The sequence below is a fragment of the Rhinolophus sinicus genome, chromosome 8 (assembly GCF_057876585.1).
Source record: "Rhinolophus sinicus isolate RSI-liver-muscle chromosome 8, RSI-T2T, whole genome shotgun sequence".
In the NCBI taxonomy this organism is placed as follows: Eukaryota; Metazoa; Chordata; class Mammalia; order Chiroptera; family Rhinolophidae; genus Rhinolophus; species Rhinolophus sinicus.
In genome coordinates this window covers 41064052-41173804 of record NC_142508.1, presented here as the reverse complement: position 1 = coordinate 41173804, position 109753 = coordinate 41064052, and the positions used below count along the sequence as shown (strand labels likewise).

Sequence of the window (109753 nt, the reverse complement as noted above, 5' to 3'; positions counted from 1 at the left end):
CTGATGTTACCGCAAGGTCTGAAGCATCTGTGAGGCTCCCAGGTAAACTCTTTGCTCAGGGGTCAGGCACACAGCTCAGTATGTACTTTGGGGCTACACTGTTATCATTCCCAGACTCAGTTGCTGAGCCTTGGATCTTCAAATGCTTTGGGCTGTTAGGAAACTTGAAGGGGTTGTTGGGGAGGAATAACACATCCATCCATTCATTCAGTAAACATTTACTGGGAACCTACTCTGCAGGCGCTGTGCCAGGAGCAGGGGATACAGCAAGGAACAAAACAGACATATCCCAGAACTAACAGTCTAGCTTTAAACGTTTAAGTATCTTCACTCCCAATTTACAGTTGTAAACGAGGTGCAGAGAAACCATGGAGGCTTCGTAAAGATCATTATTATCAATGACGGTTGTAGAGACCTGGCAACCTCTGATCCCGAAGCTTCCCTTCCAGCCAGAGAAACAACAGGTTCAAGTTCCGCTGGCGGACCTGCGTGCGGGCCTCAGTTTCCCCGACTTGATCCGTAGGTAGGCGTGAGTGGCCCTAAGCAAGCCTTAGTTGTCTCCGCCAGAGCTCTATGGCCAGCAGCGCAGGCCCCTCCCGAGAGCCCAGCCTCCTCTTCCCGGCCGGCCCCGCCCCCGCAATCACGTGACGCGTGGGGGTTTTCCCGTTCCCCTTGCGTGACGTCACGACAGGGTGCAAGCCAATGAGCCCGCAGGCCCGCGGCGCCGGGGAATTCCGCTGCCCCGCCCCCGCCCGCCGCTCGCCCGGCCCGGCCCGCGGCCCCCCGCAGCCCCGGGCGCCGCGCGTCCTGCCCGGCTTGCGGCCCCAGCCCCTGCGCCGGTCGCCCGACCCGCAATCGTCCGCTGGACTGTGCTGCCTGGCCACCGGCCTGCCCTCGTGTGTGTTTTGGTCTGGGCCGGCCTCTGGGCCGTCCGTCCCCACTGGTCGAGCCATGCCGAGTCGCCGCGTCGCCAGACCGTCCACTGCGCCGGAGCTGGGGGCCTTGGGTAAGCGGGGCCAGGCTGGAGTTCAGGAGAGGAGTCTGTGGCGGGACTGGAGATGCGAGGGTTCTGGGGGACCCGGACTAGTCTGGGGGTTCCTACAGGAGTCTAGGGGTTTTGCGGGGAGAGTGTGAGGGTTTTGGGGACACTGTATTAGAGGGAAGGAAGGAGGCAGAGGATGGTGACGGGGTCCGATGCAAGGTAAGAGAGAGGCGTCCCACTACAGAGTGAGGAGGGGGCGGGGCCTGACCCTGAGGCAAATAAGGGGGCGGGGCCCGACTCCGGGAGGGGTGGGGCTGGGAGCTGCTTCTGAGGGGTAGGGACCCGGCCAGACTCTGAGAGGGCAAAAAAGGAGGGGCTTGGCTCACATGAGGGGCGGGGCCTGACTCCAAGAAGGAAGCAGTTTCCTACTCAGAGTAAGGGGCAGGGCCTGGGCGAAAGTAGGGGGCGAGGGCAGACTCCTAAAGAGAGAAGGGGCGGGGCCTGACTGGTGGAGAGAAGAGGGAGGGCCTGTTCTGGAAGAAGGGCGGGGTCTGGCTCAGAGAAGAAAGAGTGGGTGGGGTTTGCCTCGGAGAGTAGTGGTCTGAGAGGAGAAAGGGACAGGCTTGACACTGAAAAAGTGAAGGGATAGGGTCTGACCCCAAAAGAATGAAGGGGACGGTGGCTTTCCTAACAAGTTGAGAAGGGCTTCTCCGGGTCCGACCTTTAGGTAATGAAGGAGCGGGGACTGAGTGTGATGAAGGGTGGGGTGAGTGACAAAAACAAGGGGACCAGTCCACGAGTTAGGTAAGGAGGGAAGGCCAGACTCTTTGGGCGACAAAGGCACAGTACCAGGGGAGGAAGGGGGTAGGGTTGAGAGATTATGTGGGATCCCCATCATCTCCTGAGACTTGCCTCCCTCCCTGCAGGGCCCACGGACCTGTCTTCGCTCTCTCTGGCCGTTTCCAGGACCACAGGTGAGCAGCCCTCCACAGTTCCTGCCCACCTGCACACTCAGGACGGGGAAGGGGGGACTCCATTGGACAGGCCTCTGTCTGGGGGTTTCACCGAGATCCACCTGAGCTTCCTTGACGGTGTCCCTCCCTGCTGGTTGAGATGGGGGTTCCAGATGCCCCTACCTCCCAGGTAATTAGGCGCTGGATAAAACTAAGCACCTATTCACATTCTAAGGGGAGTCCTCTATAGAGATTCACCGTGGTAGTAAAACTCTCCATCTCTGGCTTTGGGGCTGGGATTTACATTCTGGTGCCACCCCCTCCCCCTCACTGTGTGAATGCCTACAAGTCATTTCCCCTCTCTGGGCTTCAGTGTTCCTCATCTGTAAGATGGGCATAATATCAGCACCTCCCTTTTAGGGGATCCAGAGGATTCAATGATCTGATACAGGTAAATTTTCAAAGCAGTGTCTGGCACACAGCTCAATAAATGTTAACTGTTAGCGGTATAATAATAATATAATACAGTAATAATAACTATTATTATTAGGCAGTCTGTAACAGTGGTTCTTAAACCTTTGTGTGCATCGGAGTCACCTCGAGAGCTTGTTAAAACAGATTGCTGGGCCCCATCTCCAGAGTTTCTGATTCGATAGGTCTACGATGGGTTCTGAGAGTTTGCATTTCTAACAACTTACCAAGAAATGCTGAGAACCACTAGTTATACAGTCCCTCAGCCTGTGCCATCCAAAATTCAGTGCTGCCCAAAGAAATGCAGAATCATGGCCAAATGACAACATCCTCTCTCTTATAAATGTGCTGAGATTTGGAGGGTTAGGGGTGAGTCCACATGAAAACTCAGTGGCCCCAGAAGGCTGCGTCTGAGCCTCTCTCTGGAGGTAGAATCTTGGGATGGCCCCTAGAAGTGCTGGCCTGGCTGTGGAGGAGGCTCTGTGGGTTCTCTCACAGGTCTGTGAGTTGGGGGGGTGTTGAAAGGTGGGAGGTGGTATTTGGGACAGGTACTTCTCAAGCACTGGTTCTGGGCAGGAACAAGGCTGAGACTTTTCTGGTCTGAGACCTAGATCTTTGGTTTCAATTGAGATTAATTTCTGATGTCATCCATTCAATAAATATTTATTGAGTACCTGTTCTGCACCTGGCCTGGTACTGGGCAGTGCTGGGGACTCATCAGTGACTAAGACAGCCTTGACTCTGCCCTCATGGGGTTCCTTACCTAGATGTGGAGGCAGACATGTAAACAATAAACTAATAATTAAATTATAAAATGTGATAAAGGCTATAAAGAAATCTTGGGGTCAATAACATCACTTAGCAGGGTGGGGATGGGAGGCCTGCTTAGATAGAGTGGGAGGGAAAATTTCTCTCATTTTGTTGGGCCAGATACATACTGGGCCCTGGGTGTACAGTGGGGATGGGGCAGACATGTTCCCCACTCTGTGGTACTTACTAGAGGAGACAGATATGAATCACTGTAACGTAAAGTAATGTAAAATCCCAATCATCCCATATAAATGATAAAACAAAACATCTAACTGTAAGTGACTGCAGTGGGGATTCTGGGGGCTACCTGGGGTACAGTGGTCAGGGAAGACCTATCTAGGAGGTGACATTTGGGCAGGGAACTGAAAGAAGAGGAGGAGGCCATGCAGAGAACTGGAAGAAGAGCATTCTGGCAGAGACCAACCTGTACAAAGGCCCTGAGGCAGGAAAGACAGCTAGCTTTCTGCTCTCACATCTCCTCAAGCGTGGCCTGCCCTGGCTGCTCCTGGATGGCAGCAAGTCTGCGTGGGAGGTTGGGAGGTGGAGTGCGAGGTGTTATTTGAGCTGAGCTCTGAATAAGGAGAGGAAGTTCCCAATATTTCCTGGCTGAAAGAGGATTTTAGATACTGATATTAGCTAAGCTTTATGGAAGACCTAAAGTGGTCACACCCTGTGCTAAGCAATTTTCCTGTGTGATCCTGAATTCTCACGTTAATGCCTGAAATAGGAGCTCAGACTTCATTTTATAGAGAAGGAAGCTGAGCGAGGTTAAGCAACATGCGCCAGGCCACACAGCCAGTGAGTGACAGCTGGGATTCAAACCTACATCTGTGTGACTCCACACTCCGTGCTCTGAAACCACATCTTCCAACATGCCCATTTTATAGTCATACCAGCTGAGGCCTTGAGAGGGGAAGTCCATAAAATAATGTCCCCCAACATCTTCTTTAAGAGCAGCCAGCATTTGTGTAGCATCTACTATTGCAGCAGTTCTAGTGCTTCCCATATAGTATTAGCTCATTTAATTTTCACAGCAGCCCAACGAGGCAGGCTTTATTATTGTGTCCATTTTATAGATGAAGAAACCAAGGCACAAACAGGTTACATAATGGGCTCAAGGCCATACAGCTAGCAAGTAGCAGAGCCAGAATTTGAACTGAGGCAGTCCAAAGCTCTGGCCACTGCTGCCCAGGCCTCAGTTTCTCCCTACGTCGTAGGTGGAACTCCTTGAGGGCCCAAAGTCTAACCTGTCTTTGGGTCCCCAGGTCATCCAGCACAGATTGCCTAAGAAGGGTTTTCCAAGTTGAAGTGACTTGAAATTGGCCCTGCTAGTGATCTACAGCATGTCCCTTCCTCTCTCCCAGCCTCAGTGTCCCCATCTACCAAGTGAGGGTGTCTTCCCCACCCTGTTGACTTCACAGATCGCATGAGATAAGGGGTGCAGGAATACTGTTTTCCAACGAGCAAAGGTCTGGCTGTCAGGAGCCACTCCCTGAGAGTGGAGGAGGAGGACAGGTCTGGCAGCGGCGCTGGTCGGTGTCTGAGGCCAGCGCCAGCGCGGGCAACCCTAGGTGGGGCGTCTGGGACTGGCTTGCCCTCCCTTGCTGTGTGACTCCAGGCTCGCTCCCTCTAGGTTTCCCCTTGTCCTGTCTGTGGCATGAAGGGAGGTTGGTTTTGGTTTCTCCACAGCCCCTTTAGGTCTGAGCTTTCCTGAAGAGGTGATCAGGGCTTCCCCAGCATTACGGTTACTCCCTCCTCAGGAAGCGGGGACAAATCCAGGATGGTGGGTGGACACCGACGGGGGACAGGGCTAGATGCAGAGTGGGCAGCTGCCTGGAGGTGGAGGATTGGCTTCCTGGGATCTTCAGACACCAGCCAGTGACCTCTGGGTGGGCTGTAGGGAGGGAACACCCCTGCATTTTGTTTAGAATCTTGGGTTCATTTTTCCCCTGGTAATAAGACCCTTGGCTTTTCCTCAAATTCTCAACACTTTATAATCCCTAGCCTAAATGTTTTTTGGTAGGCATTTGAGGGGACCCTGACCCTGGAACCCCACTATTGAGAGTTAAAGGGAGGGTAGCCCAAGAGGGGGAGATGGGTGCTAGGATTTGGCACCCCAGGCAGTCAGCGCCCAGTTTTCCAGGATGTCGGATGTCGGAGGGGGGAGGGTACCCAGATGGGATATGGGTGGGGAATCTGTCTTAAAAGATAAAAGTCTTGATCACTTACTGGACCTCACCTTTCTCTTTCTCTCTCTCTTCCTTCCACAGATGAATTGGGTGAGTATCACATGGCAGGTTTGAGGGGAGGCTGGGGAGTCCAAATGCTGACAGACAGCGAGCTTGGTTTTCCTTGTTGGGGGGTTGGGGAGAGGGTCAGTGTGACTTCCAGGACTGTTGGGGGATTTTAACAAAGTCATGTTCCTAAGATATTAGCAATGCATGACACTTAGCAAGATTCCACATACCCTGTTTCCCCGAAAATAAGAGCCCGACAATCAGCTCTAATGCATCGATTGGAGCAAAAATTAATATAAGACCCGGTCTTAGTTTACTATAAGACCCGTTATTGTATAATACAATATAAGACCCATTATTGTATTATATAAGACCGGGTTTTATAGTAAACTAAGACCGGGTCTTACATTAATTTTTGCTCCAAACAACACATTAGAGCTGATTGTCCGACTAGGTCTTATTTGCTCTTAGAGCAAAAATTAATATAAGACCCGGTCTTAAATTAGTATAAAACCGGGTCTTATTTAATTATATGAGACCGGGTTTTATAGTAAAATAAGACTGGGTCTTATATTAATTTTTGCTCCAAGAGACACATTAGAGCTGATTGTCCAGCTAGGTCTTATTTTTGGGGAAACATGGTATGTCATCTGCCTTTAGTGTCGCTATTACTACTAATGTTCATTCCTGCAATGAATTGTTTTGAGCACCTGCCACCTGCCAGGCACTGAGCATTCAGCCACAGACCAAACAAAGTCCCTGCCCTCCTAGAGCTGACATTCTAGTGGGGGAGACAGTAGGAAAAGGAATAAGGGCTAAAGGCTGGGAAGGAAATAAAGAGAAAGAGGGAGAGATGGCTTGAGGAAGACATCAGATGGGGCCTTTCTGAAGAGGTGACATTTCTGCTCAGATGGGAGGATGAGAAAGGGCCAGCAGGGCGTGAAAAGGGGGAAGCATGGAACAGGCAGCCGGGGGAGCAAGTACAGCACCCTGAAGAGCGCCAGCAACAGAAAAAAGACTGGATCAGGGTAAGAGGGACGGTGGCGGGCCCAGGACAGCAGGGGCCAGTGCACACAGGCTCTGTGGCCAAGATCAGGTGCGGTGGGGGTTTTGTTTTTGTTTTATTTCTGAGATGAATGGAGCTTGGAGAGGGTTGGTTTTATATGGAAACGGTGTTCACTTTGACTCCAAGGGAGATGGAAGGCGCTGGAGGCTTCTGCCAGTTGCTGGACAGGGTCTGACATGAGATCCCTCTGGCTGCATGCAGGGGACAGACTGGAGCAGGGGCAGAGGTTCAGATGGAAGTCAGGGAGGGCAGACCACGGTGGAGGCAGTGGGGACGGAGAGAAGCGATGGGAATGTCAATATACACTTGAGATAGAGGCAGAAGAAAGTCACAGACGGGACTTGTAGACGTAGGTTCATGAGCAGCTAATACAGATGCACACTCTTCCAGATTGAGCATTTGGTGGTTGGTGGTGCTATTACGGAGCCAAGGGGACGTGAGGGTGCAGGAGGGAAACCAGACCGCTCCCCTCTCCCCCCGGGTTTCTGGCCTCAAGAACTAGGGGGTGCTGTTTGCGAGAAGCACGGCAAGGGCTTTTTTGTGTTCGGAGCTGACGCCCCTGCATTCGGCCCACAAGAAATGTCTAGATTGAAATGAATGGATTGGACAAGGCAAGGACGGCACGGGTCTGGGGTCTCCAAGCCTTTTCTTTTATAACCGGCCTTACTCCCGTTTTTTTTTTGCTTCTCCCGCAGAGATCATCGACGAGTACATCAAGGAGAACGGCTTCGGCCTGGAGGGGGCGCCGCCGGGCCTGGGCGAAGGGCTGCCGCGCCTGGTGTCTCGCGGGGCGGCCTCCCTGAGTACCGTTACCCTGGGCCCCGCGGCGCCCCCGGTCACACCGCCGCCCTGGGGCTGCCCCCTGGGCCGGCTTGGGGCCCCGGCCCCGGGGTCCGGGCCGAGGCCGCATCTGGTCATCACCGAGCAACCCAAGCAGCGCGGCATGCGCTTCCGCTACGAGTGCGAGGGCCGCTCGGCCGGCAGCATCCTCGGGGAGAGAAGCACTGAGTCCAGCAAGACGCTGCCCGCCATCGAGGTGAGGCCCGCGGCCCGTGGGGCTCGCGCTTCCCCCACCCCCAAGATTCACATGCATGTATTTATTAATGTATTTGATGGTGGTTATTATTATTACTGTTGCTGTTGTTGGAGCTGGTAATACTATCACTTAGCCTCAAATTCAAAAGAGCTCTCAAAGAAAAGCCTTCTTCCCGGCAATTTGGCAGTATTGACCCAAATTATCATTGCCTGTTAAGGCAGGGTAGCTTCCTGGTTCACAAGCGAGGCCTTAAGAATCAGACTGCCTGCTCTCGAATCCCTGTTCGGCCGTTTGTTAGCTGTGCAGCCTTGGACAGGTTACTCAGTCCCTTTTTGTCTCAGTTTCCTCCTCTGCAAAATGGGATAATAATAATAACCGACCAGCTGGGGTTGTTGGCAGGAGTGAATGAGTTAATTATATATGCTAAGGACCTCCAACTGTTAAGTGCTCAATAGAGATGAGCTACTAATATCATCATCATCATCATCATCATCACGCTTAGGCTGGGCCGATCCACTTCTAGGAATTTATCATGTAGCTATGCCTGCATCTGGGCTCAAAGAGGGAGGTCCAAGGTTATCCACTGCGGCCTGGTTTATATAGAAAAGACTTGGAAACTTGAATGTTAATCAGTAAGAGACTGGTCAACTAATCAGTAAACATCCACACATCAGAAGTCTATGCAGATGTAACAAATATATCTGTGTATGTGTGCAGATAAGTGTAAATAACTATAGTTAATACAGAAAAATTTTTAAATGAAGACTCCCTTGGGTACTGATGTGGAAGTTTCTCCAGGACACACTAATAATCCTCCCCGTCCAAACTGAGGCGCAGAACCCTGCTTGGAATATTATACTATTGTGTTAAAAGAGGGAAAAATAACACTTCATATTTGTATTTGCGAATACGTACATAAAGAAACTCTGGAAGGAAAGACAAAAATTAATAGAATTAATTTTTGAATTAATTTTTGAATAGAATTAATTTTAGAATTAATTTTTAATTCTATTAAAAATTAATAGACTAAATTAATAGAATTACTTTTGGGGAGGAGTGTTTAATGGATAAGGTACAGGTAAGATTTTTAAACTATATGCATCTTTATTTTGTTTTAAATTTTTGAATCATATGATGTGGTTAAAATGTTCAAAAATGTAAAGATTCATATTAACAGAATTTGAATTAAGTTAAAATGAACAAAAATTCCCCAGAACCTGTGGGCTGGTTCTCCCCTAGAGGTAACCATTGTTAGCAGTATCCTTCCAGAAGTATTTCATGATCATATAGGCAAGTATATACATACATATACTATCCCCCTCTTTGTACGCAGAGAGGAGCAAAACATATATACAGATGGTCCCAGACTTACCATCTGGTTCGACTTACGATGTTTTTGACTTTATAATAATGCGAAAGCTGTACGCATAATAAATTACATGAGATATTCAACACGTGAACAGGCTTTCTGTTAGACGATTTTGCCCAATTATAGGCTAAATGTAAGTGTTCTGAGCACATTTAAGGTAGGCCAGGCTAAGCTGTGAAGGTTAGGTGTATTAAATACATTTTCAACTTAATGATATTTTCACTCACAGTGGGTTTATTGGGACATTTTTTAATTTAAGAATAAATTTTTAAGTTTAAGAATAGATCTTGGAGCTCAGCTCACATCAGCATGTATGAAGCTGCTTTATTCTCTTTACCATGGTATCCTGTTGTGTGGACATGTGGTAATTTATTGTTCAGTCTCCTATTGGTGGGCATTTAGATTGTTTCCCACCACTACAAGCAGGGCTGTAGAGAACAACTCAGTTCATCTATTATTTCCTTCATGTGTGTCACTCAAATAAGTTCTGGAAGTGGAATTGCTGGTCAAAGGTAATTGGATAGATATTGTCAAATTGCCCTCCCTGGGTTGTATCCACGACTGTTTCTCCCAGCGGTGCCAGAGAGGCCTGGTTCCTTGCTCCTCCCCAATACGGAGCCTTCATGTGCTTCTGGATCTTTGCCCAAATGTTTAGTGAATCTGAATTGTGTACTAACTATTCCACTGCCCCAGATCCTAGCCCCAGCTTTCCCCTGATATCCAGCCTCCTCCCTGGTCACCAGCTCCCAGACTCCTCCCACCACAAGGCAGCCAGAGGGGTCCTGTTAAATTACCCATCTGCTCCTCTCCCCTGCTCAGAACCCTCCCTTGGCTCCCCAGTGCCCTCAGGAGGAAGCCCAAGCTCCTTCCTAGGCTTCCAAGATCTCTCATTGTCTGGCTCCTGCTGCCCATTTCCCACCAGGCCCTCCACACTCGCCACCTTCCATCTACCTAGCCTTTCCCATGCTGTTCCTCCTGCCTGGCGTGCTTTTCTCCTGCACCCTGGTCACCTCCTACTCACCCATGAGGCCTCAGCTCACCGCAGGGATGCCTCCCCTGAGTCTTGCAGCAGGTCTGAACTCCCTCGTGTGAGGTCTCCTGCCTTCCTCTCCCTTCGTGGGATTTGTACTCCTGGCTTTATTTGGGGGATTAGCAGAGCAACCCTGTCCTTCCCTAACAAGTTGGGATTTTAGGGTCAGGAATACTTGAGTTTGAGTCCTGGCTCTGCCACTCACCAGCTGTGTGAATTGAAGCAAGTCCAGTGCTTCTCTTGGCCTCAGTTTCTTCGTCTGTAAAATGGGGATGAAGCTCCGGCCCCCAAGACACTATGGTAGCACTGGCTGCTGCTCCCTTTACACAGCTAGATTGTTATAGTTGTGTTTGATTTGGCTCCAGGTATTGTGGCCAAAAGCAGCCTATAGTCAGCCAGACATGCTGGTTAAAAGGATGATGTCCTTTGAAATGTGTATTCCCAGTCACTGGATTTTCAGGCATGGGGCAAGTGTGGTGCATTGACAGGCAATCATGGCCCCTTATCTATCTTTAAGCATTTTGCCTGTTTTTTCCATTTGATAGGAGATTTTTTCAACTTCATGCCTCCACTTTTTCTTTTGGAAAATTTATAAACTTACATAAAATAGACAAGAATAGCACTATGAACACCCATCCTCCTTTTACCGCATTGGTTTTATGTGTGTGTCTCTCTATCTTTACATAGACATTTATAGAGAGAGATTGGAAAGTGAGTCGGAGATATGATAATACTTCACCCAAAATGTTTCAGCGTGTATCTCTCAAGAACAAGGACATATTCCTACATGTAGGACCTATAGAGTCTAAATCCCATTATTACACTCTAGCAACTTAATATTTGTACAAGTCTATTAGCTAATATTAAGTCCATATTCTAATTATTCCAGTTGTCCCCAAAATATCCTTTATGGCTGTTGTTTGCTTGTTTAATACCCAGTCCAGGATCACATGTTGCGTTTAGTTGTCAGGTCTTGCTATGGTCTGAATGTTTGTGTCCCCCCTACACTCCCCCAAATTCATATGTTGCAATCCCAACCCCCAGTGTGTGGTATTAGGAGGTGGAGCTTTTGGGGGTGATTAGATCATGAGGGTGGAGCCCCCGTAAATGGGATGTGTGCTCTTATAAAGAGACCCCACAGAGCTTACTTGCCCCTCAGACTATGTGAGGACACAGGGAGGAATTGGCAGTCTGCACCCCAGAAGAGAACTCTCACCAGAACCCAACCATGCTGGCATCTTGCTCTTGGACTTTCAGCCTCCAGAACTGTGAGAAATTTCTGTTGTTTATCAGCCACCCAGTTGATGGTATCTTATTATATGGGCATGACTGGGCTAAGGCAGCTGGCTTTGCTGCCCTTTGATCTGGGTCAGTTTCTCAGTCTATCTTTCTGTTTCGAGATGTGGTCATTTGTGGAAAACAGGACGGATGTTTTGTGGAACGTCCCACATTCTGGGTTTGTTGGCTGTTTCCAGATTAGATCAGATTATTCATTTTGGCGGGAATACCCCAGTGGTGATGCTGTGGCCTTCTCAGTGTCTCCCATCAAAGGACCTGGGGTGGCTGTTTGCTCTGGTATGTGATGCTGAGTCGGGTCCCGTGGTTAAGGTAGTGTATTAGGTGGCTCAGGCGGCCATAACAAAATGTCACAGACTGGGTGGCTCGAACAACAGAGATTGATTGTCTCACAGTTCTGGAGGCTGGACGTCCAAGACTGAGGTATCGGCAAGGTTGGTTTCCTCTGATGCCTTTCTCCCTGGCTTGCAGGTGGACCCCTTCTCGCTGTGTCCTCACGTGGTCTTTCCTCTATGTCACACTTGTCTGGTATCTCTTTGTGTGTCCAAATTACCTCTCCTTATAAGGATACCAGGCAGATTGGACTAGGGCCCACCCTAATGGTGTCATTTTAACTTAATCACCTCTTTAAAGGATCTGTCTCCAAATACAGTCACATTCTGAGATACTGGGGGTTAGGGATTTAAATATAAATCTGGGGGACACACAATTCAGCCCATAACGTGTGACCACCAGGCCTCTCCTTTGTAAAGGTACAGCTTTCCCTTTGTAATTAGTCAGTTATCTGTGGGGTGATTGTTGTAGGCTGTGTTTTCCTCAGCCTTTTATTTCTAAGTCTTCTCAGGCAGTTATTTTGGCTCGGTGTTCGTTTTGATTTCAGAGAGTTAACAGAAAAGGCCCAACAATAGGGGATGACCTGTTTCTGAATCTGGATTCAGGTTTCTCATCTCCATCTTTTAGAGGAGGAAACAGAGGCTCAGAGAGGGTGTGTTACTTGCTCAGGGGCACACAGCAAGTTTACTCTGATAATTACTGCCATTTACTAAATGCTCCTATTTGCCAGGTACTTAATGATACCCATCTTATAGTTAAGGACAATAAGTCCAGAGAGGTTTATCACACAGATGGCCAGTGGTAGAGCATGGATTTTGTTCCAGGTTTGGTTTACTCAAAGGTATAATGTGTCCATCGTCTTGTGTGACATCTCAAAGATGAAAAGCTTTCAGGCCTGTGTCTTCATGAATTCTGAGAGTGTTGACCCTGAGCGCTTCAGAATCTCCTAATATTACAAAGAGCTGGTTAAATACATGGTTTTAATCCTATCGACTCAATGAAATGTACAGATAATCATACCGACTTCTCACAATCGTCCCCAGAATCCATAATGCCCTAAATTTAGTATGAAGGAGAAATAAAAGGAAAATAATACAGCATAATAAGCACTTTTTTTCAGTATGTAAATGCTCAGGCACAACCCCAGGGAACCATAATGAAGGTGAGAATTGCTTTTGACTTCATTAATACAGTGGCCACGAATGCAGCCTCACTTAGCCTGGTGGAGTTGGTGACTTAAATGCTACACACCCAGGGTTGCTGTTAGTGATGGGATTTACTGAAGTGTCACACAATTCTCAGTCTAGACAACATCCAGTTTTCTTTCAGTTAACATGATGGCTATAATCCTTGCAAATTCAGCATATTTTAAATTATGGGAAAAAATACTATATATGTAAAACAGTGCTAGGTTCTGGACTGTGATCGTTTTCAACAGGTTTGTCACTGACATGAGTGTCGACGGGACGTTCAGAAGTCTTGCAGGACTTGTGTGGGACTGTCCTTGGTGTGTAGGCTGTGTAGCATCTCTGGCCGCATCTACTGCGTTCTGAGGGTCCTCGTCACAGTGTCAACCCAAATCGCCCCCAGTATCCCGAACGTCCGCTAGAGGGCAGTATTACCCCCACTGAACCGCACTGGTCCATTATTTCATAGGCACCGGCTTTTGAAATTCAGAGCAGGATCCCAGAGGGTAACCCAAGAAAGCCAAGTCGCCGCGTGGGTCTGGGCCCATCGTGTAAAGGGGCTGGTTTTTATCCGCCGCCGCCTGTGGCTGCTGAACAGGAATTCAGCCCCGGTTGCCACAATTTCTTTTTTAAAAAGATGAATCTGGAAATCTAGAAAAACATGTCTCTCATACCTTTTAAATGTAGGCTCCAAATTTTTCCCAGCATTTATAAAAAAAAAATTTTTCTTACTGTTTTCTAGTTTTTTAAAGTTTCATTGAGGTATAATTGATATACAAAAGTTATGCATATTTAATGTATACATTTTGAGATAGGGTTGTGTCTTTGTTTTTTTAAGGGTTGCATAGCTCACAGTGGCCAATGCGGGGATCCAACCCGCCACCTTGTTGTTATTAACACCACCTCTCTAACCAACTGAGCTAACCAGTCACCCTTAATGTACACATTTTGATGAGTTTGGGTGAAAAATTTTAATCAATAGAAAAATTAAAAGAATAGTAGAGTAAGCACCTACCTGTGTACCCTTCACCTATATTTACTGGTTGACATTATGCCTCATCTGTCGCTCTCTCTCCACTCACACACAAACACACATGTGCCCACACACAAATGCACCTGTTGTTTTTGCTGAACCATCTGCAATTGATTTGTAGATATCATGCCACTTCTAGATGCTTCAGTGTGCATCTCCTAAGAATAAGCTCCTGCACGGCTACAATACCGTTGGTACCCCTAGGAAAATTAACAATTCCATAATATCATCTAATATAGAGTCCGTACTTAGATTTCCCAGTCATCCCAAAAATATGTTTTATAGTTGTTTCTTCCCCCTCAATCCAGGATCTGATCAAGATCATATGTTACATTTGGTAGTCATGTCTCTTTAGTCTCTCCTTTTTTAAAAATTGGATTATATTTAAGTTATATTTGATCTTAAAATAAAATTTATATTACAATTATAATTAGTAAATGTAAACTTTTAATTTTGAAAATTTAAATTTAATTGTAATTATTCAATTCAGTTTATATTTTAATAATTAAATTAACTTTGAATATAAAGTTAATATAAATTTAATATTTTATTAAATTTATATTAACTATATATTAAGTTATACTTTATCTTCATATATACCTATATATTAAGAGCAACTCTTACAGCTCTATGAATTTTTACATACATATAAACTGTGGAATTACCAACCAGATCAAAACACATTATTTGTTTTCCCGTAACCAAAAATATGATGCCCATCTTTTAATTGTTTTTTAGGACACTGATATTTTTGACCCACAATTTGGGTTTTTCTGGTGTTTCCTCACTGTTAAATTCAGACGATGCCCTGCTGGGGGGCTGTCACAGCAGTGATGTTGAGTCCTTCCCAGCCATGGGGGTGCCTGAGTCACTTAGGTCCAGTACTGGTGAAGCTGACATCGATCACCTGGTTAGTGGTGTCCACCAGCTCTCTCCGCTGTAAAGGCACCTTTCTCCTCTGGTCGCTAGCAGGTTATCTGTTGGCCATGCTTGGAGACCCTGTGTGCCTCCAATTTGTAAAAGTCTGAGTGGCCAAAGGAAGCACCTCCATGGGGCAGCCGTTACGTTATAAGGCCCTCAGGCCACAGGTTGGAAGCCCCAGGTTTAGGATCTCAGAGGGGTCTTAGGCAAATACCTAACATCATCCTGGGGGGAGAAGGGTGGGGAGCTACCCAGGGAGGCCACAGGGAGTTTGGATGGGTGCAGGTATCTGCGATGGGACCCCCAAAAGAGCACCTGTTTTCCTGCAGCTCCGGGACTGTGGAGGGCTGCGGGAGGTGGAGGTGACCGCTTGCCTGGTGTGGAAGGACTGGCCTCACCGAGTCCACCCCCACAGCCTCGTGGGGAAAGACTGCACTGACGGCGTCTGCAGGGTGCGGCTCCGGCCTCACGTCAGCCCCCGGCACAGGTACCCACCCCTCCCCCTTGGTCATGGCGATTCTGAGAGGCTGAGCATCACCCTGGAGAACCTTAGGGCAGGGGGCAGCTTAGCCAGACTCTCCCTGTTGCATTTCCTAGATGGGGAAACTGAGGCTTGGGGGTGGTGGGGGTCTTCCCCAGGCCTGGAGCCCTGCCCCACACACATTCACACATTATAGTTATCCCCATTTTGTAGAGGAGGAAACTGAGGCTCTGAGAAGTGAAGACATGCAGGTAGCCAATGGCAGAGCTGGGATTTGACTCCAGACCTGACTTAACTGCAAGGCCCATTCTTTCTCTCACTTTGTCATGTACATGTTTTTAATACAAAAAAAATTAAAAGGTTCAGAAAGGGTGGGCAGTGAAAAATAAATGTCCTTCCTTCTTTGGTCTTCCAGGTACCAGTGCCCCTTCTTGGAGGCAATTAAAAATATGCTATGCATAGATATATTGTTTATGCATAATTATTTTTTTCTCCCCTTATAAATGGTAGCAGACACTTGCATCACATTTTTGTGTTCCAGTAAGTACATCTCGGAGATCGTTCCTATCAGAACATTTAGAGCTGCCCTATCCTTTTTACTGGCTGCATCGTATTCCGATGTGTGGGTGTACACAATGGCGTACTTGAACAAGTCCCCTATTCACAGGCACCTACAATGGTTCCCATCTCCTAAGGCTCTATGACTAACTGTGCTGCAGTGAATGGCTTTCTGTGTATATCATTTCTTCTCTAGGATAAATTCCTAGAAATGAAATTGCTGGCTCCAAGGGTATACATGTATACTTTTAGTGATTTATACATTTAGTCTCTTTGTTCCCTGCTGTATCCCCCAGCGCCTAGCACATGCCTGGCACACAATAGTGCTCAGAAAATATTTGTGGAATGAATAAATACTGCCAGATCATCCTCTAATGTGTAATTGCTGGAGCACTTTACAGCCCCACCAGCAATGGGTGAGAGCACCTGATTCTCCACAACCACACCAGCAGGGGGTATTAGCAAATGTTTTAATCTTTGCTGTTTGGATGAGTTAAAAAAAAATTGGCATTGCATTGGTGTTTAATTGGTAGTTTTCTTACAATTGAAGTTGGTCAGTGTTGTCATGTGGAAAAGATAAGGGGTGTTCCTAGGTTCTCTCAAAGATCCTTGACACCCCTGAGAGCTTCAAACCTCAGACACCCCCCCAAAGCTGGGACCCTTGGGCCCGGGACACCTCAGCCCGAGTCTGTGAGCCCTGAGGCAGCATCTGCTGGAGCCTTCCTGTGCGTTAGGGCCACACCTGCCCCCTTGTGAGTACCTCCTTTATCCCCTTCTCTCCCCCCACGCAGCTTTAACAACCTGGGCATCCAGTGTGTGAGGAAGAAGGAGATCGAGGCCGCCATTGAGCGGAAAATCCAGCTCGGCATTGACCCCTACAATGGTGAGTCTCTGTGCCCAGCCTGATCATCTTGTTCCCCAAACCCCTCTCCCCTCTGCCTGCCCCATCTCCTCACCTTCTCAGGGCCCCACCATCTCCTCCAGCCTAGCCCTTCTCTGTCCCGTCCCCCCACCAGGCTCTCCACCCACACCTCACTCAGCTTTCCCTCTTGTCTCCCACAGCGGGGTCCCTGAAGAACCACCAGGAGGTGGATATGAACGTTGTGAGGATCTGCTTCCAGGCCTCTTACAGGGACCAGCAGGGACAGATGCGCCAGATGGACCCCGTGCTCTCTGAGCCCGTCTATGACAAGAGTGAGTCAGGGTTTTGTGTCCATAGATTGTCCTTGGCTGCAGGGACCAGAAAGCCCCACATGCAAGGGCACAAACTAATAGTGAATCCTTTATTTTTATATGTCTCACTTGTGAAGTCTGTTCCTGTGGATTCAGCTGCTCAGCAGTATCGGGGCACCGGTTCAGCAGCTCTGTGCTTCTCTTTGTTTTTCCCTCATAGTCATGAGCTGGCTGCCACAGCTCCAGACATCACGTCTATATTCAAGGCATGATGGGCACTGTCACCATGTATGGTGTGCAGGCGGTACACTGCCCAATTCCAGGGGTCAGCATTTACTATGTAGCCAATGGCAACAGGCCTCCTAGTGTTGTAGAATGTACAACCTGTACAGCTGTACTAGGCAGTCCTAGGGAACAGGCAGCATGAGTAGTAGTAGTTCTCTCTTTGATAGACAAAATAATGTATTCCCCATAGTGCCCCTGGGAGACTTCTGCTTATATCTCATTGACCAGAACTTGGTCCCATGGCCACCCCCTAGTTGCAGGGGAGTCTGGGAAAGCAAGTATTTAGGTTTCTTATCCTTTATAGAGGAGTGCAGGTGTGGAAGAGGGGATTGGGAATGGCTGGTAGGTTTTAGCAAGCCTACAGTGAATACCACAGCATCAAAATGGGGAAGGATACTATTTCATTCAAGGCTTTTATGGATGCAAGTGATAGAATCCCAACTCAGATGGGCTGAAAGAGAAAAATAGAATTTGTTTATTCCAGTAATTAAAAGAATCCAGAAGTAGCACAGTGCTCCGGGTCTGGCTGCATCCAGGTCCTCAGAGATGTCATTGGGGATCTGTCTCTTTCCGTCCCTCAGCTACGCATCCTCCATGTTAGAGTCATTCTTGGCAGTGCCCTCCCAGGCAGGAGCAACATGACTGTGTGCGACCAGCTTAGCACCTCTCCCCCACTCCCAAAGAGAGCTGCTCTTAACCAATGTTTTTGCTCAAAGTCTCAGGGCTGTCTCTCATTGGCCTGGTTTTGGTCATGTGCTCCTCTCTGACCAATCAGCTGTGGTCAGAAGGAGGTGATAGTCTCATTGGCTGGGTCTGGGGCCCACGATCAATGCTGAGCTAGGGAGTGGTCTCAGCCCCACCCAATCAAACCCGTGACTTAGATGGGAGGATAGTCCCTCGGGAGAAAATTGGGGGCCTGTTAACAGAAGAAGGGCCAGAACTGCTAGATGGGCAAAACAATAGGTGTCCACTACAGATTTCAGGCCATTAACCTCCATCTGAGAATTGTCTCTGACCCTTGCCCTTGCCCACCCTCCCTGGGGTCTGAGGGGCTCCCTTTTGGCCAGACACTCACCAACCTCAGCATGAGGACTTGTGATTGTCCATTAACCCTTCTTGTCTGAGCATCTTCTTTTACCACCCAGACCACGGGTTCCATGAGGGTCAGGCCCCCCTGGCATCTCCATTTCCCACCTCCCCACAGCCCTGGTGGGCACCCACGGGGCACCTGGTAGGGATTTGATGACTGAATTCTCTTCTCCCTCTTACTCCTTCTTCCTCTTGCTCCTTCCCAGAGTCCACAAACACGTCCGAACTGCGGATTTGCCGAATTAACAAGGAGAGCGGGCCATGTACGGGTGGCGAGGAGCTCTACCTGCTATGTGACAAGGTGCAGAAAGGTGAGGGGCCAGGGGCAGCAAGCGGGCAAAGGGGGGTCTGGCAACTTGAGGGGGTAGCCAGGGAGCCCAGGAGGGTGAGCGGGTGAGCCGGAGCTGGCTAACAGAGGCAATGGAGTAGAAGGATCTGAAACTCTGGTTTTGGAGTCAGACAGAGCCGACTGGTTCATTCGCTCACTGCGTCACTCACTCGCTCATTCACATACAAAGATGGAGGGCCATCCGTGCTGGCCCACGCTCAATGCCAGGCAGGCCTTACCATCATAAGCTCACTGTCTGGGAGACTCTGATACTAAAATGGTGGAGTTGCACAAATCAACGCTTTATGATGATTGTGATAAGGTCTGTGGAGGAAGAAAGCAGAGGACAGGAGAAACATCTCCATGTCACTCACGTCTGCTCAAATGGTCTTTCTTCACATAGCGTTTAAAAAAGAAAACTTCCACTCAGGATTGCCTATCTGCAGAAAAGGCAGGAAGGAGCCTTCCCTTTTACTGTGTATATCTTTTCTGCATCCTTTGCGTTTTCTATCATGTTACTCTATTTTAAATAACATCACCACCAACAGTAATAAAGAGCTAATTTATCTTGCTCTTACTATATGTCGAGCTCTGTTGTAAGCACGTTGCACGCATCATTCATTAGATCATCTAATCACCTCAGAGTTCTATGAGGAAGAGCCTATTATTATAATACACATTTTACTGATGAGGAAACTGAGGCACAGAAAGGTTAAGTAACTTGCTCAAGGTCACACAGCTAGGCAGGAAGAGACAGGATTTGAATCCAAGCAGTCTTTGTTGTTCATCATTTCTTCTGGGAGGAAAAATTATAATAGAGTGTTGAAAAAAATTTCAGGAAGATGGTGAAAAGGTAGTATTTGGAGAAAAATTATACTGAGAAAGGAGATAGAGAAGAATGGCTGGAGGGGTTGTGGGGCACAGTTTTACTTAGGGGGACCATGAAGGACCCCACTCAGGAGATGGCATTGAAGCCATGAAGGATCTGTGTGGCTGTCTGGGGAAGAGTGTTCCAGCAGAGGGAACAGCAAGTGCAAAGGCCCTGAGGCAGAAGCAGGTCTGGTTTTTGGAGGAACAGTGAGGCCAATGGGGTAAGAGGGCAGCAAGAGGGGAGGAAAGTGGGAGAACCTGCCACAGCCCCAGGTTGTGTAATTATATACTTAAGGTCTGTCTCCCTCACTGGGTCATCAGGGCAGGACCTGGCATTGTCTTGATGAACTGCTGGGTCCTCAGAAGCACCACAGTCGACGACCAAGCACACGTGAGATTCTCAGGAGAAAAACCTTGGCTACAAGGTTCACTCTTTTTTTAAAAAAAAAAACAACCAAAAAACCATTTTAAGCATTTTAAAGTGTACAGTTCAGTGGTATTTAGTATATTCACAATGTTGTGCCTCCACCACTATCTAGTTCCAAAACAATTTCATCATCTCAGAAAGAAACCCCGTACCCGCTGAGTAGTCACTCCCTGTTCCCTCCCCCTCCAGCCCCTAGCAACCACTAATCTGCTTTCTGTCTCTGTGGATTTGTCTAGTCTCATTTCATATGAATGGAATCCTACAATATGTGTCCTTTGTGTCTGGCTTCTTTCACTCAGCACGATGTTTCCAAGGTTCATCCCTGCTGTAGCTTCGTTCCTTTGTACGGCTGAGTACTATGCCATTGTATGGAGAGACCACATTCTGTTTATTCATTCGTCTGTTGTTGAGCATTTAGGTAGTTTATGTCTTTCCTATTGTGACTAATGCTGCTATGTACATTTGTGCACAAGTTTTTGTTTGAACACTGTCTTTAATTCTTTGGGTATATACCCAGGAGTGGGAGGGTCTTATAAAATGTTGAATGAATGAGCAGATGGTTCTTGGGTGGCTCCTCTGTGCCGTGCCCTGTGCTGGGCAGTGCTGGGACAGCAGCAGTGGCAGACAGGCCCCCGCCCTACCCTCACAGGGCTCTCAGTTCAGTGGGAGGTAAGGAAAGAGATACAAATGATCAACGTGGATAATGCTGAGGGAAGAAGATAAACTGCTGAAATTGAACAACCGAAGACGAGTCATGGTCCAGGCATCTGGGAAGGCTTCCCAGAGGTGGGGACATGTGAGCTGAGATCTGAGGAAGGCCATGGAGATTGTTAGGGGGCTGGGACTTCGGGGGGGGGGGGGGCAGGTAACCGTTCCAGGCGTGAGTGAATGACTGGAGGCAGGTGTGAGTCCTGGTCCATCCTTCCTTCACTGGTTGATCGCAAGTAGTTGACTTCCCCACCTGCGCCTCCATTTCCTCATCCCTAAAATGTGTCACTGGTAGGATGACCCCGGATCCCAATTACATAAGAAGTACATACACTACAAAGAATTGGCACTAATTGAAGGTTTTCTGAGTGCCAGGCCTGGAGCGAGTCCTCTGCATAATGCTAATAGGAACACCGGTACTTAACATGGACTGAGCACCTATTATACCCTAAGCCCTGGGCTAAGCCCCTTCCATGGAGTTAATCCTCCTAAATCCTGTGAAATAGGTACTGTGGGTTTTTTCTGGTAGGATAAGGAAATTAGGCCTAGAGATATCACATAACTTCTCCAAGCCCTTGCAGAGCTGCTAGTGAAGAACTCTAGTCTGCATGGATTCCCATCTTGGCTCTACCACTTGCTGGCTGTGTGACCTTAGACAAGTGACTTTACCTCTCTGTGCTTTTGTTTCCTCCTCTATATAATGGGGCTCCTAAAAGTACCTACTTCGTAGGGTTATTGTGTGACTTAGAGGCAATCTATGTGTGTCTGACACATATAAAGCCTCAGTATGTAGTGTGAGCATGATGAGAGAGGCAATGCAATAAAACAAGAAAAAAGAAGTAGCAGGCGGAGTAGTATACTGAATTCTGACTATTTCCTACCAGCTGTGTGACCTTGAGTAAGTGTCTTAACCTCTCCATGCCTCGGTTTTCCCATCTTTAAAGTGGTTGTGTAGAAAAGAGTTAACATAGCAGATCTGAGACTGTTACCCTTTGAAAGGCCTGTTTACACAAGGTTGGCCCTTGGCTGACTTCTGGGAATTTGTATTTTGAGAGGGTTCCCAGCAGGCCCTGACTGATAAGAGTGGCTCACTGTGCCTACACTGTTTGTATGAGCAATCCGGTTTGTGTGGAACACTGGCTTAGCTTCTGTGAGTCTGGAATTTTGGTATGTGCCAGGCAGAGGGTGCTTAGGTGATCAGCCCCCAATAAAAAACCCTGGGCTCTGAGTCTCTAAGGAGCTTCTTTGATAGACAGCATGTTGTGTGTGTTGTCACAGTTTGTTTCTGGGGGGAATTGGTGTGTCCTATGTGACTCCACTCGGAGAGGACTCTTAGAAGCTTGAGCCTGGTTTCCTTTGGCTTTCGCCCCAGGCACCTTTTCCCTTTCCTGAGTGTGCTTCGTATCTTTTTGCTGTAATAAATGAGAGCTGAGTGTGACTATATACTGAGTCCTGTGAGTCCTTTTCATGAATCACTGAATCTGACGGTGGTCTTGGGGCCCCCTGATGTGGTGGGAATATTAATTCTACCTGTCTTTTGGCTTAATATATAATGAGGTAATATAAAAATTCATAAAACACTTAGTGACTGGTATATAGTAGGTGTTCAACAGAAAGTTAGCTGTCACTATGATTCGTTTTATTCTTAGGAATATTAATATCGATTTTGGGGGAGACTGAGTGAGTTGGGGGCCTGGTGGGCCAGTGTCCTGGCTCAGCTGATGTCCCCACTTTCCTGCAGAGGATATATCGGTGGTGTTCAGCAGGGCCTCCTGGGAAGGCCGGGCTGACTTCTCCCAAGCCGATGTGCACCGCCAGATTGCCATCGTCTTCAAGACACCGCCCTACGAGGACCTGGAGATTGTTGAACCTGTGACAGTCAACGTCTTCCTGCAGCGGCTCACCGACGGGGTCTGCAGTGAGCCTCTGCCCTTCACGTACCTGCCTCGGGACCATGGTAACCACAGCAAGCCAGGGTGACCCACGACCCCGAAGACCAAGTCTTTGGCCTTGCTTGGGGCGACCCTGAGGGGAAAGGGGAAAAGGCAGAAGTAGAATGCAGGCTCAGAGCTGCACAGACTGGGGTTCAAATCCCAACTCTGCTACTTACTGGCTGTGTGATCTAGGCCTCACGGAACCTCAGTCTCCTCCTGTGCAAAATGGAATTAACAATAGTACCCACCTCAAGGTATTTTGGGAGGATTTAATCATTCTTCCCCTCATCGTGTCTGCTCATACCTGGCCCTGTGCTGGGTAATGCTGGGCCACAGGGGTGACCAAATAGTCCCAGCCCTGCCCTCATGATTCTCATAGTCCTGTGGGTGGACAGACCCATTCCCATATAGTGGCAACAAGAGTGGGCAGGACTGGGATGGAATTGCTCAGGGGATTCAGATTGCATAGAGGGGGCGTATGACCCAATCTTAGGGGTCAGGGAGGGCTTCCTGGAGGAGGGGACGGCTTAGCCGAGGATGAAAGGATGACTAAGTAGTTCTCCAGGGAAGAGATGGGAGTTGGGGAAGAATGTGTTAAGCAGTTAGAACAGCAGGTACAAAGGCCCTGAGGCAGGATGGTGCCTAGGGTATTCTAGGAACAACAAAGTATGGCTAGAAGTGGATTTGGGTTTCATTCCGATTAAGATGTGGACAGCTATTGGAGTTGGTTGGCCAAGAACTGGAACCACTCCTCAAGTTTAAATGGTCTCTAAAATTCATTCTCAATCGTTTTTATTGATGGATTACTTTGTCCCTGATATCTCCTGAACAGACAGCTACGGCGTGGACAAGAAGCGGAAACGGGGGATGCCTGATGTCCTTGGGGAGCTGAACAGCTCTGGTGTGTCCCTTCTGCCCCTTCCCCTGGGAGGGGATGACTGACCCCACTGCCCGGTCCTGCACCAGGCTGGGGAGGAGGGGCTGTTGGGATTCCAGGGGTCCTCATCTCTGCCTTCCCTCAGATCCCCACGGCATCGAGAGCAAGCGGCGGAGGAAAAAGCCGGCCTTTCTGGACCACTTCCTGCCCAGCCACAGCTCAGGTGGGTCCCAGCTGTGTGCCCTGGGGTGAGCCAAGGGTGAACTACAGCCCTGCCTTTCGGGCCTCTTCAGGCTGCACAAGAGCTCCCACAAGGCCCGTGATGCACCACTTAGCCAGCAACATAAAATGGGAATAGCGGTTCTGGACAGTCAGGAGGTTCTGATCTCCACTGGGCCATTTACTTACTGTGTGACCTTCTCCAAGTTGCTCCACCTCTCTGAACCTAAGGTGCCCCTGAAGTCTCACCACATACCTACCTTGTTAGCCTTTTAAAATTTAATGCATTTATTTTACAGACACTGTATGACAGGCCCATAAGTGCTCTGTGTGTATTTTCTCATTTGATCTGTACAATCACCCTACAAGGTGGGTGCTGTCATCCTATCAGCCCCCGTTTTACTGGTGAAGAAACTGAGGCCCAGAGAGGTGTGTCTCTTGTCTGAGGTCATAGTTACTTCCAGGTGGAGCAGGGAGTTGCATCTGGGAGTCTGTACAGATTTATGATGATGGGTGTGAAACAGGTAGCAGGGAGTGTACATGGATAAACGGGGGTGGTTGTCAGAGCCAGCCAACCTTGAATTCAAATCCTGTCTCCAGCCCAACCACCCTCTGGCCTCTTCTACCCCTGCCTTTACCTCAACTCATGCCAGCCTCCTGTTCCCATGAACTCCAACCCTATCTGATTGCCATCAGAGGCTTGCCACTAGCTCTGGGAATGTTGTCCTCAACACGCCCACTGCCCCAGGGCACCCAGCTCCCAGCCAGCCACCAAACCACTCAGTCTGCCCAGCCTGGACCACTCTAGCCAGTTCCACCCTGGAGGATGCAAGTACCACCTGTTGCCCCACACCCCACTGTAACTGGTAACCAATGAATGCCCAGCAGTTCTGCCCCTAGCAACCACCAATCCTAGCCCACTTCATCAGCCTTCAATCCCCAATCTCTGAAGCCCTTCCTCATCAGCCAAGGGCCATTCATCTACTTCCCCTCATCACTCCAGTTTACCAATGTGTAAGGCCCACTCTCTCAGCCTTGGGGCAAAACTGCCCTGGCACTATTGGGTAATGGTTAGGAGCATGCTCTCTGGAATCAGACTCGGTTTGAATTCTGAGGCCACAATTTAGTCACTGTGTGGTGTCTTTGCGCCTGTTTACTCATCTGTCATATCAGATGGAAACCCTACCTCTCAGGGTCCTTTCTAGAATTTATTGAGGTGATGTGACAGTTGTTTAGCATAGTGCTGGCACAGAGTTAGTGCCCATATGTTAGGAACTTGCCAGAAATCAGGAATGCCACTGCATTTGTTATGATCATGTTTAACTGTATTCACAGCAAACCCCAAAATAACAGGGGCTTCAACAGAACAGAACTTTATTTCTCCTCTCACATAAACACAGCCCAGAGGTAGGTGGCCCAGGAATGGTTTGTTGGCTGCATGATCATCATAGTACCAAGTGACTGCCTTTTTCAACTCACAGTTTCTATCTCATGGTCCAATATGGCTGCCGCAGCTCCAGCCATCATGCCCACATTCCAGCCATCAGAACTTAGTCACATGACCACATCAAGCTGCAAGGGAGTCTGGGAACTAGAGTCCCAGAAACCCTGTATCTCTCTCTCTCTCTCTCTCTCTTTTTTTTTTTTTTTAAAGATTTTATTGGGGAAGGGGAACAGGACTTTATTGGGGAACAGTGTGTACTTTCAGGCCTTTTTTCCAAGTCAAGTTGTTGTCCTTTCAATCTTAGTTGTGGAGGGCGCAGCTCAGCTCCAGGTCCAGTTGCCGTTTCTAGTTGCAGGGGGCACAACCCACCATCCCTTGCGGGAGTCGAACAGGCAACCTTGTGGTTTTTTTTTTTTTTTTATTAAATTTATTGAGGTGACAATTGTTAGTAAAATTACATAGATTTCAGGTGTACAATTCTGTATTACATCATCTATAAATCCCATTGTGTGTTCATCACCCAGAGTCAGTTCTCCTTCCATCACCATATATTCGATCCCCCTTACCCTCATCTCCCACCCCCCGACCTTGTGGTTGAGAGCCCCTACTCCAACCAACTGAGCCATCCGGGAGCTCAGCGGCAGCTCAGCTCAAGGTGCCTTGTTCAATCTTAGTTGCAGGGGGCGGAGCCCACCATCCCTTTCAGGACTCGAGGAGTTGAACCGGCAACCTTGTGGTTGAGAGCCCACTGGTCCATGTGGGAGTTGAACCAGCAAGCTTGTGGTTGAGAGCCCACTGGCCCATGTGGGAATCAAACCGTCAGCCTTTGGAGTTAGGAGCATGGAGCTCCAACCGCCTGAGCCACTGTGCCAGCCCCCTGTATCTCTTTTTGAGATAAGCATAATCAGCCTTTGCTGGTGAGGTTTGTCTTGTCTCAAAAAGAAAGACTCTCCTATAATCACACTTACCATTTTACCTTCCAATTTGGGGACTGATGACTTCTCCCAGGTCTCCCATAAAGTGGAGATTTCACTTTTTGGGTTGTCTCTATATTGGGGGGGGGGGAGAGGGCTTTTGAGCCTTTTCTTCCTCATTCGTGGGGAAAACTCCCCAGCACTGCAGGAACATGGTTTCAGCCCTGGTTCTCCTTAGGATTAAAGGCCACGCTGATAATGCATTTAGCATGGGGCTGGACATTCGAGTTAGCACCTGGCTAGAAGTTGACCCTAAAGCCCACCACCATACTTCCTTCTCTCCTCATATCTGCAGGCCCGTTCCTCCCACCATCAGCCTTGCTGCCAGACACAGACTTCTTCCCCGGCACCGTGTCCCTGCCCGGCCTGGAGCCCCCTGGCGGCCCGGACATCCTGGACGACGGCTTTCCCTATGAAACCACGGCCCCCACACTCTTCACCATGCTGGACATGCTGCCCCCAGCGCCGCCACTCGCCAGCGCTGTCCCGGGCAACGGGGTAGCAGGAGCCACGGTCGGGGAGCCTCCCGGCCCCGAGCCGCTGACACTGGACTCATATCAGTCTCCCATCCCCGGGGACGGGGGCACTGCCAGCCTTGTGGGCAGCAACATGTTCCCCAACCAGTACCGCGAGGCGGGCTTTGGGGGCGGCCTCCTGTCCCCAGGGCCTGAGGCCACGTAGCCTCCGCGGTGAGAAGGAGAAGCTCTGGGTGGGGAGGAAGGTGAAAAGGGCCGTGCGAACCCAACCAGGATGTCCAGCACCCCCATCCCCTTGGACCATCTTTGGTCAGATCTCCCGACCTTCTCATCCTGAATCGGACGTTTTCAGCACCGGCGAGAAGCTGCGCGGCACCGATTTCCCCTGAGCCTGTTTTGCAAATGAGAAAACAGTCCGGAGGGGAAAAGGGATTTGGCTCCCGTGCACTAGCTTGTTAAAGCTGCCTCAGCCCCCACAATTGGGGACACCTTCTCCCGGAGGATTCTGAAGAGTGTACATATGGGACGAGGGTGCAGATCCCCAGCCCTCCATCCCCATGAAGGTGGGGTTGGTTGTTTTTTCAGTCTTCCCAATAAAGATGAGTTTTTGAGTCGCGGGGTTCTTGTTTCTTCTGGACTCGGGAGACGCCCCACACCCTTAGCACAAAGCTTCCAGGCTCCGCCCCGCCCCGCCCTCTCCTCCAGGCCCCGCCCTCCCCTCGCGTTAGCGGAAGTGCGCTCTGCCACTCTCCACCCCTCCTCCTTCGCGCGTCCTCCCACTTCCGCTTCCGGTGCGGGACGCGCGCGAGCGCAGCGGTGGCAGGCGGCGACGGGCCGGTGAGTGCAGACGGCGGGCCCCGATCTCCTGGCCTTGGGGTGGCATCAGCCCAGCTTCGCCCTTGCCTCGGCCCCTCCCCAGGCTGCTGTGAACCTCTGTTCGGCTGCGGCCCTGAGGGCCGCCCACCCCACACATCTTGCGGCCTGCGGGGCCTCAGGCCGCGCCCCTGCCCCCGCGGTGGGCCGGAACTCGCCGGGTTCGACCCGGCCACTGGCCACAGGTCCCGCCCCCTTGTCAAAAAAACAGCCCGAACCCTCAGGCGGAGGCAGGGTCCTGGAGTCATTTCCAAACCCCCGGGCTTCGTCCCTGTCCACTAGCCTTGGCCCTAAACTCAACCCACCCCCTCCAGTCTGCCAGCTCCTCCTCCTTCAGCCTCTGCTCCCCTTTTTACGCCCCCCTCCCGCCCCATTCAGATTCCTTCTTTAGACTTCAGCCCCGTTCTAGTCTTTTCTTACTGCCCTCCCCCATGTCCCCCCTCCCTCAGGCGGCGGCGTCCTCCATCCACGCCCTTCATCTGCCCTCGAACTCCATCTCTATGCCACTACTCTCTACCCATAAAGTGTTGAGTTCTCCTTTTCCTACCCCCGCCTTCATCTGCATCCCCTACAACCCACCTCCATCCCCACGGAAGACCCCCGGTAGGAGCCATTTCAGCTCTTTCCTGTCCCTTGAGCTCCAGGCCCCAGCTGCTCAGGTTCTGCGTCCAGACCTTACTTCAAACTCGTGCTCCTTCCATTCCAAAACCTTTCATCCTTGATTCCAGGTCCTTGAATTCCTTTCCCAGAGATGGATGCTCATCCCAGAATCACCTGGGGGATTTTCAGAATGCCCAAGCTGCTGGCTCAAAGTTGTCAGGGATACGCCTGAGCACCTGGTGCATGGTTCTGCAGCCTCATTGCTTTCCCTGAAGCTGGCGTTTAGGATCAGCTTTGTCACCAACTTAAGTGACTTTGATTCTGCACATATGTTTTTACAGCCCATCTGACATTCCCCTGTCCTCATCCCCCAGGTTGAGGCCTCAGGCCTGGCCTCTCCACCATGTGGCACGAGGCTCGGAAGCATGAGCGGAAGCTTCGAGGCATGATGGTCGACTACAAGAAGAGGGCAGAGCGGCGCCGGGAGTACTATGAAAAGATTGTGAGTAACTGGCTTTTAGTCTGGGGTGGGCGCTCCCCTGCAGGGTGGGGCCCTGGTCATCCTGGTAAAATTTGGCTTTGGAAATATGCCAAGATAAGAGCGCAGTTTCCTCAGGATTACATTCAGTCATCAGTTTATGCATTGGTAAAAACCTGCCCCATTCTGTTCATTAGAGCAAAGAGCAGTTTGGTGTGGCCTCAGCACAGAGCTGGTGTTAGGAGGAAGGTCTGTGTAGTACTCACAGCAGTTCGTATATCACACTGGCCAGCTCTGGAATGTAGTGTGTCTGTCTTACAGCTGTATTCGCAGTGCTCCCAGAGAAGCTCAGCTGTTCTTGAGGTTTGGCTTGGCACCCTGCAGGAGTGCCATCAGTATTCATCAAATGAACGCTGACCACTTCCCTCTCCTGTTTGATACTTCAGTTGCTTTTCGAGAGAGCACACTTGATCCCGTGACCTAAAAGACCCTTATGGTCTAGCCTCCATCAGCCACTCAGCTTCATCCTTGGGTAGCGCCAATGTCCTTTCTTGTGTCTCTACCACCGCAGGGCATTGTGCTTGTAATGCTTTCCCTCACCTGTTTAACTCCTACTTGTCCTTGTGACCCCAGCTTGAAATGGCACTTTAGTATTGGGTTACGTCTTCTGTTTGATGATATTAATATAAACATTTCCATTTGCTACTGCATCACTGCCCCAGCCTCCTCCCTGGTCTCGCAGCCTCCAGTCCTGCTCCCTCCAACCCACCCTCCTCAAAGGGGCCGGAGAGGTTTTTCTAAAACACAAAGCTGACCATGTCCCTCCCTTGCTCAGAACTCCTCCATGGCTCCCTAGTGCCCTTGAGGGAAAACCCAGGCTCCTCACCACAGCCTTCAAGGCCCTGCTGGTCTGGCCTCCCGCACACCACCCTGCTCTGCCTGGTTCCTTTGCTCAAGCCATCTGGTCTCCTCACGACCTAGGCAACGTTCTCTAACACAAAGGATGTATCAAGAGTAGAAGTTTACCTCCCAGAACTATGTAGCCCCCTCTGGCCACAGCGCCTCTGCCTGTGCTCTTCCTGTACCTGGCTAACCTGTCAGATCTCAGTCCGCAGGGAAGTCTTCCCTCATCTCCATCACTCAGTCAGGTGTCCCTGTAAGTGCTGTCATAGCGCCCTGCCCTTTCACCTTTGTGGACTTTAACATACATATCCAGCTCTCTAAGACTGGTGACTAGGTATATTTGGGTCACACTTGCATACCAAGCTCTGGCCCAACAAATTTTGAAAAAATAGATGAACTAAAACAATATTAACAATAACAGTTACGATTTTAATTGATCCTTCTCAGGCACCAGGCTGTGTGAGAAGAGCTTTAGATGAGATGAGTGATTTCTTTGAATCCTCACAGTCACCGTGGGACAGAGGCTGCTGTTATCCTAGGAGAGGAATCTCTGAGGGCTCCTCACTTCCCATGAAGGAACCACTGGGCTAGAGGGAGACCCCGTCTCTGGTGGTGTCAGAATAACTATAATATGACCACAAGGGCAGGGCCTGAGTCTATGTTGGTGATAGTTGAGGCCCCAGCAGTGGGCCAGGAACACAGCCAGTGCCCAGGAATGAATTGCGGCCAAAGACCCAGCGCCTGCTACTTTGGCACATTCTTTCTAGTCCTTTCAGCCACCCTGAGAGGTTGGTATTGATCCTTGTGTTAAAGGTGAGGCTGATAGTAACGGCTAATGCTGTTGAACATTTACGTTTTAATCACTGCTGAGCACTTGATATGCGTCTCTGCTCCATCAAATCCTCACCCCAGCCTAGGAGGTGGCTCTCATTACCTCCGTAGATCAGATGAGCAAACTGAGGCCCAGAGAGTCCGGGCCATAGCAAGAGGGCAGAGCTGGCGTCTTCGCCCTCTCTTAGCTCTTCACCTGGGCTTTCTACTGCAGAAATAGTTCAGAGAGGTGCAGCAACTTGTCCAAGGTAACACAGCCAGGAGGCAGAATGCCAAAATGGTTAGGTCCTTAGAGTTTGGAGTCATAGATCTCTGGGTTCAAATCCCAGCTATTCCACTTAGGGATAGTGTGACTTTGGGAGAGTGACTGTCTCCCTGAGTCTGGTTGTCTGATCTGTATGTGAAGTACTGTAGCATGTAGAATCAGTTCTGGCTGTGAAAAATATAAGCCTAAAACATCAGTGGCTTAAACAAAATAGAAGTTTGTTTCGTTTTCCACAGAGAAGCCCAGAGGTAGCCAGTTCTGCTCAGGGACCATTTTGTTGTTTAGCTATGCATGGCTTCTCTTCCCAGTGTTGTCTCAAGGTGTAAGGGGGCTGCTCAAGCTCTAGCCATCGTCTTCATGCCATCCAGCAGGAATGGAGGAAGAAGGGGAGGAGAAGGGACCAAGGTGCTCAGGCCAATTGTTATATGAGTTTCTAGATGTTTGCATATGATACTTTACCTCATATCCTACTTGTCAGAAAGTAGTCCTTTGGTCACATACAGCTGCAAAGAAGGCTAAGAGGTGTAGACTTTATTCGTTGGCCTTTGTGCCAGATATATTAGGAGTCCTGTTGCTATTGGAGAAGGGGATTGGATGTTGGTTTCCAGTCCACGGTCTGCCACAAGTGGTGATGGCGGTGGTGATGGGGGAACAAGCGTCGTTCCCTCACAGGACCATTGCGGTGTTCAGTGAGATTGGGCGCACAGACCACTGCGTGTGGGTCTGCTCAGGGCAACTTTCTCAGTAAATGCTAGTTCTTATTGTTACTGACGTTGTCCCTACTGCCAGGTAGAGCTGTGATTTGTGACCAGGTCGATGCATGGTGTAGAAGAAAGAAAAGAAGGCTGGAATTGGGTCACTCTGAAGGCCTGGGACTCCAGGCTCTTCTCCTCTTTAGTGGGAAGCTCCTTCAGCTTTTTCCCCTCGGGACAGTGGTGGTGACAAGCCCCTCTCACTAGGGCTGACGGGTAAGAGCTTCAAGAACAAGAACAGTGTCTGTGGGGTGCTTTGCGGTACCAGCCTATACAAGCTGTCATTGTCCCCATACGTGCACGTGGTCAGCATTCGGATCTGAGCCACCAAGCTGTGGACGGTGGCAGTGGCTGGTGGCTGCTTTGAGGAGGGGATGGGCCGCTCTCATGGTCTCTCATCTTATTCTTGGGCCGAGAGAGGAGGCTGTGGAGTGAGTGCTGAAGAAGCTGAGGTAGGCTGAACGGCTTCTCTGGCAGACAGCTGGTGTTCTGCTGCTGATATGTGGACCTTGGTTCTGTCATTGCTCCTGTCCTTGTCAACCTTCTTTTATTATTATTATTATTTCTTTTTTTTCTAAATTGGGCGACAGTGTGTTTTTCCAGAACCCGTCAGCTCCAAGTCAACTTGTTGTTTTTAATCTAGTGGAGGATGCCGCTCACAGTGGCCGATGTGGGAATTGAACCAGCGACCTTGGTGTTATGAGCACTGCACTCTAAACAACTGAGCCAACTGGCCACCCCAACCTTCTTCTTTAATCAGTGGTTTGCATAAAGAAACAGAATGTTGATATGAAAGTGGGAAATAAACAGGTCTCAGGTATCAGTCCCCCATCCCAGTGCTGCCCACTCTAGGTCATCACCATGTGAGACGGTCTGTCTTCCACACTGGACTTGGAGCCGTGAGGGCAGGGCTGGTGCTATCTCAATCACTGCCATGGCCCTAGCACAGAGCCTACACATAGTAGATGCCTGCTTAACAGTGGAATGAATGAATGAAAGACTCCATGAAGAACTCCTGACCCCATCTGTTCCTGGAGGCAGAATAGCCTGTGGTTAACAATGGAATTTAGATCTTGAAGAACTATTTGTTCTCCGTGTTCATTGCAGTGTCATTGAACCATAGCCAAGATGTGAAAACCTTATTGTCTATCGACTGATGAATGGATAAAGAAAACGTATATGTATGCAGTGGAATATTATTCAGCCTTAACAAGGAAGGAAATACTGTTACGTGGAGGAACTGTGAGGACATTATGCCTAGTGAAATAAGTCAGTCACGAAAAGAAACACTGCAAGGTTCCACATACCCCGTTTCCCTGAAAATAAGACCTAGCTGGACAATCAGCTCTAATGTGTCTTTTGGAGCAAAGATTAAGACTGGGTATTATGTTAATTTTTGCTCCAAAAGACGCATTAGAGCTGATTGTCCGGCTAGGTCTTACTTTTGGGGAAAACATGGTATATGAGGTACCTAAAGTAGTCAAATCCTAATTCTGCTTATTACTGATGTGATCTCAAGCAAGTGGGCCTCACCCCTCTGAGCCTCAGTTTCCTCATCTGGAACATGGGGACAAGAGTAGCACCTTTCTCCCATGGTTGAGAAGTTTGAGAAAATGCACATAAAACACTTAGTCAATGCCTGGCTTTTAGTACAGTTAGTTGACTTGTCCAGAATCTCCCAGCGGAGCCAGGTTCTGGACCTAGGTTTTACCCCCAGCCAAGTGCTTTTTCTTTTGTGATGCCAGCACTGCCAGTGGCTTCCCAGTACCTGCCAAAGTCCATCCTGCCCAGAGTCTTGGCTGTGAGAACTGGGCATTTGGCCTGAAGCAGCCTCAGGAGTGTGAGGAGGGTCTTGGCCTTAGACTTGGCCAGTGGCTGTCAAGGGACTGAGAAGCTGTGCGGCCTGAGAGGAGGAAACGAGGGAGACGGGTGAGGTGCAGGGTAAGGAGTTAGATTCCAGTAGCGCCCCCCCCCCCCCCGCCAGCCCCTGTGGCCTTGGGGGTATCCCCCCTCCACTTGGTCAGGTATGAAATGAGGACAGTAATGGCCCAGCTCCTGGCACATAGAGAATGCAGGATAGACAGTGGCCCGATACCAGCAGTGGCCATTGCTGAGTGTCGTCCTCAGCGCCTTGCAGTGGCAGGGGCTCCTGCTTATCTTATGGCTGGGGTTGGTGTGGGAGATGGCGAGGAAGTGCAGGATCTCGGAAACCTGATATTGTGGGGTTTTCCTGGGGGGCTCATTCTCCTCACCTGTCATGAGTGTTCCTGAGTGCCTGCTGTGGCCCAAACCGTTCCAGGCCCTGGGGATACAACAGTGAACAGAGATCCCTGCCCAGGGGAAGTGAAGTGTGGCAGACAGGTGATCGGTGAATGTGAGGGGTACACTCGGGTGGTGGTAGGTACTCTGAAGCAAACAGTGGGTCAGGGAGACAGAGGAAATGAGGGCTTGTGGGGTGAGCTATTTAGATAGAGTTGACCAGGACGGCTTCTAGAAGATCTGACAAAATTGAAGGGACAACCATGCGTGAGTGTGTTGCAGGCTGAGGGCAGAGCAAACGTAAAGGTCCTGAGCGGAGCATGGGGCAGACGGGCTGCGTGGAGCAGAGCTGGGAGAAGGTAGAGAGGCTCTAAGCAGGGGAACACAGCCTAATAGGTTTTAGCAGAACCCCCTGACCACCGCGTGGAGAACGGAGTGCAGAGGGGGACGGTCGCAGCAGGGGCCCTAGAGGAGGCTGCCGTGTGGTCCCAGTGAGAGGAGGTGCTGGCTGGAAGGGAGTAGCGGTGGGCAGGGGTTGGGTGCTGGGAGGTGCTGCCTAAGCCTGCCCAGGCTTTAATACTGGGCCCTCCGACATGGCACGTAGCTGGAGTGCAGCCAGGGCCCGCGCGTGGGGTGCTCGGCATGGAGCTGCTGCTGCTGCTGCCAGATCGGCTCCTTTCCTGCCACCGTGACGGTGCCTCGGAATTGTGAGCCCCACACGAGGGCTCAGGCCTGAGGGGCGTAGACTCGGGGACATTCTCCTCCATGTTAGTAACTTCTTTTTTAAAGCAGCTTTTTTGAGATACAATTCGCATACCACACACTACTCATTTCATGTGTACAGTTAAGTGGTTTTCAGTATATTTAAGTTGTGCAACCGTCACCACAGTCTAATTTTAGAAAATTTCACGACCTCAAGAAGAAACCCTGTACCCATTAGCAATCAGTCATCCTTCCCCTCCCCAAACTTCCCAGCCCGGGATAACCACTATTCTGCTTTCTGTCTCTGGATTTGCCTGTTCTGAACATTTCACATAAATGGGATCATACAACGTATGGCCTTTTGTGTCTGACTTCCTTCAGCGAGCGTAGTGTTCTGGGAGTTCACCTGTGTTGTAGCGTCAGGGTTCAGTGCTTCATTCCTTTTTATGCCAAATGATATTCCATTGTCTGCATGCACTACATTTTATCTGTCAGCCTCTGATGGCCATTTCGATGGTGTCTACCTTTTGGTTCCTGTGAATGATGCTGCTGTGAATGTTTGTATACCGCGTTTCCCCAAAAATAAGACCTAGCCGGGCAGTCAGCTCTAATGCAAAAATTAATGTAAGACCCGGTCTTATTTTGCTATAAGACCTGGTTAGACTAGAATAGAATAGAATAATTATAATAAATACCGGGTCTTATACTAATTTTTGCTCCAAAAGATGCATTAGAGCTGATTGTCACGCTAGGTCTTATTTCTGGGGAAACACGGTACAAGTATTTGAGTATCTGTTTTCAGTTCTATTAGGTGTCTACCTATGAGTGGAATTGCTGGGTCACGTGGTCATTTTTTGTTTAACTTTTTGAAGAACCTAATTTCTCCACATTCTTGTCAATACTTGTGAGTGTCTGTCCTTTCCGTTTTAGCCGTCCTACTGAGTGCACAGTGGTGTCTGTGGTTCTGACTAGTATTTCCCTGATGACCAGTGACACTGATCATCTTTTCCTGTACTTGTCAGTCCTGGGGTCTTAGAGGCTGGCCCAGGCCGAAGTGCTCACACCTGGCTCTGAATGAGTGGCCCTGGGGTGGGTGGGGCTTGAAGAGTTGGGGGGTAATATTTTAGGAAGGGAGGGCCTGGTACTGGCTCTGCAGGAGATTGGGCCAGCTCAGAGCTCCTTGCCACCACCTCGAGAGGAAACCCTTCCCTCGTTCCCAGAGGTTGGGTGGCCCCCGTTAGTGCTGCCACCCCGCCGCACCTGTGCAGGTTAGTTCACCTCTGAGGTATGGCCTGCCTGACAGCAGAGGTGAGTTCACTGCTGAACTTGGTTGTGGTGGGGGTTGGTGGGCAAGGTTTGCAATTCATTTGGGAGGTGACCTCCGTCCTGTCCACACTTGCAGAAGAAGGACCCAGCCCAGTTCCTGCAGGTACATGGCCGAGCTTGCAAGGTACACCTGGATTCTGCAGTTGCCCTGGCTGCAGAGAGCCCTGTTAACATGTAAGACTGAGTTTGGGGGGCTAGGTAGTGTCTGTGACTGAGTGTTGGGGTCAGAAGGGACCTGGGGTATGTAGAGATCTTTGGGGACTCAGATAGGCAAGGTGTGGGCTGCATGGGAAAGTGACAGTCACCAGCTAAGGAGAGCCAACAAGGGCTGGGATAGAGGCCCCAGGGAGCAGTGGTGGTTGGAAGACTTAGAGGGGAATGGGTGGGGCCGGGGCCAGCGTCAGAGGCCAAAGCAAAGCAGGGAGTAGGTGGCAGGAGGGGATGTTTCAGGTACTGGGGCTTGGCAAATGGCTCCTGGGACCTGGTTCAAGTTCCCTGCTCTGGCCTTGTTTCCGAGAAATACTCAGGCCCGCTATTCAGGCAGGTTTGCAGTTTGAGGGAGTGAGAGATGGAGGGAAGGGGCGTGGGGTTCAGCGGGCTGAGGGCCAGGCTCCCAAGCTTGAGGTGGCGGGGAACAGGTGTGTCCTGGGCAGTGGGGACCCTAAGCGCCTTGCACCCCTGCTCCCCACTTCAGGATGCCCTGGCAGGGGGACACCAACAACATGATTGACCGCTTTGATGTCCGTGCCCACCTGGACCACATCCCTGACTACACGCCCCCACTGCTCACCACCATGTAAGCTGCCTCCCCCAGGGCTTGCCAGGCGGGCAGTCTGACCCTGGCCTGTGCCACCTTCCTGGAAAGGAAGAAGGTGTGCAATTGGGGAGCACCCCATCCCGTCATCCCCCAGTCTGAGCTGGGCCCCTCATACCCCCTCCTGCTCACTTGGGGTGGGATCTGCCCTCATTCTAATCCCAAGACCTTGACCTCTGCCAAAGCTCCCCAGAACAGGAATCAGACGAGCGGAAATGTAACTACGAGCGCTACCGAGGCCTGGTGCAGAACGACTTCGCCGGCAGTGAGTGATCTGGGGTGCGGGCAGTGGTCTGGGGGTCGGGGGTCCCTAGAGACTGGAAGACCTAGACAAGTTTGGGAAGACAAGTTGTCTCCTGGTGCTTTCTGCTAAGGGGCCCTGGGCTTGGTCCCAGCTCTGTCCCTCTTGGGACCTCCACCTCTGAAATGGGTACAGGAGGTGCCTGCTGAACGAGATCGTCCTGCCAAGGTCGCTTCCACGTCCCAGGCCACCTGACTCTGTAGTCTTGTTTCTTTAAAAAATTGGGGAAAATTGGAATGACACATTTTTTCCCCCATCTGTATGTTTCCCCTGGCTGCGTGGGTCATTGTCAGCTCTGAAGAGGAAATCGCTCCTTGTTTTAAACAATTATTTAAACAGACTTGGATAGTTTGCCAAGCTTTCATATATGTCCAGTATTGTTCTCCAAGCCAGCGCCGTTGCCACTTCCCTGCTCGGCTTTGCCCGGGGAGTTTCGGACCCTGGCAGACGTGGGCTTTTTTGTCTGTGTTATCTCATTACATTTGCACAAGCACCCAGCAAGGCAGGGAAGGGCCCCACTTTACAGATGAGGGTGGTGAGGCTCGGGTTGCGGGATACTGTCCATGGAGCTGCAGTTCTCACCCTGCCCTTAACCAGTGCTGCCACCTGAGGGCCAGCTCGCACTCTACCTCACCTCCCAGGGACATGGAGCCTCCGCTTCCTGGGTTTCCCTGTGGAGTTAGAGGAGGAGGGGCCACACGAGTCCCTTGGCCTGGTGGGTCTTCGTCTCCTCCCTCCCTCTGGGCCTCAGCTTTTCTATCTGTAAAACAAGGTAGATGGGCTGGGCGAGCTGGGAGGTGACACAGTCTGGCCTTCCCGGGCTCCAGCAGCCATCCCCGAGAAGGGTGGTAATGATGGGTTCTGTCCCACGGGATGTTTGTGAGGGTTCTGAGAGGGGTGTATAAAGCCCTGGCACCGAGCCTGGCATAGTCAGCTTTCCCTGTGGATTCGCTCTTCCTATAGTTCTTTGTTTCGAAGTTAGACATTTTAGCATCTCTGAAATCCAAGATTGCCCAAATTCTAGCAATCAGCAAGGCCTTAGCATCAGGGCAATTCATCATCGCTGACAACCATTGTGGTTTTTGCCTTCACCCAGAGCCATACGGATTCTTGGTGATGGAGTCAGGGTTTCCCTTTGTTCTGTCTGACTGTATTCATTCACTCATTCCCACAATTCCTGAGCACCTGTGGGGTGTCAGGCAATTCTGGGATCTGGGGTCTAGTGCGGGAGAAGGCAGCATCCATATAACCATGAAAGTGGGTGCTGATTGCAAACTAACGCAATGTTAGGATCGTGTTGTTCTGTGAGGTGCTCGACCGACCAACCGATCGATCTAGGGTCAGTGAAGAGTGGATAGGAGCTCCCTGCTGAGGAGAGAACAGCCCTGTTGGGAAGGGGGCGGCACCCTGGGGGAACAGAGGCAAGGCATAATTGGTGGGAGCACGGAGAGCGAGGCAGCTTGTGTGACAGGTCAGCAGGGTCTCTCCCCTGGGGCTTCGTACACTACGAGCAGGAGCTGGCATGGCTGCTGGAGCCAGGGAAGGCCAGACTGTGCCACTTCCCGGCTCGCCAGGCCCGTCTACCTTTCTTTCCAGATAGAAAAGCTGAGGCCCACAGAGGGAAGGGGACTTGCCCAGGTCCCACAGTGAGTCGGGGTGAGATCAGGGAAGGCTCTGGTGCACTGCTGTGCCCCACATGGTGGGTATTGTGGGTGATCAAGAGCGCCGATTTCTCCCAACCACACTTAATTTAACCTGAACCACAGAGAGGCACACAGTGGAGTGGCCCATTGCAGTCCAGCACTCAGGATGGGTTTGTAGTTCTGAAGTGTCCAGCCAGAGGCCTCCCTAACAGTGATAAAGTAGCAGTGCCCAAGTACCAAGCACTCACTGCCAGTGGTCCTGATTTACTGAAAAGGAAACTGAGGCATAGAGCAGTGAAGTCTCTTGACCAGGGTCACGTGGTGAGTCATTGGTATAGCCAGGACCCTACCACACACAGTTTGTGATTATCTGGAAATAGGTAACTGCTCATGACCGCGCTTGAGTTGTACCCACCCTCCTACCCCCACTGCGTTCTTGTGTCCCCCCCTGAAGTCCCAGCGTCCCCAGCCCCCTGTGACCCGCGTGCCTCTTGCCTTGCCACAGTCTCAGAGGAGCAGTGCCTGTACCAGATCTACATTGACGAGTTGTACGGAGGCCTCCAGAGACCCAGTGAGGACGAGAAAAAGAAGTGAGTCAGGGTCTGGGACACGGCGGGTTAGGAGAGGCAGGAGGACTGGGAGCCCGACCAGGACGTGGCCTCATCCATCCTGTCCCCCTGGGTCTCCCCAGAGCTGGGGCCGGTGCTCAGCACACAGTAGGTGCTCACCTAATGTTTAGAGGAGGAAGCAGCGGCCCGAGGGGAAAGGTTGTAAAACCTTTTACAGTTTTCAGACTTGCAGAATGGTGGGAGGTACAGTTAAGAGAGCAGGCTCTGCGCAGATACAGGCCTGGGTTCAAATCCTGCCTGTGAGGACGTCCCTCTCTGTGCCTTTGGGGTGCTCCTCTGTAAGATGGGGCCAGCAGGAGGCCTTTCTGCATGGAGTGGCGAGGATGGCAGGAGATGGGGCTTGTGAAGTGCTTGTCCTGTGCCTGCCGTGCAGTAAGCTTGCAGTCAGCAGCCGCTGATGGCACTGGAGATGGGCTTCTCACGGCTGTGCCCTTTGAGGAATGGCTGGGGGTGCGGGGCCTTACCCTGGATCAGGGAGATCCCCACGTCCTTCTCGGAAGAGCAGCAGTCGGGCAGTCTCGCTTATCTCTCCACCAAGTCTTTGCACTTGCTGTTCCCTCTGCTAGGGGTGGCCTTCCCCTCCTCCAGGGCAACTGCCATCCCTCCTATTTGGCAGTCACCTGGCGCCTTGACTCCTTCCCCTCTGCTGCTGAGCGTCCCCCTCATGAGCCTAATGCTTGCTGCTTCTCTCCATCTGGAGAGTTTTCTCGGATGTGACTGCAATCCTCATCCAAGAGCACACTTTTAGGATGAGATTGGCACTGGGAAGGCAGCGGGGAATACTGACTAAATTCAGCAGCAGACACGCGCTCGGCCCCTGTTCTGCTCTGGGCCAAGCTTAGCCGCAGTGTTACCCGAGATAAGTCTGGGCACTGCCCTCACGGGACTGTGGTAGAGGGAGACCGACCTGACAGGAATGACCCAACATGGGCAGGGCCGGGAGCTCAGAACCATGGAAGGTCTTGGCTGGCGGGGGTTGGGGCGGTGGGGCGGCTTCCTTAAAGAGGAGGTATTGGAGCTGGGCTTGGAGGAAGAAGGAGAAGTTGGTGGGAGGTGAGCGCAGAAGGTTCCAGGCTTAAGGCCTGGAGGTGAGGGCGCATGGAACTCAAGAGGCTGGTTGGTGTGCAGTGTCCTCTCCCATGGCACTGCCCTGGCTCATGGGCTCCCCCGTCCCAGGCTGGCAGAAAAGAAGGCTTCCATTGGCTACACCTATGAGGACAGCACGGTGGCCGAGGTAGAGAAGGTGGCGGAGAAGCCGGAGGAGGAGGAGTCACCGGCCGAGGAGGAGAGCAACTCGGACGAAGATGAGGTCATCCCCGACATCGGTGGGGTCCCCTCGCTGCCCTCCCCACCCATCCCGCAGTCCCTGGGCATCGTTTTGTGTCTCGTCCCTCACCCTCTGTGGGGTGCCCCGTGCTCACGAGCCCCGTCTCTCCCTCCCCTGCTCCAGGGCACGCCAGCCTTTGCTCTCCTCCGTCTCACTCATGTGCTGTTCCTGGCTCCCCTCTGTCCTTTCATTTCTAGGACGCTGCTTTATGATACTGGCTCCGTTCTCTTGCGCTTGGGTTGGCCTCCGTCTCTCCCTCCCCTTCTCTTTCTCTGCCCTCTGGAAAACAAGTATTCATCTAGTTATAGAGCCATTCCTCACCCCCCTGCTGGTCCCCTTCCTCAGTACGCAGCCATCCAGCCATCCACCATCTCTCCCTCCTCTCATCCCAGCCCTCAGCCAGCTGGTGACTTCCACGCACATGTGGAAAGCGTCCATCCCACTTCCACTTCTGCATCATGCATCCAGCTCCTAGACACTTGCGACCCACGCCCCTGCCTCCACCCACCCTGTTGGTCCCGAGTACTCTTCCCTCTTCCTTCACTCCCCCCACACGCCTTGCTCATACATCCCCACTGCTCGCTTGTTTGGGAACTCATTCATCGCATCACCTGCCCACCCCACCCCCACCATTTATTGTGTCCACTTCTGGCCAAGCCCTGGGCCAGCCTGGGGACGCCGAGATGAGCTGACTCGTTCCCTTCCAACAGAGGCCTCCAGTCTGGTGGGCGCCCCCCGTCCCTACCTTCCAGGGCACTGCCCTCTTCTCCCTGTCCTCTGGCTTGGCTTTGACCCCTGACAGCCTTTCTCTTGGTGCAGACGTGGAGGTGGACGTGGACGAACTGAACCAGGAGCAGGTGGCAGATCTCAACAAACAGGCCACAACCTATGGCATGGCTGACGGTGACTTCGTCAGGTGAGGCCTGCTGGCTGACCCCCTTGCCACCCGACATGGCATCTCTGTCCTTCCACTTGATACTAACAGCCACCCCATTCCTGAGCACTTGTGTGCCTGGCCCTGCGCCAAGGGCTGTACACACAGGCTTCTCTGTTCATGGGCCGGGGCCTTATAACCTGGCTTCACCTGGGCAGAAATTGCTACACCCAGCCCCGGGGTGACCTGTGGTGATCTGATGGGATGACGCTCCTGGGCTTGGTGGACAGCGCCCTCTAGTGGAGAGGCTTCGTTCACTGGGTCATTCCCTTGCTTGGCTGGTTGAGCCTCTACCCTGCATCACACCCTGTGCAGAGCACACAGAGTGGCCCCAACTAACAGGACAGTGAGTCGGAATCTGAATCCCAGGTCTGAACACAGCACCCTCGGTTCAGAACCCTCTGTGGCTCCCACCTCACTCAGTAGCAGCCAGTGTCCTCATCATAAGATCTCAGCTGTCTGGTCCTCTGCGTGTCCACCCACACACTCCCCCCCTGCCCAGTCTCATGGCTTCCTTTCTCCTCAGGTGCCCGAGGCCCCACCGAGCCTCCGGGCCACTCTGTGCTGTGAGCTCCACCAGCATCTGTGCAGCTTACTCCTCAGCTGTTGTCAGCTGTCACTGCCTCGTGGCTTCCCTGACTCCCTGCTGAAAGCTGCTGCAGCTTCTCCCTGTTCCCTGGCACTTCCTTTCCCCCTCCGTGATTTATTTTGCCGTCCAGGTGTTCACCATCTAACATACCATGTGTTTCATTACCATGGTCATTGTCTGTCTTCTCCCCAGAATGTAAGCCCATGAGGATGAGGCCTTTTTTTTTCTTATTTTTTTCTCTTTTTCTTTCTATACTGAATCTCCAATACCTAAAATAATACCTGGCATGCCGTAGGTGCTCAGGGCTGCATGATTGAGGCCCTTACCTCCTGCAATGACTCTGCCTCTGGCCTGCCCCCTACTCCTGCGTGACCCTTATCCCTCCCTTCAGGATGCTCCGGAAGGACAAGGAGGAGGCAGAGGCCATCAAACATGCCAAGGCCCTTGAGGAGGAGAAGGCCATGTACTCGGTGAGGGCTGGACCGGCCGGGGAGGGGGCAGGAGTGTGCTCTCCTTCCGCCTCCCTTACCAGCCTGGTCCCCACCCTGCTCCAGGGCCGTCGCTCCCGGCGCCAGCGGAGGGAATTCCGGGAGAAGCGGCTGAGGGGCCGTAAAATCAGCCCACCCAGGTAGGTTGGGCTTGCCTCCGGACCCTCAGAGTCTGGGGGAGAGGTCTGGGGCTCAGGAAGACTCTTTGGGAGCAGACTTGTGTTTTGCGGAGGGAGTCCTAGTGGGGTAGTGAATAAGGAAGTTTTAGAGGTAGAAACTGGCCCTGAGGGGTATGGACGCCCTGCCCTGCCAGCCATTCTCACTCTGCTGGTCTCAGGGTCCCTGCCAGGCTCCCTAGGAGCCAGTGGGAGGTGGTGAAAGGTGGCTGGAAGAGTTGAGGTGTGGGGGCTGCTTGGCCGTTTCCTCGCTGTCAGAGTTCGGGCAGGTGACTGCCTCTCTCAAGCTTCAGTTTCCTCCTTTGGAAAAGGGGTACTGTTACCCCCAGGAGAGGGGCCATGTTAGTGCCCACCTTGAGGTCTTAGGCTGGTTTGGATGAGGCTGGCTGGTGTGGTGCGGAGAGCCTGTCTGCCACAGCCTCTGAGGCCAGGTGGCCCCAGGCAAACCCAGGCCTCTTTTTACCACATCTGTTCTGCTCAAGGAGAGCGACTGAGGCCTAAACGACTTGTGGGTTCAGAGTTTGGTGTGGGGTCTGGAAAATGTTCACTAGAGAGTCACACTGGTTCTTACTGTCGTCGTCATCTTCATGGAGGCGCAGGTCACTATAATGTGGAAAAGCACCAGCTTGGGGCCATGTGACCTGGGTTGGAATCCCAGCTCCTTCATTTGTGAGCTGTGTGACTGTGCAAGTATCATCTAAGACATGTTAGTTCTTCTAATTTTATCGTCATCATCATTGATAAGCCAGGACCCAGTTAGCAGAACCGGGAGTGTGGAATGAGAGGAGGGACATTTCTAGTCAGGGGTCCACCGACCAAGCAGGACCAAGGCTGCTGAAGTCCTTGCTGCTCAGGGTCAGGATGGGCTGGGCCATTGTTTGGGGGGTGGGGTTGAGGTTCAGGCTTTGGGCAGATCTGTGGTGGGGTATGCAGAGGGATGAGGGCAGGGCCCATAACGTGGCGGCAGCCCTCTCGTTACTGTGCCCAGTGCCTGGCCTTGGGCGCCCAGGTTGGGCCCAATTCCATGCCGGCTCAGATCCCAAACCCCAACTTGTCCCACCCCATTCTCTCCATAGCTATGCCCGCCGAGACAGTCCCACCTATGACCCCTATAAACGGTGAGTTCCCCAGGGCCCCAGGAAACAGCAGCCACCAAACCCCTTAATGGAGGGTGGTGAGGAGGGGTTGGGGGCGGCTACCCTGTAGGGCGCCCTGAGCTCATGGACAGGGTGATGTATCCTGGGGGTCTTAGTACATGGTGTCAGCTGTGGGTCTGAATCATTTTTTTGTTTTCCAGAATGTTGGCCCATTTTCCCATTTTTTTTCTTTATACGTGAACCTTCTTTAATTTTCTGATCTAATCACAATGGAGTCTTGTGTTAAAAATGACCAAAGATGGCAGAAATGTGTGACTTAGAAATTGAAAGTCTCTTTAATCTGAACTCCCAGAAATAAGCAATGAGAACTAACAGGCACAAGTGGCCAGACCATGCACACGTGTCTTCTGGCTGTGGCAGTGGTTGGGGAGGGGCTGTGAGGGTGGACATACCTCAGTCTGACCCATCTTCCTCTTGAGAATGGGGTCGGAGGGACCTGCCCCAGAGGCTCTTGGGAGGATATGTAACGCGAGGCATGTACACCTTTTGGTGAGGCGTCTGGCTCAGTACATGGGAGCTAAGAAGGCTGTGAGGCCCTTTCTTTTACAAAAAAGGCTTTGTACCACACTTAATGTGTTAGAACTTGCTTCCCCCACACACACACTTGACATGCGAGGTGTGCTAAAACAATATGGTGAATGTTTAAATTATTTTTTTTGTTTTGTTTTTAAAGATTTTATTGGGGAAGGGGAACAGGACTTTATTGGGGAACAGTGTACTTCCAGGACTTTTTCCAAGTCAAGTTGTTGTCCTTTCAATCTTAATTGTGGAAGGTGCAGCTCAGCTCCGGGTCCATTTGCCGTTGTTAGTTGCAGGGGGCACAGCCCACTATCCCTTGCAGGAGTCGAGGAGTCAAACCAGTAACCTTGTGGTTGAGAGGACGTGCTCCAACCAACTGAGCTATCGGGAGCTGAGCGGCAGCTCATTGACTTCATTCTAGTTGCGGAGGGTGCAGCTCGCTGGCCCATGTGGGAATCAAACCAGCAGCCCAGTTGCCCAGAGCTCGTGCTGTAACCAACTGAACCACCCATCTACCCTGAATGTTTAAATTAAAAAAAAAAAATTATTACAGTAAAAGACAAATTGCCATTAATCCCCCTCAAAATACTCCCCCTCTCTTTGAACACACTCATCTCGTCATTCTTGACACTTTTTTTTTCTTTTCTTTTTAAAAATTTTATTGGGGAATATTGGGGAACTGTGTTTTTCTAGGACCCATCAGCTCCATCTCCATGTCAAGTCGTTGTTTTCAATCTAGTTGTAGAGGGCGCAGCTCACTGGCCCATGTGGGAATTGAAACAGCAACCTGTGCTCTAACCATTGAGCCAACCAGCCACCCACCAGTGGTTCAGCTCCAAGCTCAAGCCCATGTGGGAATCGAACCAGCGACCTTGGTGTTATGAGCACTGCGCTCTAACCATTGAGCCAACTGGCTGCCCTCTTGCCACTTTCTGAAGCAATTCTGGAAGTCCTCTTTTGTGAGTGTCTTTAGTTGCACTGTCATAGCTACCTCGATGTCCTGAATTGATCCAAAATGTTTTCCTTTCATGGTCAATTTTACTTTGTTAAAGAGCCAGAAGTCACATGGTGCCAGAGCCGGTGAATAAGGTGGATGAGGACACACCGTAATTTTATTTGACAGAAATTGCCGTACCAGAAGCAACGTGTGATACAGAGCCTTTTCATTGTGATCAAAACATACGGTGAATGCTGCTGCCGAGCACCAGCAAATGGAAAGGCAGGGATCTTCAATACAGGAAGCAGCACGTCTGACCTTAGTAACAGTGTGAGTGTGACAGGTTTCACCTTATTCAGTGCAGTCAGTCGGGTGTGAGCTACAGTTGAGAGAAGGTGTGTTTTAAAGCGTGTTGTAAATCACCCTCCATCATGACAACGCTCCATGTCGCACATGGCTCCTGGTACGGCAGTTTCTGTCAGATGAAAACATTGCATGTGTCCTCATCAACCTTATTCACCAGATCTGGCCCCGTGCAACTTCTGGTTTTTTAATCAAACACAAAAAAGGACTTCTAGAGCTGCTTCAGAAAGTGACAAGAATGATGGGATAAGTGTGTTTGAAGCAAGGTCGAGTATTTTGAGGGGGATTAATGGCAGTATGTCTTTTACTGTAATAATTTTATTTAAACATTCACCATATATTTTCATCACAGCTCATATATTGAGAAATTCTTCCATGTTAAATACAGACATCTGCTCGTCCCTTTTTCACAGCCACCTGAAGTCAGTACAGTTCTCTGTCCCTCTCTTTCCTGGCTATTTCGAGAAGTGCCTGGTCATGAAGCAGATGTGTCCCTGGGCTGTGTCCCTGGGTGCTAGGTGGCTGGTGCCAGGTCTTCTTGTTTCTGTTGCTCTGAGTGCATGTCCTTGGCTGGCAGACAGGCTCGAGGAGCCTGGTGACTGAGCACCCTACCTGCTCTGTAGGTCGCCCTCGGAATCCAGCTCGGAGTCTCGTTCCCGCTCGCGCTCCCCGACCCCGGGCCGGGAGGAGAAGATCACGTTCATCACCAGTTTTGGGGGCAGCGACGAGGAGGCAGCTGCGGCTGCGGCAGCAGCAGCTGCATCAGGGGCCACCCCAGGGAAGCCCCCCGCGCCCCCCCAGCCCGGCGGCCCCGCACCGGGACGTAATGCCAGTGCCCGGTCGGTAACGCTCACGCCGCCTGCCCTACACCCTGGCCACCGTGGGGGGGACGCGGGGGCAGGGGAGGGTCACGACCCTAGCTGGTGCTGACTGGCCCCCGTGCCCCGCCTGCAGCCGCCGCTCCTCCTCCTCCTCCTCCTCCTCTTCTGCCTCGAGGACCTCCAGTTCCCGCTCCAGCTCCCGCTCCAGCTCCCGCTCCCGTCGCGGCGGAGGCTACTACCGTTCTGGCCGCCACGCACGCTCCCGCTCCCGTTCCTGGTCCCGCTCTCGCTCCCGCTCTCGGCGTTATTCTCGGTCCCGAAGCCGTGGCCGCCGGCACTCAGGTGGGGGCTCTCGAGACGGACACCGCTACTCCCGCTCACCCACCCGGCGTGGTGGGTATGGACCCCGGCGCAGAAGCAGGTATGTGTGGCCTGGTGCACATGGTGGGTGAGGGGCATGGGGGTGGCCTGGGCCCTGAGGTCAGCGAGACCAGGAAGCGTTTGGTGTGCGTGGGAGGTGTGCGCACTCTGTGCGGGAACTTCGAGCATGGAGACACGGGGGGAACACAGCCGCCGAGCTCAGGGACACAGTGGGGACAGGTGACTGAGCCGCTCTTCTCACAGGGAGTTCCTGGGCTGAGGGTAGAGAGGTGCGTGTACTCGAGGGTGTCCTGTGCTTTGCAGTAGGCCCTGCCTTTAGTGCTGGGGCGCTCCATGGGGAGGGGGCCAGAAAAATTATGGCAGCCCTTTGCGGGGGAGGCAGACAGCGTCAGAGATAAAGCATGTGCGGACTGGAACATTATTCTTGTGTGTCCTGTTACCCTGTGGGTCCGGGGCTCAGCTTGGGCCGCCTCTGGGTGAGAGAGAGCATGGCCCATGCACCTGTCTGGGTGTAAATTCTGGCCCTGCTAGTGAACTTGCAGGGCCTCGTTTCTTCATCTGTGAAATAGAGATTAGTGTCCCCTTCGAGTCATTGTGAGAGTGTGACAAGTAAATCCATGTAAGTGTTTAGTGTTTACACAATAGCCGAGTACTTGGGAAGGGCTGTTACTGTCAGCATTGTTGCCTGTGTTACTATTGCGTGCATCGCAGCGTCAGCTACCTGCAGGGTCTGGCAGGCAAAATAGAGGAGCCAGGTGAACTAGGGAGCACACACCCCATCCATCGGGGCTATTGGCTACTCAGTGCCAGGCCTGGTGTTGCCCAGTCTTCTGATTTCTCAAGAGAAGTTGAGTCTGGATTTTTAAAGGGCAGCTCTTGTTTTCTCAATAGTGCTGACAAATTTGAACTTTGTGAAAATACAGGACGGGGATCACATATATGGTGCTGGAAAGAGAACTGATTCTGGGTGGTGAACACGCAGTGTGATACATAGATGATGTAATACAGAATTGTGCAGCTGAAGTCTATGTAACTTTACCAACAATTGTCACCCCAATAAACTTTCATAAAAACAAACAAACAAACAAACAAACAAACACCTGGGACAGCCCCAACAGAATCCGTGTGGGGCCCGGGTTTGGCTTCCAGGCCATTCCCTGTAGGCTGACTCAGGGCGGCAGTAGGAGAAAGGCTGGGGGAGGGGGTCTGGTCACATCTCGAAAGCCGGCCTTAAGGTGAGCCCTAGCTGAGGAGCCCTGGCGTCCCGAGCAGAGAGGATGGGGTGCTTGTCCCCAGACTGGGTCCTGTGGGTCTGCTCCAGCCTGGTGGGGCGATGGGTGATCCCCACGGGTGTGAGACCCTGGGCCCCGGCAAGGTGAGGAGGGGATCAGGGTGTAAATGAGGCCACACCTCCTGGGTGCCCAGAGCTGGGCACAGCGTGTACAGGGGGGAGCTGATCAGCCAGGTCTTGCCCTCAGAGGTCACCTCCCAGGGAGGTGGGTGAATGGAAGTCTAGTGAGTTTTAAGGTGGTTGTATCTAGAGGGTGGTCTCTGTTTAGACTGAGCGAGGCCAGGGAGCAGCGGGAGCTATTTCTGCAGGAAAGGAGCTGGGGGGAAGTGGAGTCACACCCAGATCAATCTCAGGGTCTCGAAGGAGGACTGATGATTGGAGCTGAATGGGCGTATGTGTGAATGGGGTCCCTGGAGCCTCACAGCTGTCCTCCTGCCCTGCCGCACCCCCAGGAGCCGCTCTCGCTCGGGGGACTGGTACAGGCGGGGCGGCCGGGGTCCCCGGCACCACAGCAGTAGCCACAGCCACAGCAGCTGGTCCCTCAGCCCGTCACGCAGTCGCAGCCTCACTCGGAGCCGTAGCCCCAGCCCAAGCCCCACTCCCAGCCGCAGCCCCAGCCGCAGCCGCAGCCACAGCCAGAGTCACTCGCCATCACCCCCAAGGGAGAAGCCGTCCAGGCCAGCAGCGTCCCCTGCTGTGGGCGAGAAGCTGAAAAAGTAAGCAGAAGCCGGAGGGGGGAAGAGGATTGTCAGCCTAGGTGGGGGATGAACTTCACTGTTCTCTTTTTGAAGGGAACGTGTTCTTGCCCCAGAAGTCTGAGGACACAGCCCTGACCTGGGAGGTGGGCCTGAGGAGTTGTGGCCTTGCCTTAGATGATGGCTTAGAGGGGGTCATGGGTCTGTCCTAAGGGATCTGACAGTGACTGTGTACCTCCTTGGGGGCATCTGAGGCCCATGGCCTTGAGACTCTGGTCTAAGCGGAGTGCTGAGACTGTGGGGTCAGAAGTGGCAGTGTCCTTTCCTCCTACCAGGACCGAACCTGCCGCTGGTAAAGAGACAGGAGCTGCCAAAGTCAGTAAGAATTTGGAACTCCCCCGTCTTACTCCCGCCAGCAGCAGTGCCCGAGAGCTGGGCCCGGTGGGCCTGCAGGGGGGCCCGGGTGGGTCGGGAGATCCAGCCCCGGGGATGGAGGGGGGCTAGGAGGACTCTACCCTCATGAGGTCCGTGTCCCCCTCCCCTCCTCACTGTCCATCAGGCCTCCATCTGTCCCTGGGCCTCCAGACCCTCATGGCGGGTGTCCACAGCCAGCTCCTCCCCATATTCCCCTGCAAGTCCCAGGCTCTTGGATAAGGTGGGCTGTGGGAGCTCTGGGACACCCACCCGCCTCTCCCGCCTCTTCTCCCCCTTCCCCAGCCCAAGCTGACACCGCAGGAGAAGCTGAAGCTGAGGATGCAGAAGGCACTAAACAGGCAGTGTATGTACCCCTGTCTGTCCCCCAAGCCTTCCAAGCTCCCCCTCTTCCAGCTGGCCCTGGGGAGGCACTTTGGCAAAGAGGGGTGTGCACACCGCTCTGCTGCCGCCATGCTGAGGGCCTTGGCGGGCAGGTTGGCCCTCTGGGCTCGGCTTCCACATGGGAAGGGGAGCTCTTGCGGGCACCCCTCAGCCACCGTGTCCCTCCCTCCCCACAGTCAAGGCGGATAAGAAGGCTGCTCAGGAGAAGATGATACAGCAGGAGCATGAGCGGCAGGTAAGGGTGGAGAGGGTGGGGCTCCGGTGGGGTGTGGGGTGCCGGCTGGGCCAGCCCTCATTGCCGCCTCTGCTGCAGGAGCGGGAAGATGAGCTTCGTGCCATGGCTCGCAAGATCCGTATGAAGTAAGCCGGACCCCACTCCCTGCATCGTCTGGGCTGCCCGCTCTGGGTGGATGGAAGTTAGAGCCCTTACCTGGCCCTCAGTCTCCCCCCTCCATCCACAGCTTACTCCAGTGCCAGCCTCCAATGCACATCATCTTTGCTGTTCTCCTGGCGCAGCAGGCTCTTCCCCATCCCCCCTGGTTCCCTCCCTCACTCCACTGAGTGGGTGTGGGTGGGGGGGTGTCTCCCTGACCACCTGTCTAGAGTGGCACCCCAAAACACTCTGTCCTCCAGCTCTGCTCTGTTTGCTTCATAGCAGTCACCCCCGCCTGGCGTGCACTGTCTGTGTTTTGTTTGCTCGCTTATTGTTGGTGTCCCCACTGAGAGGCCCGGTCTGGCTGCTGGTCTGCTGTGTGCTCAGCTCCTAGAACACTGAGGCGGTGCTCTGTTTGTTGAAGGGCTGAACTCAAGCCAGCCCCGTGGCTGGTCTGGTCCGGTGCTGGGAGTCGGCTCCTTGTCTCTCCCCTCTACTCTTCTGGTATCTTCCACTGCAGCGCTGAGTAGCTGGGAGCCTGGGGCAGACTGAGGTCCAGTGCCAGCTCTGTCTGACTGTGTGGCTCTGGGGTGGGCATTCGGACTCTTGGTGCTGACTTCACCAGATAGCTGGGGATTAGTGCCCAGAAAGCCTCAGACCCCCCGGGGTCACACTGGAAGGTGCTCCAGTGGGGGGGGCGGGGCAGGACTGTGTCACCTGTTAACTCATTTCTGGTTCCACCCTGTACTTGCTGTGGGTCCTTGGACAAGCAGCTTAACCCTTCAGAGCCAGGACTCCTTTCTCTGTGAGATAGACGTACGAGTCATATGCGCCTGCCTCGGCGGGATCCTCCTGTAAGACTGCCAGTATGGTGCCTGGCACGTGGGAAGGCCCGATGCCCACTGTCAGTGCTGTTAGTCGTTGCCATCGTTCATTGCACATGCTTTGTGTGTTGGGCTTCCGCGCATGCTGTGCGCTTCCACTAGGAGGCAGGGGGCAGAGTGTCCATGGACTCAGTGTCATGCTCGGTCACCTGGGTTCTGATCCCTCCTCTGCCACCCACCAGCTGTGGGCCTTTCTCTTGTCTGAGCCTCACTTTGGAGTAGTTGTCAGACTTCAGCCTGATGAGGGTCGGAGGCCCCCAGTAAGCGTCCTTGGTGTTGCAAATGCTGGTTATTCTGACAAAGACCAATTAAGCACTTAGCGTGTAAGTCCCTGTGTGCTGTACTGAGTGGGACAGGAAATGATCCAACTGTCCAGCCCTCCTTTCCGTTGGTTCATAGCAAGGCCAGCTGAGATCGGGGTCCCGACTCTGCCTAGCCAGCATCTGCTCGGAGCTCAGTGTCCTCATTTCCAAGTGGGGGTGGTTTGCTGTTCCAGTGAGCCTAGGATGTGCAAGCACCTTCCCTGGGCAGGTGACCCAGCCAGCCCTGAGTTCAGTGTGCTGGGCCGCATGCTCACCCCTCCGGGGTTGCCTCCTGTTCCTGCAGGGAGCGGGAACGCCGAGAGAAGGAGAGAGAAGAATGGGAACGCCAGTACAGCAGGCAGAGCCGCTCGCCCTCCCCCCGTTACAGTGAGTGTCCCCGTGGTCACAGGGTCAGAAAAGCAGGGCTGGAGGCTATGGGGCATTAAAAAAAAGAACATCAAAACCGGTTACAAAAAACCATGGTACGTTTTCATGTTAGCAGCCTTCCCTAAATTAAAACTTAAGACCTGAGTACGCATGCACACACGGTGTTTCTTCAGTCACAAGGGAACTGCAGGAATGAGAAGAAATGCTCGTTCCCAATACATTGGTGTGGGCCGGGGCTGCTGCTCGACGAGCCCATGTAGCCTCGGCTGGAGACACCCCGGAAGTCTAGCCCTGCAGCTGGCTCCTGGGTCCGGGGGTTTGGCTTTGTCCTCAGCTCCTCCTTTCATTCCAGGTCGAGAATACAGCTCTTCCCGAAGGTAAGCAAGCCAGCCCTCGAAGATCAGCTTGTCCTGTGGTGGGAGGCCCAGCCCGAGTCCTGCATCCCCACCCTGCAGCCTCTTGTTGGAGCAGCTGCCTTCTCCCTTGGGAACCTCCCTCCTCCACAGCTGACTCCAACCGCTGAAGCCCTAGTGGTCCCCAAGCTTGTCCGTGCATGTGTATGTGTGTGTACACATGCACATAGCAGGGTTCCCAGCGTCCTGCCCAACCCTCATGGGGCCCCTCCCCTTTCTCTTTCCAGGCGTTCAAGGTCCAGATCCCGAAGCCCCCATTACCGACATTAGGCAGAAGTGGTGGGGTGAGGGGATGGGGGGGGCAAGGGCTCAAGCTGTGATGCTGCTGGTTTTGTTCTCTAACAAAATAAAATCAAACGTTATTTAATTCCCTTCACCTGGCCTCCGTGTCGTCCATGTGGTGGGTGTAGGGCTCCCAAACCCCAGTGCCCATCGGCCAGCAAGGCCAGCTGGGAGGGATCTTGCTGAGGTTAGAGGACAGGCGCCAGTGCTGTCCTTATGGGAAGCCCGGCCTGAGTCTGGGTGGCTGCAGCTCAGTGAGGGCAAGGGGTTGATTCGGTGGGAAAAGGGCTCAGCACCCACATGAGGACGCGCCAGGACTTTGCCCAGGGCCTCTGGTGACAGGTCCAGGCCTCTCCCCGCCCTCGCCCACACCGGGAACCGGGAGCACGGCTTTCTGTGCCAGTCCTACTGTGCCCCAGGCACTGGGGGCTGGCCTTGCCCCTCACCCCCTCATTCTAAACCGGTCTGTCCAGCCGTCCACCCCAAGGACGGGAAGCCTCTTGCCCCACCTCAGATACCCCAAGAAAGAGTCCACACGGGTGTAACGAGGGGGAGGGAGGATTTATTCACAGCAGGTTAAGGACAAGGTCAACAGACCTGGTGGCAGTGGCACCAGGGACAGCAGGGAGGCCATTCGCGCCACTCAGGCTTCCCCGCCTGCCTCAGGGTGCTTCTGCCGCAGGTGTTTGTCCAGGGTGGCCCGCAGGCCGAAGGGTACGTGGCAGTGGGGGCACTTGAAGCGCGCGCCACCAGGCCCCAGGCCATGCATACGGCGGTGGCGGTTAAGCTTACTGCTCTGGGCGCAGGCGTAGGGGCAGAGCTCGCAGGCGTAGGGCCGCTCCCCTGTGTGCGAGCGCCGGTGCACTGTCAGGTTGCTGCTGTTGGTGAAATGCTTCCCACAGAACTCACAGCTGCCCCCAGACCCGCGGCTCTTGCCCACTGGCTTTGGCGTCTTCTTGGGCGACATCTTTGGGCTCTGGGCAGGGTCAGTTCTCTCTTCTTCCTTGATGGCGACTCCCCAGCCGTCCCCACCAGGGCCCGCCTGGGCCCCACCACCAGGAGCCCCAGGTTCCTGCATACCTGCTGTGGCAGCAGCTCCGACCCCTTCCCCACCACCGCTGCATGGGATGGTGCTAGCTGGGGCCGCAGCATGGGCGGCGGGCTCTGGAGGGGCAGCTGGCTCTGGAGGGGTGGCTGAGGCCTCTTCCTGACCGGCATCGGCCATGTAGGGGCTCTGGGGCTGCAGCTGCTGGTGGGTCTTCTTGTGGCGGTTGAGCTTGCTGCTCTGGGCACAGGTGTAGGGACACTGGTCACAGGCGTAGGGCCGCTCACCTGTGTGCGAACGCATGTGCACCTTGAGGTTGCTAAAGGAGCTGAGGGTCTTCATGCAAACTGGGCAGGTGGGGATCCTCCGGGGATGGCTGCTTGCCCTGGGGCCCTTGGCCCCCACTTCTGGCCCCAGCACTGCAGACACTGCAGACACAGCGGCAGCCACCTCTGCCAGGCCCAGCAGTGGGGCCTCTGGGGCCTCAGGTTCTGTCTGGTAGATGGACAGTCCATGGTCCCGCTGGGCGTGGCACAGCAGCTTCCAGGCCCTCTCAAACTGCTGGCCACAGCGGAGGCAGATCAAGGCCTTCAGGTCTTTGAGTTCTGCATAAAGAAGGGGCGAGTGTTAGTGTGATGGGTAAAAGGCATAATACTAGTTGCAGGTCACAGTTGCCAGTTGGACACCTTCTTTGGGAAAGGCTCTATTCCAGGGCCTGAGAACACAGTAAGAGGACAGTAAGAGAACACACAGTAACTCCCTGCCCTTGGGAAGCTGAGGTGGGGGGACAGACAAAAAGCAGGAAAATCTGGAGTGAATGGTAAGTACGTGAGGGTGGTTTTCTTTCTCCGTCTTGGAAAATCTTCAAAAAGAATGAAAAGTTAAAGCAGAGTGAGGGATGGGGTGGGGTAGCGCTATTTTATACTGGGGGGTGTCAGGAAGTCCTCGCTGAAAAGGTGACCAAAATCAGTGTGCTAGGTGCTGGGCCATGCCTCAGCTCTCACAACTTTCCTTCAAGATGGGAAATAAGACTTCCATTTTCCAGATGGGAAAACAGGCAGAGACAGTTCCCCAAGGTCACATAACTTGGAAGGGGTGGACCATGGGTTTTAATCCAGAAACCTGGGGAGTGGGAGACAGGTTTTCAAAGGTTGTTGGTTTAATAAAAACTGCTCTTGATTACTGAGTGGGTTTCTGTCAGTCCCCACACTCCTGGGTTCCATGCCTTACAGAAAAGGGGTCCAAGGTCTAGAATGCGGAAGAAGGCTTAGCAGCCACCTACTGAAGCGTGGTGGTGGTAGCAAGCGAGATCCCCTACCCTCTGCATGGACCCCCAGTTGAGAGCCTTCCAAATGTGATATTTTCTCTAGGCCCTCCAGGCACTATCAATAAGTACTTCCTAGATCTACTTGCAATTGTTTTTCAAATGTTAGACAGTCTTGGATGGAGGTGGCTTTCCTGATACAACACCAGGGTCAAGAGCACAGGCAGGAGCTGGAGAGCGTCCCCCAGCCTGACTTCGACCTGGCTCTCTTCCCTAGCTGTGGTACATGGGCAAGAAATACCTGTCTGAGCCTCAGTTTCCACATTTGCTAGAATACGGGGGACCTAGGGGGTCCTCTCCCTCCTAGGTCCCCCGTTATTGTGACCTCGAATGGGGAACAGCTGAAAGCTGTTACATGGGTCCATGTAAACCCTCAGTAAACATTAGCTGAGCCCATAATTCTCCAATTCCAGGAGTCTCAGTGTTTTTGTTCCAATAATCCCATCACAGCTCCGCCCTGCTCCCATTCTGCAGTTGATTCCATCACAGTAACTCCTTTCTCACTACAGGACCCTCCCTGAACATAATTCCATTTCCCAAAAATCCCAGGAGCACACGGGCTGGGGGCTGGAAATCATAGGTTTGGCTAAGCCCTGTAGCTGACGCTGACCAAAAGCTCACCATGGGTCTAGTACCATGTTAACGGTTTAATTCCGCCCCAGATGCCCAGACACTAGGACCTGGCTCAAACCAGGGGGTTCCCAGCAAGCCCGGCTGGGAGATTCCATCGTGGGGAGGCCAGAAGCCCCTTCCCTGGCTCTGAGCAAATGCACAAGCACCTCAAACAAGTGATAAGGAGTTGGAAGGGGTGGCAACACCTCCCTCCAGCTGGCCTCAACCCCCCTCCCCCAGGCTGCTGCCCTCCCCAGAGGTCCCCCCTACTGCCACTCTGGTCCAGCCACCTGGCCAGTTATTTCTGGCCAAGGGGAAGGAGAAGTGAAACCAGATTGGGGGTGTGTGTGTGTGTGTGGCAAATCCCCAGACCAGTCTTCTGGGGCTGGCCACACCCTGTGTGCCGCCTTCTCTCCCTGCCCAGCCCCGCCCCCACCCCTCACCACCACTAGTCCCAGCCCTAGGACAGGGCAGGCCCAGGCCACGCCTAGGCTGCGCCCGATGGGGTGCGAGAAAGGGGAAGTAGTGCTCACTGCCCCGCCTGTCCAGCTCAGCCCCTTCACCCACAGGAAGCCGGGCCCTTGAACTTGAGAGGGGTCTGCATCCCGGCTTTACTCACCTGAGCCCTGGCAAGGGCTGGGGCCTCTATAGAGCTGACAGCCCAGCTTCTTGTGGTCCATGAAAGCAGTGATGGCCTTCAGCGGGAAGGTTTGCAGGCAGCGGCCGCAGGTCAACATATCTGGGTGTTTGTCGGTCCAGGGCTGGCGGTCTGCAGGGAGGAAGCGGGTGGTGAGCGTGGGGTGGGGCCAGAATGGGGGCTGGGGGTTCCAAGGGAGAGGGGAAACCCGAAGGTCAGAAGAAGGCCAGGACCCAGCAACGGAAATACGGCAGGAGTAGGGGCGGGGGACGGTGCCCGGAGGAGGGGATCCCACCCGAGAATGAAAGGGGAGAGTGGTGGGGCTCGGGACAGGGGGCGCTCACCCTGAGGGTTCAGGATCAGAGGCGTCCACCGTGCCCACTGGTTCTGCGAGCCGATAGCGTGGAGGCTGCCGGCGGGCACTGGGCCGGGGGAGTGGCAGGGTTCGCCCTCGAACCGCCCCGGCGCCGGCACTTCCTTTGGGGAGAAGGGCCCCAGCCCCGGAACCTGTAGGAGCCAAGGGTTTGGCTCCGGCTTCATATCGATGACCAGGTCCCGCATCTCCGTTTCGTCGTCAGAGTTGGCGGCGGGCACGGGGTCTACTCGGCGGGGCGTACAGCCGGCCTTGCGGCGGGACATGAGTCGCGGCCCGGGCGAGCTGGCGGGCTGGCGGGCGGAGGACACGCGAGCCGTGTGCGCTCACAGCGAGGCGCTCAGGTGAGTGACTGCGGCGACTGGCCGCGAACTTTTACACGTGCTGGCCCAGCCCGTGACTCCGCCCACTGGGGCGGGGCCTGATGGAAGAGGACCCTTAGGCTTCGAAGGGGCACCACGGTTGGACGAATTCAATCAGGGCAGTGCCCACTGCGTTTGGCTTAGTGACCACACCTTAATGACACTGAGTTCACACAGCCGCTCATAGAAACAGCCATTCCGGATTCCGTTTTAGGGCTGGTGAAACTGAGTCACAGGGTCCTCACAAACACCCCCAATCGAGAAAATGGTAGGGGCCACGTTTCTAACTAGGTGCCTAACAGTAATATGGACTCTTTCAGTAAATGCACTACAGTAAAAATTCACTGGGCAAACATTTGTTGAACGCCTACTGTGCGCCAGGTCTTGGGTACAGCGGTGAACCGAACACGATAATCCCTGCTTGGTCTCCTCCAGTTTATCGGTTGGGGAGCCGACGGTCAATTAGCTTAACCATGTAAAAATTCAAAGAGCCTTCCGGGGTGACAAGTGCTACGTGGAGCCAAATAAATCTAAGAAGGGTTATAAAGAGACAGGGTGACTGGGATGGGGGCCTCAATTTTTTCCCCTGCCAGGGAAGGGTATGGTGGAATTGAGACCTGAGGGAGGTGAAGGAGCCAGCCAGTCAGCCTCTGTGTTCAAGAATAACAAGGACGGGGGAGGGGAGGGAGAAGGAGGGGGTGATTGAATTCTGTGAGAAAATGAGATCAGCTCCAAGAGGGCCTTTTGACCACTTTAGTCTTTTGGTTTCTGGAGACTCGAGCCTTGGGAGGGGTTTGGGAGGAAGAGGATTGGGGTCATATACATCTGCTCTGCTCCTACACCTGGAATCTCCATGAAAGCCAAATAGCCAACTGTCTTACCTCCCTTCACTCGGGCCTCCTTGAACTTCCCTCCTCAAAGAAGCTCTCTCAGATCACTGTTTGAAGTGGCATCAACACCCTGCCCCACCCTCCAACCCTTACAAGTTTTCTTCCTGGCATCAGCCACATCATAATACAGAACACTTTCTTGACTGTCCTCCCGCTCCCCAAGCACACACACAAGGCCCCTGAGGTCAGGGCCAATCTGTCCTCCCCCACGTGTACCCAGCCCAGCACTGAGTGAATTTCACATGCTAATCTCTTGGAGTGCTGCTCCAGGCCCCAGGGTTCCTCATATTGTTATTCAGGTCTCGGCTCAATTGTCCTCTTGCAAGCCCAGGGCCTCCCTGACCACAATATCTAAAGTAACCACGCCCTGTTGAAAGCCTTACACTTTATACTCCATGACCTCCGCCTGTCCCATTTCCTCCTGGGCCTCAGTTTCCCCATTTATTACCTGGGTTGGCTTCTTCACTGCCACCTTCTCTGAGCACCCAATTAAAGAGGCTCCCCAACCCTGCTTCCCTCAATTCCACTACGCTTATTTTATTACTTTTACATCACTCAACAAGTCCTAAAGGATCTTGTTGATGTATTTGCTCATATATATTCTATTCTGCCCAACCAATAAACTGGGGGCGGCCAGGCAGGGATTATTGTGTTTGGTTCACTGCTGTACCCAGTTGGCTAATGTAATTTTGTTATCTAATGTAATTTTGTTCGCAAATAGAGCCCCTATTCCTTCATAGTTCAGTCAACAAATATGTATTGAGCTCCTGCTGTGCACATTCTTTCAATAGATACTTGCAGAAGGCCTGTGTGCCAGGCACTAGACCTTGGGGATCTAGTGGGAAGCAGAGGCCCACAAGGCCTCAGCCTTAGTGACTGTGTTGAAGAGGTGAATGCTGTCTAAGGGAGGTTCCACAGCAACTCCGCCCAGCCGTTCTGCCTTTCAGGGCCTCAGTTTCCTCCTTTGTAAAATAGGGCTGCAGGGAGGGCTGCAAGACAAAATGACTGCCTCGGGTCCGTCCCAGTTGCTGATCTCCAAGGCTTTTTCTTGGTGCCTGGCTACCGAAAGCATGATCTCAAGGTTTCACGTAGGGAAGGTGGTGTTGGGGAGGAGGGTGCACGTGTAGGGGGGTGGGGGAGCAAAGACCAAGCTCTGTCCTTAACCGCTCTCTGAGTCTCATTTCTTCTGTAAAATGGGCATCCTGGACGCCACTACCTCGCAGACCGTGGATAAGATCCCAGCGCCCGGCCATGCCCCCGGCAGGGTGATGTCCCGGGGCTGTGCTGCTTCCGAGCCCGCGAGCCCGCCCGCGACCACGTGGGGCAGCGGCGGCGGCGGCGGCGGCGGCGGCGGGCGGAACGCAGGCTCGGCGGCGCGCTGCCAGCCGGAGCCACTGCAGCCGAGCGCCGGCGGAAGTGGGGGCGCCAGCCGCGCGGACCTCGGTGAGCGCAGGCTGTTGGTGGTTGGTGGCGGGCACTTTGTCTCTCCCGGCCCGAGCCCCGGTCTCCCACCCCGCGGACAAGACCCGAGTGGTGGGTAGAGGCGGGTCCGCGCCTGCAGTGCTGGGTGCGGGAATGTTCCAGTTCCCGAACCCCTGCACCGGGGACTCGGGTCGGAACGCTGGAGCGGGGACAGCCCGCGCTGGGGGTGGAGTGGGGAGTCGGGGAGCGGAAAATAATAACTACGGTAATAACAGTAATAACGGCAGCAATCAGCAGATCCCCGCATTTCCCCAGGTGGAATCACCGGCCTAATCTGAGCTGGGAGGTGGGAAGAACGTCCAGCTCTGGGCTGGGTGGTCAGTGGACGCCTGGGGGCCCGGAGCACCTACTTAGTATAAGAAAAGGAGAGCGATGGGTGGTCAGGGAGGAACTGAAAGCAAACTGACCAACCCAGGGGACGGAGGGGAGGGAAAGGGCCCTGCGCTTGGGGTTTCTGACCCTCTCAGGAGGCTCCGTTGAACTAATTTGCATCCAGACGGGGCAGCCCATGGCGGTGTGTGGACATGCCACCACCTTAACTAGGTCTAGGGGCCTCCTTGTTCACCGGGTAACTCTGCTGGTTCCCTACCCTGGCAATTGAAGAGTTGACTAAACGTTTGTCCGCGAAACTGGTTATCCATTCTCATTTTGTTGAAACTGAGCACTGAGGCTCCAAAGAGGGAGGTCTGTAAGTCTCCTTCCCCTGCCCTTGACCCAAGTGATGGGCTCTTGGGTCAAACTAATTAATTTTCCGAGTAGTTGGGGATGGATTTGGATGTTGTTCCTTGTCTTGGAGACTTGAAAAGATAAAGGACTCTAGGGTCTGGTCACCAGGGAGACTGGATGGATAATGCCTGCTTTTGACTTCTTGGGCACATCCTATGTGACCTTCCTTAAACCAGTTTCTTCTCAGGTCACACCTTGGTTCCAAACCTCCAAGGGCTCATCAGTGTTGGTTAAAAACACCTGCCCTTTTGCACAGGGCAGGGGCGATGGCCTCGCTCTGTTGTCAAACCCATTTGGGTTTGCTGCTTTTCCTGCCACTCACCAGCTTGCACCCAGCAAATGGTTTGACATCTCCCAGCTCCAGTTTCCTTTTCAGGAAAATGCGGATTGCACTAGTATGACAAAATCTCCATTTGTTTCCCCCCCCCCCCATAACAGAGAGAACAAGGCCCTGTACTGGCCCACCCTGAATTCTGTTTTATCCAGGGATTTAATGTAATTCTTTGGCCACTTGCTTAATTTCTATCCGTCCTTTATTAAGTACTAATCCTAGAGACCAAGTTGTTTCTCTTAAAACACTCAAGTGTTAACCTAGGTTGGGGGAAACCCCTGGGGGCTGATGACCCTTGACTAAGCTTGGAGTGCAGTGGTCAAATACATCAGAAAATGAATATATCCTATTAATCCCATTTACTGTGGTTTCCCCTTTAGGCAAAAACCTGGGAGCCTTCCACTGACTGCTGTTTCCCTCAGTCCATCAGCACATAGTGAGGGCGCTCAATTTTCAAGATATACCTGAATCTGACTACTTCTCCCACCCTCACTGTTCCCACCCATTCTAGGCACCTTCTTCATCCAGCTGGACCACTGCAGTGTCTTCCTCCCTGAGTTCCCTGCTTCTCCTTTTATCCCCCACCGTCCATTCTCTGTGCAGCAGGCAGAAGGGATCCTGTGCAAACCCGAAATCAGGTCCTGCCCCTCTTCTGCTCAGAAACTCCCATAGCTCCCGTCTCACAGCATTGAGACCCAAGTTCTCACCATGGCCCTCAAGGCCCCTGCATGTTCTGCCACTGGCCTCCTTGCTAAGTCTGAGTCACCCTTCCATAGCCTACATTTGCTGTTCCCGCTGACTAGAAGGCTTTTCCCATCTCCACAGAGCTCAATTCCTTGTTCCATTTAGGTCTGTGGTCACAGGTAACCTCATCAGAGAGATCTCTCCTGAGCACCTTTCCTAGAAACCAGCTCTCGACTACCCCCCAGGCTGGGCCAGACATCCCCTCTGGGCTACTGAGGTCCTGGGACGCCATTATTCCATCCTTCTTCACCCTGGGTCATCATTGTCTAGAGATAAGGCTGTGTCACCCACTGGACTGTACCGGGCAGGGCTGGGCTGTTTCACTCACAGCTGTGTCCCCAGCACCACCCAGCATGGCCCGAGCACAGAGCAGGCACTCGGATAATGTGAATGGGTGAATCTTTACATTCCTTCAAATATTTACAGAGCTCCCCCTGTATGCCAGGCTGTACATGGGGCTGGGATGGACTTGTGAAGTAATCAGACATGTCTCTTCTCTCAAAGGCTTATATTCTGTGGCAGGACAGTGGACAGGAAAACAAATACATTTTGTCAGGAGGTGATGGTGCTATGAAGAAAAGATAATGCGGGGTGAAGGGGCTACTATTGTCCTCCCTGTAAAGGTAGTGTTTGAACAGCCACCTGAGTGAAGTGAGGGAGGAAGGTGAGCCATGTATGTGCAAATACATATATGTCTTCCATCCGGAAGAGGGTCCTAGGCACCACTGCCTAGGTGTTAGGTGAACAGCACATGCAAAGGCCCTGAGGTCGGAATGAGTTTGGCGTGTTCAAGGACCAACAACAGTGAGCAAAGGGTGGAGGGGCAGGAGATGAGGTCAGAAAGGTGAGGCCTTGTAACCTTTGTAAGGACTTTGGCTTTTGCTCTGGGTGAGGTGGGAGCAGAGAAAGGATGTGATCAAACTTAGTTCTAACAGGATCCCTCTGACAGCTGTGGGGAAGAGCTTGTGGGGTGAAGATGGAGTCCGGGAGCCCAGTGGGGAGGCAACTGCAATAGTCAGGTGGGAGGTGCTGGTCGCTGGCCCAAGGAGGGGGCGGAGTAGGGGGTGATGAGAAGTTGCCAGATTCTGGATGCATTTTTTTTTTTTTTTTTTAAGATTTTATTAGGGAAGGGGAACAGGACTTTATTGGGGAACAGTGTGCACTTTCAGGACTTTTCTCCAGGTCAAGTTGTTGTCCTTTCAATCTTAGTTGTGGAGGGTTCTGTTCAGCTTCACGTTGTTGTTCTGTCTTAGTTGTGGAGGGCGCAGCTCAGCTCCAGAACCAGTTGCCGTTGCTAGTTGCAGGGGGCACAGCCCACCATCCCTTGCGGGACTCGAGGAATTGAACTGGCAACCTTGTGGTTGGGAGCCTACTGGCCCATGTGGGACTCGAACCGGCAGCCTTCGGAGTTAGAAGCACGGAGCTCTAACCGCCTGAGCCACCAGGCCGGCCCTCTGGATGCATTTTTGAAGGTGGAGCTGACAAGCTTTACTGATGTACTGAAGGTGGGTGGTAGAGAAAGCCAGGAATCTAGGACCCTCGGATGTCCTTTGCCTGTGTAATCACCAACCTCCCCCCAGAGATTCTTCCTTCTCCCAACACCCTAGGAGATCTTTTTTATGCTTCATGTCACAGATGAGGAACCTGCTCAGGGAGGCTGCTGGTCGCGTTGCGGTGACCTGCTGGGATCCCTGGTGGTGAATCAGGCTGGAACCCACGGATCTCCCTGCCTCCACAGCCTTATCCTCTGTCCCGGGCGGTAAGCTGTGGCCCCGCCACCTCGTCTTGCATGGCCCATGAGCTAAGAGTGAGTTTTACATTTTTAACACGTTGTGTACGGTGGGGTTTAAATCCCTCGTGAAGATTCTCGTGATCCGTACGCAACGTGTTAAGTGGTAGAAAACTTAAAAAAAAAATGTGTGGCCTGTGAAATTATATAAAATTCAAATTTCAGTGTCCCAATAAGAAAGGTTTCATTGGAGCACATCCATGTTCATTGTCTACATTTTGTTTATGGCTTTCCTGCTGCTATGGCAGAGTTGAATAGTTGTGAGAGACCCTGTGACCCACAAAGCCTAAAATACTTACTGTCGGGGCCCTTTACAGAGAAAATCACTGGCTTTTGCTAATAAGGATATGATTTGAGTCCCCAGTGGGGGTGTCTGATCAATAGGACTTAGCAACTAGTTACACAGGTGCCTGGGAAAGGTCTGGGTCGGGGAACAGAAAAGTTTGGGGAGTGGGTGACTATAAGAATAGGAGAGGGAGTTCAGATTCCTGCGAGGGAATCTAACATTTTTCCCCCCTCCTTCCGCCCCTCTCCCCCCCACTCCTGTCCCCCACTCCAGTTCAAGCCCATGTTTCTCAGTCTAGTTGTGTAGGACACAGCTCCCTGGCCCTTGCTGGTATTATTCGCCTTGAGCTCCCCCGGCTGAGGCAGTCGGTTGGCTGCTCACAGCAGCTCACAGCCACTCACGATGGCTTCACAGTAGCCCACCACAGCACACAGCCTGGTGGCCACTCATGCTGGCCTCTCCTGGCAGCACACGGTAGCCCACAGCAGCCCCGTGGCAGCTCACGCAGATCTCTGCAGCCCATCTCCAGGGAGAGCCGTTATTCATGATCTTAGCTGTAGAGGGCGCAGTTCACTGGCCCACGTGGGAATTGAACTGGCAACCTGGGGGTTAGGAGCACAGTACTCCAACCACCTGAGCCACAGGGCCAGCCCCGCACATGGGAATCTAACATCTTTTAAGGGACATGGAAGCGTTACAATACACCCCTTACTTTTTAAAATCAGAATTTAAAACTTTTTTCAATAGGTTATACAAACACATGGGACAGAATTCAAGAGGTACAAAAAGGCAGACAGCTCAGAGTCTCCCACTGGCCCTCTTCATGGGTGGAAGGACGGAATGACCAGCGTTAGCAGTTTCCTGGATTCTGTCAAACTGCCCTGTTTGGGGCTGTCCTGATACCCGCCCCTCAGGGATTTGAAAATGTTCCTCCATAGCTGCACCAGCACAATGCTGTATCGGCCCTTTCCATCTTCCCTAGTCTGGGAGGCGCTGACTCCTGTAGCAGTGTAGCTTTACTTTGCGCTTCTCAGGTACTCAATAAGGTTGTGACTACGTCACATACTCAGTAGCCATCTTTATCCTCTCTCCCCATACTTGTTTGTCTGCGTCACTGGTTTTCAACTAGAGACAATTTTTTTTGTCCCCCAGGGGGCATTTGGCAATATCTGAAGCCTTCTTTTTTTTAATGGCTTTATTGAGATGTAATTCTCATACCATGCTATTCACCAATGGAGACAATTTTGGTTGTCACAACTTGGGATGGGGGTAGGGGTCGCTACTGGCATCTAGTGGGTAAGAGACCATGGGTGCTGCTGCCATCCTATACCTGTGCACCAGCCAGTTCTCCACAACACAACAAAGAATGATCCAGCCCGATGTCAGTAGCACCGAAGTTGAGAAACCCTGTTCTACAGCGTTGGCACATTTCTCTGCAGGGTCCTTTATGACCAGGAGCTGCAGAGACAGGAAGAGTCTAATAAGAAAAAGGACAATCTCAATCACCTCTAGACCGTGAGTGACCCCGGGATGGGACACTGTGTGCCTAATACTTGCCAGTCACTTCATTTAGTCACTTTAGAGAGGAGGGGACTAAGCCACAGAGAGAAGTGCAGCTGCCTGAAAGATAGGTCCTTCTCTCTTCTTCCTCCGACCCCCAAAGCCAGCATTTCCCTATATACAATCAACATCATAGCAGTGGTGCTTACCATGTTCCAGGCAAGTGCTAAACACTGTACCTTTGTTAGGTCATTTAGTCTTCATGACAACCTTGGGAGGTAGGTCTTTTTATCATCCCTATTTTACAGATGGGGAAACAGAGGAACAGAGCAGTTAAGCAGTTTACCCCCAGGACACACAGCAATACTAATAACAACTGTAACTAAATTTTATGGAGAACCTGGTATGTATCAGGCCCTGTTCTGCCTGAGCCTGTTGAATCCTGATAACAAGCAGAGGCCACAGTTGGTACTATTTCTCCATACAATGGAAGAGGAAGCTGTCTCTGGCTTGAGGTCACCCAGCTAAGCAGCCTGGGAGCTTAATCTCCAGGTCTCTGTGCTACTCAGTGTTCTGGGAGCTGAGGATATGTGGGGGGAAAAAGCAAGATCACTTCCTGTGGGGAGGCAGCCATCTTGCAGAGGAGAAAGACCATAAGCAGAACAATAAATGTACAATATCATGTCTAAGAGGGTCTGTGTGCACAGAGTGATGAAACTGACCAAGGGGATGGAGAGGGATGAGGGGCAGATCTTTAAGACGGAAGTCAGGGAAGGGGAGAAAGAGATAGAGGCAGAGGGAACCGCAAGTGCCCGGGCCTGAGAGAGAGACTGTGCAGGCGTGCTAGAAGACCAGCCAGGAGGCCAGCGTGGCTGGGGTAGTGCGCCATAAAGGGGGTGCTGGCAGAATCTGGAGCATGGGGGCCTTGAGGGCTGTGGTGAGGACTTTGGCTTTGACTTAGGCCACCTGAAGGCTCTGAGCAGGGGAGGGATGTGATCTGACTCATTTCCCTCTGCCTAAGTGTGGGGACAAGGGGAGGGTGTGAAGGTAGAAGGTGAGGGCGTTGGGGTAGCAGTGAGGAGTTGACTTTAATAGTCCAGGCAGGAAGTGATAGTGGCTGGACCAAAATGTTAGCACTTGAGAGAGTGAGAAGTGTTAGGTTGTGAATATAGCCTTTGTTTATCTGTTATGACCTTGATAGTTTTGAAGAATCCAGGCTAGTTTTTTTGTAGAATGTCTCTCAATTTGATTAGATTGATTGTCCCTCATGATTAGATTAAGTAATCCATTCTGTGTCCAGTCCACACACTGTGTCCTGTCTTTCTCTGTGCATCACATCAAGAGGCACAAGTGTCTGTCCCATTACTGCACATGTTGGCTTTGATGCCTAGAGAAGGTGTCCGCCAGGTTTGGCCAGTGGGGGTCCTTTCAAGCTGGCTTTGGTGTGATGGGGAATTTATTGGGGAGATAGCATTTCCTGATGGATTGGATGGGCTGTGTGTGAGAGATGAGAGGAGGTGGGGGTTGGTTCTTTCAGCACATATTTATGGCTAGGAACTGGGGCATAAAGCTGTGATAAAAGCAGACAGAAGTTCCTGCTCTCCTGGGCCTCATGAACGGTGGTGCCTGTTCCTGGGAAGTGGGAGTGGTGGAGGGATGATGCAGATTTCAGGAGGGGTTCAGGAGTTGCGTTTGCGCAGGCTGAGTTGAGTTGTGGTAGATAAGCTTTTGGCTTGCAGCCTTCACTCTTCCTGTCATCCCACCTCCCCATGTAATGGCTCCCTGCTCTTCTTCTTCACCCAACAGCCAGGAAAATGCAGACTCCACTGGCCAGTCCTGTGCCTGTGCTCCGGCTCCCCCGGGGCCCTGATGGCTTGAGTCGAGGCTTTGCCCCTGATGGACGCAGGGCCCCCCTGAAGCCAGAGGTTCCTGAAACCCCGGAGTCTTCTGTAATTCATGAATGTCGGGAATCCCAGGAACAGCAGGCCCGAGCTGCCCTCCGGGAGCGCTATCTCCGAAGCCTGCTGGCCATGGTGGGTCGCCAGGTCAGCTTCACCTTGCATGAGGGTGTGCACGTGACCGCCCACTTCGGAGCCACTGACCTGGACGTGGCCAACTTCTATGTGTCGCAGCTACAGACTCCGATAGGTGTGCAGGCTGAGGCACTGCTCAGGTGTAGTGACATTATTGCATACACCTTCAAGCTATAAAGACATTGTGGTCACCTTCTGCCTTAGGCCTATCCACAGATTCCCAGGCCTCTAGCTGTTCCGGATCTCTGGGCCTCATAGAGTTTGGAACTCCTTTGGAATTTTGAGTCAAGCTCCAAGCAACTCTGGCTTCTTGGGACCTCCAGGGTCTAGTCAGTAAAATTCTGCAACCTCAGGAGTTCTAGATCCCATTGAAAGGAGTGCTTAAAACGAAAAAAAGAAAGAAAGAAAGGAGTGCTCTACGTCACAGATCTCTAAACTCTATAGTAATGTGGGCCTCATTCCAGTTCCTGAAAGGGGGTGGGGTAGGCTGCATTGGGAATAAAGAAGGCAAATTTCAGAGTGGGAAATTGTTTATTTAAAAAGTTACAAAGTTCAACCACCCGGAAGATACTCCCAAATACTCCCCTCCTGCCAAAGAACCAACTACTATTCCAGGAAAATCTGCCTGTTTTTGTTGTTTTTTAAGTGTACCCCACAGGGATGAAGTCAGATTTAGAACGTGGAAGGGTAGCTGTCCAACTACTGAGTCTGGTGGAGCTGGGCCAAAAAAGGGAGGACACATCAGAAGGCTCGGGGGAACTTAGATTAAGGTGAGGGAATTGGACTGCCCCTAGTCTCTGGGAATGGCTTAGATGATTTGGACTAGATTTCTTTATTGGGTGTACGGGGTTGTACATAGTTAAGGGCATGAGTCGTGCTGGGATACACGGAGGTGCGCTCCCACCTGGGTGGTGTAGACCGCACACCACTGAAGATTTGCTTCCCGGCTCACGTGGGGAAGGGTCGTACCCTGTGCACCGCGCCACTGAGGAAAGTCTGAGAATTAGGGGTTATCGTGAAGCTTCACCTCTTCGTTTGGCTCCAGCGGTGTGGTATGGTGGTCCACATCACTCGCTTCACTTAGCCCTGTAGAGTCTTGCAACAGATTGGCTTTAAAAAAAAGTAATTTCTGCTCCCTTTGTAATTCCACTAACTTCAGAATGTAAGTGAAGATTCCATTCAATATAGATGAGATTTGCTTCGGTTGTCTTCAGTCACGAAAGTGCGGTGGCCTATGCTGCTGAAGGCAAGTGTAAAGTTTCATCTCCCGCGTCCATTCACAACGCCACTTCTGGCGAGTCCTTGGCCTAGCTCTCGAGTTGCCTTGGCAACGACGTCGCTCCTCCCCAAGTCCCCTTTTTTGGTTTTAGCCCCGCCTTTCTCCCCAACTTGCTGGATGAGCTGGGAAAGCATGGCGAAAGTGCGGAGGAGAATATTAATTAAGCGATTCAGTTGAGCACTAGGGGGCGTGGCTTAAGCTCACGCTGGTTGGCTTGGGGCTTGGTGATCTACCTGCTCCATTGCCCCGTATTTTGATTGGCAGATTCGTCCCTTAGTTTTGGAATTCCTTTCCTCGCCCAGTTTTTTTTCTTTTTCTTTTTTGAAGTCAAGACTATAATACTCCTCATGAGCTCATTTATTTTAGTCTATAAATTTAAGTTGTATCTTATATACAAGGCTACCCAAATACAGCGAATTATTGATGAAACTGCAGTCTGCAAGTGGAAGGCTAGAGACTAGCAAGGGGGCATAAGGTTAGTCTCCAGGTAGACGAAGCATTAATCACCTGTACTCATATATTCAACACAGCTCCTGTCGCCCTTCAAGTTCTCCACCCCTTTACTTCTCTCCTTATCAGTTGGCTTAGCCCCGCCAAGCAGATGTTTTTTATTTCTATCAACTCCACTCCCTTCTCTATTTTCTGAGCGCGTGACGAATGTGTGCTGGCCCGAACTTCAGTTATCCAGATGGAGGCGAGGAGGCGGGGTGGGGGCGACTCAGGTTCGCGCTTGCGCGCTGCTCTGGGAGACCGCGTCCATTTCGCCCCTCCCCTCATGTTCTGCAGTTCCGGCTCTGCAGATTCAGTGCTCACGTTTCTTTTTCCAGTGGCTCTTGCTATCTTTTGTTCCCCACTTCAGTAATATGCGAGGCAACTCTACCTGCAAATAGCTTAAATCGATTTTCTGCTTTTCTTTGTGCGCGGCGGGCTCACCGGCCCTTAACGAAAGTGCGGCTGCGAACGAGCAGGCGCACGCGGGGCTCGGGGGAGGCGCGCTCAGGCTCCCGGCGACGACTACGACGACCAGGAGAGCGGACGGAGGCGGCGCCTGAAGCAGCTGCGGAGCCCATGCCCCGGGACGGCGGGCGGGCCCGGAGAGACAAGTCCGGGGCCCGGGGCATGTCCCCGGGGCCCCCGTGAGGAGGCGGCGGCGGCGGCGATGGAGATCCCGCCGCAGGAGGCGCCGCCCGGGCCGGGCGCGGACGGAGACGCCGAGGAGGCCCTCGCCCAGGCCCGGTCTCCTAGTCCCGCATCGCCCCCAGCCGATGGGCGCCTCAAGGCTGCGGCCAAGCGCGTCACGTTCCCCTCCGACGAGGATATCGTGTCCGGAGCGGTGGAACCGAAAGATCCTTGGAGACACGGTAGCTACAGTTCGGGCGCGGGGGCGGGCTTGTGGGGGTCTCGGGAGTCGGTGCAGCGCCCAGCACCGAGGTGGCGCTCAATAAGTTGCACCTAGTGATGATTTAAGGAGGCAGTCATCAGTTTACAGCTGGAGGGTGTTAGAGAGGAGCGGGTGGTGGCTACTGGGTGGGGTAGGTTAAAAGTAGCTAGTTCATGTTCACTCTTCTCCCCGCCCCGAGGGACGCTGAATGTGATCGTTTTAGGAATTAAAAAAATGAGCAATTAAAGTTTGGTGTCTTGGGAGATTGGAAAGGCGGTAGCCTTTGAGTTCATAATTTCCCCAAAGAAGGATAGAGCAGTAAGGAAGGAAGGGCCAACCAACAACGGCGCTGAAAGGTCAGTGGAGGAGTTTATTGGGCCCATGGGGTTGGGAAGGGGTTAAATTCCTGGTCGGCAAGCCTCTGGACCAGAGGTGGTCATTCAGCTCACTTTCTTGGCTGAAAGGAGGAAGAAGAATAAAGTTGGGCTGTGGCTGTAGAGGAGTCGGTAAATCGGGGTGTGGGAAGAGGGAGGCAAGGTAAACAAACTCCCAGAAACGGAGCAGAGGTGGTGGTCAATTTGGGGGTGGTTGAGATAGTCAGAGGACGTGTTAGCTCTTGGCATTGAGAAGAAGAAAATTGACTTCATGCCTCTTCCTTTCCTCCCAAAAAGAGACACAGAACATTGTCGGTCATTCAGGAGCAGATGAAGGGTCTTCCCTGGCCCCCCAGAAAGAGTTGGGAATTGGAGTTGCTGGTCAGTAGAAAGTGAGAACATTGAAAAAGTTTGGTGGTTTGAGGTGTTGGGAGAGGAAGCAAATCCGTGGATTATAGGTCCCCTGGAGAGGGTCAGTCAGTGTTGGAACTGAAAGGGCAGCTAGACGAGTGTCCTTAGCCCATAGGGCTGGGAAGGTGGGAAGTCACTCTACAGGTGTATGGCAGCGTTGAGCCTGTTTCTGTGCTGGAGAAGGCTGTCAGTCTTACTGGGGTGGAGCCGGTGGGGACAGGGAGCAGACTGGCCTTGGCTTTATATAGAAGTTGGTCTGTTGGTCCCGGGGAAAGAGGAGGAACTGTCTGGGCATTGGAGGGATTGGTGGCTTTGATATGAGAGTGAGAAACATGGTAACTGGAAGCTGAACACACAGAGAGCCCGCCATAAATGCCAGCTTGGCTAGTTATTGTTAAAGAGATGGGGGTTAATTTAAGAATCTTGGTATTGGGAGCCAGGCAAGTCCCTGGGCTCAATGCCCCAGAGATAGAAGGTCACTTTGGAGTTAGAGGGTTTGGGGGACTGGGACCCAGGAAGGGAAGACTCAAAATGGGACCTGGCTGTAGCATGGCGTCCAGTCCAGAGAGTTCAGAGCAGGAAGGGGGGAAAGACCTGGACGGGCTGAGCAGGATGGTGAAGAGCAGACTCCAGTTCAAATCCTGACTCCCATTTACCCACTTCATGACCTCAGGCTGGTTACCTAACGCCTCTGAGAGCCTCAGTTTTCCTATCTGTAAAGTGGGTGATAATACCCATGCCACAGGGTTTAAGAGAGGACTAAATAATATTGTGTGTGAAAAGTGATTGGCCAGGATGAGCCTTCATGAAGTTGCAGTTATTGTTGGTCATTTTAGGGGTGATATTAGACGATATTGGACGTTTTAAGGGCCAGTCTAGAGGAGTTGGTTCGCAGGGTTGGGGCTTGGATGTTTCTGCTTCACAAGCTTCCAGGAGAGGGTCAGTTAGTGAGCCTGGGGCAAGGGGAAGGGAAGGTGGTCAGTTTGTGGGCTGGCAAGTCATGGTGGCGCAGCTGGGGAGTTTGTCACGGATGGGGTGGGCTACAGTTTTTGGTCTGCTGGTTCTCAGAAGAGGAGCAGCTGTGTGTAACCAGCTGTCTGGCTTTGAGTAAGCCATTTTTCCTCTCTGAGCCTCCTGGTTTCTTTCTCTGCAAATGGAGGTGCTAATTTCTACCATGAGGTAGTTGTGAAGATTAAATAAGATAGTCCTTGTAAATTCCTGCCACATAAATAGCAGCTGCTGTTATCCAGACAAATTCACTTTTGTTTTTCATGGGCGGTCTTGGAGAGGCAGTGAAGGAGTTTCAGGGGAGGGAAGAACATTGAGAAAGAGGGTCCCTGCGAGTCTGGCAGGGAGGAGCTGATTGGTCTGCCCTGGGTAAGGGGTGGAGGTGGTGATCGCTTACAGGCTAGGGGAGTCTCTCATTTCAGGAAGTTTAGAGAGGGGCCCTTAGCACTCGCACTCCGGAGGAGTCCGTGGGTCTGACATGGAGAGGTGATGCTATGGAGAAATGGGTCAATTTACAGGCTGGAAGAGTTAGTCTGTCTTGGCTGGGGAAAAAGGTTGAGGAATAGTCTGGCGGTAAAGGAGTTGGGTGATCGTGGGCCCCGGGGAAGGGGAGGCGTCTTTGGTGAGGTGGATGAGTATGGACGAGGGAATTTGCAGGATAGGAAATTGGAGGGCAGCAGGTGGCTGGCCTCTGCGCCTGGGGAGGACAGTGGAGTTATTGGCTGGCGTGGCACCGAGGGAGGCGGAGGCTGGCCAGGCTATAGAAGAGAGGAAAGTTGGGCCAAGGAGCTACCTTGAGAGGCCAGAGGGTCTCGCTAGGGGCAGGGAGCAGTTGGTTGGGTGTGGAGGAGGGGAAGGGGATTTGTTGGCGTTGGTCTGTGAACCTTGGGAAAGCGCAGGGGGTGTCATTTGAGCTGTGGACCTAGTGGGAAGGGAGGTGGGCCTGTTGTGGTGACACAACTCCGAGGCCAAGGGTGAGGGAGGAGCTGGCAGGGTTGAGGTGGGAGAGAGGTCATTCAGAAGCCGCGCTTCCATCGTAGAGATGCAGAAGTTGCCCGGCCGAGAGGTGCACCTGTGGGCTGGGAGGAAGCACGAGGAACCGGAGCCCAGCACAGGGCGCCCGCTCAGCAGAGCCTTGCTGGGAAGAGAGCTCAGCGGGGACCTGCAGAGCCTCTGGCTGGGGTGGAGGAGGGCTGAGACGAGCCCGAGGGGTGACCCCGCTGGGTGGGAGCCTTGGGGGTGTCTGCTTGAGGGCAGGAGCCCCAGCAAGGTCTCATGTCGGAGGCTTCCTGGAGGTGAGATGCTGTGGAAGAGGGAGGTTGCGAGGGAGGGGTCCAGGCCTCCCAGGGCACAGAGTGCCTTCCCTGGCTCCCATGTCACAGTGTCCCCACCTGCCCCAACGCCTGGGGCCTGCTTAGTTTCCCCATGGCGCCAATGGCAGCTGATGTGACGTTCCACGTTTGTCTTCACATTGGTGGTCTGTCCGCCGCCAGAATGGGCGCACTGACAAGGTCCGTCCTTCGTGTCTTAAAGGACATGCAGTGCTTACGGTTGGTGAGCGCTGGGGGCCTATGTGCAGCCGGTCTGGATGGGGGGGCCAGGCCAGCCCTGGAGCAGTGCGCTGTGGCCTCCAGCAAGGTGCACTCCTTGCTGAGCTGTTTGTTTCTTCATCTGTGAGATAACGATCCTGCCCTGCTCCCACCCAGGTGTCTGAGCGGATGGCATGTACCTCCGCAGTTGCATGTAATTGGGAGAAGCTCAGGGAGGAGGTGGATGGAACTTGTGAGTGGCGGACAATGCCTTAGTACTGCCAGGCTGGGCATGTGTGCGCTCTGCCCTCCTGGGAGGGGTGGGGGGTGGAAGTGGGCACCAGAGCAGGAGGGGCTAGCTGGCTGCACCCCACCCCACCCCCTCCCCTGGTGGCAGGCCTGTGCGCCCAGTTCTTTTGAGGGCCAAGGCCGACTTGTACCAGGAACCTTTCCAGACCAAACTGCAAGAATGACCCAAGGCCCAGCTGTCTCCCCAGTCCCAGCTGCTCGGGGTTTGCAAGGCAGGCCTCGGAAAGCATGTGACAGGGCCACAGTCTGGGAGGCTTGTCTCCCCCTCCTTCCAGGCCTGCCATGACTCATTCCCCACTCCCTGACCGCCAGCCTGGAGAGGCAGTCCGGCAGTGGGGGAGGGGAAGGTTTGCCCACCAGGAAATTCCTGGTGTGAAGTGGAGATGCTTGCAAAGTGAAGGGGTCCCATATTTTGCTACCTCTGGCCACCTGAGCTTGGGGAGGATGGAGGGGGTTGATGGGGGCAGTGGCCACGGTGTTCTTAAATGGGGATCAAAGAGAGTGGAAATTACTTACAGTTTGTTCTCATTGAAACTTGAGCTGCAAATTTTAGTCCTTGAAACTGGTTGGACAGGTAAAAATGCACCTGTCAGCGGTAGAGGCTCTGGTTACAAGGCGGCTGGTTGGAGCAGAAGTGGTGGTGTTGCTGGGAGTAGGCAGTGGGGTCGTGGGGGTGGCTTGCATGCTTTTGCCCAGATTGCCATCTGGGCCCAACTCACCTCCCACTGCCGGCGATGGCACGTGGACTCTGCCGTGTGATGCTGGGCCATCCGCTGTGACTCGCAGTTCTCTCTGTCCACAAGTTTTCTGTCCATAAAATGCAGCTGGCAGCAACAGTGCCTCCTGATAGGCTGACGATGAGGAAGATACCAGAATCCACAGCGAATGCTCAGATGTCTCCCTTGCTTTTCGTGCCGTCACCGGTCCTCTCCCCCCACCTGCAGTCCCCAACCTTTTAGTTTGCTTTGTGCCTCTGTTGTGTGTTTGCACCCATACCTCCCCCCAGTGCCTCCCCCATCAGAATCCTGCTGTCCTCTCAGGGGCCTCCTCCTCTGACCTGAGCACCTAGCCGTCAGGGACATGGGAGAGACCTTGGGCTCCAGGCCTGATTCTGTCTGTTACAAGCTGGGTGACTGAGCAAGTTGCCCGACCTCGTGAGCTGAAACTGAATTAGTGTGTGTTGGCCCACCAGTCCGAGAGGCCTCGAGGGCTCCAAGATTCTAGACTCGGAGTGTCAGCCCCAGGCTCTTGAGAGACCCGCTGATGACTCTGGACAAGTGTCTGCTGCTCCCTGAGCGAGTCCGCCCTGTGGATGGGCCCTCGCACCCAGCCCTCTGCCCTGGTGTGAGGCTGGCTCTGCCAGGCCAGCCCCTTTGCACACTCACACTCAGGCAGGCTGCCCTCATTCTTTCCACCTTCAGCTCTCAACTCGTGTTCGCGTCGTATTTCCCTCTTCAAGGGCAAAGACTGCAAGTCACCTCTGTGACCTCAGTCTGGCACACGAGAGGGCTCGGGCGCTGGGTAAATGTCACAGGAATGAGGATTTTCCTCATACCCTTGGTGGCATTTGGGAGAAAGCTCTTTGGAGTAGTTAATCTGGTATGTGCCAGGGCAGGGGCCCTTCCTCAGAGACCGGCAGGCAGGCCTTGGCACCGCCCTGAGCCCCAGAGAGACGCACGCACGTCTAGCACACAATAGGCGCTCAGCGAATGGTCATTGAGGGGGTCAGTAGGGGTGCTTGTGTGTTCTGGGAGCGAGACGGGATGGCTACTGTCCGTCAGTCTTTTGGCGCCGAAAGTATTAACCGTGGGGCTCCGGGCTGGACTGGCTGTAAGAGGCAGCCGCTGGGAGTAGGGGGCCGGGAATCTGTTCCTACAAAGCTCCCCAGGGTTTGGCTGTTCTTCTGTGCAAGGCTCTGTGTTCAGCTCAGCTGCTCAGCACTCAATCCCAAGCCTGTCTTCTGGACTTCAGTTCAAGGATGGCAGGGGTTGACCTCAGACAGGTTTGAGAGCAAATTGTGAGGTGAGCATTGAAACGTCTGCCTTGAGGTAACTGCAGAAGTCTGACTTGGAAAGGCAGCCTGCTGCGGTGGGGTGTCGAGGGGCCGGGGTTGACATCCCTGCTCTCTGCGTGACCTTCATTGTTACCACTCATTGCCTTCCGTGTGCCCGCCACGGGGCGGTGCCTTTCGTGTATTATCTCAGTTAAATCTCACAACCATAGGAGGTAGGTGCTATTCTTTCCAATGTACTGATGAGAAAATGGAGGCACAGAGGTGAAGTAACTTACCTGTGGTCACAGAGCCAGTAAGTGGCTGAGCTGGGATTCTAACCCAGGCAGTCGGGCTCTGGAGCCTGCCCTCGTCCCCTGTGTACTGGCTGCACGCACTTTGGCAAGTTGCTGCATTCTGTCCGCGGGCCGTGTATTTCTTCGTCAATAACCCATAACCCTTTACAAACAGAAGTGACGGTTGTGGCCTTGCAGTGTTGTAGCAGGGATGAAAAACCGATCGGGTTAAGGGCCCGGCCCAGTCGGCGCTCAAGAGGAGCTTCACTGTGTGTGGTTCTTGGACAGGTGTCCAGGGAGGCCAGTGCCACCCCTCTGTCCTCAGCATGGGGTCCTTCCTCTAACCTTTGGCCTGAGTTCTTCTTGTGCTACCCTGTGTCTGGTACGTGGTAGGTGCTCAGTACGTCCTGGTGGAATCCGCACCTCTGATCCTGTGACCTGTTCCTTCAGCGGGGCATGGCCATGCCCGGTGGGGGGGGGGGTCCGGGGAGCAACCAGACCCAGTCCCTGCCCCCGTGGAGGTCACAGTGGAGAGAGGAAGACACACCGTAAATGGTTCTAATGAAACCACGGTGCCCGGGACTCTGATTAGGAAGAGCTCACAGAGTGTGCGCCGGCCGCAGGGCAGAAGTGGCTTCCAGGAGGAAGGGCCGTGGGGTCTAAGGCGGCCGTGGGAATCAGCCAGGTGAGGAGCAGTCGGAAGGGTGTGCAGAGTCTCAGCGGTGGACGGAGGCGCATGTGAGGAACAGAAAAAAGCCAGTCTTGCTGGAGGGGGTTTGGGGGATGGAGGCCGGAGGGTCAGAGGTGGGGCCTCGTGGGCGGTGTCAGCCTGAGGGCAGCGTGGAGCCAGCAGAGGGATTTCAGAAGGGGCATGCCTGCTGTTTTTCAGAGAACCTTCCAGGGGCTGGCATGGAGGAGGGTGAGTGAGGCCTTGGGCGTGGAAGGCCCCACAGTGGCTAACAGCTGACATTTCACTTCACCGATTTATTCATCAGGTTTAGCTGGACAGTCCTCCCCTTCCCAGAAGGTTTTGGCCTCACCAGCGTTTCCTGTAACACTGCGAAGGTGGTAGTGTTCCCCCACCATTCTCTCCTCCGTCTCCCCCCACCGGCAGTTCATCCTGCCTTTGGGTGGGGTGTTGGCAGCTCGCAGGCTGTGCAGTCAGCTGCTCACACCTCTCCCTCACCACCATGTGACCTCAGCAAGTGGCTTCACCTGTGTGGTCCCTTTAGGTCCCACACTTCTCAGATCCAGAAAGCAATAAAAATGGTTCCAGACCCTGCTGGGGTCTTAGCATAATATAGGTATCCTATCACTCTTGCAAAATCCAGGGAATTCTGAATTCTAGAACACACCTGGCCCAAGGATTTCCAGATGGAGACCATGGAGCCCCCAGTGGGCCTCGTCTCTGAGGCAGCCTGAGGCTTGGGCTTTGGCCCACTGGTGTCCCTCCCACTCTGCCGTTTGGAGGTGTCGCCTGTGACTTGCCTGCCGCCCTCTCCCTTTCCGGCAGAAGCCTGGGTGGGAGCCCAGCAGTTGGATGCTCTGGAGGCCTCTTTGGATCCCAGCAGGGGTGCCCTCCCTGGTGGGGTAGGCGGGCCCATGTTGGAACCTATTGGGATTGGACTCGTGTGCCACCTTCACACCCACCCCTCCATCTCTCCACAGTCTTCGTGGGGTGCCAGTTGCTGTCAGCACATAGTGGGAGAGCCGCTCGTGGGCTGTGCAGCCCTCCCCTCTGTGCAAAGCAAAGCACCTTCACAGCTGAACTCACTGGTTCCTCAGAGCAGCAGGGCAGGAGGGGCTCCCAGGGGGCGAAAGCAAACAGTAGGAAGTGACCCAGGGGAGGGGTCCTGCTTCTGGATGGTACTGGTGACCATGATGGGGATAATCGCAGGCCACTGTTAGGAGCTCTTCCGGGTCTGAGCTCTGCACATACATTTACTCATTGAATGTTCACAGCAGCCAGAGGGGACAAGCCGAGGCGAGGTGTGTGGGGGTGTGGGGGGTGCCAAGACCACACAGAGAGTAAGGGAAGGAGCCTCCGTCAAACCGGAAGGAATGGTTCTCATCCTCTGCCCCCTCCTTCATAACCACAGGAGAAAGCTACACCCCTTAGCCTGGCGGGAGGCCCTTCCCACTGGGCTGACCCTCCTGACCCCCGCCGGTGGTTCCCTCTGCTGTTCCCTCTGCTTAGCATGCCCTTCTCCGGTCTCCTTCCTTTCCCGACCATCACCTGTCATGCTTTCATGCTGGCTCACGCGTGACCCCCTCCGCGAGGCACTCCCAGTCCCCGTAGTGCTGCTGTACCCTCCCAGGTTCCCATGGCACCTCCTCACACTGTTGTTACTTGTTTGGGGCCTTCTCCCCCCCTGGATCCAGAAGCATCTTGTCTATCCGGCTCCCCAGAGGAGCCAAACCACTGAACACACCCAGGCATGTTAGGGACTCTGGGCAAAGGGGGTCTGCTAACGAGCACCCCAGGCTGGGGCCTCCAAAAGGCTGGGGATCTTGAAGAGGTCAGCGGGGACGTGTCGTTCGTTGGATCGTTTGCTCACTCATCCATTTCTTCATTCGCTTCCTCACCAACACACACCTGTTGGTCTCCACTTGGCGCTCCCTGTTCCAGGTGGAGCCCTGGCTGCTCTCCCAACTCGCTGGTGCTCCTTCTACAGTCTCAAAAAAGCAGACCCGTTACTCCCCTGCTTCAGATGACACCTTGTGACCTTCTCCCCACTGCTTTTCACACACAGTCCAGGGTCCCTGCACCAGCTTAGGTGGCCTGTCGCCTGCCATCCTCACTGACCATGTCTGGTATCATCCTTTTCCATGCTCTCCTTGGGTTCAAGTGTGGTGGCTTCCTTTCAGTTCCTAGAACATTGGAAGAGCGCCCCACGTCCTGTCCTGGAGTGCTGGCCTTGCTCTCACGGCTCTAGCTCGTCCTTTAAGTACCAGCAAACCCGTTCTCCCTGGCCCTCTAAAGCCGTTCCCGTCAGGTAGTCAGTGAGCTGTTTAGCTGCAAGCCTCCCGATTTTCTCTCTCGGCCCCTAGACTGTAGGCAGCATGAGGGCGGGAGTGGGAAAGGTTTCGTGTGGTGCCACTGTGTCCCCGGTGCCCACACATGGCACTGTGCGTGGCCCTGAGCAGGAGCTTCTCTGGTTGGTGGGGAAAAGCATTGTGAGATGCTGGGCTTTAGGTACTAGGCAGGCCCTGCCCTCGTGCAGCCCAGGTCCGGGAGAGAAGCATGAAGAGGGGAGGACACCAAGTCTGCCTCTGGTGTTCCCCTGCCAGATCTGGCAGAGCCATGAGCTGGCCAGCGTGGTAGATTGCAGGCTGATTGCAGGTAGGTGCAGGACTGAGACGCAGACCTGTCTTTGCTGTTGGCTTGCTGTGGGTTGTAGGCCGAGGCATTGCCCTCTCTGTGCAACAAGATGGTGTCTGAGATCCTTTCCCACTGCGTGTGTTTTTCTCTCTGCATAGGTCACTCCCACCATTTAGGGAAGTGAGTGGGTCCCAGGACCTCTTCCCCATCAGGGGGTGGGGCCGAGAGAGTCCAGGTTCTGGTAACTGATTCGCCTTTCTACCTTTGTGGCAAGTGACCCGATTCCCCACCCCCCAAACAACAAGGTGTGTCACAGGAGGAGCTGGAGGAAGTCCCTGGCATCCAGCCACCCAGCACCGGCCGCCATCCTCTCTCCTCTCCTCTTCCTCCGTCTCATTCCTTGTCCTGTAGCCCCCTTCTTCTGTGGGCTTGCGGTCCTTGCTTCCTGCCCTAGCTCTCTCCAATGTGACCAAAGTGACCAGAAAGTGCTACATTCCCCTGGAGGGACTTCTTCCCTGCTGGGCGTGGGCTCAGCCCTTGGGATCTGCAGTGCTGTGCTTTTCTGGGCTCCCCTGTCCCAGCCCTGCCCACTCTGGGTTGTCCCTGTCTGGAGACTGAGCCCTCCGAGGGCAGGGCCGTCACTGCTGTGTCCCCATCACAGCTCCAGACACAGGGCAGGCGTTCGCTCAGTGAATGTCAAGTTCCATTAGGATGGAGGAGGGGCAGAGGTGGTGCCCTCCATGACCCGGCCCCGAGTTCCCGTGTCTGATAGCACATGACCCTCTCTGGTCCTGGGGAAGACACGCTAGGCTGGTGAGCCCTGTGGGTGGAGCAGGCATCAGAAGGCAGGGCCACCCGTCTGTTCCATCCAAATGCCTCTGCTCCTTGACCACCCAGCCAAGAGTTTCTGGGGCTGACACAGGCCCCATCCCATCTCCAGAGTCTGGATTACCAGGGGTGGAGGATAACTTCCTTGTTTTACAAACGAGGCTGGAGAGGAATGGCCTGGCACTCAGGACAGGGCTCCTGCTGCTCTCCTCTGCCGCCTCTGTAGCTTGGAGGGGCAGAGTGACACCTCTGGCGAGGGCAGGTGAAGAGACCTGCTTGGTTGTGCCCCTGCCCTCCCCACCCCCACTTGCTGTGTGAAGTCGTTATTCACAGAAAGGGTTGGGGTTCTGGGGAAATGGAGATTCCATCTCCAGCCTACCACCAAGCTGAATGAGCTTGTGCTACGGGCGTCTCCCTCCCTCCCCTCTCATGGAGCTGGTGATGGCGGGCCCTGGGGGAGAAGGGTGAGCGTCACCCTGGAAGCCAGCACAGGTGTAACTAAGGGAAGGATCACTACCTTGATTCTCTTCTGACTTTAAAAGTTGGGTCTGTTCATTGCAAACAAAAAAAAAAGAAAAGAAAAGAAAAAACAGTTGGAAAGTCTAAAGAAGAAAATAAAAAGCACTTGTTAATTTCACCATCTGGAATTTTTTAAAAAACAGCTTGAGATATAATTCACGCACATTTCCCTCATTCAAAGTGTGCACCTCATTGGTTTTCAGTTTTGCACGGTTGTACATCTATCATCACAGTCAATTTTATGACATTTTCATTACCCCCAAAAGAAAGCCTGTACCCTTCGCCATCGCCTCCAAGCCCCGCCCCATCCACCTTCTGACCAAAGCAGTAACTGCTGATCTGCTTTCTGTCTCATTAGCTGCCGGACATTTCATATAAGTGGAATCTAATACCGGTATGTGGCCTTTTGTGTCTGGCTTCTTTGATTTAGCGTGATGTTTTCCAAGTTCACACACATATCGGTACGTCGTTCCTAGTTATTGCTGAGCGTATGTTCCATTGCATGGGACATGTTATTTATTCATCCGTTGGTGCACATTTGGGTTGTTTCCACTCGGGCTATTATGAATAACGCTGCTGTGGATATTAATGTACAAGATTTTGTGCGGACAAATGTTTTTGTTTCTCTAGGAGTAGAATTGGCTGGGTCATATGGTGACTTTTTAACCATTTGAGCAATTGCCAGACTGGTTTCCCAAGCTACTGCCCCACTTGACGTTCTCCTGCTCCTCCTTGTCAGGTCTGTCCTTTTGCTTCTAGCCACCCTAGAGGGTGTGAAGTGGGGTCTCATTGTGGCTGTGGATTGCATTTCTCTGATGGCAATGACAGGGAGCATCTTTTCATAGGTTTATTGGGCACTTGGATGTCTTCTCTGGAGAAATGTCTTTTCACGTCCTTTGCCCATTTAAAAATTGGGTTGTTTGCCTTTTTATTATTGAGTTTAAGTGTTCTCTCTATATTCTAGATGCAGATGCTTACCCTGTTCCCCCGAAAACAAGAACTAGCCGGACAAGCGTCTCTACGGAGTCTTTTGGAGCAAAACTTAATATTAGACCCGGTCTTATATTGTATCATATTATACTATACCGGGTCTTATATTAATTTTTGCTCCAAAAGACGCATTAGAACTGATTGTCCGGCTACGTCTTATTTTCAGGGAAGCACGGTATCAGAGAAATGATTTGCACCACCTGGGATGTTTTCAACGCTAAATGCCAGAGCATTTCCTTCCCATTTCTTTTCTTTGGCTGGATAGATTGCCGCCACAGATAGATAAAAATTAAAACTGGGAGGAGACTGTGTTGAGCATCCTGTGTTTTCACTTCATTTTCGCATTTTGTACAAAACACAATTAAAATACATCACCGGGCCATTGTAATTTGTTCTGGCCATTTCCGCGTGGCCGAGCACTGAAATCCTTTCCAGTTTCCAGTTGCATGAATAATGCAGTGACGTTCATCCTTGTCCATAAATCTTGTTCATCATGGGGAGCTTTCTCAGAAGAAATTCCTAGAAGGTGGTTTTACCAGGTCAGAGGGTAGGAAGGAGCCTTTGAAGCCTCACATGCCATCTGTGCCTGCGTAGGACTGTGAGCCTTGAGCTTGAGTCCTGTCACCCTTGTAAAGATTTTTTTTATTGCTACTATATGCTAATAGGATGATTGCAAGGACTATAGTTATCATTCAAAGGAGAGACATCCGGTAGGATTGCATGTATGTAATGACAATTACCAAACAAAAGTGTGTGTTGGGTTGGCGTGGAGCTGGAGTTAGATATCGAGGCACCAATGCGTCAGGCTGACAGTCATGGCAAGACTTGGAAGTTTAAAAAGAACACATTTGCCGAAAAGAACTTACAAGTGCACGTGACTGATGGTTACCAGTCGGCTGATTGAACAATAAGCACATGAAGACAAGTGATGGGGAAAGGCCAGCGCCCCAGCTCTGATGAGGCTTTCAGACATAAAAGGTGAAGCACTCCAGGAAACTGTTTTGAAATCACATTTCAGTTTTTATCCAGTTTTGTTCTCTGAGTTACCCTCTGAAAATTGCCAGGGGTTTTCAGTTTACCCGCTGTTGGATGCAGTTATATTCACCTGGATCTTGGTTGTATCTCTTAAGGGTTTTTTGTTTGTTTGTTTGTTTTTAAATAAATGAATGAATAATACTTGCATTTGGGTGCCTTGATGCCCAGATGGTGTCTTGTTTTAATGAGCATTCCTTTGCCTAGCAGTTAACCTGCTTATTAATGCGTCACATACTTTTGGGAGTTGTTTTTTTCATAGCCTTTGCCTGTTTTTTGGAGGGGATCTTTTGTGAGGACTCCTCCTTTGAAACCATTGATTCTTGGAATTTTATTGTACAGATCCAGTTTTGCTCGTTTATCATTTGCCTTGCGGGTAAGGTGGGGGAGGGGAGCAGGATATCTCTTTTTCCTTCTTGAAAAGAATCCCTTTCTCCTTTGCTCTTTCACTGGGTCTTCATTGCAGGGCATCCCTCCGGCCCAGCCTAGCAGCTGTCCGCCTGTCCGCCTGTCCGCCTGTCCGCCAGCCGGTCGGAGGGAGCAGTGGAGGCGGGATCAGCGCGGGCCTGGCGGCTGTGCGGTGTAGGGGGAGGGCGCTTCCGTCGCAGACAGGCCCAGGCACAGCTACAGCCGGTTAGAGGGTCCCATATAAACACGACTGCAGCCACTGTTTGCTGAACACCGGGCTGAGCAACCCGGTGAAGCTGGTGGGGCCCCTCATTCTGTGACTAGGAGCCATCAGTCACTTGCTGAGATTATGCTTCTTTGCAGAAGGTGGCGGAAGCCAGGGCAGCCCTGCCAGGTCCCTGGGACACATCAGTCGGCCACAGCTGTGGAGCTGCAGCGAGTCCCAGGAGCCCAGCCTCTGGCCCGTCTCACGGCAGGGCAGCCAGGTCGCAGCCTCCCATGCGTGAGGGGCCCTTTTATCATACGCCCTGGCCCCCTCGCCCCATAGCTGCTCCATCCCTGGGTTTTGCTCCTGCGTCCACATGCCTGGCCTCTGCGCTGCCTCTTTCTTCTGCCTGGGAGCGTCCTCTCAACTTTCGTGTGGCTACTGTTTGTTTCCATTCACTTACTGTCTTGTGCCCCCTGCCCCCCCCCAGTGTGAGCAGCTTGGGAGCGGATGGTCGGCTGTTGAGGGCACTGCCGCAGCCCTGGCATCTAGACTGGCACCTGGCACTAGAGAAACATTGGAAGGAAGGAAGGAATTTCTGACTCTTATCTTTCAGGTCTCGGCTTAAATGTTCTTTCCTCTTCCAGGTCTTTCCTAACTGCTGCTCCCAATCTAAGTTTGCGTGCCTCCGTTTTTTTCCTGTAAGAGTGTTTTTCTTATAATTTGTCATTTTTATTTGTGTGCTTCTTTGTCTGCCTCCCTAACAATTATTCCCCAGGCAGGGATCAGGTGTGTTTTGTTCTCTTTTGTCTGCCCAGCCCAGGCTGTTTGGTAAAGAATGAACAAATAAATGCGTCCTTTAGTTCCCAAACAGACCTCCTGGGCGTAAGTGGCGTTACTCACCTTTCACAGAGGGAGAGCAAGAGGTTGGGCAATTGGAAGCTTCGGGCACCCTGTTTCCATCCCTGGAGGCTTGATTTTTTACTTTTCAAACTATTGCTCCCCCAGTGTCTCCTCGGGCAGTGCAGCTGGCCGTCGGGTGCCCCTGACTGGAAGCCTGAGGCAGGCAGCCTGAAACCGCCTGCCTAGTTCTGGTGGGGCTGGTTGTCCCCTGATGGGCACTGACTTTCTCAGAGGCTCCCTTCCCCGGGATTGGCCTGTCGCCTACCTAGGACTTTGGTGGGTGACAGTGATGGGAACCAGTGAACCACTAAGTGACTTGCAGACCTGTTTCAAGCACATCGGTGCCCCCAGCCCTGTGCTGGGACCCTTGACTGTTTGCTTCATTTGACCCTGACATTGACCTTCAGTTCCCCAGAGGAGCCCTCAGCTCTCTTTCCTCTGAACCTCTGCATGTGCTATTTCCTCGGCTGCAACACTCTTCTCCTTCCCTCTGCTTTTTAAATGATTGTTACTAAATTCTTTTCTCGGCATATGAACTATACAATAATACACACAGAAGTTAAAGTGTAATATAATGCAGACCTGTGAACGTATCCCCCCATTTAGGGGTGAGAACATTACAACTAACTTACCTCCACCTCTTGGTAGGTGGGCAGACAATGCCCAGAGCTCCTGAGTACTGTCCTGAATGTTGTGGTCATCATGCCTCATTTGGGTTTTTTGTTGTTGTTGTTTTTTAATTGTATGACTTGTTTTACACCGAAAAGTATGGTGTTTAGCTTTGCTTCTTTTATGAGTTTTATAAAAATGGCATTGTGTTGTAAGTGAACTCCTGCGTCTTGCTTTTCCTCTCAGCGTCGTGTGTCTTAGCTTCATACATGTAGGTGCTCTAGAGTATTCCATTGTGTGACCTAGTGTTAGCTTGTCCATTGTGCTGTGGGCTAAGTTGGGCTGTTTCAGGCTTTCCCATTACAAACTGGTACAGCCATGAGCCTTCGGGCACATGTCACCTGGCATGTGAGCATGAATTTCTCCAGGGCACAGACCTGGGAGTGGATTGCTGGTTGTAGTTGAGGGATCTCTGCAGCTTTACATGGCAATGCCAAACTCTCTCACTTGGTTCTCCCTCCTTTACCTGGCTACTTCCTACTCGTTCTCCTAGGGTCTTCTGCCCACCTGTTTTTCCTTCAACAGATACCTGCAGAGCACCGGCCACGTGCCAGGTACAGTTATGTTCTAGGGAGTGATGGTGAGACTCACAGTCCCAGTGCTCACACGAGCAGTGGTGTTAGATAGCTCTTCCTCCAGGAAGCCCTCCCTGACTGCCCTGGGAGCCCCGTGTAGACAGGGGCCTGAGCCGTTTGGGGCACTGTGTCCCCAGCATCACTTGCACTGGGTGGGGCCCAGAGCAGGATTTGGTGAAGGGTCTGTTGAGTTACTGCTGACACACTCGCCCTTGAGGCAGGTGGGATTAGGAGGAAGAAATGGTGTCCAGTATTTAGTACTTGTTGGTGTTTGACCCGGGTTCCAGGCTCATCTGGCCCAAAGCCCAGCACTTCCCCCAAATGGCTAAGCCCACAGATGCCTGGCCCCGTGACAGATGGAGGAGACATGGCTGCTGCCCTCAGCAGTTTAGAGAGGGCTCACTGCCTGACTGTTCACTCCCACATCGTGCAGGGCTGGGACGGGCCCGGCAGGGTGCCTCTCAGAGCAGTGAGGCCCTTGCATCCCTCGTCCCTCCCTCGTCCCTTGGGGAGCTGGAGAGTCCAGGTGGGCTTTCTTTTGAAGTAGGCGAGACCAGAGGCTGCACGAACCTTTACAGAAAGTGGATGAGGCAAGAGTCATTGGGTCCCAGAGGAGCGGTTGGGGCTGTGCAGGGCCACAGTGTGCCTGTAGTTCAGTAACAACAGGAACAGCTGGTGTTTGCAGAGGGGCCACTGTGTGCCAGGCACAGCGCCAGGCACTCGACATGTGCTGGCTGGTGCTGTCCGCCGCACCGTGTCCCACGAGGTAGATGGAGTTGTTGCTCGGTTTTACAGCTGAGGGAGGACCCTGAGACACAGGGTGAAGTCCAACTCACCTGCCTAGTTGGTGGTCGCCTCTAGGAGCCTGGCCCCTTTCCCCCTGAGCTGCACGATGGCGGCTAGCAGGCCTGTCTGGGGCAGGGGGCCCAGAGCTTTCCTCCTGCCCACTTGACTCTGCCCGGCAGTGCAGTGAGATGGAGCAGCCGCTCCCCTTTGCAGATGGGTAGACTGAGGGACAGTGCTGCCCCCCAGTGCCACATCTGAGTGTGGAGGCAGTGTCAGCCCGGGCTGGGCTTCTCCTTGCTTGGTCCCCGAGCTTGCACTCCCACCCGTACATGCTCCCTTAGAGGGCTCTTTACTCCTGCTGCTCCATTGGTGATCATTTGTCCCCAAGTCTCTTCATTTCTGCACCCTTAGGTGCCCAGCCCTGAGTAAATATTTGTCTACAGGCAAACGGAAGCATGTGTGACCAGTATTTCCAAGCCGGATGGCAGGGCACGGGTGGAGGCAGCTGCTTTGAGGGCAGATACTCGGTGAGCCTCCAGCTGGAGTCAATGCTTTGAGTCCTTTGCTCATCCAGCACCCACTCTGAGGTGCTGACTAGGTGTCAGGCCCTCAGCAGTGATGACAGCGGCTATTGTTTACCAGGCACCAAACCCATGCCACATGCTCTGCACAAGTCACCTCAGGCATTGCTCCTGTGTGCCTCGGTCGCGTGAGCTCCGTTTCCAGATGAGAAGACTCAACCATAAAGAGACTAGGGCCTCTCTTGTGATGATTGGGGTCTGTTTGTCAGGGCCAGAAGCCACATGGGAACGCATGAGGTGAACGAGAGTGTTCATTGGAGGGACACAGGGGCCTCTGCCAGTTCTAGGGGATGGGAAGGTCCTGGAAGCCAACAGGAACCGGGACTGGTGCCAGCTCTCCAGGCCACATGCACTCGTGTTTTGTTCCTCTTTCTGTCTGGTCTCGAGCCAAACAAGCCTGGTCATCCTGGTGGCCGGGACAGGGCTCCTCCGCCCAAGACCCTCACCCGGGCAGCTCTTCTAGGCTTAACGAAGATCCCATATCCTTCCTGTCAAACGGGGCCTGAGAGGGTCTGGCTCACCTTGTGAGGGGAGGGGGGCAAATCTCAGAGAAAGGGGGCCTGGAGACACCCCAAATGGGCACCACCAGACCCATGATCTGACTCTAGAGTCCAAGTCCTAAGCCACCAGCCTGCACCATTCTGTGTGGTGAGAAGGTGGATTCACGTCACAAGGCAGGATGTCCCCAGCATCCTCAGATGTACACATCCCTTTGGGGAGTCCCTTCCAGCTAGGGACTCATGGAGACCACAGAGGACTCCCCCCGCCCCTCCCCCCTGCAGACACATCCCGGCAGAACCCTCGTTGGTGTGACAGGGCTGGGTGTGTTTTCTTGTGGTCGGGCAGTTAGCCAGGATTGAACTCTGTGGCAGTCCTGCGCTGGGGACACAACAGTGGCAGAGACAAACCTGGTCCCGCCTCACGGGCTCACTGTCCAGAAGGGGAGGCAAGTTAACCAACCGAGCCAGCAGGGCCGTTACAGATAGACAGAAGGGTGTGGAAGGAAATGAGCCAAGGGCTGGGATAGAAAATAAAGTAGCCAGGCTGGTAGCAGGCCCTTGGCTTAGGAAAGAGTATTGAATGCAAAGTGCCCCTCAGGGTGGCCCCCCCCCCCCGTCAGTCCTGCCTGCCGGCCATCCCACCTCTTCTGAGGGGGTCTCCCATCCAGGGCGCAGTGGTTCCTCTCTGTCCTAGCTGGGTGTCCTTCACAAGTGCTCTACTTCCCTGAGCCTGTTTCCTCTTCTGGAAAGGGTTGGGGAGAGAAATCTGCTCCCCAAAGAGTTGTGAATAGAAAGATGGTCAGTTATGGTTAAGAGCAACGACTGAGGAGCCAGACTGCTCGGGCTAGAACCCAAGCTCTTCCCTTTACTGGCTTGGTGACCTCGGGCAGGCTCCTTAATGCCCCCTGCCTCAGTTTCCCCACTTGAAAAATGGGGATAATAAATCCCACCTCATAGGGTTATTGAACGCAGTAAATGAGGTAATGTGTATGAAGTGCTGTGTAGGTGTCGGCTATCGTCAGTAATAATAATTTAGAATAAAAAGTTGTGCGCTGGGAACTCAGGGACTAAGGGCTTGACTTTCCCCTTCGTTCAAGAGCTCCGCTGGCCTCATCAGGCTCCTGCTGTGTGTGAGGCTCCCTGGCAGCCTGAGGTCGGTGGATCAGCTGTGACCGGCCTCGGTTCCTTCTGCCCCAAGAGATTTGGAAAGCCGTAGGTGTCTTCTGACTGCACGTGTTTCTGTAACAGGATCTTCATTTGGGCCAAGCTTGGAAGGTCAGGATGGGGGGGGGGGACCGACGGGCCGGTGGCACCTGCCGTCTGCTCCTGTCACTGGAGTAGACAGGTCTGCCCACGTCCCTGCCTGGGGACCAAGACGTGAAGGCAGGCTGGCCTCCTGGCTGATGGCATGAGCTCAGGCCCTGTCCGCCCCCCAGGTTGTCTGTCCTCCCGGAGTCATGATGATTCCCTCCCAGGAGGGGCGGGAGGAACACACTTCTCACTCAGGAAGCAGCAGGCCTAGGGAGGGGCACCAGCCCGAGAGGAGAGGCCGGCCATCGCAGCCTCTCCTGAGGGGGTCTCCCGTCCAGGGGGTCTCCCGTCCAGGGTGCAGTGTGGTTCACTCCCCTCCGTTGGGAGGTTCTCTGGGGAGAAGGGAAGGGAGGCTTCAGTTCAAAGAGTGAGTCACCTCATTCATTCATTCATAGCCATTTACTAGGGACACCGCAGTGACGTCTCTAGACCCAGGGAGCCCTTGGTCTAGTACAGAGAATGAACAAGTAAACATACAGATTGGGGTTCGTGCTGTGAGGTGATAGGGACGTGGTAGAGAGTAATGGGTGTGTGTGCGTGCGTGCGCGTGTGTCTGTACATGCGTGTACGCACACACACCGCCTTAAAAGGGGTCAGGGAATGTTTCTTGGAGGTTACATTTGAGCTGAGACCGGAATGACAAGTTACGAAGAGCTGGGGCTTGTGTGTGAATAGCAGTCGCAGACCTGGAGGCAGGAACAAACACGGTGGGGGCCTGGGCAGGGGAGGGGCGGGAGGGTTATCTGGGAGGCTGCACAAGGAGGGTGAGGTGAGCCCCAGGGAGGGCCTGCCCCAGGGAGGGCCTGCCTCAGGGAGGCCTTGTCCACGGTGAGGAAGTTTCAGTGTTAGTGCAGGGACAGAGCCCAGCCCATTCCTCGGCGTGGCCGCCAAAGCTTAGTCTCTGAACTAAGGGGCTGCGACCAGATGGGTTTTCCTTTCCTAGGGGATCTGCTCAGAGTCTTCCTGCTGTCCTCAGCAGGTTTCCTGTGTACAGCTGCCCTGGGCATGCGCTTCTGATGGTGCCATCTGGGGCCTCCTCAGCCCTCCTCCCCTGGGCAGGGACAGGCAGAAGGGCTGTCCAAGCAAAGGCCCAGGGGGGCTTGTAGACCCCGCAGGCTGGAGTAAGGCCTGGCAGACCCCTTCCTATCCACGGGAATTAGTTCTCGAGTGGCACCTAGCATTGGTGTGGCTCTGGGGTAGATTGTGCTTGGCATCGCCGTTGGTGACACCATGGCAGTCGATGGGCCACTCTTTTGGGGAAGGTGACATTACCTGACCCTGCGGTTTGCAGCCTGCGTGATCTGCATGCTCCCTCTGTCCTCCTAAGACACTGAAAGGCTGGGGGGCTGGAGGAAGTCTGAACGGTGGTGGTTCCTCGGGAAAAGTCACTCATAACCAGCGGCCCTTCATTTTTCCTGAAGAGTCACCTGCAGAGGTTTTTCAGCACAGGCTGCGCTGCTGGAAATCCTCACCTGGGCCGCTGCCCTCATTCTATGGCCAGGCCACCTGGCACCCCGCTGCTCACCCCCAGAGCACCCTGTGGGAATGGGGTACACTGCTCTATGCCAGGTCCCTGGGGGAGCGCCCAGCCTGGGAGGGGAGAAAGGTCCCCCAGGGGTGATAACTGATGTAGGGAGGGCATCCGAGGGCGCTTCCTCCTATCAGCTGAGGAGCCATGGAGCTGACTCTGGAGGCCATAGCGGCCCAGCAGTGAAAGAGGATGGCGCCTGGAGTGTGGTCACAACGCCATCTCTCTGGACTTCCTTCGCTTTGTATTAAGTGGGGGTCCAGTCATGTCCCTTTCCTGGGGCTGCTGTGAAGCTTCAGTGAGCTCGGTCACACGCAGGGGCTGCCTGGGTGATGGCTTCATAAATGTAAGTTGTCAGTGGGGTCCCGGCAGAACATGGAGACACTGCCGTCACCAGGCTTGCGCGGGGAGCCCCAGTTTCTGCCCCCCCCCCGTGCCTCAGAATTCTCCCCTGACAACCCCCCTTTAGCAGTCCTGTCCCTCGGGATGTGGGCGTGAGACCCGTGTTCCGGTTCCTTCCTTCTGCTCAATTTTGCTGAGCACCTGCTGGGCCAGGCCCTCGGGAGCCCCCCAGGCTGGGCCTGGCTTTGTAATGAGGTCGGGAAAGGCCAGCCTTGCTTCGTCTAACCCAGCCGACAGCGCCGGAGCGAGCCAGGTTTCCCTCCCAGCCCGAATGCGGCCTCTCGGCCCCTTGTCGGCCACCAGCTCTGAGCAGCTGCCTTTTTTTTTTTCTTCCTTCCATTTAATTTGTTATTTTGGGCATTTTCAGACATACAGACAAGTTGGAGTGTAATGAACCTGATGAACCCACTTCCCGGCTTCAAAAATGATCAGTACGTGGCAATCTTTCTCCTCCATGCTGCCCCACCCCGTTATTTTGCAGCAAATCCTAGATGTCTAGCATTTCACCTACACATTTTTCTGAATTGCTTCTGAAACACACAGCCCCCACCAGCCGCCTTCTGTCCCCTGATGTCACCTCCTGCAGGCCCAGGACGAGACCACCAGGAAGGTGGCCAGGTTGGGGCTGTGCTCTCAGTGACCCTGCACGTGGTGAGTGGCCGTACGTAGTCCTGGCTCCCCACTGAAAGGAGGCCTGCACCCCAGGAGGTGGCTTTGGGCTGCCGGGGAGTCTGGGGAAGCCGCTGGGGGCTTCTGTCCGTGACTCCCACGCTGCTTTGCTTGCTCCATCTCTGGGCTAGTTTGCTTTTTAACAATGAGCGCAGGTTTCTATTTTCCCTCTTTATTTCATAAAAGGTGGCGCTCATACACACGCTCTTCTCCTTGCTTTTGCCACGTAATGTATCTTGGCTGCTGTTTTCTGTTGGCTCACGGAGAGCGAGCGTCCTCACTGTCTGTGGCTGTCGACAGCAGGGGAGCTGGGCTTACTGACTGCTGCCCATTGATGGGGAGTGGTGTCGGTTCCAGTTCTACCTTTGCAATAACGTTGCAATGAAGAACCTTATAGGTATATAATTTAGCACCTTCGCAAGTCTCTTAGGGTGGATCTCCAGGAATGGAGTGGATAGAGCCAACGGGATATGCATTTGTATGTGGGAACTTTGGTATGGCCAAATTGCCTTCGAAAGGGGTTGTACTGTTTAGCACATACACCCTCGGCTCAAGGCGCACTGTGTTCCCAGCCTCACGGGCAGCGTGTGCTGCTGTGCAGCCTGTGGGTGTTGGCCTGTCTGGTAGGTGACGGATAGGATGTGGGCGCACTTGCATGGAATTTGTATTTCTCTTATTCTAAAAACCACCTCGTGTTTGAGAATTCTGGACCCCAGTACTTTGATTTGGGAAAGGGACTTAAAGGGGCCCTCTCAGAGGGTTAGAAGGGGGAGTTCGATGGGCTCCCACAGTGAAGGGCCCCTTGCCACCCGAGGGTCCAGCCCCGTGGGGGAGAATCCAGGATGAGGGGAATGGCAAGTAGATGAGGATGAGATCTGCCTCTGCCTTCAGCTGGAAAAGTATCTCTGGGCAGGTCGCTTCTGGTTGTTGAGCCTCCCCTGGAATGGGGCTGATTTCTAAGGGCGGTGAGGAGGCATAGATGAGCTCAGGTCCATAAATCACTTCGTCTGGGAGTAGGTGCAAAATGATGGCTCCACAGAGCATCCGAGAGGCCCCCCAGCAGTGTGTGTTCCCTCCCCCCTCCTCCTGTGCTGCGTGAGGATTCTGGGGGTGGAGGGAGGCGTGGGAAGGAGCAGTGTTTGCAAATGGGGACCCTGGTAAAGAGATGGGGTCTGTGTACAGACCTGGAGTCAAAAACCTCACCTGGGCTGAGGGCCTTTCCTCCTCGGCCTTCATCTCTCACGTGTGAGGCATATGATCTTGGGCGCAGGCCCAGAAACGGAGCCCTGCAGCGTTCACAGCAGAGGAGCATGTGGGGAGGATGTCACCAGGCAGGTGGAGAACTGGCCCTGGGTTGGGCAGCCTAAGCTGGGGGGTTCCCTAAATACAGGAAGGAGGCTAGAGGCTGGGAGTACCTCCCGCACCCTGGAGAAACTGACCAGACAGACCCCCCCACACACACCCAGGGTTCTCCAGTCAAGGACCTGAGGGGCCTGGAGGTGGCCATGGACAGAGGTGAACCACTGGTGTGATGCCAGGTGCCCCGCAGTGGCCTTCTGTGGCTGCTCAGCAGGATTGGCTCGGAGAGCTGGGTTTGAGTACACTTGGCCTGCCCATGGGTCCCTTCCGATAAAGATACCATGTTTCCCCAAAAATAAGACCTAGTGGGACCATCAGCTCGAATGCTCTTTTGGAGCAAAAATTAATATAGGACCCGGTTTTATTTTACTATAATATAAGGCTGGGTCTTATATTAATTTTTGCTCCAAAAGATGCATTATTGCTGATGGTCGACTAGGTCTTATTTTCAGGGAAATGGGATACTCCCGTGTGAAGCCTGGTCTTAGGAGGCCAGCTGGATTGGTCCTTATATGGCTTCTGAGAGCCCCTCAGATCCAGCTTCTGTGCCTAAGGCATCCTGGGAAAAGGCTTGGAGGTGGGAATGAGGAAGATCCAGACCGGAGCAGCAGAAGACGCGTGGCTCTGCAGGGACAGAGACCACGCACAGTTTATCTGCAGAAGTGGTGGGGCCTCGTGCACAGGAACCCCACAAAAGGCTTTGTGGGTGCTCTCTGCCTCCTCTGTATTTGAGGCCCCAGGAAGCTTCTTTGCGCGTCTGTCTCTTTCCTGTTCTGTCCCCCCCACGTCTGGGGAAGCCCAGGCCATGGAGGGGTGCATTGTGGGAGTGCAGGAAGGAACCAGCACCTGAGGAAGACGCATGGAAGGCATTTGCTCTGGGCTAAGTGAGTCCATCCGGGACCTCGGCATGTGCACGTCCTCAGGGCCTGAGTGCAGGGCGCGCAGGAGAAAAGGAACCTGCCCTGAGTTCACCCACTGATTTGGGTGGAGTTGGGGGCTCTGATGCCTGTCCTTCAGACTCCAGAGACCCACTCTTCACCCACCCTCTGTTCGCTCATTCTGTCAAATAATGTTTATTGAGCACCTACTGTGCACCCAGTATATACCCTTCTAGGGGAACTTCAGTGAACAGAAGCGCTAAAATCCCTTCCCTCATGGTAGTGTAAGAGCACAGACACATTGTAAAGCTTCATGCTAAGCTGGGAGAAGTGCCACACAGAATGAAGCAGGGTACAGGGATGGCCAGTGACAAAGGGGGCTGTGTTATATAGGGTGGTCAGGGAAGGCCAGGCCCAGAGGATGGGGCGGGCAGTGGGGATCTGAGGTGTAAGAGCGCTCTGAGCAGGACAGCCCGTGCAAAAGCCCTGAGGCTTTGTAAACAGACGAGGATTGTCACTGACACAGGGTGGGGACCTTGACTGTTGTGGCCCCTGAGCCAGGTCTGCCCTCAAATCTCTTGTATAAGAGCTTTGCCACCTTCATCTCTACGATGACACCCCCATCCCATGCTCAGTGCCCGAGGCCCTCAGTGGGCAGCCCTCCCCAGCAGCCTCTTTGCTGACGCCCCTCCGCTCGCACACCCTAACCCTTCCCAATTATGTGGTTTGCTGCCCCAAAGCATGGTACACTCTCCACTCCTGCTTTGTGCACGAAGTTCCCTCTGCCCAGCATGCCTTTCCCTCAGTCTTACTTTTCGACACCTTCTCTGAGTGGCTTTTCTAGACACTTGGCAGCACTCAGACCCCTCCCGCTGCCGGTCCTCCCTTCCCGCATGTTCCCTCCCCCCTCTTCCCTGCTGTTATGTGATGAGGCCTCTGTGTTTGCCTGCCTGACCACACGCAGGCCTCTGGGGCAGGGTTGGGGAGGGGAGATAGGTGGCTCCTTATCGGAGGACTTTGGGTTGGAGGAGAGGGCTGTCCCAGGGTGAGAGCACACCCGTACCCCCCACATGTGGCCCTTGTACCTGTGGTGGTCCTTTGGGGCCGGGTCTCAGCAGGTACCAGGCACCGTGGGGAAACCCCAGGGGGAAGCTCTGCTGAGGGGCTTCCAGGAAACCCAAAGAGAAAGATGGATCCCACTGGTGGTCTCCTGGTCCTTTATTAGAGAAGGCTGCATTTCTTGGCTCCTGGGCCCATCTGTCCAGCCTGAAGCCAAGGGCGTGACAGCCTCTTGGCACCAAAGTGGGTCGCAGACAGCCCTGGCCTTTCCCAGCTGTGTGACTTAGGAGACCAGTTAGCATCCTGAGAGGTTCCGCTCTGCGCAGTGGGTAGTGGGCTGGGTCTCTGCTCTGCAGGATTATGAGGAGGGTTCAAGACTCAGTAACAAAGTGCCTGGCAGAATGTCTGGTGGAGAATGAGGGCGAAATCCAGAGCAGCTGTGTGCAGGCAGCACCCTGAATTTCAGGGCATGTTTCACAAAGTGAGTAGTTCTGACAAGGTCTGGGTGCTGTATCCCACACCTCCGTGGCGTCCTCAGTCAGTGGGAGCTTGAGCTGTCTCCACGGTCATCTCTACATTTGGAGCTGATGGGCCCCCTGGTCAGAACGTCCTGTCCACCTTCAAGGCCCAGTACAGCTGGCAGGTGTGAGCTTGGCCGTCTGTCACTCCTTCACCCTCCCTCGGTGCCTTCTCTGTGCCTGGTCCCATGCTGGGCAGTGTTGGGGACATAGTGTGGAGCATGACCCCGAGGCTGTCTTCCCAGGGCTCACAGTACAGTGGGGAGACAAACTGGTCTTCAGACAGGGACAGCTCAGAATGGGCAGGGCTGCGATGGGGGAGCCCACAGGTGGGGGTCTGACCCAGCCGGGGATCAGCGAGGGCTTCCTGGAGGACGCCTGAGCTGAGTGACATGAGTATAGTCACAGTAAAGAGAGGAAGAGTGTGAAGTGTGATGAAGCACTGGGCCGCCGTTCTGGGAAAAGCGAGTTTGGGATGTGGCTAGAGCACAGTGCCGGCGGGGAGAGAAAGGTCCGGTTCACGAGTGTGGCTTCCAAGAGGCCTCTGAGACCTGCTGCCATGTCACAGCCTGTCTTAGCTCAGCCCAAAGTGTGCGTGTGCCCTCCGAGGGCTTCCATGTCGTCTGCGTGCCCTGGAGGGTAGGGGCCAGGTTGGAGCCATCCCTGTACCCCTCGTGCCAGCACAGCTGGGTGTGCACTGGGCCTTGGGAGATGTTTATTAGGTGGTACCTGAGTTGGAATTCTTCTGGGTCAGAAGCCTAACGCAGGGTGGTTGAAACAAAAAGCAGGGGCATTTGTTGTCTTTTGGACCGGAGGAGTCCTGAATAGTTTGGCTTCGGGCCTGGCTGGCTCCAGGGTCTCAAACATCATCATTGAGAATGTCTCCCTTTACCTCTCAGTTGGCTTGGTTTTCGGAAGGCTGTCCCCCTGCTGGATGCCAGGATGGCCGCCAGCACCTCCCAAAATGGGAGGCCACCATAGCCACCTCGAGGGAAGGGAGCTCGTCTTTCCTGATACCGTGTTTCCCCGAAAATAAGACCTAGCTGGGCAATCGGCTCTAATGCGTCTTTTGGAGCAAAAAGCAACATAAGACCCAGTATTATATCGTGTATCATATGTCATATATCATATCACATTACATATTATATATTATACCCGGGACTTATATTAATCTTTGCTCCAAAAGACACCTTAGAGCTGATTGGCTAGATCGTATTTTTGTGGAAACACGGTAGTTCCAACATAGGCCCTGGGACAGGTGTGGCTGGTTCTACAGTCACTGTGAGGGGCTGTGGACAGGGGACCTGTCCAATCCTGGAACCTTTGGAGAAGACAGCAGGAGTGGACATAGTGTGAATGGTCCCACCCGGGATCCTGGGGTGGCATCATGAGGGCAGTGGGGGGCGCAGCACTGGTCTCCCCAAGGAGGGCTCAAGGGGAGGCAGGCCAGTCGGTGCTTCCACAGGCGTCACGGCCAAGGCAGCGCTCACTGTCGGGTGGGCGTGTACCTGACGTGAAGCAGGCCTGGGAGGCTGCTGCAGGTTTGCAGGCTCCGGCCTCCCGGCTTCCCTGTGCCTTGAACACTGGCCTGGGCCCACCTGGGCCAGCGTCCTCCCTGGAAGGTGTGAGTCCCAGCCACCTGGTTAGGGGACGATGGAAAGAGCCTGAGAGCCAGGTGCCCAGGTCCTGCGTGAGACGCTGCCCTGCATGGGCCAGGCCACCCACCTGCCACAGGACTTGGTTTCCTACCTGTCAGGCGGAGTGGTGGTGGTTGTGTCCCCTCAGTGGGGCAGGCACGGAGTGGTGGCACAACTGAAGCAAGCAGTGGGTGGGCAGCCAGGCCCGGGGAGGTCAAGGCTCCAGGCCCTGAGGTGGGGGGCAGGGGACTGGAACCCAGGCCCCTGACTCAGGCCACCCACGCTCTTGCACATGGAGCTGTGACCAGAGGTAATTGGGAGCAGAGCACAGACCTGGCTTTGCTGCGTCCTTGCCCCGCCTCCCTGCCCGGGCTGGGCAGTGTTGGAAAATGCCACAGGGGGCATTTACTTTCTTGTTTTGAAATCAGATAAGTAATACTTGCCTCCATCCTCTCTGTCCATTTGGCCTCTGCCCTCTTGTCCACGTCAGCCTGTCCAGCGTTTCTCAGGCTTGAACCCAGACTCTCTCCCACCCTGTCCCACCCCTATCCTCATGGGTGCCACATCCTGTTGCTTTTGCCTCTAGAATCCTCTGGAATTGGAGCCTCCTGAGTGAGTTCGGGCCCTGGGAGTTCAGGCAGACCTGGGGGGGGAGGGGGACCGGGGAATTGATGTTTCCTAACTAGACGTGTGAAGTTTTGGAGTAGGTCATCGCTGCATGTACCTCAGCGTTCAAAAGGTATAAACAGGTATATGAAGAAAAGTCAGCTTGTCTCCCCTCCCCCCTTAGCTTCCCCAGCAAAACCTTCTTAAAAGCAGCCACCCCGTTTCTCGCATGTCCTTCCAGAAGCGTCTGGGACAGAGCCTAACAAACTACAGCCTGAGCTGGTTGCCTGATTTTATAAATAAAGTTTTATTTGAACACGTCCATGCTCATTTGTTTACATACTGTCTGGCTGCTTTCCTTTTACAGCGGCAGACTTGAGCAGCTGTGAAAGGCTGTGTACCCTGCAAAGCCTAAACTGTTTACTGTCTGGCCCGGTAAGAAAGGACGTGCCCTGCGGTGGGACTCCACAGCTCTGCGTGTGCGTGTAAACTCAAGTTAGACCTGGGTTTGAAGTCTTCTACCCCTTGTACAAACTGTGAGCCTGCCCTCTGAGAGAAGGGTAATAAAGGATGGTCCTTGGAATGGTTGGGGAGCTTTGTGGGGTACAGCTAGCAGGGGGCCCAGCGGCAGGGGATCGAGCAGGGGATGCCTGGGCCCTGGTGGCTTCGGGAACTGCTGTTTTCCACAACTCAGGCTCCCAGCCTGTTAGCCGTTCCCTGTCCTGCCTCAGGTTGTCGCCAGAGTGGAAGGGCACTTACAGGGAACACCACACTCGTCACCTCTTCTGTGCTGATCCCAACGGCCTCCCTTTTGGGGGGCACAGTGAGCTCCTCCTGGGTCTCCAGAGGACCCCCATTCCTGTACAGTACAATCTTCCCCAAACCTTGACTAGCTCCTGTCACTGCTCTACACCCAGCCCGGTGGCTCCTGTCTCGTGCAGAGACTGAAGTCCTCACCGCGGCCACCGTGTTCCCTCCTCACCGCCCACCTGCGCCTCCTGTGCGCTGGCCTTTTGGTGCCCTGGGTTGGGCCAGGCCTGCTGCCACCCCTCACACTACCCTCCCTCCCAGGGGTCGCGGCCACTGCTGTGTCTGGGGCTGTCTCATCCGTGTCCCCCACTAGCTGCTGAAGCGCCAGCGGTGAGAGCTGGCCCCCTTCCCTGTTGTCCCCACCCCACTGTTGCTTCCTGGTCTTCGACTCCCACTTGGATGGGTGACTGTCTCCCCCAGCTTCACGCTGGCCGGGGTGGCCTGGGGCATCGCCGCCCCCTGGTGTCCAGCTGTCCTTGCATCTCGTGGGTGCCTTTGCACCTGTCTGCAAAGAGAGAGACTTCTCTGCCTGTCACCTGATTCCTGGCATTGGGTTTCTGTCTGTCCCTTTGTGAGGAGGTGGGGGGAGGGGCCGTGTTTGCCCCACATGCTCTTCCTGGGAAACTGGTGCCAGCTGCTAGGGCAGCAGAGGCTCATCCCTGCAGGAGGCCCTGCCTGCCAGCTGCTGCGCAGCATGTTCCCCCCCCCCCCCCAGCTCACACCTTCCTCTTGGCCCTGCCAGAGTCCAGGGGTCCCCACAGCCTGCCTGTGCCACTGGCCCCTTCCTCCTCCTCAAGGGACTGAGAGAATGAAGCTGTGTCCCAGTTTCAGAGCAAGACAGGTCTGGGTGTACGTTCCAGTCCTGCCGCTTCTGGCTCTGTGACCTTGGGCAGACAACTTGTCCTCTCTGAGCTTGCTCCCCCTTAATATAAAAGGGAGCTATAACTGTGCCAACCTCATAGGATCGTGGAGCTGGCTAAATGAAACTCTGCATGGAAAGTTCCAGCATTGTGCCTTCCATAGAGTTAAGTTCCCAGTACCTAGAAGTGGTGACCATCATCGTCACCTTTTTCTCCGGTTGTGTCTCCTGCTGAATCCGATCCAGCACTGTGCCGTTGGTGCCAGCTGCTTAGCGGGTGCCCTCACGTCTTTATCTCCTGAGACGCTGCAAGTGTCCGTTTCAGGGAGGGAAAGAAGTCACTGCGACTGGTTATCACAGCCTCACTAGGACAGCGATTGGAATGGGGTCTTACCTCTGCACAGCCCGTCCCCAGCTCGCACAGCAGCCTCCCCCCCTCACACACCACCGTCCACCTCCTCCGATCGCTGACCTCCTGCCTCTGCTGAAGTTGGACCTTCAGAGCCTGGGACTTGGGAGTTGAGTGAACACATTGGAGCCCTGACCTGGACATGCACGTTTGTCCACCGCACACACCCATGTGTCCTCCTGCCTCACCAAGCATTCTGTCCCTGCACAGGTGCTTTATGGGCCTGTCCTGGGTCCTTGTCTTCCAGTGGGGGTGGGGACACACGCCAGCGAGGACGCATTTGCTGAGCGCTCCCAAGTGTGTGCTCAGCTCCGGTCTGAGGGACAGACTCCGTTACCCTGGGTGAGTTAACTCATCCCTGTTTTAAGGAGAAGGCGATTGAGGCCCAGGGTTAAATCACTGTGCTCAGTCTCCGTTTAATGTGGGAGCCAGGATTCAACCGCAGACACTCTGGCTTAGAGTCTGTGTTCTTAACTACTTTCTGAGACCCCACATCCAGGAGAGGAACTGGAGAGGCCCTGTCTGAGGTCGCAGTGCGGGAGGGCGGCAGCGAGGGTTCAGGCCCCAGTCGCTTCGGGCCAGAGCTGTGTCATCCCCACTTTGCAGCACTGTCCTTCGCTGCCTGGCCGTGGGGCTCCCACCTGGGCCTTTCACCGCGGCCCCACGCCTCAGCCTTTGCACTGCTTGTGGTTCCCTTGCATTGTAGTCCCCAGACATCAGCCCTTCACAGTGTTTTCCTCTGATCACTTCATCACAGATGAACAGGGGTGTGTAGGAGCCAGCCGCCTGCGCTGCTCCCTACTCTGCTAGCTTGTGTCGTGCTTGGATGGCGCCTGGCGCAGCGCAGGTGCTATAGAAATGCTATATATTATTTCTCTGAACTGCTGTTCCCTTGCCATTATTTCTTAAATTAGTTCATTTTTTATTTGAATATATTTCATCTCCTTCCCAAAGAATAATATACGCAGAATGCTGTTTTTGACGTGGTAGTTCTTTTTTCCTTAATACATGAATGAAATACACATACGTATGCTAACTATAAGGTCATGCTCGAGCCACCCAACACCCATGTATTTTCACTGGTGATGTGGCAGGCTCACGATGTGCTCGTGATGCTGTTGGGGAAATTGAGGCAGGGCGGGGGTGTGCCCAGGCTGACAAGACTGACAGCCCCCACGCTTGTTCCTTTAGTGTCTTTCCCCAGTGCTGCTCCTACGTCAAGTGTGTTCGTCGCCATCAGACAAAAGTGATAAAATGCAATTCTCATTTAGTCATCAGAGGGCACCAAACCCCTTCTCTGAGCCTGTCTGCCCCTCCGACCCCTTTCCCCTCAGTTTCCCCTTCTGTAAATGGGTAGGCAGGTCCAACCTTCTGAGCTTTGGCTGTGACCTGTTTGAGGCTATGCCTTCATCCAAACCTGGTGGATAGTTGGATGGCAGGTTAGAGACCTGGGCCACGAGCTCACCAGGAGGATCTTTGTGGACTTTGGGAGTGAGACGGGGAGCTTGGCTCAGCCTGGGCAGTCAGGGAGGGCTTCCTGGAGGAAAGCACATCAAAGCTGACACCTCCACGACCGATGGCAGTTTGAGGGTTTACTTAGATGCCCCTTGTTCCCTGCAGACTAAGTTGTTGACAACTGCTAGTGGTGATCCTACGTTAGTACATGTGTTCAGTCCTGCTTCATCCCCATCTGACCGGACCAGGCCAATGCAGCCTGGGGCCTTGATGGAGTGAGTGTATCTAGAGGAGAGGTTTTCCTTTCCCGTTGGCCATCTGATTAAGCCTATGGACCCCCTCTTGGAGTGATGATTTTTAAAGGCAAAAAATAAAATAGAATTGCAGAGGGTGCCAGTTAAAATACAGTTAGCTAAATTTTTTTTTACTTGTAATCTAGTGTTTATGCTCTTCTTCATTGACATGAAATACCAGGAGATAGTGGCAGCTCTAACGACCACCATTTCAAAGTAGTGAACGTTCAAAAGCTGTAATCATGTTAGATGATGGGGAAACATCGGTCATATCTCTTGATGACAGAGTCGCAGGGCCTGCTAAACACTGTATTCTCTCTCTGTCTGTCTCTCTCTTTCTCTCTCTCTCATTAATAAGAAGGAAATGCTACATTTCATTTTAGTTTGGTTACTGAAAATAAAGAGGCAATGTTTCCCCACTGAGGTTCATGGACCCTGCTTAGCTGGACTCCCTGAAGCCGCTGCTCTAGTCCCAAGGGCTGCCTTCCAGCAAGGCCAGCTCCCATTCCCTCCCCCCCGCCCCAGAGCTGGGGGCCACCAAACACATGGGCACATGTCAGAGATAGGTTCGCAGGAGGACAGCTGTCATTGGGAAGGCTGCTCATGGCCTGCAGTTGTACCGGAGGAGGAAGTGAGGGGCGAGGGCCTGGCTGGACCTCTGGGGAGGCGGGGCTCTGTGGACTTCTTTCCTCAGCACATGGTTCCAGCCTCCCCACCCTCACCCAGCACAGTGGAGAGCAAGTTGCGGAGCACATGTTCGACTCTGTCCTGTACCAGCTGCCTGGCCCCAGGGAAGCAGCTTTCCTTCCCTGGACCTCAGTTTCCTCTCCTAGGAAACAGGGCGATGCTTGATGAGATCGGGGTGCACGACCTCTGGCCAGAGCAATGGCTGGAGGGAGAGTCTGCTCGGAGATGCTTACCCAAAAGCTCTGCAGCGCCGGGCCAGGATGGCAGCAGGGTAAGGGAAGGCCTTCTTCCCTGCCCCCCGCGCCCCTCCCCCCCGTGCCCACTCCATTCCCCTGACCCCAAAGCTTTGTGTCCCTCCCCTGCTCAGAGCCTCTCCGTCCTGCTTTTTTGGCTGACCCAGGGTAAAATCCAAGATCTGAGAGCCAAAAACTGAAAACAGTACAAATGTCTCATCACCTGGTGAATGGTACATCAGACAGTACTGGCAAGGAGCCCAGACTTAAAATCCTTATGCTCCATGAAGGAGTCCACAAAGGCTACGTAACTCTTTATCTCCGTTTTTATGAAATGTCCAGAAAAGACAAATCTGTGCAGGCAGAAAGGCCAGCCATATCTTTCCCCATGGAGGTGGGCCCTGGGCTGCCTAAAGCCTGGGCTGGGCAGCTGTTCTGTTTGGGCAGCTGCTGAGTTTTAGTTGAGTTATGAAAATAAGCTGAGTAGCCATCAGGGAAGGTTTCACTAGTGAGTGTGCTTCAGGAGTAGGGACTCCGAGAGGCCACGTGGCATCGCAATGGAGAGCTGAGCTTGAAGTCTGGCTCTGGCACTTCCCAGCTGTGTGACCTTGGGCTAGATGCTTCACCTCTCTGAGCTCAGCTTCCTCATAGGGCTGAATACAGATTCATTCTCATCCAAAAAAATTTAAAAAATCAAACATCTGCTCTGGGCCTGGCCCTGGGCCGGACAGTGTTAGGTGGTGACCATGACAGCACCAGCACTGCTCTTGGGGGGCTCCTACTTTAGTGGGGGAAACAGCTGACAAGTAGAAAATTGTGTGATAGTAATTGTGTATTGTTTGTGTGAAGCTGCTGAAGGAGCTGTGGGGAACGGAGGGTGGGGTGACTTGGTTTCAGGGTGCCCAGGAACACCTCCCCAGGACAGCATTGGCAGTGAGGGGCCTCCATGGGAGGACAGAGCTCAGTGGGTTGTTGGAAGGGGCGTTTTGGAGGCTGAGTGGGGAAGGGGGTACCCACAGAGGCTGGAGGCGAGAGGGGTGAAAGGGGCCCAGAATATGGAGTGTCACAGGCTGGGGTCCTCTGTGTCCACAGCCCAGAATGTGACCGTGGACGAGGTCATCAGCGCCTACAAGCAGGCCTGCCAGAAGCTGAACTGCAGACAGATCCCCAAGCTCCTCAGGCAGCTCCAGGTATGCCAGGCAGGAGGAGAGGGAGGGGTAGAGAGGAGGGGGGGTCCCTGGAGTAAAGCTGCCCTCCACCCACCTCCCAGCAGCCTCTGGACCTCTGGTGTCTGCCCCAGCAGGAGAGGTCGAACGAAGCTCTCCCACTGCCCAGCCTGCTCACCTAGCCAGGGGCCCGTGTAAATGCATCTTGGAAAACCCTCTGTTCAGTTGTAAAAATAATCAGGCTCTTCACAGATACATAAACACTATAGAATTATATCAAGTAAGAATTTCAAGTATCCATCATTCCCCAAAAGAAATTCTGTTCCTCAGGGGAAAAGCCATGTATATGACATTTATTCTTAAAAGCCTGAATTATAAAAGCAATGTATATTCTCTAATTTTTTAAACATCACAATATACTACAGACATGAAAAGCAAAATCCACTTCTTCCCAAAGTCCCATTCCCCAGGAGTCCCCATGGGTGACAGCTAGGGCTTTTGTCCTCTGGCCTTTCCTGGGCATTTGCAAGAGGGCAGGTCACTATCTAGAGGTGCAGACAGAGGGTAGTCTATGTTTTTGTATGAATTAGGGTATTACTGTATCTGTGGCAGGCTCACCCCCCGCCATCTCCTGCAGCTGCCTCTCCTCTGGCCCACCAAGCCTGGCCATGTTGGTAAAACCCTGCCGCAGTGCCTTCCCTCTGGGTGGGACATTCCAAAATGTTTCTAGATTGCTTGTTTCTAGAGTTGGTGCTCCCTCAGACAACACTGCTGTGAGCAGTCATGCTTGCTGCCCATCTCCATGCACTTGGGTTAGGGGTTCTGTGGAAGATTCCAGAAGAGCTTGTTCAGGGAAAGATGGCCACTCAGTGTGGAAGACAAGAGTGTGGGCCCTGGAGCCTGGTTTAGACCAAGCCTGCCCCTTATTAGCAAGTGACCCTAGGCAAGGCTGGCCTTAGTCTCTTTGTCTGTAGTTTATGGGTTCGTCACAGCACCTACCCTAGGTTGAGGAGTGTGGAGCCCAGAGAACAGGAGCTGGTACCTGTGGGAGTGGGGCTGGGAAGACGTCTGTCTAGTGCCTTTACTCCTCTTTACTGCCTGGTACTCTGCCCTTCACCCCTAGGCTCTCTAGCCTGAACTGTCAGCATTCCCGGCCTCAGCACCTACCACACAGCCTTGGGATTGGCTGTTCCCTCTGCCTGGAACTCCCATCCTCAAGACTCCCGGGGCCTGCTCCCTCTCTCCGTTCAGCTGGGGCAGAGGGCCTGCACCCAGACCATTTCTGGCCCCAGGTCCTGTGGGTGAGGAGCTGCCCCGCTCTCTCAGGCCCTGTGCCCCTCCCTGACCCCAGAACACTGCCTCACCTCAGAAATAGCAGAGCCAGGTTGGAGCCCCAGCTGCCCCACTGTCAGGGTCCAGCCTGGCCCCTGCAGGTGTCTTCCTGCCTTAACCGCCATCCACTCTGCTTTCCCAGGAGTTCACAGACCTCGGACACCGCCTCGACTGCCTGGACCTGAAAGGTGTGTGTCTGGACAGAGGCCTGGAGCCCTTGGGTAGTGGGTGGGGCCATGCCGCCCTGGACTGTGGGCCTGGGCCTGCCACAGAGGGGCTCAGCCAGGCGCTGGGGCTGAGGCTGAGAGAGCTGCGGGGGCAGGTGGCCCTTCCTCCCGCCCTTGGGCCGGAGCCCTCTTCTACCCAGCTACCCAGCACGCATGTACAGTGCTCCATCTCCTCCCAGGTGAAAAGCTCGACTACAGGGCCTGCGAGGCCCTGGAAGAGGTCTTCAAGAGGCTGCAGTTCAAGGTTGTGGATCTGGAGCAGACTAACCTGGATGAAGACGTGAGCGGCCCCTGCCACCATCCTCACCTGCTCCCTGAACTCCTGGCCCCCTAGAGGTTTGGGGCAGCGAGGGCACTGCAGGAGGAGGGCAAAGCTTTTTGAAGGACAGAATGGAGAGTTAGACAATATGAGCAGAGTGGATGGGGGGAGTACTGGGGCTCCAGGGTGGCACCCAGAGAAGGGGTCTTATAGACCCACCTCAAAAGCAGGACCTTTGTACGCAAAGGACAGACCTGGGGAGCCAGGCCTGAGGGGAGCCCTGTTGCCACCAGGAGTCTTTCCAGGACCCCCGTCCCCCAGGCATCACAGCACCTACAGGGGAGAATTTGAGAAACTTCTGGAAGCAGCTTCCCCCATTTATGCCTAGGTGTCCTCATCTCCCCAGACTTGGAGGCCACCAGGAAACCAGGGGTTTGAGCCCCAGGTCTAGAGGAAACAGGAGGGCCAGTGGGAGGGGTCCTAGAAACCCAGGCCCAAGCCCAGGGATGGCAGAGGCCTGGCTGGGTTCCACAGCACATCGGTCCTGGGGGTAAGAGAAAGCAGACTGGCTCCTGCAGGAAGTGGTTCCCGTGACCCGGAGGTGCCGGAGCAGCACCGGGACGTGGCCTGCCTGCTGGCCTTCGGGGCCTCGACCTGAGGCTGAGCCCCGGTGTCCCCGCCTGCAGGGTGCCTCCGCTCTCTTTGACATGATCGAGTACTACGAGTCGGCCACCCACCTCAACATCTCCTTTAACAAGCACATCGGCACGCGGGGCTGGCAGGCCGCCGCCCATATGATGCGCAAGGTGGGCACCCCCACCCCACCCCCCGCCTCTCCAGGGTGGAAGGAGCTCAGGCACAGACGGGTCCAGGCGCTTTGCCAGGGCACCCAGCCCAGCCTCGCTCACCCGCAGGAGCCCAGGCTGGACCTTCCACCTGGGGTTTCCACCAGCCTCAGTTTCCCTGGCTGTAAAACCAGGTGGCCCCGCTGCTCAGTGGGACTGGGGTGGGCGGTCCCTCAGGGCAGGGAAGGCTGGGGCCAGCCTGAGCCAGCCCCGCTCCTGCCCCCCCAGACCAGCTGCCTGCAGTACCTGGACGCCCGCAACACGCCCCTGCTGGACCACTCGGCGCCCTTCGTGGCCCGCGCCCTGCGCATCCGCAGCAGTCTGGCGGTGCTACACCTGGAGAATGCCAGCCTATCGGGACGGCCCCTCATGCTGCTCGGTGAGCCCCGGGCCTGGGAGGCCGGGCTGGGGCTCTGGGCCGGGTCCTTGGGGCAGGACAGTCACGTGCCCCCCCTCCCCCCCCAGCCACGGCCCTGAAGATGAACGTGAACCTGCGGGAGCTGTACTTAGCTGACAACAAGCTCAATGGCTTGCAGGACTCTGCCCAGCTGGGCAACCTGCTCAAATTCAACTGCTCCTTGCAGATCCTGGATCTCCGTAACAACCACGTGCTGGACTCAGGTGTGTGCAAGGCCCACCCACGCCTACTCCAGTCACCCAGCACCCACCATGCCCAGCCAGGTGCTCCATGGTGCTGGACACAGTTGGGGACACAGTGGTGGCCAAGACAATTCCAGCCATCCCCAGGCAGAGAACTCAGGCTGGGCAGGGCGGGGCTACAGGACCCCCAGTCTAGGGGTCAGGGAGGGCGCCCTGGAGGAATGGACAGCTTAGTGGAGACCTGCAGGATGAGGTGAAGTATTGAAAAGATAATTAAAATAATGACAGTCTGGGAAAAGTGCCCTGAAGAAAACAAGCTTGTTGGGATAAGGGACTGTTTAAGGTGTAGGGAGGGGACCTCTAGGTGGCGATATGGAGGCTGAGAACGGAACCAGCCTGGGAAAAGAATGCCAGCAGAGGGCAGCAAGGCCCTGAGGTGGGAAAGAGCTGGGGGAAGAAGCCGCGGTGAGCCAGGGGGTGGATGGGAAGAGAAGAGGAAGTAGTTAGCAGGAGGAATTCGGTTTCTCCATGGGGGCGGGCAGCTGTGACCAGGTTCACTACTGAGCAGAGTTCCCTGGCCTCAGTGTGAAGAAGGGGGCTGTGGGAGGTAGAGTGGGATGGCGAGGCCAGCACCTTCCCCCAGGGCTGCCAGGCCCAGACACCATGTTTATTGAGCACCTATCTATGCCAGGGCTGTCGCCTCCGGCTCCCAGCTATGAGACCTCTGCCCTGGGGAAAGACAGAGCCAAGATAAATTAATAAAATATTAAGTCTGTCAGATGGTGAGATCTGCTCTAGAGAAAAATAAATGTGGGCTGCGCTGGATGGCTGAGGACTGTCTCTTGGGAGAGGGTAATACTCACCCAGAGATCGGAGGCAGGCAGAGATGAGTGTTCCCGGCCCAGGGGTCAGGGGAACAGCATGTGGGGCCCTGCCTATAGGGACCCTAGAAGTGCTGAGTGCTCATAGGGTGGCCGTTGCTCCCACTCGAGTCCCCTGGAGAAGTGCCTGGGCCACAGACGGGACTTGCCCACACACCTCCCACAGGTCTGGCTTACATCTGCGAGGGCCTCAAGGAGCAGAGGAAGGGGCTGGCGACCCTGGTGCTGTGGAACAACCAGCTCACACATACGGGCATGGCTTTCCTGGGCATGACGCTGGTGAGTCAGCCTGCGAGAGGGGAGGGGCCAGTCCTCACCTCACCTCCCCCACCCCAGCTCTCAGCTGTCACCTTCCACCCGTCCTGTCTCAGCCTGGCTCATCCTGCAGGTGTAGGAACCGTTTTGTCTCCTTTCAGCCCCATGTGGCCTTTCCTGCAGTTGCACCCCCTCTTTTCCCTGAGGAAAGTAGCCCTCCTTTCACTGTCTTTTTGCATCCAACCCCATAGATAGCCTAGTACCGTGCTTTGCATGAGGTGAAAATGTTTTGCATAGAAAGTTAATATTTCTGGAAGCCTTCAGTAAGTCTTAAATCTTTTTATGATGCAGTATTTAAAGTAAGCCCACAGGGCACAAAGACTCAAACCCAGGCAGAGAATTCCCCATGGGCAGTCCTTTGGAGGCTGGTGGGGGCAGAGGACGGGTCTGGGTGTGGGGAGTGGACGGGGCAGCTGGCACTTGGGGAGACTTCTAAACACATGAGGAATTCGGTGGTAAGTAGGAGTGTGGCACCGCTGAGGAACGAGTACGTGGGTTTGCCTCTTTCCTGACTGGCCTTCTGGTCTTTTCCTCACTGTCACGCACCGCCCCCCACAGCCACACACGCAGAGCCTGGAAACGCTGAACCTGGGCCACAACCCCATTGGGAACGAGGGCGTCCGCAACCTCAAGAACGGCCTCATTGGCAACCGCAGTGTGCTCCGCCTCGGCCTGGCCTCCACCAAGCTCACATGCGAGGGTAGGACAAGGGGCTGGGCGGAGGGGCCTGGCAGGCCAGGGCGGCGGGCGGCCAGCTGGGCGTGGGCCCGTGGCCAGCCCCTGCGGTCCCCCTCCCAGGCGCGGTGGCAGTGGCGGAGTTCATCGCCGAGAGCCCCCGCCTCCTGAGACTGGACCTGCGGGAGAACGAGATCAAGACGGGCGGGCTCATGGCGCTGTCCTTGGCCCTCAAGGTGAACCACTCCCTGCTGCGCCTGGACCTCGACCGCGAGCCCAAGAAGGAGGCGGTGAGCGGGCTCCCCCTGCGGCCTCGCTGCGGGCAGGTGGGGGCGGGCCTGGCCCAGGGTGGCCGCAGGGCCTGCTCTAGGGACAGGCCACCCAGAGCCCTAGCCAGGCCCACTCCGCCCGCAGGTGAAGAGCTTCATTGAGACCCAGAAGGCGCTGCTCGCAGAGATCCAGAACGGCTGCAAGCGCAACTTCGTGCTGGCGCGAGAGCGGGAGGAGAAGGAGCAGCGGCTGCAGCTGTCGGCCTCCATGCCCGAGATCACGGTCACCGAGCCCCAGCCCGATGACGAGCCGGGGGATGAGCCCGCCACCGAGGCGCAGGAGAATGGGGCCCCGGGCCCTGGGCCTGGCCTGGACTCAGACTCAGACTCAGACTCCGAGGGGGAGGAGGGGGAAGGGGGTGGGGAGGAGCGGGCTGTGGCCCCCGGCCCTGCCCAGGTGCCCCCAACGGACTCCCTGGGCCCTGGGGACAGGAGCCCCCCAGGCAGCCCCTCCTGCCCCACTGAGCAGCGTATTTCCGTGTCCAGTCCGGGCTGGGGCCGCAAAGTATTTGTGGTGACTCGTGTGGAGAGCCCACCTGAGAGAGCAGAGCCCCCTGTGCCACCTGTCCCCAGCCCTCCCTCGCCCCCCGCTTTGTCCTCCCCACCCCCTTCATCTTCCCTACCGCCAGCTGAGGCTATCAGCACTTGGGACCCAGGGTCGTCTGAACCTCAGCCACAGCCACCTCAGTCAGGGCCATCACTGCCCAACGGCCTGAAGCCCGAGTTTGCCCTCGCACTGCCTCCAGAGCCGCCCCCAGGGCCCGAGGCCAAGGCGGGCAGCTGTGGCCTGGAACATGGTGAGAGGAGCTCTGGGGCAGGGTGACCCCTACCCATTAGTGGGCCTCAGTTTACCCCTTTAAAATGGCCCTTGAAGGGAGGGGCAGGAACAAGTGGGACTTGGTCCTCCATCCCCCCCTTGCTCCCCTTGGATCCTGGGAACTCTCCTGGGGGCCTGGGCACGTGAGGTTTGTTGGCTGGAGTCTGATGATCTCAGTGGTGCCCTCGCCTGTGCCACCCTGAGGGTGTGTCTTGGGTAGGGCTGATGGGGACAGGCTGTCATCCCCTCCCTGCCTGCCTGACTGGAGGCCACCTGCATGTTCTACCCACGCAGAAATGAGCTGCTCCAAGAACGAGAGGGAGCTCGAGGAGCTGCTTCTGGAAGCCAGTCAGGAATCTGGGCAGGAGACACTGTGACACTTTAGGTGAGACGAGTAGCAGGGGCGGGGGAGCTGGGGAGCTGGCGATAGAGCCCCGGGCTCTGACAGGCCCCCTCGTTTCTCTTCTCCCCAAGTTCCCTTTTTCCGGTCAGTCTTCGATGAGCTGAGGCCAGAGCCATGAGAATCTGCTCACCCTCACCCCCAGCCCCCGAGGCCTGGGACACCAGGGGTGTGGGGAGCCTCTCTGGGGACCCCCACCCCCCTACAGCAACACTACATCGGGTGCAGAAGCTACAGGGAATGGCCCTCCCCACCCTGACTTAAGCACTTCTATTTATGTGTTCGGCACCCGAAGACTGGACTGGGGGTAGATGGGAGGAGGGGAAGCAGGAGAAGTCTCCAGGGACATGGGTCACAAGGCTGGGGACTTTTCCGGGGGGGCCTGTGGGGCCAGGATTGCCCTGTGGAGGGCAGGAGTCCTGGGTGGTGGTGGGGTGGCCCCTCGGTGTCCCTGGTGCAGGACAAGACAGGAGGCGTGGTGGGAGGGGCGATGAGTGATGGTGGTGGTTGAACTTCTGTAGAACAGCCCCAGATAGCGTGAGGGCTGGGGGTGGGGGGTGGGGAGATGGGAGCAGAGGATCAGAGCTTTCTTTTTCTTAAGTGCAATAAATCTATCAGGGAGCTGGGTGGGGAGCAGCCAGGGTTCTGGAGACCCTGCTGTCCAGGCCACTTGAGGCTGTGCCCTGAGAGGCACTACAACCCAGGGTGGGGAGGGGTGAGGGTGGGGGAGGGGCTGCTCCTGTCGGTGCAACTCTGTTCACACCTTTTCTAATAAACCAGAGCTGGGTTCACCATTCTCCTGCTCTCTGCTGGTGCTGGTCCTGGGTGCTCCCTGCGAGGGTTCTGGGCACGGAGCTGGGAGGAGGGCAGCTCTGCTTCTTGAGCACCAGCTGGGCTGCATGCCCGTGTCCCTCAGAGGAACACCAGGAGACTGCCCCTTCTTTACATGTGTCCACAGCTCTGTCACATCCAGTCCACTGCCTGTCTTCAGAGGGAAAGAGTCCCCAGATACTCTCCCGCTTCAGGTTTGGCTTCTCAATGTGATAGATACGGTGCTCGCGTCCAGAGGTCGCTCCTCTGCCCGCTC

At 53.8% G+C, this 109753-nt stretch overlaps 5 protein-coding genes across 14 annotated transcripts; 4 read left to right on the top strand and 1 right to left on the bottom strand.

Annotated features, from left to right (window-relative positions):
- The first annotated feature begins 730 nt into the window (after positions 1-730).
- On the top strand, positions 731-27178 carry RELB (RELB proto-oncogene, NF-kB subunit). The gene is made up of 12 exons (XM_088800113.1): positions 731-1006; positions 1909-1956; positions 5487-5495; positions 7215-7555; positions 15054-15211; positions 16555-16646; positions 16826-16957; positions 18517-18621; positions 22385-22600; positions 23410-23478; positions 23600-23677; positions 26387-27178. The coding sequence occupies exons 1-12, from the start codon at positions 952-954 to the stop codon at positions 26770-26772; spliced, it is 1689 nt and encodes a 562-aa protein (XP_088656239.1). The 5' UTR covers positions 731-951; the 3' UTR covers positions 26773-27178.
- Positions 27179-27313: 135 nt separating this feature from the next.
- Positions 27314-52172, top strand: CLASRP (CLK4 associating serine/arginine rich protein). Of its 2 annotated transcripts, none has more exons than XR_002139463.3 (21): positions 27314-27404; positions 28415-28542; positions 35633-35730; positions 36251-36352; positions 36556-36635; positions 38820-38904; positions 40120-40268; positions 41090-41186; positions 42185-42263; positions 42348-42421; positions 43534-43575; positions 46057-46272; positions 46388-46675; positions 48379-48642; positions 48957-49000; positions 49339-49399; positions 49614-49672; positions 49751-49797; positions 51301-51383; positions 51736-51760; positions 52024-52172. XR_002139463.3 is itself a non-coding variant. In XM_019754892.3 (21 exons), exons 2-21 carry the CDS (start codon positions 28444-28446, stop codon positions 52064-52066), a joined length of 2031 nt encoding a protein of 676 aa, XP_019610451.1. In that variant the 5' UTR covers positions 27314-27404; positions 28415-28443; the 3' UTR covers positions 52067-52172. The 2 variants fall into 2 exon arrangements, 1 of the variants encoding a protein (XP_019610451.1); XM_019754892.3 differs by having other exon boundaries at positions 48957-48996.
- Positions 52173-52620: 448 nt separating this feature from the next.
- ZNF296 (zinc finger protein 296) lies at positions 52621-56335 on the bottom strand. Its single transcript, XM_019754820.3, has 3 exons — positions 56041-56335; positions 55679-55828; positions 52621-53728 (listed from the first exon to the last, which is right to left on the bottom strand). The coding sequence occupies exons 1-3, from the start codon at positions 56333-56335 to the stop codon at positions 52722-52724; spliced, it is 1452 nt and encodes a 483-aa protein (XP_019610379.2). The 3' UTR covers positions 52621-52721.
- Positions 56276-66729, top strand: GEMIN7 (gem nuclear organelle associated protein 7). 8 transcript variants are annotated; one of them, XM_074314158.2, is made up of 5 exons: positions 56300-56413; positions 61858-62109; positions 62240-62363; positions 64119-64194; positions 65986-66729. In XM_074314158.2, exon 5 carries the CDS (start codon positions 65994-65996, stop codon positions 66387-66389), a length of 396 nt encoding a protein of 131 aa, XP_074170259.1. In that variant the 5' UTR covers positions 56300-56413; positions 61858-62109; positions 62240-62363; positions 64119-64194; positions 65986-65993; the 3' UTR covers positions 66390-66729. The 8 variants fall into 8 exon arrangements, with proteins under 8 accessions (XP_074170260.1, XP_019610388.1, XP_074170256.2 ...); XM_088800109.1 differs by having other exon boundaries at positions 56392-56413; positions 61909-62109; XM_074314159.2 differs by lacking the exon at positions 61858-62109 and having other exon boundaries at positions 56276-56413.
- A 1560-nt stretch (positions 66730-68289) lies between these two features.
- Positions 68290-109458, top strand: PPP1R37 (protein phosphatase 1 regulatory subunit 37). 2 transcript variants are annotated; one of them, XM_074314151.2, is made up of 13 exons: positions 68290-68852; positions 101913-102010; positions 103461-103506; positions 103725-103825; positions 104491-104610; positions 104878-105028; positions 105115-105270; positions 106297-106409; positions 107004-107145; positions 107244-107410; positions 107535-108246; positions 108561-108651; positions 108741-109458. In XM_074314151.2, exons 1-12 carry the CDS (start codon positions 68651-68653, stop codon positions 108641-108643), a joined length of 2091 nt encoding a protein of 696 aa, XP_074170252.1. In that variant the 5' UTR covers positions 68290-68650; the 3' UTR covers positions 108644-108651; positions 108741-109458. The 2 variants fall into 2 exon arrangements, with proteins under 2 accessions (XP_074170252.1, XP_074170253.1); XM_074314152.2 differs by lacking the exon at positions 68290-68852 and adding an exon at positions 100771-100858 and having other exon boundaries at positions 108741-109380.
- The last annotated feature ends 295 nt before the right edge of the window (positions 109459-109753 follow it).

Excerpts from the sequence above, each read along its gene's own strand:
- RELB (XM_088800113.1), top strand. The coding sequence starts at position 952 with ATGCCGAGTCGCCGCGTCGCCAGACCGTCCACTGCGCCGGAGCTGGGG. Across the intron at positions 16,647-16,825 it reads CGGCATTGACCCCTACAATG|CGGGGTCCCTGAAGAACCAC; the intron begins GTGAGTCTCTGT and ends TGTCTCCCACAG. Across the intron at positions 22,601-23,409 it reads GTACCTGCCTCGGGACCATG|ACAGCTACGGCGTGGACAAG; the intron begins GTAACCACAGCA and ends TCTCCTGAACAG.
- CLASRP (XM_019754892.3), top strand. The coding sequence starts at position 28,444 with ATGTGGCACGAGGCTCGGAAGCATGAGCGGAAGCTTCGAGGCATGATG. Across the intron at positions 36,353-36,555 it reads CCCCCACTGCTCACCACCAT|CTCCCCAGAACAGGAATCAG; the intron begins GTAAGCTGCCTC and ends CCTCTGCCAAAG. Across the intron at positions 49,400-49,613 it reads GAAGGCACTAAACAGGCAGT|TCAAGGCGGATAAGAAGGCT; the intron begins GTATGTACCCCT and ends CCCTCCCCACAG.
- GEMIN7 (XM_074314154.2), top strand. The coding sequence starts at position 56,334 with ATGAGTCGCGGCCCGGGCGAGCTGGCGGGCTGGCGGGCGGAGGACACG. Across the intron at positions 56,414-58,296 it reads GCTCACAGCGAGGCGCTCAG|GGCTGCAGGGAGGGCTGCAA; the intron begins GTGAGTGACTGC and ends TTTGTAAAATAG. Across the intron at positions 58,403-58,544 it reads ACCGAAAGCATGATCTCAAG|ACCGTGGATAAGATCCCAGC; the intron begins GTTTCACGTAGG and ends ACTACCTCGCAG.
- ZNF296 (XM_019754820.3), bottom strand. The coding sequence starts at position 56,335 with ATGTCCCGCCGCAAGGCCGGCTGTACGCCCCGCCGAGTAGACCCCGTG. Across the intron at positions 55,829-56,040 it reads TCTGATCCTGAACCCTCAGG|ACCGCCAGCCCTGGACCGAC; the intron begins GTGAGCGCCCCC and ends TCCTCCCTGCAG. Across the intron at positions 53,729-55,678 it reads CAGCCCTTGCCAGGGCTCAG|AACTCAAAGACCTGAAGGCC; the intron begins GTGAGTAAAGCC and ends TTCTTTATGCAG.
- PPP1R37 (XM_074314151.2), top strand. The coding sequence starts at position 68,651 with ATGGAGATCCCGCCGCAGGAGGCGCCGCCCGGGCCGGGCGCGGACGGA. Across the intron at positions 103,826-104,490 it reads AGACTAACCTGGATGAAGAC|GGTGCCTCCGCTCTCTTTGA; the intron begins GTGAGCGGCCCC and ends CCCCGCCTGCAG. Across the intron at positions 105,029-105,114 it reads ACGGCCCCTCATGCTGCTCG|CCACGGCCCTGAAGATGAAC; the intron begins GTGAGCCCCGGG and ends CTCCCCCCCCAG.